The following is a 125,187-nucleotide window of genomic DNA, read 5'->3' as shown; positions in this document are numbered from 1 at the left end:
CCAGGTAGAGGGCAGTGAAGGCACCGGGTAGTAATGGCCAGGAGAGAGAGAGCGCCTCAGGGATATCTGAAGTGAATCAATGCCAGCGGATGAGGGAGATTTGGTCTTGACATGTTTCTCCAGAAGACTCTCTTGCCTCTGACTATTGATACTATGCCTCGCAACCTTGGTACTGAGGCTGTCATACATTTTTCTTCTCTTGTTCTACTGATTGGGGAGGCTAAGCTTCAATGAGGAAGAAAACTACTCACATTTTATTTACTGAGAATGCATCATATGATGTTACTAGTGCAGAGGCTATTTACCAACAACTCCTCAAACTGAGGAAATTGGAGTTTGAGCTTCTCTTACACGAACAGTTACTATCAGATTGTTTTCAACACAAACTGATCTCCAGATCACATGTGCTTTAAAAGCACATATGGGGCCAAATGTAATAGGGTGAGCGTTTCAGAAAGTTATACATTTTGGGAGAGTTTTTCCTTTTTTTTTTTTTTTTTTTTTTTTAAAGCAGCAATCAATTACATGGTAAAATGAACCTGGTTTTGCAATGTAATAGATTGCTGCTTTAAAAAAAAAAAGGAAAAACTCTCCCAAAATCTCTCACTTTCTGAAACTAACCCTGGGGTAGCCAACCCTAGTCCTCGAGAGCTACCAACAGTGCATGTTTTGCAGGTCTCCTCATTAGCCGATTAGCTCCATCTGTGTATCTTTTAAAATGTGTCAGTGATTAATGAGTGCAGCAGCTAGGTTGTCTGGAAAATGTGACCTGTTGGTAGCTCTCGTAGGCTAGGGTTGGCTACCACTGCTCTAACCCTATTACATTTGGCCCATGATCGGCTTAGGACTGCAAGCAAAGCCAATAGATCATATTTGCAGCAAATATGATCAAAGGCAGTGGTTGTCAAGCTCGTTCCTCAAGTACCCCCAGCAGTTCAGGTAACTTTGCAGGTGCTCTGGTGTACTCCTAATTCAGTGACACATTTTAAAAGATCCACAAATGAAGCTAATTATTGTGATTCTGTGAGGAGACCTGGAAAACGTGCACTGTTGATACTTAGATCAGTGGTTCGCAACCTCCGTCCTCAATTCACAGGGCCGCACATCTTAGACATCTCATGATGCCTGAGATCGTTCAGGTGTATAAACAGCTTAAGAAAAAACATAGTGTTTTAAAACCAAGCGGTATGGTGTGGGTAGAACAGTATTAAATGGAAAGTTATCATAAGGGGCAATTTTCTTCAGCTGTGTAAGAAATGTCAAGCAAGCTTGGATTATTAAATCCCATCATATTCCTAGAATTATAGATTCCATCAGTTATGGATAGCTTCTGTTCTAATAAAGTAGTATCAATTTAAAACCATATGAAAGTTTCCAGATGAACTATTATGTCTGGAGGATGTAACCATAATAAAATGTCATAGCTTATGCCTATTTGAGAGTTAGAGGGAAATATGTCATTATGGTACTTGTGTATTATCACGGCACCCACTACATTTTGTAGAGGGCTATTCACAGTAGTGAAATCGCATTGCATGCGATTTTCCTATCTAATGTATTCACTGCTCTGTGTCAGTGAATCCATTAAAAAGACAGGATGTGATAAAAAAAAATTGCATCCCATGCCATTATGGGATGCAATGCGATATCGGTTCTGATGGAACCTAGAATAATGCCATTTAATGGTAAAATTACATGTCATTTATTTTGCCCCCCCCCAATCCACGTCATCCTGAAGCGTGGCGAGGGGCGGCGGTATGCGTCCGACCGACCTTTTCATACCCCCACTATCCACGTCGGCGTGGAGTTGATTTTATATAGTGTGGCGAGCGGACGCGTAATATATGTGCGCTCACCACACTATATAAAATCACCTCCACGCTGACGTGGATAGTGGGGGTATGAAAAGGTCGGTCGGACGCGTACCGCTGCGCTCCCCACGCTTCGGGAGAGTGTCGATACGGGGGGCTTAATGACAATGTCATTTAATGCTATAGTACATTAAATGTCATTATAAGCGTCAAAATCACATCACATCGTTTGCGTACGTAGTAAAATCGGGCGCTGTGCTAATACACAAGTACCGCCATTCACATCACATTGTAATATGAATCATCTGCAGGTGAGGTTATCGAGGAAATTCCGGATGACCCCCTAGTACAATTACACAATATTTGTAGCTATGTAAAGTGACTGAAGTCTATTTGTATTCAAACATTCATATATTGTTTGTCACTTGGATCATCCAGCTTATCTCCTATATATTTGGCTACATCTGTCACTCAAAGTGGGTGTCTGTGTCTATAACGCTCTGTTCCTGGACTTTCCTCTTAATGTGTGATTGCCTTCATCTGTGCTGAACACCTTTCTGAGAAATTAACCTGTTTAAAACAGGTGATGGCAATCATACATTAAGGGGAAGTCTAGAAACAGAGCATTGTGTCCCTCCTGGAGAGGGTCATGTTGGGAGGTATGTGACAGAGAACCAGCCCAGTGAGCCCACAGACAGTGCCAGACACCCACTGCCTTCCCATGTTGCCCAGCACTGCTACTCCACAGCCACCAGGTGAGCGCCCCCCTCCCGCGATTTGCGGCAAAACCTCCCCCCCCCGCGCGCCCCCCCCCTCCCGCGATTCGCGGCAAAAACACCCGCTCCCCCGCGACCCCCCCTACCGCGATTCGCAGCAAAAACACCCCCCCTCCCGCGATTTGCTGCAAAAAAGACCCCCCCCCCACGACCCCTCCCGCAATTCGCGGCATAACCACCACCCCGCGACCCCCCCCTCCCGCGAATCGCGGCAAACCCTCCCCCGTGACCCCCCCCCCCCGATTCGCGGAAACCCCCCCCCGCGACCTCCCTCCCGCGATTCGCTGCAAAAAGAACCCCCCCGCGACCCCCCCTTGCACGATTGGCGGCACCCCCCCTGCGACCCCCCTCCCGCGATTCGCGGCACCCCCCCCCCCCCCCCCCCCGCAATTCGCAGCAGCCCCAGGATTAAATGGCACATGCAAAACACTGACATGGCTATGGTCGACAATGAAAAAGGTTGACATGAGTTTTTGAAGATTTATTTTTAATTGTTTTAATTTTTTCATATTCATTGTCATGTGTCGACATGGACACCAATGAAGTGGCACACTTATGTCAACATTTACATGTGTTGACCTTTCTGTGTTGATTTTTTCTTGTGGCGATTCGCGTCACACCCCCCCTCCCGCGATTCGCGACACCCCCCGTGACCCCCCACCTCCCGCAATTCGCGGCAACCCCCCACCGGAACCCCTGTGAACCCCGCCCTCCCGCGATTCGCGGCACCCACCCCCGCGACCCCCCCTCCCGCAATTCGCGGCACCCCCCCGTGATTCGCGGCAGCTCCAGAATTAAATTGCACATGGAAAACACTGACATGGCTATGGTCGACAATGAAAAAGGTTGATATGAGTTTTTGAAGTTTTTTTGTCATTTTTTGAATATTTTCATATTCATTCTCATGTGTCGACATGGACACCAATGAAGTGCCACACTTATGTCAACATTTACATGTGTTGACCTTTCTGTGTTGATTTTTTTCTTGTGGCGATTCGCGTCACACCCCCCGCAACCCCCCCTCCGGCGATTCGCGGCACCCCGGCACCCCCCCCCCCCTCCCGCAATTCGCGGCAACCCCCCACCGGAACCCTCATGAACCCTGCTCTCCCGCGATTCGCGGCACCCACCCCCCGCAACCCCCCCCCTCCCGCAAATCACGGCACCCCCCGCGATTCGCGGCAGCCCCAGGATTAAATGGCACATGCAAAACACTGGCACGGCTATGGTCGACAATAAAAAAGGTTGACATGAGTTTTTGAAGATTTATTTCATTTTTTGAATGTTTTCATATTCATTGTCATGTGTCAACATGGACACCAATGAAGTGGCACACTTATGTCAACATTTACATGTGTTGACCTTTCTGTGTTGATTTTTTCTTGTGGCGAATCGCGTCACACCCCCCCGCAACCCCCCCCCCCCGCGCGATCCGCGGCACCCCCCGTGACCCCCCCACCTCCCGCATTTCGCGGCAACCCCCCACCGGAACCCCTGTGAACCCCGCCCTCCCGCGATTCGCGGCACCCAACCCCGCGACCCCCCCCTCCCGCAATTCGCGGCACCCCCCGTGATTCGCGGCAGCTCCAGAATTAAATTGCACATGGAAAACACTGACATGGCTATGGTCGACAATGAAAAAGGTTGACATGAGTTTTTGAAGTTTTTTTTTCATTTTTTGAATATTTTCATATTCATTGTCATGTGTCAACATGGACACCAATGAAGTGGCACACATGTCAACATTTACATGTGTTGACCTTTCTGTGTTGATTTTTTCTTGTGGCGATTTGCGTCTCCCCCCCCCCACTCCCGCGATTCACGGCACACACACACCCCTCCCCCGCGATTCTCGGCACCCCACCCCGTGACCCCCCCTCCCGTGATTCACGGCACACCCCCGCGCCCCCCCCCCATGATTCGCCGCAACCCCCGCCCCGTAACCCCCCCTCCCGCGATTCGCGGCACCCACGCGACCCCCCCTCCCGCAATTCGCGGCACCCCCCCCCCCCCCCGCGCGATTCGCGGCAGCTCCAGAATTAAATTGCACATGGAAAACACTGACATGGCTATGGTCGACAATGAAAAAGGTTGACATGAGTTTTTGAAGTTTTTTTTTTTAATTTTTTGAATATTTTCATATTCATTCTCATGTGTCGACATGGACACCAATGAAGTGCCACACTTATGTCAACATTTACATGTGTTGACCTTTCTGTGTTGATTTTTTTCTTGTGGCGATTCGCGTCACACCCCCCCACCCTCCCCCGCAACCCCCACTCCCGCGATTCACGGCACACACACCACCCCCCCCCCCCCGCGATTCTCGGCACCCCACCCCGTGACCCCCCCTCCCGTGATTCACGGCACACCCCCCGCGACCCCCCCCTACCATGATTCGCCGCAACCCCCGCCCCCGTAACCCCCCTCCCGCGATTTGCGGCAACCCACCCCGCGACCCCCCTCCCGCGATTCTCTGCAATCCCTCCCCTCCCGCGATTCGCAGCATCCACCCCCCCACAACCCCCCCTCCTGTAATTCGCGGCACCCCCCGCGACCCCCCCTCCTGCAATTCGCAGCACCCTCCGCGACCCCCCCTTCCGCGATTCGCGGACACCTAAGTTGCAATACAGGGCATCTTTCATACAATTCTAACCATATTTCTCATATACAAACGTTCACAAATTAAGGGGGCGCAGCCCCTTACGACGGTGTGAAGAGCGCCCGTAGGGCGCGATGAATCACCTAGTTCAGATATATGCTTGTCTGGTAAGTAAAGTACCCCTCTTGTGGAACACACTTCTAGAACCAATAGGTACATCTGTACTGTATATTAAACATCAATCTAAGTGGCGTGTATGTGTATATTGCCACAATTAGAGTATGAGTGTTACATGTATTTTTGCAAATTATCTGGCTTATACAATTACAGTGGGACTGTACTCATGTCATATCTGAGGGTCAGTGGGACTGTACTCATGTCATATCTGAGGGTAGCCAATGTAAAAAAATGTGTGTTCATGGAGCAATTTGTATGTCTCTCCTGTGATAAATGCTATGACCCACTGTGATCACAGTGGCCGGGGAACACGGTCATACAGGTCTACAAACACTACCCTAAAAGGGTTGCGCCAGTTACAATTCTAAACCCTGTGTCTGTCTGTCAGCAATACTGTATGTATATCTCTCCCGCCAGGTTTCACAACTGACATACAGTGAGTATAGCAGGTCCATGAACAGGTATTAACACATAGGGCTGCTGCAGTCAAGACACTTGGCCCATATCTAACATCATACAGCAGCGGGCATCTCTCGCCTGCTATGCCCACCGGGTCTCGCAGTGCATACATGTCTGCTCACGCTCTACAGTAATCTGTATGGCTACAATAATAAATTGCTCATCCTGCAGCTATTCTAATTATTCATTGATTTTATGTAGGTCTACCCTACTTAGTCTGTGAACCAACACCTGGTGGGGGACACAGTGGCAGAAATTCAAGTTGTCCATATCTGAAGGGTCATATTTTTACATTACTCTTAAGTCCATAGCAATATATATTTTCATTAAATCCAAGAATACGTGATAGAACATGAACTACAGACCAGTCTCATCTGTTCACATTTTATTGCTTATTTAACATTTACAAAGATACAAAACCAGAAACACATTCAGCCTAAGTAGAACATAGACAAGGTATGAAAAGAGCTGTATAAGGCTGCTAACCCTGTTCCCCAAAGGACATATAAAAAGGCAACAATCTATAACCAGACCATGCCCCAGCCAGTGTGTGAAATTAACTTTCCTAATAAACGGTCTGCAATTTGGTTCAATATACATAAAAGCAAAGGTGCGTGTTAGGTGGTGTGCCTGCAAAGTGTCCTTGTGTTGATTAACAGTTTTAAGTATACAATTGCACAATTGGTATAAAACCCCCACAATTAGTCCTCAGCATGAGAGGATCCCACTCCCCATTTCATTAAACAAGCTGCCGAATGGATTATAAAACTACCTGAATGCGCTGACAGGACAGTGTGAGAGAATATTGATGAACAAATATCTTATATCTATAGCTATAGCTATAGCTGACATGTCCTTTGCCTACATTTACAAACAGCAGAAGTGACTGCAATGTATTTAATGAGCAGTGGAAGACAAGGCATTGACAAGTAATGCTACATTAGCCGTAGTTCCCACTCCCTACTGATATCATTAGTTATTTCTCACCCTCTGGCAATGTGCAAAATAAAATTCACTAGAATTATATATTATAATATATATAAATAAAATATCAGTCTTCTACTGCTATTATGCGACTCAAATTAAAACAAAATTAAAACCTAGTTATTTGATGATTTCTTAGAGAAAACTCAGGATGGTACAGTTAATGGGCATCACAGTAATGGTTTGTCCAGGTGGTAGTGCCAGCTCTGACAGAATCACTGGATAGGGCCACATTATTGTTAAGTGTAAGAATTCTGTACGACTAATGTTGGTATTCGGGTTTGCACTGAATAGTAGGAGGAGCTTTAGTACAGTATAAGCTAGATACTCCAATCACAGCAGTGACTTGGGTCAGAATGATCTTGACCTGTAATGTGCTGGAGAACCCTATGGTTATTATATGGCCAACAGAGGAGATCTCCTCACAGATAAACCATCATGGACTTTATTTTCATGTACATGATTGTATAAAGAAAGTCTGCTTCGGCCTTGTGTAAAAAGAAAAGATCAGAATAAAATATATCTAAATAAAAGGTATGAATCTATATTTCTTACACTAGTATAAATAAGCAGCAAGTGGAGAAGGGTAAAAATGACGACCTAACAGGTATCAGCAGAGCAACGATCTGTATAGAACACAGATGTAACTGCTAACAGTGCCAGAATCCCAGCGGTCCTGCACACCCTGGAACATGGAGCTGTACATGGGGACAGAAGGCGGCTATTCCGTGTCACAAGGTGGAGACACCGGCTAGTAGTTTATCAGATGAGCTTGATACACACCGTCATCTTTATCAATCTGAAACAAAAAGAGCATATTATGGAACAAGAAAATACTTTACAACATACTGTTACATGGGCATATAATGAACTAACACACGTAGACTCCTAATTACTTCCTAATGTAAAAGCACAATATCCTTTCTCTATTATCAAAAGGTAGCTGATGGTGAAGGTGATCAAGGGAAATGTCAGGGGACAGACAAGACTGGGAAATAGATCCCATCAGTTCATTGCATGTTACAGGCTGGCTTTGAAAAATGACAGTTAGGGCTGATTATTGGGTTATTTTTCAGATATTTTATTACTTTTCAAAGCCTTGTACATCTGTCCCATTGTGTGCCGTTTCTACCATAATCATTTATGTATAATACACTCAGGGGCAGATTTATTAAGCTTGGAGAAGAGATAAACTGGAGATAAAGCGGAGAAAACGTAAAAGGAGATAAAGCACCAGCCAATCAACTCCCAACTGTCTTTTTCAAACACTGATTGGCTGTGCTCCATCTCATTTTACCTTTTCTCCACTTTATCTCCAGTTTCTCTCTTCTCCAAGCTTAATAAATCTGCCCCTCAGAGTCATAACGAGAGCAAGTGGAGTCTTTTCCCTACTTATTTAAAATACAGGGTCATAATGATTACAAGGCTTTTAATCTTTGTCCCACTGGTCACAGCAGTGGCAGTTCCTTGGTAGTGACATAAATGCAAGTTCTCTCATTCTATGGCTGCCAGAACAGCGACGCTTGCGGCTAAATGCAGTAGGCTCCCTGCATTAGCCCTGAACCTCACTGTTTGGGGGAATCCTCGCTGTCAGAGGACAGCGAGGATTCCCCCAGAACATTAAATATGGTGAGCAGCCGGCACGGGGGTCACTTGTTTTCGAAGATCCCTGTCGTTTAACCCCCTCTCCGGCCGCATTGAATACTGCTCTATGAATGAAGGCTAAGCTGTATAACACACATGAAATAATAGCAGATGGCCTTATACTTCACTATGTCCATCGTGGTGTGTTCCCCTGCAACACCTAGGTTAGGAGGGAAGGGCTAAATGTGTCTGACCAGCTAGTCGCCAACTTAGGAATGCAGCTCAGATTTCACCTTTACATGTCACATTATGACACAGCCTTACAAACGTAGCTAGAGGTGCAGCAAATCCAAGCTGAAACATTAGTATTAAATGCTTCAAGGTTGGGATGTGAATGTTAATCTGGGGGTTTAGTGGTCAGATAACTCCAGCATTGCTTCAGTGAATGTTAGCTACACTGCTAGGAGTGCAGTCATACATTACCTTACAGTCTGCCTTGGGTGGAACGTTTGGTTTCTGTGCCAGCTTTGGCTTCTTCAGAATTCCAGGTTTCTGAGCGGACACTGGTTTTTCTATTTCATTAGTTTCTTCGTAGCCTCCTGCCAGAGAATAATGCTGCTTTCTCAGATCTCCCAGGCGCATCCTTTCATTCTGCAACATGTTCTCCAATTCAAGGACTTTCACCTAGGAGTGAAATATCAGTATCAAGTCAAACAGGCCAAAACTGTGTACTGCGGACACACAATTATGTGATAACTCATTGCCTTGTTACCAGAACAAGCTATAAAAGATGTGTGCTGTGTGACACAGGAGTGGATGTATGAAGTAGTGAATGAAAACAGTGGATCAGTGGAGAAGTTGCCCACAGCAACTAAACGGAACCAATCATCATCTATCTTGCATTTTATAGAATGTTCTTGAAAAAAAACTTCCTCAAAGCAGATTGCTATTGGCATCTTACCCACTGGTCCACTACCTTGCGGCTTGATAAATCTAACTCATAATGTGTTATAATGCTGGAAGTAGCCTATAGTTGGGAAGATTGTGGTCATAAAGGGATGCGCATGGACAAAACATGTAAATAGATGTTCAATTGGTTTTAATGGGCTTAACTGCTAAGAGTGTGGATCATAGGTTCAACAGTGCCTTGGTCAACACCAAATCATACTTGCCTACCTGACCCTCTCCTTCAGGGAGCAAATGCTCTGTACCTGGACTTCTCTGGTAATGTATGATGTTAGCACCTGTGGTGAGCTAGGTAATTGATAAGAATGGTGTTTCTTGTCTATTTTTGTATTCCTATAACTTCTGAGCTGTTCTTAGAAATTAAAATGGCTAATACACATTTGGCAATATGAACAATGTATCCTATATACATACAAGGTTTAGTTTTATAGTTACCTCTCCTTCATATTTTTTTAAATACCAGTCACTATATAATAGGTTATATTTTGAGAAGCACTGTTTTTGTTCGCTTTCTTTTTTTATTGAATGCATTTCATGTACATTAAGAAATGTTTGTATTCCACTGCCTGCTATTACTGTGACTGTTACAATAAAAACTTTATATTTAAAATACTTAAAGTTATACATATAATAGTCCAACAAAGGGTTGACACAAGCAATTAGTAGACATGGAAAGGATCCAACACATGAAAAGACGTGAGTTTTTCATGATTTGTTTTCAATGTTGACATCTGTTGACATAGACCCCCAATTTGTATAGTGCATAACCTGGCATGGTGCCTCACTCTGCTACCAATATGCCTGGCACTCTTTGCAATCCATGTGGACTACAATTGAGAATATTAAAACATGAAAAAGCTCAGGGAAAATAAATCACAAAAAACTCATAATCGACCTTTCCATGTGTTTCGATCATTGCCATGTCGACCTATTCCTTACGTACATTTTGTGCCCATTGGCCCCAATTAATTGCAGCCAACATTAGCTGATTAGATGTACGCAATAACATGGAGGTAGGGGATTGTGTGTGTATATTAGCGTAGGCACAGCTTGGGTAACTATAGCAGGAATGGTTACCATAACCCCATCACCTCTTCCATAACAGTTATTACCTGGCTTTCCATCTCTTCTTTCTTTAGTTTAATGAGTGACATTCCAGAGAAATCCATTGTATCTAGGAGGAAAAGGGTAATTTGTTTAGCAGTTTCTAGGGTTTGCGTGTGATATTACAGGTTTAACCAACATTAAAATATACCTTTATCTTCAATCTGTTCTTGTCCCGATTTAGTGGAGGCTACAACATTGGCGGCCATCTCGTTTACATGCCGAGAGCACTGCTGCAGCTTCGGTAGGTTCTTACTGTTTTGTTCTGCCTTCACCTACAATGATATAGTATATATGACCCTTCCAGTATAGATTATCACTACTCAAGACATACGGAGCAAGAAAACACCAGGGTCACCAGTTGTGTGTCATGGGAGAGGTTCAAACAACTCCCATTCCTATGTAGTGTATGTACAGAAACAAGTCATCGAAAGCAGTAGTAAACAGGAGTTGTGGAACATTGCATTATGGTGAAAATGTGTAATGACCTGCTCATAATGCTCAGCACATCGTATACGATAGGAATTACCTTGGATGCAGCCACTAACTGTGCTGTACTGGCAGCAATCTCATGGGATCCAACTATGAGCTCTTCATATTTGCCTTTATGCAGGACTACTTTATCTGCAGATTCCCTGCAATCAGCAATGATTACATAATTAAAATGTACAGTAGCACATTAAAACTTATTATCTACAAAGACAGAATGGATCATTACACAAGTTGGGTGGCTCCCCATCCCACAGCCTTTGAAGCAGAGATGAGCCCTTCCGTCCAGCGGGAGTTCTTGGCGTAGAATTCTTGTGTTGTTGCTGCTCCCTGTAACAGACGCCATGTAAAAGGTTAGAGAGAGACACAATATCAAGAGCGGACTCAGATATGATTGTTCTAATAAAGCCAAATTCCATTATACTGTGCTTAGATTACAATGTAAGCAGAAGCTCTGAAATGACCATCAGGAAAAACCTTTTCCATTAGATACACAGATGTATTCTTACAGATAAGACAATGGTGATGCCTTCAGCTTCGTCAATATCATAGGTTAATTCAACTCGAATGGAATCTTTGTTTTTGCCAATATCTTCAAAGACCCAAATGGTAGGTTATAAATACAGCATAATCTATAGCGCTGACAACTAGATACACAGTCTACTAAAGGAATACGCATGAGAAGCCAAAATGGGTTGAATTTAACCTATTTTACAAACATTAAACTGTTTAATTAGACTCAAGCAGGATCTAATCAAAATCTAGCTAGCAGCTGCTCTAGACATTAATTACCATGCAATTCTTGAATTGGTGGAATGCTTATGTTTGCTCACACAAAGTGAATATATACACAATATCCTTTAATAAAGTAAATATCAAACTTGTTAAAGCATGAACTGGTGATGAAATCTTTTGTTAGGAATCCAGACTGACAGTATCTGGATGACAGACAGTATCTGGATGACAGGTAGACCCTAATCAGTTTGACAGTCAATATGTGTTACATGTGGCTGTAAATGGTACTTTCCAACTAAGAGATGTACTTTATGGGCATAAAATAATATAAGACTGAATACAATGTATAAATACAGGTACAAACATAATTCTGTTGTTAAAGTGTAAACTGTGCGACATCAGGAACATGGGACACTTACCCTTCCACTCTCCACAATCTCCTTCTGTAGGTCTGTAGAGGTTATGACCAGCAGTCTAATGGCCTATAATGGAAATGGAGTAATATTAACCCCATGCGAAACAGAATGCATCAAATAAAAAAACAACCCTATAATCCTCAGTTTAATATGAAATAAATAAATATTATATATCTGCACACATACACACAAATACGGTATTTGTATTTCAGCACAAGGGTTTATTTGCATAAAACTATGTCAACCTATAATCATAGAAGCCAGCGAACTCTCCTTCCTTTCTCTGTGAGATGTTGGCCAGTGCTATTTTACAAGTCACTGGCACCATTGGTGTATGTATTGATGGTTAGAAGCAATGCCAATGATACAATACATTTACAGAGGGCTATAAAGGTTCAAGTAACCAATATTAACAATTTACAGGTAGCTTATTACACTTTATTTTCTAAACAAACAAAAAAAAAAACAAGTTATTCTTTAAGGAGAATCTGGTCTAACAGAGACACCTAGTGACTGGCCAACCAAGAGCAACTGAAGGCTGGCAATGTACATACAACTAACTTCCCAGAACTGGGGAATTCTTGTTCAAACAGAAATTTACAACCAGTATCACATTTGTACTTTACACTGAGACACAAGGAAAAAGAAGTAAACGCTTACCTTCATCAGGTCTGTGCAGGAGATGAGAATTCTGTCAAAAGGCAAAAAGATTCAGATGTTAGATTCAGGGCAGATGCACTAAGCTTCAAAGGTGATAAAATGGAGAGTGATAAACACAGCCAACCAATCAGCACATGCCTGACATTTTTCAAACACAGTCTGTGACATGGCAGGTAGGAGCTGATTGGCTGGTTGTTTATCTCTCTTTTATCACTTTTGAAGCTTAGTGCATCTGGCCCTCAGTGTGGAATACAATCAATACAAATCAGTGGTGACACTGTTTGGGGTGAAATATCTGGTAATAGACACAGTATAGTACATTCAAATTCCATAGAAGTATTTTACTATTGATTTCCACAAATTTTTTACTTGAGTTATTAACATTATTTACTTTGAACAATGAAAACATTGTATGTGGAAGCCTAGACTTCCCCAAATGGCCATGAAACCTTCCAGTCATGAAGGGGTCATACACATACCCAGAATATATCAGCTCTTAGAGATTTGGGTGACAAATAGAACCCAAGTGTCACAGAAGCCTGCCACCATATCATTGGTCATCTTATTTTATTTAAGGGTTAACAGTTTAACGCAGGGCTGGGCAACACCGGCCCTCCAGATGTTGATGAACTACACATCCCAGCATGCCTTGCATCAGTTTCAGCATGGCCACATAGCAAAACTAATGCAAAGCATCCTGGGATGTGTCGTTCATTAACATCTGGAGGGCCGGTGTTGCCCAGCCCTGGTTTAACGCATGGCCACAGGTAGTGTACACGAACCACAAATCTATGGGGTTCCCTGTGCGTTAGGCTCCAGATGCATTTTATGCCGATTTCGCTTTTCAGTTTGTTGTGTCTACACTATATATACGGTGAGTGTAGAACTTCTTGGATTTTTATTTGAACCAGGTGTCCTCAGACTATTATTAAAACAATGTGGTCACATACCACATGCAACCCAAAATATACAGTATGTTCTAATTTTTTATGTGAAGCCCACAATAGAAAGTACTGCACAGACCAGCAAGTTGGGTCACATATTTAGTAATCTGATAAACTGGCTAAATACTACCAAATTCCTTCCTGATCCTTGATAGCAAGCAGATTTAGAACTTTCATCAATCAGAAGTCCTACCAAACATGATTGCTACAACTTGAAATAACATCTTACAAGACATGCATGCAATCCACTTAAATCCAGTTCTAAAATCTGCCAAAACAAGGAACCATTTCAATAAGCATGCTTCTACAGATCTAGTGGTGATCCTTACCACTGCAGCAGCTAAAGCAGAGGTATTTCAGGTGGGATCTGCTTGAATGGAATAACTGCAACCATTTGTGAAATCACATTTGTAACACAAATGTACTATACACATTTGCTCTATTCCTTCCTACGATGGAATTCAAGGAAACCGTTTTCTTATCAGACTCCTGGCTTCCTGTTTCCGGAGACTGATATTCTATCATACTACTGGCCGTGCACCACTAATGCTCTGTAGAAGTACTGTATACAAGGAGTTCAGTGTCAGTATTATTATGTAGAATATATTATTGATAGACAATATGACAAAACAGACCTTTCGTTCACTTCCAGTTTGACTCCAGAACTGTCCTTCCGAGCCTGGTTCATCATTTCCTGTGAGAAGGGAAGAAAGCATTTATTCTACTCCTCTTGCCCCCACAATATAGAACATATTACAATGTGGAACTATTTGGGGGAAAATGGTTTTGTCTATATTATGGGGATAGCCCACTATTCCATTCTATTCACTGGGTCAGAGGTTGAAAGACCATTTAGATTGGTGAACTACATGCAGAGCAAGCCACTGTAACACAGTAAAACCAACACACCCTCTGCACCGCAGCAACCGTAATGTTACCCTTAACAGCGGCTTCACAGCACACAACAGGTAAAACAAGAAAAGGTAGTTTGAGCAATGAAAGTAACTTGTGTATTCACAGCACTTAACACACAGACACCACACTGATATGTTTTATACTCCAATAAACAATCAGAATATTTATTCTAGAGAGCGCAGAAAAACACTACACTGTTTATTCATATAAAAAATAATATTTAATCAATCATAAATAAAATAACATCTAATAGAAATTAATAAAATTGAGCATATAATTTGTACAATAATCTCTTAAAAAAAGAGCATAAAAAAGAGCCATGTCCTTTGGCCAGAGATGCCAATTAATAAAACAAACCACTGACATTTATATGATCCAATGGCGAGTTTGATGTTTTAGGATATTTGTAACTCCACATTCAGCATGTAGCCAATTGTCGCATATTGGATAATTGTGAAAAATAAGCAAAAGTCCAGAATTTGCAGATTATAAACTGCAATTAAACATTTGATTGGGACCCAATTTTAAGATGGTAATAAAGTCAGTGAAAAAAAGAATGATTTGTATATGTGTGCGCACCCGTGAGCCGCTCACTTATAGCTTCTCTCACCGTCAACGTGAAGTAACAAGGAGCAGGTAATATGTTACAACACAGTAGATTTGTAGAGTTGACTTGTATACAGAGTTCCACAACCTGACCACAGCTTTGAGACCAGCTCGCTGTGTCAGGGAGCCGAACGCCTTCAGGCGGACGCTGCGGGGGAAGGAGTGTGTCTGCTGTCGATATCTACCTCTTTTCTTTAGGTTCTCTGACTCCCCTTGGACTGAATGAGTCCATTGAACTCAATAATATAGGAAATTGATTTTATAAATTATATGCTTATTCTACATTCCCTACTTCCTTTTTCTTTTCTCTTCCCTCTCATATAAATTGATAATTCAATGTCATGGGCATCATGAGTTCAGGTTTCTTTCTATTATTTCTCTGAATATGAATATATTATATAGAATCTCTGGGGTAATTCAAGGGTTAATGGATTTTATGAGGTTAACCATTATCCAATGTGTAACAAACGAAACTATTTATCTAGCTCTATATCAATCTAGTATAAGAATCTTCTATTTTTATAGTGAATGGTTATATAATACTATTCTATATGATAGTATTATTCTATATATGTATGTATTTTTTGTAGTCATTGTTATAACTAAAACAGTTTTGTTCTTTAAACTGTCTACCATCGGTATTCTCCAAATGAATTGAACAGCAACTTTTGGAGTGGTGTGTGTATAAATTTGTATTTGTACACTCCTATGAAAAAAGAAGAAGCTCTGGAGAGTATATGATTGAGCCGACTATTAATATTAAAATTAGAATCGTTGTTCTCTGCCCTTCTGTCGCCATCATTATCACCATTATGTATATAGGATATTATATCACAATAAAAATAAAATAATAAAAAAAAAGTTTTTTTATTTATATATGTATACTTATATTTATTAAATAATTTTTCTTTTTGTCACATTGATGCAGTGTAAACCCTCGAGTAATTAATGAAACTAAATAAAATAAACAAAATAAAATAAAATAAAAAATTATACACGAGGAGAAACTAAATAATGAATAAATAATTAAATAGTAATGATGGTGATGAAGGGTAGAGAATAGCGATAATGTATATGTTTATGTAAAAATAAATCTTTTAAAATTAGGGGTTACTACAAGTGTTTCTAGAGATTTTTTGATAAAATGTCCATAGTTGGTCTAGAACCCTTGGGTTCTGGTTACATATGACTGTGTTCTAGGTGCCACGCCACAGTAATCACACTTTTTCAGGTACTATTATTAGACACCTTAACCTGTTAACCCGTGGCTGAAATCAGCATTCTTGTGATCCTTTGAACATAATATAATATATTTATATATATTTCATTTTCTGTTCCATGCCTTTTACAACCTAGAATTGTTTAATTAATAGCATATATATAATATATAAAATATGTGCATTCTCTCTATATATATAGAAACTAGAAAACTTGCCATTGAAACACCTATTGATGTGTTTAATACTATTCCTTGTACCGGTTTAATTGGAAATGCAATACAGATGATTCTGTACTGGGCTGTTAACCTGATTGGTGGATTACCATTTAAATAACGTCAATGCAATGGTGGGAGTATCTTCTGAGGAAACCGTCAATTGGACACGACGGAGAAACGCGTCAAGAATCTCCCTTGCCTTTGATGCCTTGATGCTCTGTCACTGAATTGTGCCCCGTGTCAGCCTGCGCCACTGCGCCTACAGGAGAACTGTCTCCCAGCGTCGTAGAGACCATTCCTGCTACAGACGTATGATTGCGCAAGCCTTCTGAAAATCCCGTCAAGAGCAGAGGTAGATATCGACAGCAGACACACTCCTTCCCCCGCAGCGTCCGCCTGAAGGCGTTCGGCTCCCTGACACAGCGAGCTGGTCTCAAAGCTGTGGTCAGGTTGTGGAACTCTGTATACAAGTCAACTCTACAAATCTACTGTGTTGTAACATATTACCTGCTCCTTGTTACTTCACGTTGACGGTGAGAGAAGCTATAAGTGAGCGGCTCACGGGTGCGCACACATATACAAATCATTCTTTTTTTCACTGACTTTATTACCATCTTAAAATTGGGTCCCAATCAAATGTTTAATTGCAGTTTATAATCTGCAAATTCTGGACTTTTGCTTATTTTTCACAATTATCCAATATGCGACAATTGGCTACATGCTGAATGTGGAGTTACAAATATCCTAAAACATCAAACTCGCCATTGGATCATATAAATGTCAGTGGTTTGTTTTATTAATTGGCATCTCTGGCCAAAGGACATGGCTCTTTTTTATGCTCTTTTTTAAGAGATTATTGTACAAATTATATGCTCAATTTTATTAATTTCTATTAGATGTTATTTTATTTATGATTGATTAAATATTATTTTTTATATGAATAAACAGTGTAGTGTTTTTCTGCGCTCTCTAGAATAAATATTCTGATTGTTTATTGTTTCTAATTCCTTTAAGGTTCACAGAGAGCCTTAATTGAGAGCAGCAAAAAAACACACTCTTTTTGTAAAATCCTTATTAACTATTTAACAAAATCAAATATTGTGCGCCCGATTAATTGGTCCCCCTAACACCCCCCTCTGGTTGATATTTCCTTTGGGACCTTGTGTCTAAATATATCACACGTGTTCCATAGGCCATCAGGGTGGGTGTCTGGAGGTCCATATTTGTGTTTAATTGTGTGTTTTATACTCCACCATATTTTATTCCCATAAAGTGACAGGAGACCAATAGTCTTCAAAAGCAAAAAATGTTGCACAAAGTATCCAGTAAGATAAATGGATTACTTTGTCCACAGCTCAGCCAGGAACTCCCTTGACATGGATTTCCACTTCCAGTGGAACAACCAGAAGATCTAAACCTTCGCACACACTGGTCGATATAATGAGCAAGGTCACTCATTGTAGCCCTTCTGAGCTATTTTGCTCATTAAAAATCACAGAGCATGCCTCCACTGATGAGCAATGCACACTCAAGCGGGTCGCTAACATGCCCCCCTCCCCCCTTCTGTGCATGTACAGCCCAGGGAGTAGATTGTTAACAAGTGTCATGCTGAATGCAAAATGACCCCCACTACGCTATCATCAGCAAGTGTACTGGTGGCCACAATCCCACAGTGTGTACAGTTATGCATGTTCATGACCCACCAGTACCATCATCTCTCCGAAGCCAATCCCCCTATTGCATCCTTACACTAATTTAATTGCATAATGACATATGGGGTGCAATATCACAGCCAAGGAGCTCACAAAATGTGTATAGTAACGGAGATGAATATCCTGGGGTGGTCTTCTGTTTCTTCCCTCCTCTGACTCCCTCAACCTAAATGCCATATACTTACTTCTCATTCACGGATAGCCAGATTAGAATGAAAAACAAGCCCGGGGAATTTATGGAAGCAGCCCTAATTGGGGCAGGGTCTGTTGAGAAGGGACATAGAACATTCTCACAGGGCCTGATTTTGGGTTGGACACAGGTTATAGTGTGTTCTGGAGGTCAGAGTGGTGGTTAGGTTGCGCACTGTACTGAGAAGCCAGGGTGTAGAGCTGGTTAGCTAAAGCCACACAGCAGAACCAGTTCCTGGAGAACAAACCCACCATATACTTCACCGATTCTGCTCCCTGCTTACGAGAGTGCAACATTTTTTGAAATCAGCCGACCTGCAGTTTTGTCTTCAACTATAAACGTTATCAATTCTAGAGTATGTGCTCCTCTAAGTCATTTCACAAAGTTTGAAGCCCATGGCTCTGATGTGCCATAGTAAATGGATGGACTCCTACATACACACCGTACCCCCTTGTTCCTTATTGTAAAATGTTATTACTACTGTATTTTGGATTCTGGTTATTGTACGGTTTCTGTAAAAAATATGTCCTGTTAAATCTGCATTAGTGTTAAATCTGCATTAGTCACACTTAATGGGGGGTGGGGGGGTCATTCGACCTCTAGCATCTGGCGGGGAGCACAGCGCTGTGTGACACTGCAGAGCTGTGCTCCCTGTCAGACGCTGGAGGTCAGACAGCTTTAGTGTCTGTCTCCTCTGACGCTGAGGGGTGATGGGGAAGACTACAGCTGCCAGCAAGCATAGACTCCTTGGCAACGAGCATTGCAACCCCGGCAACGATCAGGTCATTTACAATTTATTAGAAGCATTGCAGTGTGTAGCACAATGTGTTGGGCATTGGGGTAAGTAGCATAATGCACACCTGCCAACTGTCACGATTTTGTTTATTTGAGGGGGTGGGATGCTGGCAGTGTCCCGCTGGAGTAGCAGCTGGGTGTCCTCCTTGCCTGTGGCATCTCTGCTAGGCAGGGCAGTGGGGGTTAGACATTATGCGCATGGCATCTATTCAGGTAGGTAGAGGCTGGGGGCATGGCCAGCAGCTCACAAAGCACCAACCATGCCCCCCACTGCAGTGAAACGTGTGTACCAAAAATTTCAAGCGCGTGCAGGTGTTCCTCTTTGTCCACCGTCAAAGTTGGGAGGTATGCATTGTGTGTCAGAGGCACTGCGGTGTGTGGCATAATTTGTCAGGGGCATTACAGTGTACAGCATAGTGTGTCTTACAGTTTGTGGCATAGTGTCAGGGGCATTGTGGTGTGTGGCATGGGTGTGGTATATGGCCGACAGTGATTAGCCCAACGTCGGGATCCCGACTGGCCGTACTCAGACAGCGGGGCGAGCGCAACAAAGCCCCTATTCTCCCTCTATGGGGGCCATCGAGACCCCGAGTGTCGGGATCCCGATTGTCGGGAAATTGTCCGGCACCCATGTGGCATAATGTGTCAGAGGAATTGCGATGTGTGGCATAATGTGCAGCATGATATCAGGGGCATTGTGGTGTATATCAGGCATAATGTGTAAGGGGCGTTTTTTGGTTATCATGCAGATAATTTTTTCCCAAACATTTTTAGTATCTCTACATGTGTTTTTTTTTTTTTGTAAGTAGCTCATATCAGATTAAGGTTTGTGACCACTGGCACACTGTAGACCATGGACCCTACCTCTCTGCTGGTTGGAGAGGAGAAGGGTTTACTACAGTACATATTACAATTAGTTAAGAGTGGATTAAAGTCTTATGTAATGTTAAAAACTGCAACATTTCCCAAACTCGGAGCTCAAAGCCCCTCTACAGTCCAGGTTTTAAGTATATCCATGCTTGAGCAGATATTTACAGCAAAATGACAGGGATGCTAATTATATCACACCTCTGCTTAAGTATGGATAGACAAAAAACATTCACTTAAAAAGGTGATTTTTAAACTCGCTGTTTCTTTGCTTTTGCTGTAATCTTGTTTGCCTACAATGACCCCCACAAAGGAAATATAATCATAAGACCCTTAAGGTTAAAAAAAATCTAATCATTTTAGATACATGTTTATACAAATCTGACAGAGCTAGTTAGATGTCATATATACCGGTCACATATATTGAGGTACCCCCACCCCAAAACACCACCCTCAAGTCCTGCTATGTGGCATATGTGCATTAATGGGTCTCCTCCCCACCTCAATTCTTCGCACAGCATCCTCAATGGCTGCAGAGGTGGATGCCATCTCCTTATCTACCATGTCCCCCAGCTCTTCCTGCTTGATATCCAAACTCTTAGGCCGTAACTCCTGAAACACAAAATAAAAAATATATGATTTTAAATAGCTTTATGACCTCTATTAAGTTTCTATTATGCATATAATGTTTAAAATGCCTTAAAGTGAAAGCATCATAAGTTTAAGTCAAGATCTGTTCCAAGGTATAAGAAATCCCTCTTATGCAGTCTGAACAAAGCAGTGAAGGTGGCCATTCCAGTACGCTGGAGATCTTCCTCTCCTCCAACAATAAAGGATTCGTTCCATAGAGTAGATATGTATATGGATGATATAAGGTGTTCTGCTGCAGATAGCTAGGACTCCTTTAGAGACACTTTGGCCACATGGCTAGCCTTTAAAGAATCCCCCACATATCGAACGATGCTGGAGTCCCGTTGGTTTGCAAAAGCAAACTCTTTTAATGGACAAAACCATGTGCACTACAGGTGGGGCAGATGTAACATGTACATAGAGTTACAATTGGGTGGGGTGTGTTCAAACTGAAATCTAAATGGCCCATGGAAGAATAAAACAGTCAGTATTTACTCACCCAGAAACAAAATAACTCACTCAAACGTGACTCACTCTTCACATGTTACATCAGCCCCGCCTGCAGTGCAGCATGGTTTTGCCCATTAAAGAAGAAGTTTGCTTTTGCAAACCAACCACAATCCCCCCATACATTCTACCTAGACCAACCCCATAGTGACACGCATACTGTAGATGCACTGGCTCAGTAACAGTATAGCCAGGTACACAATGTAAGATATATTTTTTTATTGGGACACCAATCGTGACGATTATTTGCCTTGGAAGTTTCCAATATCTGTTCTAGACACTTTTAGTTTTGAGAAATTGGACGTCAGGAATCTGGTTTGCCCACACACTGCCCAATTTTTCAACATGGACATATGGGCAGATATTTGAGAGAGCACACACACACTAATCTATACCGGGAATTTGTGGCCAAGACCTATTAGAGTTAATGGCAAAACACAGAAAAGATTGTTCAGAGAAACTATACAGTAGATTAAGCAAATTACCTGATTATTGGCAAATCAGCCCAATAACTGTATAGTATGTACTTAGGGGATACATACAATATCCTGGCGGTGGGGAAGCCAGTGGTCAAAAGACCAACCCCAGCATCCCAATAATGAGCACCCAACTCTCCCTTGTAACAGCCTAACCTTAAAACTCCCAGCCTAACCCTGAACCCCTTAAGTGCCTAAACCTATCCTTCCCTGCAGCCTAACCCTAAGTCTTCCCCACTAGCGCCCAAACCTAACCCACCCTTCCCCAGCATGACCATAAAGCTGCCATCATTTAGTCCCCGAATGGGATGCAGTCTGTCCGTTTTCCGGCGTCGACAACTTGACCTTTTAGATATTCTGACGCCGGACTACTGATGGCAATCAAGATACCAGCATCCTGACCGCAACCAGTACTTGGCTTATGTCCTCGAATATTACTTGGAAGCCATGCATGTAAAAGAAGAAATACACACGGCATAACAGCCAATTAGGTATTTAAAAACACTGTGTATTGCCCATACATTGCCCAGATGTTAATAGGAAATGGTAGACAAATCTATTGAACAAGAACTATTATCTTGCATGCAAGGCAATCCCATTACATTGCAGCTGTGGGTTAGCATGGCAATCCCATTACATTGCAACAGCCACACTCTACAGCAGCCTGAACTTGTACAAAACTGTTCACAGCCCCATAAGGTTGCAAGCAATTACTTTCAAATTTGTTCTGAGATCAGGCTGTGAGGGTGCAAGATTCAGTGCCATTGCTGACATTTTAATGCTGCGGCAACTCGCACCCTTTGCAGGTAACCGGACTGACCTCATTGCATGCAGTCCCAATCATCAGACTGTACGCCACAGTATCATTTTGTCTAACAGCCAAATGTCCGACTCTAGCCTATCAATTTTACCATGTGTGCTTAGGTGCCAGATTTTGCCTGTACATAGAAACTTAAATATATTTAATCTGTTTCTCAATATTTGCACTCTTATCAACCATTTTTATCCTACAAAGGCTCCACACAGTCTCTTTAAAACATTTCCTATTAACTGGGTGTCTAGGTAGCATAGAAACAATTTTTGTCTAAGGCAACACCACATCCATTCCAGGCTTAGCTGCAATTCAGTCCAAGAGCAAGGTACAACCAGTTTCCCCAGCTGTGCTCTAATAATAGAACACACAAAATAAGGGCAACTGGACCAGTAGCAGCAAGAAGGGGTTAAAAAGAAACCCAAAACAAAACACTACATAACCCTCCATATGAGTGCTTACATGCAAAATTGAGCTCTATTATGACCAACCCCTCCCACATGTATAGTGCACTGATTAGCTCCTGCATACATATATTTGTAGTGTTTTAGAGCAGCCAACTTGTACAGATTATTGGAAAATGATCAGTTACCTCTCCAAGTTCAAAGATATTCTTCAGTGTTCTTCTGACCTCTGTCACATCTGCACCCTTTAAAGATTGTTTACTCTTTAGATCATTTAGATACAGCAAACTCTGGTTCCCACACTCCCTGCAGCTGTCATTCAGTCCTGTAACATTATAGATTGACATGTAGCCGAAACCACCAAAACAATAAGTAGTAATCATTTAGTACCAGTGAGTTAAACTCATTACTTACGGTCTGCATGGTCAGTTGGAGCCAAGTGAGAGGTTGCACTACCGTTTACAATAGTATCTGCAGTTAAGTGGGCAAACTGAGCGAGTGCTCCAACTAAGTCAGAGGCATCTGTGAGGAGGAAAAGGATTTGCAATAATTAATGTGTGAGTATTTTAGACAAAGTATACAGTGCATATTAATACGGATGTCCCCTACTCAGGAGTGTTTTCTTTTGGTTTATTACAGGCTAAATGTGCACTGCCGAATACAGTGATATAAGCATTCTGTTCAAAGCCTGGAAATATGCTTGGCTATAGACCACAGATTCCTCTTGAGGATGTGTCCTTTACACCCATTGCATTACACCCAGTACAAGGCTTTCATTGACAACTACATTAGGTTTATGCAAAGAGGCAATATTTACAGTGTTGATCCTTCTTGTTCAAGACCTCCATAATTCACTCCGTAACACTGTCAATCAACTTCTGTGCCACATAGTGACCAATAGTTACCCATTCTTGCCTTATCAATGCTTGGATTTTGTCAGAATTTGTGGGTTGCTTGTCCACCCGCCTCTTAAGGATTGACCACAAGTTCTCAATGTTATTAAGGTCTGAGGAGTTTCCTGGCCATGGACCCAAAATGTTGATGTTTTGTTAGTTATCCCTTTTGCCTTATAGAAAGGTGCTCCATCATGCTGAAAAAGGCATTCTTTTTCACCAAACTCTTCTTGGATGGTTGGGAGAAGTTTCTCTTAAAGGATGTTTTGGTACCATTCTTTATTCATGGCTGGGAGAATCCTTGGTTCTCAACCAAGGGTGTGAACCCACACACCTTGGTTGAGAAGCAACCCCACATATGAAGGAGATTCTACATAGCAAACACCTTTGTCCACAGTCCAATCTCTGTACCTTTTGCAGTATATCAGTTTGTCCCTGATGTTTTTACTGGAGAGAAGTGGCTTCTTTGCTGCCCTTCTTAACACCAAGTCTTCCTCCAAAAGTCTTTGCCTTACTGTGCGTGCAGATGCACACACAACTGCCTGCTGCCATTCCTGAGCAAGCTATGAACTGGTGGTGCCCCGATCCCGCAGCTGAATCAATTTTAGAAGATGGCCCTGGTGATTGCTGTATGCTCTTGGGCAACCTAAAGCCTTTTTCAACACTCTCTCCTTGAAATTCTTGATGAACCAATAAATGGTTCGCTGAGGTGCGATCTTAGGAGCAGCAATATCTTTGCCTATGAAGCCCTTGTTGTGCAAAGCAATGATGATTGCACGTGTTTGCTTGCAGGTAACCATAGTTAACAGAGGATCAACAATGATTTCAAGCACCACTCTCCTTTTAAAGCTTCCAGTCTTTTATTCTAACTCAGAGAGAGAGTGATCTCCAGTCTTGTCCTCGTCAACGATCTCTCCTGTGTTAAATGAGAGAACCACTGGCAAAATATTAGCTGGTCCTTTTGTGGCACGGTTGAAATTAAATGGAATTTTTTTGGGGGGGGATTAAGTTGATTGCCTTGGCAAAGAGGGACTTTGCAATTAATTGCACTTCATATGATCACTCTAATGATATTCTGCAGTATATAAATTGCCATAATAAAAACTGACACAGCAGACTGAAAAATAATGTGTGTGATATTCTCAAAACTTTTGACCATGGCTGTACTTGCACAAGTCAGCTGCAGAGCCTCAGTAACTCTAAAGACTGTGGACCAAAAGTAAAGGCTATGTGGTATGAAAAGCGCCAACGCTTTTGGTTATTAAACAGCAAAATGAAAGCGTCAAATTTTATTTTAGCTGCAGCTGTAAATCTCACGGCAAAGTCTTTAAAACATCAGTACTTTCTGCACCCAAATGTATTACGTTTGGCCCCTTATCTGGGAACAATGTAGCTCAAATTTGTGCAGATCTCTCACCAGAAGTGGCAGAAATAAGGGCAATAATGTATAGTGGTGTACAAATAGTATACAAAGACTGAAGAATATTGTAGATTGAAAGAAATGCAAAAACACACACACAAAAAGTAAATCCAAGTATCCCCATACTCAGACCATGCCTAAAAACAAACTCACCTGTCATGTTCTGTACATATTTAGAGTGTCCATTCTCAAGTGGTGTTAATGAGTCTATAGCAGTCTGAGCTCTGCTGACAAGGTAATCTGTAAACATGAACATAGAATTAAGTTAGATAAACTGTTATATGACATTTTAGAATATGGAAAAAGTGCATATGATGCGATGCAGGCATCTGCCAAATGTTGGTCAGTCAGAACATGTCTGTCAGTCTCAGATTTATAGGTGCTTTATGAATCTATTTCCTGTCCAATAATTAAATATGAATATAAAACAAAGCGTCTAAATCCAGACTCCCTGAACTGGACACCCCGGCAATTTATACGTCTAGATTTAGACGTCTAAAGCCAGACTGCCTGCAAACCGCTGAGATGGGGGCATCTAAATTTAGACGCTAAAGTGTCTAAATTTAGTAGGGTCTAGGGGTACACTATTAAACCTATTCACTGACACTAGTCGACGTAACAGCTGTCGACCTTGTTAATTCCACTATCCACGCCAACCCGAAGCGTGGCGAGCGCAGCGATCACGCGAGGGGCGGCGGTACGAGTCCTACGACCTTTTCATACCCCCACTATCCACGTCGGCGTGGAGTTGATTTTTCTAAAGTGTGGGGAGCGCATCGGGCTCGGTGGCTCGCCACACTTTATAAAATCAACTCCACACCGACGTGGATAGTGGGGGTATGAAAAGGTCGTAGGACGCGTACCACTGCGCTCGCCACGCTTCGGGTTGTCGTGGATAGTGGAATTAACAAGGTCGACAGCTGTTACATCGACTAGTGTCATTATGAACAGGTTTAATAGTGTACCCCTAGACCCTACTAAATTTAGACACTTTAGCGTTTAAATTTAGATGCCTCCATCTTAGCGGTTTGCAGGGAGTCTGGATTTAGACGTCTAAATCTAGACGTCTAAATTGCTGGGGTGTCCAGTTCAGGGAGTCTGGATTTAGACGCTTTAGCGTCTAAATTGCCGGGTTGTCTGCGGTGCGCAGGAGTCTGGATTTAGATGCTTTAGCGTCTAAATTCCCGGGTTGCCAGCGGTGCGCAGGACTGCCTATTTCACTGTGGAACTACAAGTACCTGTCAGCGCTGGGCAGCGTGCGCTGCTGCTGCCCAGTGCTACGCTGATAACGTAGCTTACATAAGGAAAGCAGCCATGCGCTGCGCTGAGAACAGCTAGAGCGGCACGGGCACAGTTAAACAGAGCGTCTGGCAGGCTGCCAAGTTTCAGACACAGACTGTGCGCGCGGTTGCGCCGTGAAACTACACAAGTACCGTTCATGCTAAAAAGCCACAACTGTGCTATGCCAAAATGTACAAAACTACTCTTGCAGCACAGCAACAAGAACCATAAATCTTCAAATAACCATCACTGGTTACCAAAGCATGGTAATGTGATATTATAATCTAATCACTATACCTGGGGAACTGGTGCAGCGGATATGAAGAGGGTCATCGAGTTTGGCTACAGCATCTTGGATTATGTTCTCTGCTTTCTTAACAGTTGCCTGGATAACATTGAACTGGTCCTCTAACATCTTCTGACAAAGTCTCTGCTCCTCTGCCGACTGAGGAAAACACAAGTCACCTTCATTCCCAGAAACTGGCTTGTACCCCCAATTTTATTTCCCATTTAGTTCTTTCATCTACCACACAAAGAACAAGCTAACATACTATAGCTTACATATAAATATTTAAACACACATCTCCACTTGTTGAGAACATGGTAAAGACCATGTCACACTCACCCACTTCTCACTGCTAATCCGCTGTCTGTCCCCATTGCACCAAAGTGCGCATTAAGTGGATTAAGCATAACAACCCTAATATGATATTCTTGTCATTAAATCGACTGCCTGCACCACAGGCTGAAATCTGAAGTCAACCAATCTGCAGTTTTGCATTGAACTATGAATTAATGTACCAATTCTGGAGTATGTGTATTGGAGCCCATACACGCTGCGATGTGGGCTGTGCGATGGGTGCTTTGAGGTGCGCGCTCCCGCGGCACCTCATCGTACAGTACAAAAAGTATGTGCTTGCACATAGTTTTCATCACATTGCATGCACAAGGCATGCACATGCAATGCGATGTGATGCGTGCTAGTTAAGCACGGAACGCACGCCCGTATCGGGACGTCTATGGGCGGCATATGAGCTTACGGATATTTGCTAGATGAATGGTTTTCAACCAAACTTGTATACAGAGTGGCCCTTCTTCTGGTTCACTCGCAAAGGCAAATTCCTTCTCAAAAGGACAAAACCATGTGCACTGCAGGTGGGGCAGATGTAACTTGTGCAGAGAGAATTAGATTTGCATTTATATTGCAGTGTAAAAATAAAGCAGGCAGGATTTTCCCTGCACAGAAACAAAATAACTCACACAAATCTAATTCTCTCTGCACATGTTACATCAGCCCACCTGCAGTGCACATGGATTTGTCCATTTGAGAGGGAATGTGCCTTTGCAAGTGAACCAGAATAAGGATCAGTGAGTGTGTGCATAGGTGTCTCCTAGTTAACATGCATGATCTAGGCATATATGATACAACAGGCATATATGACACAACCCTACTCTCAGCCAAAAGGCCAATATCAGACCCAAATTTATACACATAAGAAGTCAAAGTGGATAATATCCGGATGTTGGTCATAGGAGCATGAGTGAAGGAGTAGAGGATAATCTTAATCTATAGACCAGCATGTCTAATAAAAAGTGGCTCGGAATATCATCCGCGGGGCTTGTTTTGAGGACACACGGGGTGATATCAGGCCAGGTGCTCTAATAGAGTATAAATGGGTTATCCACCATACATTGATGAGTGACTTTGGGCCCTCAGTTTACTTAACACAACTGTACAAATACAAGCATTTACTGCTCCTCTAAGATTCAATAGGTTGAACTCGATGGACAAACGTCTTTTTTCAACCTTAATTATTATGTTACTAAGACAATTTTACATATTTCACTAAAATCCTTTGGCCTAATATGGGGTTTATATTTACTCTATAATTCCTTTGTGTTGGATCTTATCCTGAATACAATTCTCTTACAGAGGAACATGTTGTACTAAACAATTTCATATCACTCTGCTTCTAGCACAGACAATGATCCTCACCATTCAATGCGACCGGCGAGGGGGTTTGTACGTTGAGGCTTTTCCTTGGCAAAAACAAGCCATCCTCTCCGTCAACCCCCACACCGTATTCAATGTAAGGGACAAATCCTCACAGTCAGAGGCCGTGATTGGATGGCGAGGATTCCCTTAAATGGCGAGGTTCACTGCATTTTGTGGCAAGCCCTGCCGTTTTAATGGCCATACTTGCCGGTTCCACCTCACCTCGGGGCACAGGCAAGGTGGAAACAGCGAGGGAAGGGGAGGGAGTCGAATACTGGTGGCTAGGTATTGGTACTTCTCACCGCCGATAGCTCGCCATCAGGGGCATTGAATACCCCTCTATGGGAAGGTCAACCAGTCCCAGAATTGTCGTGTGTGCATATAAATACAGTATGGTTACCTTTAAGCTTTTTCATACTGTTTTTAGCACTGGGCTTTTGAAATACAGCCCATATTTTCAAGGGTTAACACATACAATTGGTGATATATTAATGGACCTAAGTGTTAATACAGCGGCTTTGAAAAACCTAGCTACCTAATGGGATTTTTTTTTACTGCACTTGCTGCCCCCCCCCCAAAAATCCCAGATAAGAGTTGCTGGCGGGCGCACTGCTTTCGGTGCTAACCTCAAGTGGTCAAGAGGCCAACAGTAAATTACCGCAGCTACTTTAATTCCCCTATGACATTGCATAATTTTTCCATAAGTTACCTTTTTGCCAAGCTTTTCATTCAAGTCCCGTAGTTCGCTGGCCCTTTTCTCTTGCTCTTGGTTGAATAAAGATTCAGTCTCCTGAGCCACATTTTTGACTGAAAGCAGCTCTGACTCTCTAGAGTTTAACATACTTCTCAGTGAATCCTTTTCTGCTTCCAGTGCTGCCAGTTTGGAATGCAGTTGAGATTCAGACTAAAAATGCACAGAAATTCAGCACATAAGCATTGTATTTAAAACTTATACCTAAAAACTTTTTTGAAAATTATGAAGAAAAAAAAGCATATTTCTGTTTTAGGGGAAGGAGACAGATGCAAGTAATGATTTGCATTTCATTAGTCATGCTATCATTTAAATCAATTTAAAATGTGAATGGTTAATGCAGTGGTTCCCATACTGTGTGCCTAGGCACCCTCAGGGAGGTGGTCCAGGACCAATTGAAATTATTTATGAACAATACAGGCTGGGTATGCCTCATCCAGATATCCCATATCCAAAATATTTCAGAATATTTAATTAAAAAAATTCACTTCCCCCCTGCACCATTTTCAATACTTCCCTCATTGCCCGGTGTCCACGGTTGCCATCAGAATCCTCTTCAGTGGCATCCCCGGTCCCAAAGATGCCGCTGAATAGGAATCAGATGGCCGCCATGGATGCCAGGGGACATTGAGGGGCCATTGGGACACGACGGGGAACCAGGTAAGTATGGGGGGGGGGGGGGGGGGGGAAATCAGCAAAAAAGGCAAAACCAGTGCTGGTGGCTGCCATGCATAACATATGTCAACAAACAGAAGCAAATTCTGTCTCTTGCCACATAACTGACCCTAAACACAATTTCATATTTGTTTGTGAATTTTGCAATAATAAATGTTTGTTCTAGGGGTACCATGAAAAATGCTGGTCTAGAGTGCCATGATACAAAACAGTTTGGGAACCACTGGCTTTATTTGTTATCAGTAACACTATGCAGTCATGTTCTAGACCAGTGGTAGCCAACTCCAGTCCTCGAGAGCTACCAACCGTACACATTTTCCAGACAACCTAGCTGCTGCAAAGGTGCACTTATTACTGACTAACATTTTAAAAGATCCACAGGTGGAGCTAATTATTTCACTTGTGATTCTGGGGCAAATTTATTAAGCTCGGTGAAATGATAAAGTGTCCGGTCTTTATAACCGGCCAATCAGCTCCTACCTGTCATTTTTCAAACCAAGCCTGTAACTTCACAGGTAGGAGCTGATTGGCCGGTGATAAAGTACCAGCCATATTATCACTTCACCGAGCTTAATAAATTTGCCCCTCTGTGAGGAGACATGGAAAACATGCAGTGTTGGTAGCTCTCGAGGATTGGAGTTGGCTACCTCAGTACAACAGTGTTTCCCAACCCTGGCCCTCAAGTACCCCCAACAGTGCATGTTTTGCAGGTCTCTACACAGAATCACAAGTGCTATAATTAGCTCCACCTGTGGATCTTTTCAAATTTGCCTGAATAATGAGTGCACCTGCTGGGTGACATGGAAAACATGCACTGTTGGGGGTACTTGAGGACCAGGGTTGGAAATCACTGCTGTACAGGAATTGTGTTTTGTATATTGACCAATACCACTAGCACCTGGAATCCGATTATCCTGGCATTAACTAGACACAAATACTAATGTTCTCTCAGAGTGCTACATTTGCCAACGAGAATGCATCTTTCCAAGACGACTAGCTCTGCAAGCTACAGTAAGTAAAATGCATATTTGTTCTGGTGCGCATTTTTCAAATTCTGTAAAACTCAATGATTAGAAGTGAGAGTGCGGAGAGAAACAACAGTATGTTCTTTCACAGTTCTATACCCTCAGGTTACAGTAGTTATAATGCCACATGGTACCTGTTCAGTATTTGCCAGAGATGACTGCACTCGTGTCAGCTCTTCCTTTCTCGCTTCAACCTCTGTTTTCAGCTGTTCAATCTGAAACGTTTGTTCTTCCAACTGAAAGCATTGTTTGGTAGGGGAAAAAAAAACACCACAAGTTTGTTAAACTCTGCATTTATCAAATAGGGATCTAGTTAGCATTCAGACACTAATCTGTAGACTGAGGAGGGTTAAGGTGCCCACAGACGCATCGATCCCGGCGTGCGTTCTGTGCTTAACTAGCACACATAGCATCGCATCGTATGCCTTGTGCATGCGATGTGCATGCGATGCGATGCGATAAAAAGCTAGTACAAAAAGTATGTGCAGCACATACTTTTTGTACTATGCGATGAGGTGCCGCGGGAGCGCGCATCCCATCACATAGCATCGCCGGGATCGGTGCGTGTGTGGACACCATTAGGTTTAGTAACTGACAGTTAAGGTGCCCACAGACGCATCGATCCCGGCGTGCGTTCTGTGCTTAACTAGCGCACATAGCATCGCATCGTATGCCTTGTGCATGCGATGTGCATGCGATGCGATGCGATAAAAAGCTAGTACAAAAAGTATGTGCAGCACATACTTTTTGTACTATGCGATGAGGTGCCGCGGGAGCGCGCATCCCATCACATAGCATCGCCGGGATCGGTGCGTGTGTGGACACCATTAGGTTTAGTAACTGACAGTTAAGGTGCCCACAGACGCATCGATCCCGGCGTGCGTTCTGTGCTTAACTAGCGCACATAGCATCGTATGCCTTGTGCATGCAATGTGCATGCGATGCGATAAAAAGCTAGTACAAAAAGTATGTGCAGCACATACTTTTTGTGCTGTGCGATGAGGTGCCGCGGGAGCGCGCACCCCATTGCATAGCATCGCACCGCCGGGATCGGTGCGTGTGTGGGCACCATTAGAGTTAGGGTTTTGACAGGTTTTATTGAAGCAAAATCAAATTGAAATCAAACAGTTTTTACAATGCTTTTGACTGCATTCGATTTGATGTGCGCTCCCGTTTTTTCTATACCGTAAAGAAAATACACTGTGCAGGCGGATTCAGTATTGAATCCCGGTGGTCGGGATCCCGGCGTTCAGAATCCCGACGCCGGAATCCCGACAGCCGAAATGCCGACAAGGGGGGGGCGTGGATCGCCCCCCCTTGCGGGCTCGCTGCGCTCGCCACGCAGCGGGCCCGGTGCCTCGCTACGCTCGGCACGCTATTTTATTCTCCCTCCAGGGGTGTCGTGGACACCCCAGGAGGGAGAAAGTGTCGGCATTTCGGCGGTCGGGATTCCGGCGTCGGGATTCTGAACGCCGGGATCCCGACCGCCGGGATCTTAACTGCATCCCGTGCAGGCAAGGAAATATCAAAATTGATCCAGTAAATCGAATGTGTACATGGTGCCTTGAATGCATATTAAAATCAATATCGAATGCAAAAATGCAGATCGAATGTGAAATCGAATGGAAAGGCCAAATCGAGAGGGGGTGGAATTGGGGAAATCGAAAGTAAAATCGATGCGTGTATACACACCATTAGGCTGAGGTGGGAGGGAGGGACCATTAGGCACTAAGGGGGTACAGGGTTAGGGACTGAGCGGGAAGGGTTAAGATTAGGCTGTGGTTGGGGAGTTGGGGTTAGGCTTTAGATATGGAGGATTAAGGGGTGTTGGCATACCTACCTAAAAGGTTTCTGAGTCATCGGGATTCTGCTGTCATTCTTTTGACTGCCAGCATCCTAAGTGCTGGGATCCTGATGCTATCCCATCAAATTTTTGCAAACAGTAACTGCACTAAAAAGTATGTATATGTCCCCCCCGCCGCCGGGCTCAGCACATCCTGGTGTGCCAGTGCTTGGCATGCACAGACCCCACAGCGCTGGTGGCAGTGCGGTCTGTAGCCCATAGGCTACAATGGGCTACCGCCATCTCAGAATGGCAGTAGCCCAGGGATGCAAAGCGCTGCTGCCCAATGTTAACACATAGAAACCTATGGGGGATGCAACCAGCGGCGATGCAGGCAAACATACATTACAGTGATACTTAAAACTGGTGTTTTCGGGGATTAAGCCCACTAAGGGGCCCATTATATTGAATGATAAATGGGCCTCTTAGTATTATGAATAATCACGCTTCCCAGGAAATTGCTAACCTCATGCTAGCATATAAAAAAAGATAACAAAAGATCAACTGTAGAGATGTAATATGCTTTAAATTAAACATTATTGAATTTAAAGAAAATAAACTGAAGTGAATTACAGAAGACATGATTCAGAGTTTAGGTTGTGATGTAAAACAATCATATACTTGTGCTTAGGAAAATAATGGATATAGGTTTTAATATAAGGATTCGCTAAACATGCACAACCGTGACTCAAAAAATGCATTCGATATGGTGCTCTAATTGTGGAAAACAGTATTATTGGTACACCACAGTCCTGTGTGCTCAGCCACTCTGTAACCCAACTATTTATCATCCATACAGTACATAGGTCTTCTGCATGACATACTGCAATCTGTGAAATGGCAGCATAGCACTGTGTCACACACACATTTATGTCTTGTGACAGCCTACCGATGGAGAGCTTTAGCACATCTGTACATGAAAAACCCCTGCAGTGAAATAACGAGGTAGCACATTTCAGTCACTGCACGTTTACAAATGTTGGTCTCTGGAGTAATCTAGGCATTTCTGATTTTGTACTTTATATTACCACCCCCTTGAAAACGGTACAAATGTGGCGGCTTGGAGAAGCACCGCTTAGTAAATGTACCCTCTAAAACTTATTAAAAATGCAAGCGTTTCAATTAACCTTTATTTCTGACTCGCGCGTCACTTGATCCATCTGAAACTGCAGCTGCTCCTTGATACGTGCCACTTCTTCTTGGTTCTGCTGCGATACTGTAAGCTGCTTGGCAGTGTCAGCATTCTGTATAAAATATGAAGAGAGACTGCACATTACAATATAATTATTAGCCCGGGTTACCATCTCATATAATACTAATGCTAAAGTATTGCAATTTATTCCAAAATCAGAATTTCAACAGGAACTAAGATTACAGGTATGGGCAGTCATTGTTTTATATATTAGCACAGAATCTCAGATCCATGAAGTCATCACTAACATTGTTTTATAAATGAACATGTTGTAAAGTAAATCAAAGATCAGGCATGTTCCACAGTAAAGACAAATAAAACGCTCACCAATGACTTTTTTACAATGAAAATGTAAATGAAATCAGTGGAAAACATGCATAACTACATAAATAGGTATATAAAATAGATACAAAGAAAACAAATATATACAAAGAAAATTGAATGTTCAAGTCAGTAATAGGAAAAAAGACAATTGTATTAATGTTGTCCTATACCCAACTATCCAAAGATCAACAAGCTAAGCAAACCTAAGGCAGACACTGCCCTGATGCTCAGGATCTCATCCTAATGTTGGGTACACACTGGGCAATATATTATTAACCATACGCACGATACGGAAATCGTTAACAAAATATTGCAAACAAACATTGGTCAGTGTGTATGCTTAATATTGTTAAACCCCTCCTTGTCATCTGTACATGCAGCTAAATCTGGCAATATTGTCAGCAACTGCATGTGCGGGTGACATCTCTCATAAACGATATAGTCAGGGTGTATGCACTATATCAATCTATGGCGGCACCACCAATATAGTTCACTATATCGGCTGCCGCGGGAATAGCCAAGTGTGTGCCCAGCATAACACAACAAATGTCTAATGAATAGAGGGAGAAATGTCCTACCTTCCGCAGAAGCCCCGCATGAACATTGATGAGCTCACTGTGCTTATCTTTCAGCTTGTTGTAGCGTACTTCTGTTGCTTGAACTTTCTCTGGTAAATGAAAACAAAAATATATGAATAAATGATTTTGAAATCTTATTTCTGTTCATTTAAAAAATTGTCCCCCAATCCCCTTCATTTAACCCATTTTATATATGTAGAAGGGGCAACAGGGCTTTGAGCCTTGCAGTCTCATAACCACAGGTTATACAGCAACACATGACAGTGACAGGACTGGTCTCCCAGTTACTGTATGTGATCTGTAGCATTTATTACTGTGCTGCACAATGACAAACTCACTATCTCATAATCACTTCTCCACAATTACTGCCACTTTAGGAGGAGAGACAGTAAAAGTACATCCATTTGTCTTATGACACCTGGAAACAAGCAAGTGTTTACACAGCCTGCAATATAGTGTATAAAGCATTACTGGTCCTGTATATAATACTTTTTTTGTATTAGATACTGACTAAACGGGGGCATGCATGGGGATCAAATCCACATCGAATGGCTAAATACGGTGCGATTCTGACTAATGTTTTATTCGATTTCTACTATATAGTCAAAATTGATAAGCTGTGTACACATGGTGCAATTCTGACTAAGACTTTTTTAATTATTCATTTTTATTGATTTACAATTTTAAAGTGTTTGCATTTCTTATCTGAATTTTAAGTGCCAACAGCCTAGATACATTTATTTTATTAAATTAGTGATGTGCTGTTATAGGAATTATAAGTTTTAAGATACATGTGTATTTTACACCTAAACCTCTGTACTGGGCAACAGTCAGTGTGTGCAGGACAACCACCTACTTTACCCAAAGTTCATACGGGGTACTAGTTATCAGCATTTAAACATTTACAAAGATATACTAAAGTCAGTGCAGGATGTTATTTTATATCCATCTTTGGAGGCCTTTGAGAAGCTTCTGTTTATCTTCTCGGCTGCAGTTTTTAGAGGCTGTGGCGCCAGTTTTGTTATACCGAATGCAATACTATAAATCATGTAACCCTATCAACAGATGATATAGAGCAAACAACTTCATAGTGCAGAAGATACTATGGAAAATCGGGGGGGGGGGGTTTAAGGTAAAGGTGTGATAGGGCAGCCATTGGCACAGAAACCTATGCAGAGGGTTATATTTGACTAGTAGTTTGAAACTGTATTTGAACTTTATTGAGAATAAATTTATTTACATAAATACACTTACTTTCTAGATCATACCTGCAATATTTCTTTAATAGAATTATCCTTATGATTTGAAGGTAAATTGCAAGTAAGTGAATTTAAAAAAGGTGTATTAATATAGCCTTGTGAGTTTCTTATTAAAGGGTATAAGTATAATAAGTTACTAAATTATAATAGACTATAGGATTTGGCTAAACCACACAAACAAACAACAAGACATGTATCACACATAGTACAAAGATGATGATGATGATGGATGATAAACAAAACAAAAAAAGTCTGTCCCAGCCCCAACCCATACTGTATAACAATCTAAACTGTGGTGTACCTGGATCTCCTACCCTGAATGTATGGAAAAAAAAAAAAAAAAAAAAGCTCAAAAACAGATAGGAATAAGGAAATAAGGAGTTTAGGGGAAAGAGCACCCTAAAACCATTTCTAGCACAGAACTGCCAAGGTATTAAAAAGTTCCCTCGCAGAGCACAACACAAAGTAAACAGATAAAAAAAAGCCTATAATTAAATGGCAAACAGCACATTATAGCAATAGTAACCATAGACTGGACGAGGGAATTACAAATAAAAAAAGTAGCAAATGTAAATATCATCCGGAAGGTAGATTCAACAATAGGCCTGAGGAAGCCTCTCCAACCAATCGTCTGCCTCCTTTGAGTTGCTATAGAAATGAGCGGAACCATCATGACTGGGCTGGGCCCGAGATGGATTTCAGTACTGGATTTGACAATCATGAAGCTGCTATTTAATTTGCTGGAATGAGAATGAGTCATTACAAATAGCATCATCTGGACAGTGTTTGGGAGGTGAATGAGGGGTTGGCTAGATGGTGGGGTAGCAACCATCCCAATGCATGACACACTGGTAACTCCCAGGGCTCATAAAATATCTAATCATTTTTGAGTACTATCACATTGCAACTGCTCACATTTAATCGAATACAAGATACCTATCCAACTTAATATACAGCTATTCACATATCTGTGTAGAGTTATATTACTACAACACTCAGATTAATAAAAGGAAATGATGGAAGATCTAGATTAGATAACGCATTACAAATAAGACCACTATAATCCTTTTCTTCCTCCTTTATTTAAATCACATATAATCACTGTTATGGCTTTAGATGGAATCACAGAGGGTTTGGCAAAAGGGAAGTGCTTACTCTTCTACAAATAAAACAACTATACACCTCTTTTTCCAAAATTAATTCCAAAATGTAAAAAATGTATCCCTTCCCAACGGATTGAACCTTCTTTCCCACCTTTATCGTCATTCTCACAGATTGGCACATCCGATTTTTTATATGGATTGGCCAGCCTCTTTAGTCAAAGAAAAAACAGCCCAAAAAATGTTTTGACACACTGTCACCACACACGATCTGCCGGGGGTGGGCGGTTGAAGTCACAGCGGTTTCATGAGTATGCCCAGGAAATGCAGGGCATTCGCATGCAAAAGCCACCTGCCCGCCTCCATCTGTGCAAGCCCCACAGAGACTATGAAAATCTCTGAAGGTGCCCGCACAAAAGCCCTGCACATGAGCATGATCGAATATGTGCATGCATAGTGCTTCAACATCTGTCCCCGGTGCAAACATGCCAGGGACCGAATCAACAAGAATCAGGCCCAATATCCTTATAATTGAAAACCACAACTGATCAGTGCTTCCACTTGACTACGTGGTACAATATGCAGGTTTTGGAAGAATAAGTGCCCTTTGAGATGTCTCTGGCTAGCTTTTTTCCATTGATTTATTTGAGATGTCATCTTTACATTCTGTTATGATAAATATGTATCTGCCTTTCTGTTTCAGAATCTGGTTTCCTGAATAACTGTCGTATACTGTTGGTATACTGCCTGTATGTTATGTTCCCTCTATTTATGACCCAGTTCCAAACCCGCGTCAGACTCAGTTTACATTGCACCTGATCAGTGTTTGAAAATTCCAGAATTTTTTTTTTATGAAAACATGTGATACACTGCAAGACACAATAATGATTAAACCGGATTATGATAGGATTGGAAAAATATTTACTTTTGGCTGTGCCCTTGAATGGGACACATATTATATAGCCTTTTGTTGTGTGGTGTTGACGCCATCTGCCTATGTATGGAACAATGAAATGCAGCACCTTTACGGATTCTGTTAACTAATTATGGCCAGTAGGAACAACATCAGTACAATGGATCACATCTGGATAAACCGTTCTTCTTCTTAGTTTAAGAAAGGTCTTCAGAATGGGCATTAACTCCAATTTTCTGTACACTCTGTTTAGATGCTTGTAGCTGTTTGACAGCCACACTTTATAGGATTATATGTACGTCTGTGGTTATTCTTCTTTAATTTTTTTTATTAAGGTTTTTTATTAAGGGTACATGGACAAATTCCATGGTCTCCAATACATTTTAGCTCAATAAAAATCGATATAATGTAGGATTAGAAATGACAGTCCCTGCATGTAGAACAAATGTACCTTACCTTGGTATCTTAAGCTGGCCATACATCAGAACAATTTTAGGCCTGAACGCACGAGTACAAATACTGATGTGTTTCAGTATGATGCACGCAAGATCTGAAGATGCTGCTAGCGCCCAGTATGCTGGGAGTTGCAGATATTACAATACATATGTGAAATTATACACATAAAATCTATTGTGTGTCTGGGAAGCTGCCGGGGAAATAGTTAAGGAGCCCATACACGCTCCGTTGTGTCCGGCTCCGTTCTGTACTATGCGATGCGCGCTCCCGCGCATCACATAGTACGGCACAAACAGTATGTGCTGCACATACTTTTTGTACTAGCTACACATCGTATCGGATCGCAGTGCACAAGGCATGCAATCCGATACGATGTGTACTTTAAAAGTACAGAACGGAGCCTCAAAACCGAGCGTGTATGGGCTCCTTAAGAGGACTTGGATTGGATGCTGGTCGTCCTGATGTATGGCCAGCTTAAGAGGGGTGCCGGACGGGTTCCCGACAGTTGGGATCCCGACAGTCATTTACCCGACGTCGGGATCCCAACTGTCAAAATGCCGACAGCCGGGTGCCCGCCGGACACCCGCTATTTTCCCTCGTGGGGGTCCACGACCCCCATAGAGGGAGAATAGAATAGGTGGCTCGCGTAGCGAGCCACCGTGCCCGCAGTGTGGCGAGCGCAGCGAGCCCGCAAGGGGCTTCTTTTCGCTCGCCATGCTGTCTGACTCCGGGCAGTCGGGATCCCGACGTCGGGATAATGACTGTCGGGATCCCGACGTCGGGATAATGACTGTCGGGATCCCGACTGTCGGCGTCCCATACCACACCCCTTAAGAGTAGTGATGAACCTCCACCGTCTGTAGTGAACACGTGTCAATTGAACCAATTGACCAGAGGAGAGGAAGCTGTAAAGGATTTAGGTACTCCCAGTGTTTCTATTTGGAAAGTACAATGGATATTACAAAATTATTTTGTGGAAGGATGGGGGAAGAGGTATTTCGGTACTCTTTACCTAGCACGGCGCCCACGATGTCCATCGCGGTCATCGGGTGTAAAAAATCGCGGGCATCGCATGCACTACAGTAACGGGTGCGACGCGACCGACGCGATGCCCGTGATTTCCCATAGGGATCAATGTTAAATTTTTCAATGGACGTGATTTTTCAGTTCAATGCCTCAATGCCCGCGATTTTGCCATAGGAAACAATGTTAAATGGGCCACAGAGCCCAAATAGCCACCCTTAGCAGTGAAATGTCCCCCACAATTGTTAACGACACCCCACGATCCACGCGAACCCGAAGCGTGGCGGTACGCGTCCTCTGACCTTTTCATACCCCCACTATCCACGTCGGCGTGGAGATGAAAATAGTGTGGTTAGCGCAGCGAGCCACCGAGCCCGAAGCGTGGCGAGCGCAGCGCGCCCCGCGAGGGGACGCGGATACCTTCACAGGTACCCGCGTCCGCTCGCCACGCTTCGGGCTCGGTGGCTCGCTGCGCTCGCCACACTATTCTATTCTCAACTCCACGCCGACGTGGATAGTGGGGGTATGAAAAGGTCGGAGGACGCGTACCGCTGCGCTCGCCACGCTTCGGGTTCGCGTGGATCGTGGGGTGTCGTTAACAATTGTGGGGGACATTTCACTGCTAAGGGTGCCTATTTGGGCTCTGTGGCCCATTTAACATTGTTTCCTATGGCAAAATCGCGGGCATTGAGGCATTGAACTGAAAAATCGCGTCCATTGAAAAATTTAACATTGATCCCTATGGGAAATCGCGGGCATCGCGTCGGTCGCGTCGCACCCGTTACTTTAGTGCATGCGATGGACGCGATGCCCGCGATGGGCGCCGTCCTAGGTAAAGAGTACCGGTATTTCCAATTCTGCAATATTGCTGTACTAGTAGCTTTAAATATATGGCCCAAAACAAAATAGCAATTACAAATTAATTCTACTTTTTGGAAATTCAAAGTTTGTTGAAAGCCAATAGTCTCAGCAGTGAAGGGCTGAATATTAAATAATCCACTGCCTAATGCAAATACAGATTTAGCAGTAAGAATGCTCTAAAGTAAAAAAAAAAAGACGCTACGAGTCCTGTCTACAATACAAGCTCAGTGGTCAAAATGGTATCCAATCAGAAATCATCTCAGGAAGGGCCTGGCACTGACCAAAGCATAACAGTATTTTTATTATTATTATTTTTCCATTTTTTGGGAGGGAAACCAGTCAAAAGAAAAAGTAGTCTGTCCAGATACTTACCTGATCCCAGGAAGATTGAATGGCATTGTGACAGTTCTCTGCCCAAGAACAAAGCAAGAAAAAAGAAGCTGCTGTTTCCAATTGCATCTAAAAGGTCAGCGGAAGACATTTTTGCAGAAAGAGCATCTTAGATGATGATTTAAAAAAAAACCACTCTAATAAAGGAAAGTCTGAATAGAACAGAAGGACTGTAGAAACCCAACATGAAGATAAACCTTTTCAATAAAGCAAGGGATAAGGCCTCTGCTAGGCGTTAGAGGAAACGCAATAAAACAGATGAAAAAAGAAATTATATAAAACAAAGCAGAAAAATCTCCAAAGAACAGACCATAATACTCATCCAAAATACCTGCAATATGGCCCAACGATATCAACTCCTGGCCTCATCAAGTCATAACAAAAAACAAGGAGAACGAAAAAAAACCCCCAAAAAAACAGTATATTAATGCTCATGAACTCCGCGAGTATCTTAAGGTCCATACACACTGGACGATTTTGCCCAGCGTGTATGGACAGCGATGATGTGAAAATACCCTCTGAGGAAGACGCTGACTGCAGGCGGGAAACACGTTATTGACAATGGGGCAGATGTATTAAGCCTTAACAAGAGATAAATGCAAGGGTGATAAAGAGAGATAAACGTCCAGCCAATCGCATCATAACTGCCATGTTACAGGCTGTGTTTGAAAAAAGTCAGTAAGGAGCTGATTGGCTGGACGTTTATCTCTCTTTATCACCCTTGCATTTCGCTCTTGTTAAGGCTCAATACATCTGCCCCATTATTACTACACTTAAAAGCAAAAATGTTTCCTTATTTGACCAGCATTTCAGCAAACATCATTGTTTGGATCCTTGGACTCTGGGGATAGCTGCTGTTCTGCAAGCACCAGCAGCTTGGGGACATTGAGAGCTGATATGTACACAAAGGTCTGTGGGAATTTGCACAGGTACCTGTAATAATTGTAGCCAGACTGAACTTCATTCTGTATACTAACTCAGGAAAGTAATATCTCTTACAAAACTAATATATTTTCTGGATTGCAAACATTTGCAATACTGGACAGTACTAAAAATACTAACAAGGTGACGTTAAAGGGACATATGGCACTTAATATAATCTAACAGCTAAATTTTATAAAGGGCCATTTGCTAACTGGATTGCGATTACAGAACATTTCTCTGTTAAAACAGGAGCATACACATATACACAGACTAACACAGTATAGTAATCATATTGCATACCTCAACTCTCTTGGAGTTCTAGATCTGTAATTAATACTCTGTACTTCTTTAAACGTTCCAAGAAATGCTGCCAGAGACACAAACTAGCTTACACCAAATGAATACTCATCCATGGATAAAGGACCACTACAGTTTTGGCTAGCGCACCACTTCATAACGGCATCAAATTGCCAATCTTTTTAGCAATTGCTTTCATGCCATCAGACTCCGATAAAAACTGCCTGCAGGTTGTTTATAAGGCTCATTAAATTAGGCTTGGAAGGAACATTCCCTATCGCAAAAGGCGGCCATTGCTGTGATGTTCTAGAAACAAATAGTAAATATTATTTAATGAGAAATTGTAACAAACTAACAGCAGCTGTATGCCTCAGGAAGAATGAAAAGTGCTTATTAATTGCAACATATGCTGCTTTCAGACCGCATAACTGGCTTTGACCCTGTATTTGGAAACGTTTCCAAAAACGGGTCTGCCAGATAAAACCCCTTTCACACCGCAGCACTTAAACGGTATATTACCGTTTAAGTGCCGATTTTTTGACACTGGCAGACCCGTTTTTGGAAACTTTCCAAATACAGGGTCAAAGCCAGTGCAGCCTTCAGCCCTCCCCTCCGTGCAGCTCCCCCCCCCCTCTCGCGTGTCGACCGAGAGCATGTCGACGCCCCCCGCGCATGTCGACGCCCCCCGCGCATGTCGACGCCCCCCGCGCGTGTCGACGCCCCCCCCCACCCCGCGTGTCGGCGCCCCCCCCCCCGTGTCGACTTACCCCGTGCCGGTACCTCCGTTGTGGACTGCAGCTCAGTATGCTCGGAAAGCACTTATGAAAAAAGTGTCTTCCAGAAAATGGCTGCCCCATAGGAAACCCTGTTTAAAAAAACTGTCTTCCGTATGGGGGGCAGCCATTTTCTGAAAGACACTTTTTTCATAAGTGCTTTCCGAGCATACTGAGCTGCAGTCCACAACGGAGGTACCGGCACGGGGTAAGTCGACACGGGGGGGGCGCCGACACGCGCGGGGGGGTCGACACGCGGGGGGGCCCGTCGACACGCGCGGGGGGCGTCGACACGCGCGCGGGGGGTGTCGACACGCGCGGGGGGGGGGCTCCAGTGCTGTGAATACTTAATGAGCGCTCATTAAGTATTCACTGTGCTGAATTTAGGACCCAGCTCATTGGCTGGGTCCTAAATACCGTTTCTGAGCCGATTTTTGCGCTAAAATACCGGTTCAGAAACGGGTAGGACCCTGCATTTTAACCGGTTAGAAAAAACGGCATTTTCTAACCGGTTAAGTGGGACTGGACCTTTCAGACCGCACACATTACCGTTTTAAAACGGTAAAAAAACGGCAATTTACCGTTTTAAAAGTGCGGTCTGAAAGGGGCAATAGTAACAAATTATAACCTGTATTCTATGTTGGAAATATAAAAAGGCACTAATGAAAATTTACCCGAATATAGAAAATTAGTTATTTTGTTTTATTTCTGAATTTTATTATTGTACATGAACGTGTACACCGGCTAGTACAATTGATATTAATGTATAAATGGTTTTCTTAAAACCTTTAAAAAAGCTGTTTGACTTGTTTTGAAGAAATTTACAAAGGACTGAGGGGTAGATTTATTAAGCTCGGTAAAGTGATTAGTGTCTTGTTTTTATCACCAGCCAATCAGCTCCTACCTATCATTTTTCAAACCAAGCCTGTAACTTCACAGTTAGGAGCTGATTGGCTGGTGATAAAAACCAGACAGTTTATAACTTCACTAAGCTTAATAAATCTACCCCTGAGTATCCCTAACAGCCGGTGAAAAGTTAGGGCATGGCTTTGTGGGGAAGGGGTGTGGCTACATAATCGTACCAATTCACATTACACTACACACCATAATGCCCAATATATATTTTACCACACACTGCAATTCCCAATACATATTATACCACACATCGTCATGCCTATTCTATATTATGCTACATAGGTGCCACTTACCTACATTGCTATGGCAGCCTCCTGCTCTCCCTCCCGCATGGCACATTTGCCAGCCGCCTCCCCCCCCCCCCCCCCCCCAGCATGGCACATATGTCAGCCTCCCCCTGAATGGCACATACCTTACGCCAGCTGCCTCCTCATCCCAGACATTATAAGTCCTGCACAGTGAGCCTCAGTGACCACCACAGTGCATAATAAGGAGCACAGCATTCAGATAAACATAACACACATACTACATACATGTTACACAGGTCTGTCTTCTGCGTGTGTCTCATATACATGGTACATATATGAGGAACACATACATACTACATATATGAAGAACACAAAAGCCAGACCTGGGCTGGGGAGGAGGCTTCTACCACCCCAAGCTTGGCCAGCCTGGAGCAGGCCTCCAGGGAGTGGGGCCTATTCTTCATAAGTAGCTCCGCTGTGTACACGGGGCTGAGGCCAGCCAAGGAGAGCGCAGGGCAGCTGCAGGGCTGCAGTGTGCAGGAAGAGCACTCCCTGCCCCACTATCACCATTTGCACATCTGAGGGGGCACAGCAGGAGGAGGAGGGACCCCAGCTTGGCTCCTAGGCAGATGCTCTGCTGCGTCTGGCACCCGGATGGCCACACAGTGATTGGCTCCCAAGCGGCCACTGCACAATGATTCGGACCCGGGGGCCACTGCAGTGATTGGCTCACAGCTGCAGCACAGTGCGTCCTCGAGACCCCCTCAGTTTGAAAAACTGAGTCCCTGGTGACAAATTTAGATTAAAACACGCGCTATAGTGCATTTTTGCGAACCTGAACAGCTGCATTTTGGATAGGGGACAGATAAGTGCAAAGTCAGATTGTGTTATGTTATAAGTACCTACTTTCCATTTCGCCGTAGAGCACTTCAGTTTTGTCATTTTCCTGCTTCTGTTTCTGTAGCCTCTCCAGCTCATCTCGCAGTTGCTCATTATCCACTAACGCTTTCTGTTTCTGTTTGCGCTGCTCCTCCACTTCTGCTTCTAAAGTGTTAATCTGACCTTTTAGCTGCATGATGTACTTCTGGGCCTGTTACAGTCAGGATGAGCACAATATAAATACATGCAGCAAACACTTTCCCTACATGTCATATAACAGATACAGAAAAAACAACTTGATGGCAGATAAGAACCATTTGGCCCCTCTAATCTTTCTGAAATGTTGGCAACATTGACAATTGATTGGCATCAATAGCTCACAACATAATAAAAAAAACAACAACACACCACCACAATAAAAATGGGTATAGCTCTAAAGGCGTACACACAATGTGTATGAGAAATAGCAGTCAAAAAAACTTAAAATACACTGTACATACATTTATAATTTATTTATGTATTTATTTATTATCAGTTTCTTATATAGCGCTTCACAGAGTATAGTTGAACATTCACATCAGTCCCTGCCCCAGTGGAGTTTACAATCTATATTCCTTACCACACATATACACGCACACAGTCTAGGGTTCATTTTTGTTGGGAGCCAATTAGCCTACCAGTATATTTTGGATTGTGGGAGGAAACCGGAGTACCCGGAGGAAACCCACGCAAGTATGGGGAGAATATACAAACTCCACACAGTTAGAGCCATGGTGGGAATTGAACCCCTGACCTCAGTGCTGTGAGGCAGTCATACATTAAGGAATGTTTAGTGCAACTCCCTAATTTAATAAAATGTATATAAAAGTGTTACGCTGCTTTGACCAACTAGGTAAAGACAAAAAACTGCATGCCTGCAGCCATGTAGATGATGTTCTAAGCGAGAAATATAAAGAAACTTATTTTTCCTGGTTATTTTGACGAAAATAAATTGCATTCGGGATCAACTAAAGAAGCAGGTTGGGAGTTTTCAACTTCAAATTTGGTGTAAATACTAAATAGATACTAGATGACCTAGAGATGATCCTCTAACTCTGTGTCCAAAATTCAATCACAAAAAAATAAAAATAAATGGATAATACATCTCTATTGTGTAAATTTGAATTGTCCCAAAGAGTTTGGGTTATTTCCTTCAATATTTTTTTTGTGCATGATACAAATTGTGTATTCTAAACCAGCAGAAATCAAAGGTTTCACAATCTCAGTCATGCTCAGAAGATTGCGTACTTTTTTCGACAATCGTTGGGTCGATATGGGTCAATGTCGACAGGGTCTAGGTCGACATGGGGTTTTTCACAGTTTTTTGAGCCGACGGGGTATTTCATGTCCTACCATTGACTAGGGCATGGTGGGAGAATAAAATAGTCCGAAGCATCGCAAGCGAATAGAGCGTTGCAATGGGATGTGCTTCATTGGAAACTGTGTCCATGTTGACTGTCAATATTCGGGTCAATAAACAGTGAAAAAACCCATGTCGACCTTTACCCACATTTCAACCTTAACCCATGTCTACCTAATGCTTGTCGACCAACTTGCTGTTTACCAAATGATCCCGACCCTGCTAAAGTAGCATGCGTTTTGTACTAGATGCTAAGTGCTGCACATACTTTTTGTGCTTTGCAACGTGTGGGAGCGCACATCGCCTTGCAAAGCAGCCTTGCTCCATGTGTGGGCACCATTAGGTGGTACATAATACATAATGAAAAAAAAAACAAGGTTATTAAAGGTCAGCTAAGACAATGTTCTTACCTCTAATTTTATTTTCTCTAATTCTGAACGCAGCATCTCAATTTCTTTTTTCAGGTTTTCTATTTGAAGATCCCTTGAAACAATATAAATGACAAGATAATTATACGGTGTTACAGGAATGTCCAGAGAACCAATAATAAATCCATAGGTAGAATAAGAAACGCAGAAGAGGTTAATGAATAGAATCTCTACCTGTCATCAATCATAAGACCATTTGGAGGACCAAAGGTTTGTTGAAAGATGTCCTCTACGACCTAAAAAAAAATTACAACAGATAATCTGGTATATTTGCAACCAAATAAAATAATATATTAAATTATGCATGTCCATAGAAGTAAGAAAGCACTAAAATAAAAAGATTTAAAAAAAATAAAAAAAAAAAATCACAAAAAACTTACGACCAATTACACACAGCCAACTATATTCTTCTATTGCAGTCCATTAAAATGGATATGGCCAAATGGACTTCCCTGTATTCCTTGGCTCTGTATTTTAAAGCTGCACTATGGTCATTTGATTTGACCTGTGGCAAAGTTGTGCGGCAGGGTGAATAACCTTGCAATTGTAGAGCCTGTCAAGCCACATCTTCTGCTAATGGAGATCTATACCTTCCTATCTCTGAACATTATTGGCAAGCAACGCAGCTGAGCCACATTTGATACAGGCAGTAAGAAATTGGCAGATATTGAAAGTGCTCTGGTTGGAGGCCAATGTATGGGGTGTCCATCATGGCTCCCCTCAAACCTGGAGAAGGGGGGGGGGGGGGCATATGGTTTTGTTATAGCCAACCTGTTTGGGAGAGACTGAACATACGTTTAGATTTGGTGCCTTGCCAGTCTCCAGTGACATCTCCAATTCTGTCTGGGTTGTATGAGCCTTTACATGTGCGCTTACGCTACAGTGGGCATCACAATATTTGCAGCAGCATTGCCCCTTAGATTACTGTGGAACACTATGTGGAATTACGGGATGCAGGCTAAGTCCCAATTTCAGTATTTGCAGACTTCTAGGGATGTCCTCTTGATTTTACCTTTATGTTGGCAATTCCACCCACTGAGTATAAAGAACCATTTAAACAGGCATGGGAGTGGTCAGATATTAGTCAGCAGATAGCTAAAACCTTTATTAAAACCTTAAGACAATTCTTAAAGACAATTTTCTATTATAATTTTACTATACTATACGTTAGTATTTGGTCACCGAGAACGTGCACCCATCAACATTGAACTTCTGTTCGAGACCCTGTGCACACAAAGGCACTTATTTTTATATATTGTGGGACTGCACCTCCCTATATGTATATTGGGACGTCGTCTTATCTTTGGTGAATGGATGTTCTTTTATTTTTTTACATACAGTACTTACAACACTTGGGATACTTTCCTGCTTGGTATCCCCATTCCCCCCAACATGTTTCCCTCCCTATTGTCTTCTTTTTATTTATTCCTTAACCCCTTCCGACATTTGACGTACATTTACATCATGGTCGGGATGTACTTCCCGACGCATGGCATAAATGTACGTCATGACTTTAAAGTGTCACCGCGTCTATAGACGCGGTGACAGAGGGACGATGGCTGCTGTCCCTGACAGCAGACCTCTTCCCTCGTGGCCCAGGGGGGGCAGCGATGCCCCCCCCCCATCGGCGATCGCTGTGATTGGCTGTTCAAATATGAACAGCCAATTGCAGCGTTTTCTGTGTACCGGCGAATAACGACGCTCGGTAACACAGGGATCGGTGGTGATTGGTGCTGTTAAGTACAGCACCAATCACCACCAGGTGTAAAGGGGTCACTGGTGGTCACCCCACCTCACCCCACCTGCCCCCAAGGCTGTGATTGGTCCGTCGGACCGACGGACCAATCACAGCCATTACACCTCACAGAAAATAACGGAGACAGCCCTGCAGCCGCCATTCCGGTCAGGAACAGCGTGCAGAGCGGTCTCCGTGCCCATCTGTCCACTTATACTGACCTGATCAGCGTTGGTGGCATCCGTGCTGCCAGCTGCTGGTGCTTCCTGGTTGTTGGTGCTTCCTGCTTGGTGTGCTGCTGCAGCGTCATTGTGTCATAGAATATAATATTGTGTAATACAATTTTGTCTCTGCTGCCCCCTGCTGCCCCCCTTTTGTGCTGATCAGTATAAATTAACTGATCAGCAACTTTTTTGGGGTGCAGGTTTTTTTTTTTATATATATACCCCGTCAGGTTGCACCAAAAGTTGTGTGCCTGCTGCCCCTCACTGCTAATCAGTGTTGCATCACTGATCAGCATTTTTTTTTTTTTTTTTTGAGGGTGCTGTGTTTTTTTACACCCACAGTGATTTTGTGGGTGTCCTGTGGCCGCTGAGCGCTGATCAGTGACGTACATCACTGATCAGCATTTTTGGCACAGGATTGATCTAATTTTTTTTTTTTTTTTTGGATCAAATTCCTGTTGCCTTTGACTGATCAGCAGTTTTTTTTAATTTTATTTTTTTTTGGAGGGTGTTGTGGGGTCTTTTTTTTTTATTTTTTTTACACCCACGGTGATTTTGTGGGTGTCCTGTGGCCGCTGAGCGCTGATCAGTGACGGACGTTACTGACCAACATCTGTGCTCAATTTTTGGCGCAGGAGCTTTTTTTTTCTTTGCACTTACACGTGTTAAAGCACTACATACCCCCCGTGTTGAAATAAAGTTTGTACCCCCCCTACACTATACACGTGTTGAAACACTACACTTACACAAACACAAAAATAATAAAAATGTCCCAATCATCCCAAAGACTGTTTTCAGCGGAGGAGGCATATGCCCTTATTGCCTCTGACACTGACACAGCCAGTGAAGTAAGCGATGAATTTGCATTCGTCTTAAGCTCCTCTTCCTCCTCTAGTGATGAGGGACCCCCTCAAAGACGCCCCCGTAGAGCAGCTGAGACCCCCCCCCCCCCCCCCAAATGATTGATCCCGTATGGACCCCACCACCAGACAATTTTGAGCCCCAGGTTCCTGAGTTTTTGGCCAACCCAGGAATCCAATTTGATACTACAGGCCTCAAAGAAATTGACTTTTTCAAAGTCTTTTTCTCTGATGATTTTATAAATTTAATGGTGGACCAAAGTAATTTATATGCCCAGCAGTTTATTGCCCAAAACCCCACGTCATCATTTGCTAGGTGGACCCCTGTAGATGCAGTAGAGATGATGACGTTTTGGGGTCTGGTGTTACATATGGGCATAGTTAAAAAGCCAGAAATTAGGCAATATTGGAGTACAGATGTTCTGTACAGCACCCCACTTCATCGTATGGCCATGACCCGGACTCGTTTTGAGACGATCCTTAAATTTTTGCATTACAACGATAATGCACAGTGCCCACCCAGAGATGATCCCACCTTTGACCGGCTATTCAAAGTCAGGCCGGTCATTGATCATTTCAGCGCCAAATTTGCTGAGATGTACATCCCCGAGAAATTCATTTGTGTAGACGAGTCACTTATACATTTTAAAGGAAGGGTTAAATTCCGCCAGTACCTTCCCAATAAGAGGGCAAGGTATGGCATAAAAATGTATAAGCTGTGCGAAAGTACCTCAGGGTACACCCAAAGGTTTAGGGTATATGAAGGGAAGGACACAAGAATTGAACCGCCAGAATGCCCCCCCTCCCTCGTAGGTGTTAGTGGAAAGATTGTCTGGGATTTAGTGCACCCCTTCCTGGATAAGGGTTATCACCTCTATGTGGATAACTTTTACACCAGCATCCCCCTGTTTAAGGCCCTTGGTTCAAGAGGTACAGCAGCTTGCGGTACTGTGCGCAAGAACCAAAGAGGCCTCCCAAAAACACACGTTGCCCAATTACTGAGAAAGGGTGAAAGCAGGGCACAATCCACCGAAAATATGTTGTTGGTCAAATATAAGGACAAGAGGGATGTCCTTATACTGACAACAATTCACGGAGACAGTACCACCTCCGTCCCTGTACGAGGTACCAGTACCCACACCTCAAAACCTATTTGTATCCTAGATTACAATAGGTACATGGGCGGAGTGGATCTTTCAGATCAGGTACTGAAGCCGTACAGTGCCCTGCGGAAAACAAAAATATGGTATAAGAAGCTGGCCGTGTATATCATCCAGATTTATGCACTTTCAAGAGGAAGTCATAAAGGGCCTAATATTTGGGAACCAGCAGGCAGAGAGCCCCAGTACTTCTAGTACTGGCCCCAGTACTTCTAGTACTGGCCCCCGTATTGTATCAGGGCAGCATTTTCCTAACGAAATCCCCTCCACTGGAAAAAAAGGGCAGGACACAAAAAAGGTGCAAAGTTTGCTATAAAAAGGGAATAAGAAAGCAAACTATTTTCCACTGTGAAACTTGCCCCGACAAACCCGGCCTATGTATGAAGGAGTGTTTTAAAATATACCACACATCTATGGATTCTTAGGTTCATCATTTCACCGTGCTTCGGGGGTCTTGCTAATGCGACATAGCACCCACCATTCATTCCACCAGAATCTGTGCTGCAAAATCCAAATATCACTCCTTCCCTTCGGAGTCCTGCCATGCACCCAAATGGTATTTTTTGGTCACATATGAGGCATTGCCGTACTCGGGAGAAATTGCGGCACAGATTTTGGGGTGCTTTGTCTCCTTCATTCCTTGTGAAAATGAAAAATTTTGAGCCAGAACTGCATTTTTGTGTAAAAAAAAAAAAATGTAATTTTTCATTTTCACAGCCCAGTTGTACCAAAATTGGTGAAACCCCTCGGGGTTTGAAATGTACACTATACCCCTAGATGAATTCCCTGAGGGGTGTAGTTTGCAAAATGGGGTCACTTGTGGGGGGGTTCCACTGTATTGGTGCTTCGGGGGTCTTGCTAATGCGACATAGCACCCACCATTCATTCCACCAGAATCTGTGCTGCAAAATCCAAATATCACTCCTTCCCTTCGGAGTCCTGCCATGCACCCAAATGGTATTTTTTTGTCACATATGAGGCATTGCCGTACTCGGGAGAAATTGCGGCACAGATTTTGGGGTGCTTTGTCTCCTTCATTCCTTGTGAAAATGAAAAATTTTGAGCCAGAACTGCATTTTTGTGTAAAAAAAAAAATGTAATTTTTCATTTTCACAGCCCAGTTGTACCAAAATTGGTGAAACCCCTGGGGGTTTGAAATGTACACTATACCCCTAGATGAATTCACTGAGGGGTGTAGTTTGCAAAATGGGGTCACTTGTGGGGGAGGTTCCTAACTTTTAGCACCTTATGGTGCCTAGAAACCTACATGGTGCCTAAAAAATAATCTCATAAAAAGGAGGCTCCAAAATCAAGTAGGTGCTCCTTCTATTATGAAGCCTGTGGTTTGGTCAACGTGCACACTAGGGCCACATATAGGATATTTATGAAAACAAAAGAATTGGGGGAATCAATTTTTAGTCACATTTCTCTAGTAAAATCTACTGTGTTCATTAGAAAAATGTATTAAAATTGAAAATCTGCTAAAAAACTGAAATTTTGAAATTTCACCTACAATTTGTTTTAATTCCTGTGAAACACCTAAAGGGTTAACAAACTTCCAAAATGCTGTTTTGAATACTGTGAGGGGTGCAGTTTTTGAAATGGCATCATTTATGGGGGTGTCTCACATACAAGTCCCTCAAAGTCACATCAGAACTGAACTGGTCCCTAAAAAAATCAGTGTTTGAAATTTTCTTGAAAATTTGAGAATTTGCTATTCATATTTTAAGCCTCCTAGTGTCCAAAAAAATTAAAAGGAGGTTGAAATAATGATGGCAACATAAAGTAGACATATGGTCTTTGTTAGTTATTAACTATTTTGAGTGGTATGATTATTTGTCTCACAAGCAGTCAATTTTTTTACGACATTTTGGTATTTTTCACAAAAAAAAACAGACTGTATCGACCAAAATTTACCACTAACTTAAAGTACAATGTGTCACGAGAAAACAATCTCAAAATCATTGGGATAAGTAAAAGCAATAAAAAGTTATCCCCACATAAAGTGATACATGTCAGATTTGAAAAAAAGGGCTCTGTCAGGAAGGCAAAAACAGGCTGCGGCGATAAGGGGTTAATGATCTTACAAGAAAAAAGTCATACACAAACTGTAGCTAAACATTGATAAGTCAGACGACCCATTTTAATTCTAACGGATATGCACAAGACTGATTAATGTGAAGCATTTTATATACTCCATTAAGTGCCAAGTGAATTTGTCAAAATTGGTGTGAAAATTGCTAAGAAAACATTTTTATTCCTCATAATGACCTGTAAGGTTTACCTTTTATAGGAAATATATATTTTCCTTTTTACAGAACATTTTTTATTTGAATTTATATAATGGTGTGTACACACTGTCAGATGTGCCTTCAGATACTATCCACGATCCGATCAGATCGGATCGTGGATAGTATCTGAAGGCACATCCGATTTGCCTACAAGTCTGACTATATAGTCAGATGTGCACTATATAGTCAAGGCAGACAAGACTTTCTGCCTTGCGATACGTGAAAGCGCATCGGAACCGGATCTGAAGGGTTAAAACCCTTGCGATCTGCATCCGATTCCGATCCGATGTTGACTATCGTCAACATCGGAAGGCAAAAAGTACCGTGTGTACACACCATAACAAATGTGAGCGACGATGGCATTTTGCATCTCTTACAGAGATGTTGCAACTCCTATTTTACGCGGATATTTTTCCGCATTTCTCAGAGATGTTGGCACGCAAAGGGTTAAGTGTGTTTTTGGGAGAATATACAGCACCATGCCATTATTCCATGCATCTGAAAACAGGTTGAACAACGCCATCACATTTATCATGAAGGACCACATGCCATTCTAAACAGAATTCAGGCAAACCATTTCCAACCTATAATTGAGTTATTACCTATCAATCACCATCAAAAATCAGAGGCGTTGTCTGGTGAGAAGCTGCTTCTTGGAGATTCCGAACAGGACATGGGGGTAGATGTATGAAGCAGTGATAAAGTGCCTGGTACTTTATCACCGGCCAATCAACTCCTGACTGTTAAATTACAGGCTGGGACTAAAAAGGGACATCTAGGTGCTGATTGGCCGGTGGTACCAAACACTTTATCACTTCTCCCTTATCACTGCTTCATACATCTATGCCAAAGTGAGGCACTGCCATCCACTAAGGCATGAACGGAGAATAGAATGGTGTGGCAAGCGCAGCAAGGCACCGTACCAAAGCATAGCCAGCGCAGCGAGCCATGATAGAGGGCGCAGTACACATTGACTGTGTCCATGTCAACATTTGAAACACAAAAATGTGAAAAACTCATGTCTACCATTTACCTGTTGACCTTGCCATTGTCATGCTTGTGTCGACCTTTGAACAATGACAAACTTAGTCGTGTCAACATATTTTAGGTGTCGACCTTCAGTAGTCGACCCAACGCATGTTGTTTAGGATTGACGGTAGTCAGTCATCGCCACACAAATAGAGATTTGAAATGTAGAAGTGCTAATGGAAAAAGCAAGCTCAGTGCTGGAACTGTCTCCTATTTGCTTCTCTGCTATTGTTTATAATTGTGACTACTCAATGACAATATAACAAAAGCCATTGCTTCTATGCCTCTTGGTCAGGACCATCAACTATTATTGCACTTTAATAAAATAGTCAGCAATGCCAGCATGGCTCTGGAACAATATAAAGGAATTATCTCAACTGACATGACAAACAATGGTCTAATTACGTCAAAATTCATTATTGGTTTACCATACAGGTTGCATTTAGTCAAAATACTCTCTAGCTAAAAAGCATAAATACGATATAATAAAATTAATCACATACACAAGATTACCATGTAATAATAGGTCTAGCTTTGAAGACATTATTTAAATACAGTCACAATTTCTTATAGCTGCAGATTAGAACATGACCAAACCCACAAAACACACAGGCTGCATTTACCTGCTGCTCCACAGGCTGAATGTTGCTAATCTCAACCAGAGATTCAGGCGGCTGCTCTTCCTCCTCTGGAGTTTCATTGGCCATGACAACTACTGGCTTCACATGTTCCTCTATTGCAGACGCTCTCAGGAAGTTGGGTGGATTCTATGAACAATAATACAATTTATATACTTGAAACATTATCAGATTTGTAGTAATATATTGCTTGTGTACTCCACCACATAAACTGATTACTGTACCATAGAAGAGATGCATTTTAAAAAATAAAATAAAAAACGTTGGATAAAATCACATAGCAGGTAGAGAAAGGTCAAATACCCTAAGTATTATAAATAGTCTGTATAAGTCTAAAATAACTGACATTAACTATTAAGCTAAATTTTGGTGGATATTTAGCCACTGCTACCAAGACAATCTAGGAGGTAGATTTTTGCACCACCTCAGGGAGGAAGCAGAACCTGATAAACCCCAGTATAATGAAGTTGCTGCCGTTGGTGCAATCGAATGATGGGCACCTAAGAAAAACAGGTTAATTGCCTCTATACGTTCTATGCCAGGGGTTCCCAAACTTTGTGGAATCACAGCACTCCAGAAAGATTTTCATTTCACCCTAGACCAAAAGTTTCTCATTAAGAAAGTCAGAAAAAAAAATATCAATGTTAATAAAATTGTGTTTATAGCTCATCCTTAGGGTCAGTTATGTGGTAAATATCAGGATTTACCTCCGTTTGTCCAACATTGGCTATTGCTTTGGCCATAAACAACTTAAATTTGATCACGATCCACCAATCCAGGGCACCCCTGCAAGTCCCCGAAGGCACCCCAGGGTGTCACGACACACAGTTTGGGAAGCACTGTTCTATGCTTTAAATATTCTGTATTAGCCAGAATGGTTTAAGTGAAGCAAAATAAACGCTAGAGCAGGGGTTCCCAGCTACAGTCCTCAAGGCACAATTTCATCCCAGATTTTGAAGGCTATCGATACTTAGGCGCATAGGTGACTATTACTATCTAAGTAATTTTGAAGCTGTGCGGAAGTAAAACCAACGATGTTGGAAACAGTGTCCTAGGGCATCAAATAAATTTCACACTTTGAGATGCCCTATCCTCACTAAAATTCTCACTATGACCAAAGAAAAAAAGTATGATAGCATGTTTCACTGTAATAGAATGTTTTAAATAATTATAAATACATTTTCCTATAACTTTACTGCAATCTTGTTTAAACCATTGAAACAAAAGCAATTATAATAATACAGCAAACTTACATCAGGAAGGCGTGGTATCTGAATAAGCCTTTTGAAGTATAGCATGTCAGAAGCTCGTTTGAAAAAATTCTTGAGGCTGGGGAGGAAACACAATGGAAATAGAAAGTATGTTTTACACTGACTGTTGAGCAAAAGCCCTCCCTGTATTACATATTGATCTATGCATAAAATGGAGGGGGGTTGACGCCAAAACCCTTCACTGCTAGAGGATCACTGAATTCCCACGTTTTGGATATCTATAAAATACTGAATACATATTGAAAGTATTAGAATGGAGAATGGTTCAGACTTATGATGTGGCCTGCTTTTCCTGTTTAATTGAAAAAAATTCTAGATATAGGTGAAAAAAAAAAAAAAGGAAAACTATGTAGATAATTAGGAAAAGGCAAATACTACCCATAGAGGCATTGGTAAATTCTAATTGTCTTTCTGACTAGCAGATAAAACCCTTACACAAATCTATACCATAAATTGCCCAAAATGGTGGCTGTGACATACAGCATGTCACCTAATATACTGAGAAACAGCCACCGTACACAATAGTTATGTACGTATAAGGGAAGGTCTGTTTATTTTGTGAGGAACATTACTCAACACTTATAGGGGGGGGGGGGGATTTACTAAGATGGTGGTCTATTTCACATGCTATGTTGCTATGGACAACCAATCAGTTACTATCTATTATCTTCTAGAAGGTGCTAAATAAATAAAAACAAATAGATTCTTATTGGATGCCCATAGCAACATCAAATGTGGAAAAAGAACTCCTATCTTAGTAAATATTGCTCAACGTGTGCATGCCTAATACTAGCAGCAAACTACCCAGGGGCATATGCAGTATACGCAGTATATAGTTAGGAAGAATGTCATAGTCACCTGTGGAACTGCTCATGAAACCGGTCTCTGTGTCCTTGTAATGTATCTGCAGGCAGGCCTAGAACACAAAGCAGAACACAATGTCATTGTTGCTGCCCAAAGGCAGAACAGAAGCCATTTAAACAGTTTGCTCTTCCTCCTTCATTCATATGGATTATTTTTAGAGCATATTTGCTACCAATATGATTTTGTGCACCTGATAAACCATAATAGGACTGAACCGGTTGGTAAATAGACATTAGAGATTCAGCAGGAAAACATCACATTATACAATGGGGACATATGGGATATGAGCAATGCTTATAACCTTACACAACAGGGCACTGCATAGCATTAAGTATTATCAATTGCATACAATTTATTGGTCTTGCTGGGCTTTTCACATTATAAAGAGAGGAACTGTGGTTCCAAGATATAAAATATAGGTCTTTAACACAGGGTTTGCCAAAATATTGTAAGAGTCAAGAATACCTTTTAAAAAAGGAGCAATTAGAAAATATACATCCCATACTGAGAAGTGCAAAACAAGCATATACAAAATCTTAGCAAGTTTGTGAACAGGAACACAAGAGCAATGCATGTTGCAGCAGACTGTTACTACACTTACATGAATGTAGTTTAAACATCAACTTGACGGTGTAGTGATAAAGGTGACTGCAGTCCTGAATCACCTGAATGAGAGGGGCCAGCTTACACTGTCCTGCTGACATCTGGGACACCGCAATGGCACTGTTCAGCTGTCTAGAAACTAATCAATAGAACCAGTGTTACTACATATAGTGTATACAACCCCTATACATGCATGTGGAGAAAAAACCTCCATTTACCCCATCAGCACCTGAAAGGTCACTAATTACAGTATGCAGAATTTGCCTTTGGCATTCCTTTGTACTATTTCTGCAGTAAAACATTGGTCAAAACACAACATAAGGGGAAAAAAACAAAATATTAGGGGAGATGCAACAAGCTTCAATTAACGATAAAGTGGAGAGTGATAAACTACCAGCCAATCTACTCCTAAATGTCATTTCACAAACCCAGCTTGTGACATGGCAGTTAGAAGCTGATTGGCTGGCTTCTAGAGGCGGTGCACACCTGGACATCACCCAAGGGGTTAATTAACAATAGTTTCACAGGGCCCAACAGCAGTGAGTATACCTCAAAAATTTCTGTGATGGCAGACTGACAAGGATTCAGACAAGGACAAGCAATTCAAGTAATTCCTTGGCTTCTGTTTCATAGGGTTTTTTTTTGTGCAAAATCTATTGATATGTTTGACAGGTACATGCAATAATCACAGCAACACTGTTACTTTTGATAGCTTAACTGTTTTACATTTCATAACTGTTAAAGCATGCTGCATATTACATATATATCCTTGGGTTAGAGCAACCTATTTGAAATACAGGCTTCTCACTTTCTAACCACAAGCATATCCCTTATCATGTGGCTCTTTGGTGGTTAATCGTAGACCCAGATTATGGTAACGGAGGTGTGGGGTGCGTTTCCCATGGATTGGTGGGGCTGGGTGGCTCTAGTGTGGCACACCATTACATTATTTTAACACTTAGCACATACTAAATTCTTCACGAACACTATTTCTTTAATATTGTAATTACATTTAATTATTTTTGTTTCACTTTCTGTATATAGCTTCAGCTTCCAAACACGAATATTAATTAACAGTATAGTTTTTACACTGGTGTACTGCCCTTGGCTTTCTGGCTTATGCTGATTTTTTGGGTTGCTGCACCCTACACCTAGGTATAGTGCTAGGGACCCCAAATACACAGAGAAGCCTTGACTACAGCTTGGTGGCTTATTCAGACATTTGCGCATATGTATGTAACCAAGATATCCGGATTCTGTTACTGGTATCATTCAGGGTGCTGGAGGAAACAAAGTGCGTTTTTCTTACTCAGAATTACCCCACCCCTGCGAGCACCTGAGTGATATCACTAAACTAATTGAGCATCTGCCAGTATATGTACATTGCTTAAGAATCATTGCGAAAGGTCCTCCTGACCTGACTGTCAATTAGAGGGAAAATAAATCTCAGCAAAATAAATACAAAAATACAGTAGAAACAAAAAGAAATTAACTGAATTAGTAACAGTTGTATTAAATTTCAAAACTGACTTAAGGTGTGTACACACAATGCAATATTATATAACAACAACAACAACAACAACATCATATAGTCAAAATATATAGCTAGTTAGCTTAAATCGCACCATGTTGAGGCTGCATCCGATCCAGATGCGCGGCCACAGAATTGAAAGTACCAGCAGAGTCTATTTTTTCTCTCTCGTAACGAGGGCCATGCAGCATGGCCCAAGCTCCACCTCCCTCCCTGTCAGCCGATGCTTGCCCCCGATATCAAAATAGATATCGGCGGCCACCAACTGTAGCATGTGTACACACAGAGTCCATCCAATAAGTTGAACACGGCAAAGCTGTGGTCAATACAATCACATACACCAGCAGTCATACCCTTTGTTTGCAGATACTTTACTTACCAGCCTCAGCAAGTTTCAGTTCACAGTCCATATAATCAAACAATTCCACAGTTAGCTGGAACCTAAGAAGATAGGAATCGATCAGTGATGTAAAAGAGTTTACTCTAGAATTTTTTTTAGGACAGGGCGCTGCTGCCCCCCCCCCCCCCCTCCCCAATCATCGAGCAGCACTCCCCCCGTATCACGGAGAAAGCATTTCCCCTCCCACACCCACTCTGCATTTCTGAGCAGGCATTTTCCACCAATAACTTTCGGCAGGATGAGGGTGGGGATGGCGGCGGTAGTGGGGCATCTGGAAGAGCTGACATGCCACTCTCAGTAGAGGTAAGCGGTGTGTCAGCGCGGTGGAGGGCGGGATGCAGCTGGAACAGCCACTCTCATCAGAGGAGGTTAGTGGCCTGTCAGCACGGCAGGGGGCGGTTTGTGGCTGGAAGAGCTTACACGCTGCTCTGAGTTTAGCAGCGTGTCAGCTTTTCCAGCTACCTCCCGCCCCCCGCCACACTGACAGGCTGCTGACCTGTCAGCACTGACAGGCCATCCCAACCCTTCCTCCGCTCACAGCCTAATAGCAGCAGGACAAGGGCGCACTATAAGGTTTCTAAAAGGGTGCAGGGCATTGCAATGAATCAAAAAAAAAAAAAAAAAATCGGACAGGCCGCAGTGCAGCGCCCTGCAAAATAAGCTTAGCGGGAACAAATTCATATTGTTTAGTGTGTAGGCAGGCTGATCACAAATCACAATTTTGCATATAGTATGATATTAATTAAGGAAAGCAGTCACTGCTATTGTACAAGGTAAACTTCTTTTGCATTAAAATCCTCTGTCTGGCATTCAAAAAATTGTGGAGTACAGCAAGAGGTCACAAAAAATTGAATGAACCAAATGACATGGAAATTGTTAAAATGACAGTTTATACATTTGGTGACTGATCTGACTGAAAAATGGGCAGCCATCACAGAATAATGGAAAGATTGGTACACGTGTCTTACTTAACAGCAACTCCACCTTTAGAAGACCTTAAAATATACTGTACACAACATTAAGGCTGGATGAGTATAGTTACAGACGGATGATGGTAACATACGTTGTATTTACATCTGTGCCAGCTGCTTTTTCAAGAATGTCATCGGTTACTTCCAGGTTTGGTGGAAATTCAGGATGCTTTAAAATAAAAACATTCTTTTAGAGCAAATTATTTTACTTACAGTAGTCAGTCAAAAAAATGTAGCTATGCAAATTTCAAGCTCTGCATACCATTAAGTATTGAAGAAACAACATATGGCCCCATATGTGAAATGGCTATCAAGGAGCATTTGAGCAACACCAGCATGAACAACATATACCAACTGGATTTTAAACTTTTATTGGGCTTTCTGATCACCAATACTAAGGGGGATATCCGATTAGCTGCGATAACTCAACATGCGATCATGGGCGAAGTCCTGTATTTGAACGTACTAACATCATCTCTCAACCTCCTTTTCTCCAGTGAAAACATACTGAGCCTGGTTAACCTATCTATGTATTCTAGTTGTTCAAGACCTTTTACTACAGTAGCTTAGTCGCCCTTCTCTGTACCTGTTTCAATTAATTGATGTCCTTTTTAAAACGTGCGGTGTCCAGAATTGAACACAATATTCCAAGTGTGGTCTCGCCTAGTGCCTCTTTACAAGGCATATCACATTGACATCCCTTCAATCCCTACCCCTTTTAAACGTATGTCAGTGTCCTGTTTTCTTTTGCTGCTGCACTTGAACAGTGTGCACTATTACCCAATTTTTCATCTATGATGACCCCAAGTCCTTCTCTACAGCAGAATACCCTATAATAAATCCATTTAGCCTATAAGTAGCTTGTTCCCATAATGAATAACTTTACCTTTATCAACGTTAAACTGCATTTTCCACCTTTCCGCCAACCTTTTCAGTTTAAATAATTCACTTTGTACTGTATCCACATCCTCTCCCAAGTTAATTTCCTTACTGAATTTCATGTCGTCCCCAAACATTGAAATTTTACTCACTATGTCACTACCTATATCATTAATGAATATATTAAAACAAGGTGGGTCCCAATATCGAACCTTGTAGAAATCCACTTTGGACCTTACCTCAGCTGTTATGTATGCCATTCACCACCATTCTCTGTCCCAGATTGTGCAACCAGTTTTTAATCCAATTACAAACCTTTTATGAGGCACAGTGTCAAAAGCTTTAGCAAAATCAAGAATAATATGAAAGACATCCAGCTCCCTACTGACTTCCTCATAGCTGCTAATTAAATTAGTCTGACATGATCTATTTTTGATGAACCCATACTGAGCCTTACTTATCACTTTCTCTTGGATATTTTTGGATACTATTTCTTAAGGCCCCCACACACTACAACGATTTTATGTCCGATTTCTGACCGATCGATCGGCCGATTTTTACAGATAATCGACAATAACTGGCTGATTATCAATATAAATCGACTGATATATTGGACAATTGGTCGGTCATCGGCCCAAAAAAATGTTCTAGTGTGTGGGGGCCTTTATTATCCCTTCTAATATTTTCCCCACAATGGATGTAAGAATGAACTGTCTATACATTTCAGGGTTAGTTGCTACCTTTCTTCCATATTGGTACTACCTTAGCTATGCGCCAGTCCCTTGGTATCATCTTGGAGTTTATGGATTCCTCGAATATCAGATATAATTGTAGTGCTATGACAGAACTCAATTCTTTTAGTATCCTAGGTTGTATTTCGTCCGGGCCAGGAGATTTGTTACGATTCAGGTTCTATAATCTATTTTTGAGTATTTCGTCACTCAAACATACAGTTTGGAAGCAATCAAGAGCCGAGCTTTTAATCTGTGTGAGATCCTCTACAGAATCTTCTAAATACTGGAGCAAAAAATTAATGGAATAATTCTGCTTTCTCTTTTCCTTCTATTACCAGGGTACCTTGCTTATTTTTTAGGGTACTTATGTAATATCTGGGCTCCCGTTTTTCTTATGACACCGCGTCCCCTCGTGGGGTTCGCTGCGCTCGCCACGCTTCGGGCACGGTGGCTCGCTGCGCTCGCCACACTATATAAAATCAACTCCCAGCGTAATTGGATAGTAGGGGTATGAAAAAATGGGGTGCATTTAACATGGGAGCCCAGATAATACATAAGTACCTTTTTTAGTGGGTCAATATTCTCCTTCCTGAACAGTTTCACCGTTCATATAACTTTTTCAACTTATCCTCTTTGAAAATGGCGAAAACAATTGCCTGTGATGTGTTAACCAGCGAAAGTGCAGGTGACCATGGGGAGATCAGCCTGTACCCCAAAAAAGGCTAAACACCACAGGGTAACAGTAGAGGATATAATAATATTTTGGGGACATAAAATGTGGGTACTTGTTTCCTAGCACGGCGCCCAATTTCAGTACGTACGGTACCGTAGTGAAATCGCATCACATGTCACGTTATAGTGGCGTGCAATGCGATTTCAGTACCGCTCCCATTCCCGCTCCCTGTCAGATCCTCACAGGAGTAGAAGCATCCCTCAGAGCTGCTGGTGAAGTGTCGCAAGTTTCGGAAATGGCTGCATCTATGAATATGTTCAGCTTTCCTCAGATGGAGGAGGAGGAGGCGATCAACCTTCAATCTTCCAGCAGCTTGATCTCCTTCCGCTGACGCAGAATTGGGCTAATGGGCTTCAGGGTGGCCTGGATAGTGGTGGAGATGCAAAATAATGGCATAGCTGCTTAAAATAGTAAGCACCTATGACATGTCATAGCATGGGTGCTTCTACAATGAAATATCGAATCGCATCGGATCACATCCACTGTATGGTGCCATGCGATTCGATATTTCATTGTATAAGTACTCCTGTGTACTAAATATGCACATCGGATCATATCTCACAGCATGGGTGCTTATACAATGAAATATCGCATCGGATCGCACCCTGTCTAGGGTGCCGTCTGATTCCAATGCGATATTTCATTTTATAAGCATTCCTGTGCACTTAATAGGGACATCACATCGCTCGGCACCATAGACTCTGTGCGATCCGATGCAATTTCACTACAGAGAATAGCCCAGTACTGGGCGCCGTTCTAGGAAGCACTTTCAAAAAAACCTTCCAAAAACAACCAAGTACTCCCACCCACCTGCAAGCCTAACAACATTTGTCCCACTCATAAAAGCACCCCAATAATCCTGTCCCATGGCTGAGGGAGAATGACAGAGGGATAGGTTTGCGTGGAAGAAGACATGTCTCAGCACTCTGGCCATGTAGCCCCAACCAAGCTGACTGAATCACTTCTCAGGATCCATGGACAATAAAATTGCAAAGACCTTTGTTGTGGATATATGGTAATTAAGGCCCAGGGTCTTAAGCTGTGTACACATGGTGCAATATATTGCTCAGCAATATATTGCTCAGTGACCCGTTTTCATCAGTGACCAGACATGGTTGCAGATGAAAAGGAACCTCTGCCAGGGGAGCCGCAGGGGGAAATAGCTTGTCGCAGGAGCATACTCCTGCGACCATTAGGGGCTGAACATGGGAGCGAGCACCCGGCGATTTATCGCCCACAGCACATACAAACCTTTGGTAATATCGTCGCCCTCTGGTAATATCGCCCTGTGTGTACACAGCTTTAGATTTATTGTCCAGTCTCCCAGAACAAACCCAAACTGATCACTGTGTACAATCGATGGTAGAAGAGCTTTTAATCTATTAGCAAGAGGTCAACATTAAAAAAATGGAAATAGGCCAGGGACATAGGGAAAGGTCCTAGAATGTATTTTTTTTTAAACGAAATTTGATTACAAAGAAATACAAAATATCCCACCAACTAATATTAGATTACAAAAAATACAATATCCCACCCAATAAACAACTTATTTTTACCTTTGAGTGGAAGCTTATCTTATTGAGCAACAGTTTTGTATAAATAGTCACAAGCTGTCCGTATCGATCATGCATATGTCCCTAGTGGAAAAAGGTTAAAAACATACATGTTATAGAACAAATCTTACCAAACCATTAATTCTAAATGGCAAAAAAATATCAACACAAAAGGAATAAAATGTTACAATAAGAATTTTAAACACATGTATTAAAACAAGGTTTTTAGAATGCCCGATGGTTTTAAACCTTCAATATATCCAGAGGTGTAGAAAAGAACATATAAACGATCTCTATTTTTTTTTTTTTAACTCTACAATTAGAATAAATTGTTAATATCATTAATGTCCATCTTTTCTACACCTCTGGATATATTGAAGGTTTAAAACCATCGGGCATTCTATTAAGGATTGCCTTCTTTTTCAAATTTCCAAGGTGATACAATTATTTAGGAATTATTGCTTATGTGATTAAAACAAATGTTTTTCTTTAGAAGTGTCTAAAAGGACATAATTGATGTAAGCACGATCAGGCACCGTATTGAGTGTTGTCTGTTTTTATTACTTTATTTTATTGTTCAAGGTGATAGAATTGATTTGGTAGGTGTTAACCATAAAATGTATCAATGACAGACACCTGTACAATGCATATGTAAGAGAGGTCAGCCTTCGCTAGATGGTGTAGACTAGATGTGATTTCCCCCTTTTAGTATTAACCATCTGATCCAACCATGACTGAATAGTGATAAGGTGTACCTCTGGATGTTCTATTCCAGTAGATGTTAGTCCAACCTTCATTTAAATGTGTTCAATCTGTCTGCAAGCACCACCTTCTCTGGGATAAACAGACTACAAATCACAGTATGACTTTCTAACCAAGGGGGTTATTCAGACCTGATTGGATGGCATGCAATTGATGGTGCATGCTTACATATCATAGCATGCGATAAAACCCTGCAGATATGCAAGTGGGTATGAGTCACAGGGCCAACATGCATTAGGTCGACCACTGAAGGTTGACATACATCAAGGTCCACACCTCTGAAGGTCGACATGTGGTTAGGTTAACATGGTCATTAGGTCGACACAAGCAAGGTCAACATTGGGTTTTTCTCTTTTTTGTCTACACAGACACCGTAACACTGCACCGCGTGCGCTCACCATGTTTCACCATGTTTCGGGCACACTATTTCATTCTTCCACCACACCCTAGTGCAGGCATGTCCAAACTATGGCCCTCCAGCTGTTGTGAAACTACAAGTTCCATCATGCCTTAACACAGTTTTGTTATTATTGAATGCTGAAACTATGACAAGGCATGCTGGGATATGTAGTTTTACTACATCTGGAGGACCACAGTTTAGACATGCCTGCCCTAGTGGATGGTAAGGCATGAAATTCTGCCTGTCGGCACATCGGCTCACAAAGGTGATAAAGCCCATGTCGACCTTCAGGTGTGTCAACCTTGATGCATGCCAAGGACGGGGACGAATCGGCCTACAGACAAGAAGTGGACTGATTGGCCTGGTGGTGCAACAGCAACCATCTAGATCTCAACCCAATAAAAACCGTTGAGGTGGTAGTGGACTTTAGGAAGAAGGCTGTTGGTGTTGCTCCGTTAACAATTGCTGACAGTGTGGTGTCGCTAGTGGACTCCTTCAAGTTCCTAGGAACCACAATCTCCCAGGGGGCACAACACTGATACTATTGTTTGAAAAGCGCAGCAGAGGCTATTCTTCCTTAGGCAACTGAGAAAGTTCGACATCCCACAGAAGCTTCTGCTCCTCCTCTACTCTGCAATTGTGGAGTCTGGACTGCGCTCCTCAATACTGGTCTAGTACAGCTCTGCCAACGAGAGAGACAAATACAGACTCCAAAAGGTAGTCAGAACTGTGGAGAAGATAATTGGGACAGACCTTCCCTCGATCCAGGATCTGTACCTGTCCAGAGCAAAACAGGGGACAGCGAAGATAGTCAAGGACCAACTACATCCTGGCCATAGCTTGTTTAACCTGCTGCCATCAGGCAGACACTACAGGGCTGTTCCCACCAGTTCCACCAGAAGCCTAAAAAGTTTATTCCTCAAGTGGTTCACCTGTTGACACGTGAACTCATGAACACCTCACTGTCTAGTCACGCCATAACCCTTTGCACATAATCTAACACGGTGTTCCCTTGGAATAAATTCCTATATGACTGTACATGTTCCCCCACCTGGTTATATTGTTTATACTGTATGTGGTTTACTTGTTACCCACCTGGCTGCTGCACAGCAAACCGAAAACAAATTCCTAGTATACGCAAGTATACCTGGCCAATAAAGCTGATTCTGATGTCGACCCAATGCATGTTAAACTTCCTCTTGTTGACCTACCATGCAAGTTGATTGATATGCAGCTGCCAATTGGGGGCTGGGAACCAGCCATTTAATGGGAGCGTCTGGAGGAAAAAGCAGGCGGGCCTAGGCATTTTCAGGGAAGTCCCCTAAAGTCTGCTTTGGCCCCAAACAGCCTGCTGAATTTGCAGCTGCCAAGTCCTAGGCGACTGCGTGCGCACATGAAAAATAATTTGCAGGTGATTTATTTTTTTAATTTATTTTGAGGGGCCTCAATATTTTCCCAGCCTTGCAAAGGGTAGGTTGTTAGTCTGGCGGGGCTACGGCTATCTGATCGCAGGGCTCTGCTTTTTGGTAGCCCTGCAATCAGGGCTGTATAATCCCCCATGTGACAGCAATAACAAAATGACTCACAGCTATTGCTGAAACTTACCCACAATTCTCCAAGCTCTTTAATATTGCTACGGTATCGTTTACAATCTGCCAGCACCTAAATAAGAAATATTAGAAGACGACATTTGGTCAAAAAATATATTCATACTAGATAATGGTTTAGTGAAACCGTATGATTAAAAACAAGGGGCATGATGACTGTATTAAGAGACCGGAACTGCTTACGTTTTGATGTCCATCTCGAAGAACTTTATGGACGACGTGGCAGAACTTCCAGCTAAGAATAGAGCTGCTAGGTAGAGGCAGGCCAATAGCATAGGACCAGAATGTAAATGCACCTTTCTCATGGTGAGTGCCCAATATAATGCCTATGTGGAGTTGTTAAGAAGAACAAGCACATACAAAATAAAAAGCCCATTATATACTGTATACAGGCACTAAAGCATTAGTCTTCGTTTCACTTTTGCAAGATACTTGAGCAATTCCACATTCCCACAGAAGGGAGTGTAAAGAACGTCAGCAACCTGCTTTTCACAGCAATATGTAACCAATCAGCTCTTACAACGCACACCTAAAGTATGTAAAGAAAACTCAAAGCAGGATAAATGTACTGTCAAAAAGAAACAAAAGATATAAAACTGTTCTACAAGATTTTGAAAGTGCTTGAGCTAATCATCTCCTTTTTTAGAGATTACTTTGTATAATGGATTTGTAAAGGTAACACACATTTCGTTATAACAGGATAACAGCGACTAACCAAATACACAACAGATCAGTTCACTGACACAGATCATGTAGTCAGAGCAGTCAAACTGTTCTATGTTTTCACCAGATGCAGATGACCCCAGACCGTAATTCTAAATAAGCCGATCTTTGGAATCCATGTTAGTTGTAGGTTGCATGTATGTTATGTGTTACATGCGCTGAATCATATAGGAAACATCAGACGTGGTCAGCATTTCCATCATTGTGCATAGTTTGAAAAGGATACGGCGGGCGTGTTTCTCTTTCACTGGAGCTTCCTGTGCATTGATAGCCTTGCTGATACTGATGGCCTAGAAAGGGGTCAAAAAAACAAAAACAGGTTAACACTTCATCATAAACACTGCTCAAATATCATTTATAGACACTGGTCAGCACACATAGCAAGATACACAGCAAACACGTTTCAATGAGCCAAGTAGAATAAAATCATCTAAATAAAAATAAAGCATTTATTTGAAAGGAGCATTTCTAGCCTATCGATTTGATCATCATAATTTTGATACCATAGGTCAGTGCAAGGCAGGCCTTCCATGCCCTCCATTATATGGAACCACAATTGTTAATACCGAGAAATATATAATAGGGGAGTACACATTAAGTACATTACACACTATTCTATAGGAAAGCGTTCAATAATATTCTTATAAATGTTCATAAAACCGGCACATATTAACTTTTTTACATCAATTAATTCAGAATCACTTGTGAATGCTGCGTAAGATATGTAAGATATATATATATATATATATATATATATTTGTTTTATTGGACATAGAAGATGTACATACTGCATCACAATCCGCACAGTGTCACACAGCATACATATTTATTTAATTACATTTATTTATTGTGTATAACCTAACAGCTCAGCTCTAAAAATTGAGATGGCGGATTAACTGGTTTGCAAAAGATCCATTTTGGTTGCGCTTATTTTATTAGAAAAGCGATGTAGTCCTGGTCCCCCTTTATAGAATGCTTTGTGGTGCCAAACATAGTATTTATTAAATGTGTTTTTTTGGAAGGGGGTGTGGCCACACTTCCTGGGTTGCAGGTAAGACCTGCGTGGCTTCAATGGAGGTGCAGGAAGAGTAGTCACATACATAGGCCCAGCCATAGGAGGGTGCTGACGAGATGGGGAGTGGGCCCTCTGTGTTAAGTGCTCTGAACCCACCAAAGGCTTAATGCAGCACTGCATGTAAACAGACTATAGCAAGTTTTTTTTTTGCAAATTTAGAGGGATGGGTCTGCTCCTTAATATTTCATGTGATCCTGTTATTTAATTATAAAACAAACATATTAGATTTGTGCATGTATGTATTATAATTATCATGAATTTTAGATACTTCTTTCCTTTAAGGAAGAGGAAAGGTGGATTATTATAATTGGCGTGTAAGCACAGGAGCAGGTGTGGTACAACTGTAGATGACAAAACATGACATGGAGAGTTACAGGAAATGTAAAGTCTCCCAGGTGGCATTAAAGTAAGCAGCTACAGCTACAGAATGCTGGCACGCCTTCCCAATTAGCAAGCACCCGTGATCCAGGAAGTGTACACATAGGAAGCACACACAGTTAGATCATTTTTTATTCTCAAAGTAATCAGCCGCCCTATTTGAAAATAGGATCACTCCAGTCGCCTTCTAGATAATACACTTTCAAACGCAGTGGACTTCTATTGTTAAGTATTTACTGCATATTATTAGTAAAGCGTTCATGTGTTCTCTGGTAAATGTACAAACATAACAAGAACTATTGCCCCGTACACACGGGGTGGCTGAGCAGCTGTGCAGCACAGATCACTCAGCACACATCGCTGCACCACAGGGAACACTGGCGATCACTAGATATACACTTCATTCACAGGATCACACATTGCTGTCGCTGGGGGCCATACACATGGATCGATCTATGCTTAAATTCTAAACGATCTAGATAGGTGTATTGGGACCTAAAACAAGTAGTGATTTAGTAGCATTTTCTAAGCAATCTCATTAGGTCGCTTAGAAAATGCCCCTATATCACTATGTGTTGGGGCCACAGCGATGTTCGGCACCGTGCGTCGCTATTGCCCGGCGAATAATATCCAGCATGCTGAATAGATCTATAATCGTTGAGGTCCAGGCCAGTGTTCTCAGTAGGGATGTAATTAAATGTCATCTTTTTAGATTTTCCCTAAGATAAAGCTTGATACCACTTTTTTGTATAGCTCCAAGAACAAACTCATCAGAAAAAAAAAAAAATAGTTAAATATACAATTGTAAACTATTGACCTAACTTGCAAAATCATGAAAGAACACGTAAACCAAACACTAGCTGTAGACATTAAGGAACTATAATAGAAGTCACTGTTGCCTTCTCTGGAAAATTTAAGATTACAATGGTCCAATCATACGTTATCAGTGGGCCAAAATATAGAGCATCAATGTTTAGCCAGTGTTAAGAATTATTATTATTATTTTTTCAAATATGATATTGTGGTACAGGTTTTAAATAGATGTCCTTAACCTAACAGACAGACATATTCAAATTTCAAACAGCCCTTATGAAAGGGCGATTTTTAAAAACCGAAGAGATTTTAGCTTCATAGTCAAAATCGGTTAGGTTAGTAAATATCACGTTAGACAAATCGCCCTATGGGCGAGAGTGATGCGTGGCCCCACTTAAGTGCATATTGCTTTCCATGCAAGGAAATTTTGACTAGATCGCTGTTGGTCTAGTCTAGTTTAAAAGTACAATATTCCTATGCAGATGGGAAAACAGGTCTTCCATTTTTAACACCTTATGATGCTAATTACGATAACAACAAAGTGCCTTTTTCCCCTCCATGTAATCACACACAGTATTTATAGCTTCTCTTTATAATGTTTTTGAATATGTGGGGTAACTATCGATTCATTCAATCATACTACAGGTTGAGTATCCCTTTTAACAAATGCTCGGGACCAAAAGCATCTTGGATAACGGATTATTCCGTATTTCAGAATATTTTTATATTTCAATGAGGTATCTTGCATTTAACACAAAATAACATGAAATACACACAAATATATGTTATCTGTGCATGAAACAAGGTTTTAAAACATGATACAAAGTTTGTGTACTATCTCAGGCACTGAATTTGATGCCAAACAATCATTTTCTTGCACATATTTAGTGCCAGTTACATATCTGCCAGATGTACCCAGTAAATTTTTAGCAAAAAAAAAAAATGAATAAATTATATATATGGTTTTCGTAATAATTTGTGTAACGGATATTTGGATAAGGGCTATTCAACCGGTATTATGTTTGCACCACCTGCTTTTTATTTGCCTTTGCAGCTTTTGTCTGGCACTTTGTGTAGCTACACTGCTTTCTGCTACCAAGTATTCCCAAGTCCTCTTCCTTCTCAGTTTTGCTTATTTGCATGTCACTAAATTTGTATTTATGTTCTTTCAACTTACATCAGAAAAACGGACACCTGATTTAGGAAGTTGCAATGCACACATCTGTGCCAGAAGGCTATACAGATGCTTCTAAATACAGTTATTACACATCAAGAGAAAACAGTACAATAAAAGGTCAAAATACAAGAATAGTAGTGTAAATGAACAGAAGGCTATATTTATGGTGAACCTAGCTTAGTGCAGCTAAACAGGGACACTGTTGTACTGGACACAATACTATGATTGCTGGTATGTAAGCAGCAGGAAGACAGGGAATTCCCTTTACTGCAACCACTCCATTAGACTGAGGAGCTACAAAAATGTCCTACAAAAAGATCATTTTCATGGTATATTAAGTGCTCTTAAAAGTAAATGAAAAGTTGCATTTTACAGCTTCTAATTATGCTCGTAAGGCCTTTAACCCATTCTTATCAAAATAAAAAAGTGTTCATTAGATTTATTAAGGCTACTATAATGTGAGAGAATAGTGGCGGATCCCGGTTTTGGATGTGCATTGCCATAACTGTTTGGAACATAGCAGACACTGAAACGATACTGGGTTAATTTATTATACACCGGTGAGGACAAGATTTTATATCTCTGCTTATTGCAGCTAAACAAAAATTAAATTTTGCCCATTTTATCCAGAAGTGTTTGCCAGGGCACAAAATCACACATAAACCAGCATGTCTGGTGCAAACAAGCACTGTAAAAACTGGATCCAGGGCACTCTCACTATAGGAAACAATAAATGAAGCAAGCAAAACAAAAAAAAAACGAATAATGATTTATTTTTATATTAATAAAAACCCTTATAGCTCCTGCCTAAAGTGAATGTATAGTCCATTAGTAATGAGTTCTGAACTAAGAAAACTTTGCTAGAGCCCCAATGAAAGCAGTCAACAGCTTTAGGGCCAGATGTACCAAGCTTCCAAAAGTGATAAAATGGAGAGTGATAAACAACCAGCCAGCTTGGTTTGAAAAATGACACTTAGGAGTTAATCTCATAATGTATTGTTTCATCCAGGGGTGGGTTGGGACGCCGGGATGTTGGGGCAGTTTCTGGTCAGCATGGCCATTCTCCTATCAAGCTTGGGCTTGGCTGGTACATACAAAACCTGGAGCTTCTGCACATGCGCAGAAACTCATAACCCGAAGCCATGGTGAAGAAAGGACACTGCACCAACCTGACTTCTCTCCGCTTCCCCCAGCTACGGCACCCTGAAGTAATTTCCTGGTGGCCACTGCTGGCGTGTGTGCGCTTAATGAGGCGATAGATAGAAGGGATGTGTCCAGGGTATGGGGCGAGGGAGGTCATCCCTGAAGCACCCATTATCGTGGGGACGAGATGATGCATCACCATATACCATTTCCCAGTACTACCTGCTTCCTGGCCTCACACCTGTAATGGTCAGGTTCCAGCTCTCTGGCTCTGCAGAAGACACACATATCTGCATCTAAGAGCAGCATTTTACGGTAGTAGCATACACATGTACCCTGAGGTCACCACACATATACTGAATGACATCTCTAAATGACCTGCAATGGCAGATAAAAGTCATATCCAAATTCGATATGGGGGTTATGTCATGGCCTAACATTGATTTTGATACACATTTTGTAGCAATAGATTTTAGGAGTCTTCTATTTGTACAGGTTAGTTTAAGAATTGTAATAAATTCCATACTCATATGTATGGGAAAGCAGCTACGGTATATAAAGTTTATATACAGGGTGCTACTACTGCGAGCATCATGTATAAGGGTCACTATTACTGTGGGCATTGTGTGTAAAGCGCAACGGAATTTGCTCTACTACATAAGAAATGGTTAAGAAGTAGTGGCACTACTTCTGTGGGCATGACCCGTTTGAGGCTCTACCATTGTGTGAGCATGATGCCACTTAGATGTAAGGGGCATCACATGTACAGGGTAATACCACAGTGTGAGTATGTTTCACAAAATATATCTAGAAAGGCTGCAAAGTGGTATCACAGGGACAGAGCTTTCTCACAAACTCTGCCCCTGCAATAATGGATACATCCATGCGATGTAATCAATGTTTAAGAGATATGATGGTACTTGCTACTTTTTAATTAACTTAAAATGCATAGTTTTCTTTCCTTGGTAGATTGCAAAAGATTTAGCAATTTATCGTCAAAGCCAAATGTTTGCCCATTCCTAACTTACACTGCAATCTGCACTCTGTATGTCGACAATACAGGCAATTTATAATACAAACTCTGTCAGTAGCGAGGACACACAACCTAGTTAAAGCATGGCAGCAACTGATGAATAGATTTTATGTGAAAGCAAACACAAAGTAGCAAGTTAGTGAGGAAATTTTGGCAAATACAAGAAATACATTGGAAAAGGTGAGAGCAGTAAAGAGTGGAATGTACAATGTTTTAACTAACCGCTTTATGTTCGGTTCTATGTACAGCACACAGTGCACTCTATGCAAACACGTAACACCAACAACTCTGTTGCTTGTGTTACGAGCCTGTACACAAAGTAAACAGTCCAAGGGCCTGATTCAGACCTGATAGTAGTAGTAAGCCCCACTTAGACAGAAAGAAAACCCACCATGTGCAGATCTGCAAGCGATTTAAACAAAATATCAGTATCCTGTCGCACATCCATACAGAATTCACAAGCCATCAAATGATTTTTCCAGAGTAAATAGGAGTCCAGAACATTGCAACCGAGACAGGCAAATCGAGGCAGACTTCACACACCCTCCCTTAAAACGCCTTGACATACCGAAGACTTTCAGACACTCCAAGAAAACGGTATGTTTCCACCCCAAAATGCCCACTTCAAAATTCAAGTGTCTCCCATAGGTCCAATGTCTAGTCAGGCTCAACAGCCCTAGCGCTAGAAGCAGATCCAATGGTGAGCCACTTTAATAGAAGAACATTAACATCATTCAACAGTCAATGTAGACAGATTTTGAATTTTTTTTTTCAAAATTACAATTCATTTAAACCAGTCTATTTGTACTGCAAAAGGGTTACGTTTGAAGAGATCATATTGCCAGGGTTTTGGTTGCTGGCATCCAATAAGACAGTATTAGATTGGACATGGAAAATGGACTAAAATAATTAGGACTTCCCCAGTGATGCTTAAAATTACAAACACAGATTATTCAGAGTTTAATGCAAGTGCATTCTAAATGTGTAATAGCAGAGTTTGTTTCCACATTTGTCAGCTATCCTATATGTAGTCTTGGTTTGATACACCACATCATCATCGTCATCATCATTATCGTAACCTTTTCTTTGGTGCAGTACAAAAAAAACGTGTATTACTCTTTTGCCCATCTCTGCATAGCCACAATACACTCTATGGCAAGTATTCAATGCCGGTGCGAGCGGCCGGCGAGGGGGTTAAACTGCGAGGATCACAGAAAACCAGTGATCCTCGCAGTTTAACCCCCGCGCCGGCCGCTCGCACTAGGCAACGTTCCGGGGGAATCCTCGCTGTCACAGAACTGCGAGAATTCCCCTAAACTGCGAGAGCCGCGGCTAGTGCAGCAAACTCGCTGTAATTAGCCTCGATTCTCGCAGTTTTTGGAGGCACATTCGCAAATTCCCCCTCGCTCAAAAAACGGAGCGAGGGGGAATTTGCGAATGAGGGGGGGTCAGTTGAATACTGACAGGGTGAGCGGTGACTGCGAGCAAAAAGTCCTGCTCGCAGTCACTGCTCGCCCACGGCATTGAATATATGCCTATATATTTACTCTAAATACCCCTCTAAATATTGCATACTTAAGAATGCTCTATATCAGTCCAGTAACAACCCTTCATTCAGAAGTTCAGATAAGACCAAGCTTATAACTCTGCATCACTTGTTTGTGAGTATACTTGTGTCCAAAGGAATTCCGCAAGATAAATTAAACAAATGTAGAATGCAGAGGGTTCATTTATTGTGCTTTTTTATGGCCACCCCCAAGGGTGAGTATTTCACTTCAAGCTATTGCTGCAAGTGTTCCAGTCGACTCCCAATTACACAACCATTCCTGTCCTGCTGCAGTCACAAGTTTATTGTTTTACTGATTGCTTTAACTAGAGATCGAATGGTATTTTGTGGAATTTTGCACTGTTGAACAGCATTTTATGATGGTTATTGGCAGATCACACTCAACAAAAAGGAGGCATTTTAAATGATTAACAAGGAAATCTGATTACAGGGCCCACACATGTAGTGATTTTTGCCTATTTTCTAAGCTATCTGACTTGATTGCTTAGAAATTAAGCACAAAATCACTGTGTAGGCCCCCAAGTGGCGATATCGCTGGGCAAGATATTTTAAGCATGAAATATCTAGTCTCCGCCCATGTTCTCTCTATTGAGAAAACGGTCAGTGATGGATAGCTCAGCACACGTTTTATTACATGTCTATTAAAAATGGCTTATTCTGTGAAGATCATCCAATTGTTATAGATAGTTGATCAACTCAGTCTTAAAACATCGTTTATCTCATGTTCTATTCTCACTCATGTGCTGCTTAAAGAACCGTTAAGGTTCATCCTTTATCTAGCTCAGCACACATCGCTGTTTGCTGAGCGATTCAGTGTCGCTCAGCACAAAGCTCCCGTCGCCCCGTGTGCACGGGGCTATAGATCAGCTGCAAGCACAACTGCACAAAACTGAACAGCAGTTACTCAATGATTATTTTGCATTTAATTGACCCAATAACATGATTTGAATTTTCAAACATTTTTATTAGACACGATTAGTAAACACATCTCTCATCGTGTAATTCATCCAGTCATGAAAGTGCCACAATTACGGTAAGTTGACATGTTTGTTTAATTTTCAGTTCTTTCTGATCCTTTTCCACAGTTCTATGTATATTGAGTCAGTTCTATGTAGAGTCATGTACTAAACATTAAGATCCCACATATACAACCTACTGGATCCTTAAAAGTGTGTGTTTATAATAAATTAACAAACGACTAAAAACTGGATCAACATAAAAAAATACAAGAAAAAAAATAATGTTACAAGCAAAGTTGTTTTACTTTTTAGCAATCTCTTTTGTATTTCAGGAAGAATAGTGGTATTTTACGCAATTCCTATTTTATCCACAGCCATAGGTCAATAAACAGAGAGCTAAACATAGAGAAAAACAGTAACCTCCCTGTGTGGGTAGCCTAACATGTCATTAAATCAACATTCGCATCACCATGGCCAAATTCCTGTTTCCTGAGCTATGATTACACCTCTGTACTACAGAGATCAGGAACAGTATTGTTTGTCAACTGTGAACAAAAATTGCAAGTTGCTGCAGTGCTATTACTCCACTTCTGTTGTATCGATTTGTGCTGCTGGCAGCTGTGACTACATTTTGATAGAAGGTATTAGCTGTGGCATTTACGGTGTACCTAAAGGTCAGAGTTCAATACCTAAAGCTATTAAAAAAATGTGTAATTCCCCTGCACACTAAACTAACAAACCGTGCCAAGAATCTATAAGTTAACCTGTGTGGTGAGCTCTACAGGGCTCATTTAATGCAGATATTTACTTGCAGCTTGATGCGGTGATGAAAATTAATTGCACCCTCTGCAGCTTCACGCAGGGTAAATTTGGTCAGTTCTCCTTGACATATGTCAAACATCAATACTCAATTTAGTTATCACAAAATAAAAACTTATCCAGATATGTATTTTTATAAAATACCATTATCTAGCATGGCCTTGTGCTAAATGTTTTATGGAGATTATTACCTTAAACCACAGATTATCAAACTCGGTCCTCGGGACACCACACACACAGTGCATATTTTGCAGGTCTCCTCACAGAATCACAAGTGAAATAATTAACTCCACTTGTGGATCTTTTAAAAATGTGTCCATGAGTAATTAATGCACTTGTGCACCACCCTGGTGACTTTGAAAACGTGAACTGTGTGGGGTCCTAAAGGCAGAGTTTGAGAACTCCTGCCTTAAACACAGAAAGTTATACTTGTAGGTCTTCTGCTTATCGACTGTTGATTTCAAAATGTTAAAATAAGATGTCGAGAAACCATCCTTTGGTTATTTTGTCTTGTTCTTCGGTACAGGGATAATTAAGATTAAAAAAAAAAAAAAAAAAAAAGTGTCGCTAAAATAACATAGCTTTAGTCAGTTTGTTGACCATTACACTGTGGAAAGTCAGAAGTCTGACACCATAATGTCAAAAATCATAAGGGTGGTGTGCACTGAGTAGCTGGGAGGGAGCTCCTGCAGCTATTCTAATCAGCATGCCGTGGACTCTGACTACAACTAGAGTGGCGATGCCGTTTCAAGCTCTAGAGTGGCGCAAACAGCATCGCCGTGGGGAACTTAAGTCAGAAAATGCCGGTACTCACAACTAAACACCCTCCAGTACCGGCATTTTCCAACAGATTAGTGCGCTAATTAGAATAACCCCCATAAAATCTACATTGTTAAAATGTCTACACCTACAAAATTTTGACCATTAAAATGTCGACATATAAAATATAGACAGTCAGAATGTTGGGTGTCTACATTATGCTCCAGTCAATGTTTCTGCTGTCAACATTTTAACACATCAACATTTTACAACGGCTTTAAAAATGACTGCAGAACGGAGTGAGTGGAAACTTCAATGAAAAAAAAAAATCTATGGTTGCACCTTATCATTGGCCATCTGACACACTCCTCGTCACACAGGCCTAGTTTTCAGCCAGTGCTCTGCTGCCTCCCTCCATGCTTGCTGCCATTAGCAACAATGTACAATACAATTGTATTTCTAAATATCAAGGCATCTTGCTCAAAGATACATACTGTAACTGAGCATAAACAATGGTGACAGGGGAGTGGAATGATTACATGGCAAGCTAAAAAAGGGGATTACACCTGAGCATACTGGGGAAAGAATGTCAGGGCTTCATAGCACAGTAGTGTAGTGGATATCTACTGCTCTGCCTGCGCATTCCTGCTCGCTCAGTAACGTCTACTTGCTGACCAAACCATGCGGATACATTTCAGGGATTGAATTTACCAGTAATGTAATGGGGGCAAGATAAAACCAGGGTGATTGTTAGGAACGTACAGTATGCTATGTGTAGCTATACCCAGCAGCATATCACCTCATATACCCCTTTCAGACATACTCCAAAATCCTGGGTGTTTAACCATCAACCTGAGATTTTGTTATGTCTGAAAGGCACCAACCCAGGTCCCCCGACTCTGCAACTGACCTGGGTTTTCCCCAGGTCTTTCTTCCTGAGTTGGTGAACCGGGTTAAGTGTGAACTTACTCTCTGGCTGCTTAAAAATGGTTTTAATTGGCCAGGAAGGGCCACACGATGCCTGCTGATCATCAGCGATACAGCTAGAGAGAGACCTATGCCACACATGAGAGGAACACAGTGCAGAGAAGTGTGCCATGGGAATTTAGAGTCAGGAGCCTTGTTTACAAGATATATGTTACAGTAATGACTTCAACAATTTTTTTATTACGTGAACAAAAACCTTTCATTCTATGGTATGGTTTTTTATTGGTATATGATACATGGACCGTAAATTATTTACAATTGTAAACCACATTGAGTCCATTTATACCCCTTTTACACCAGAGGTTGGACCCGGGATATTGCCGCTCCAGTCCGGGGCGGGGTGTAAATGGGCTGAAAAAAAATAATGCGGGTACTGTACCCTGGGAATCTGACCCGGCAAATGTTCATGGTCGGACACGGGGCTTACCCGGGCTCAGGGTGGTGTAAATGGTCATTATCCGGGTTATTTGGCAGGCAGAAGCCGCAAAGAGATGATTGGTGCTTCTGCGGCTCTGGCAGATTATGTCATCTGCCGGAGACTCGCACAGCGCATAGAGCATTGCAGCAGCAGCATTACCATGCTGTTTGCAACCTGTACCCTACACTACAGCAACAGTCTGTGCTGGAAGCACTCTCCCCAGTGTGTTTACAGCCTCATCTGCAGCAACACACGCTGGCTGTCACGCAGTGTGTCCCACAGCATCACCCTCAGCCTGACTATTTGGCAGACCCCAAACCTGACCTGCACCATCATTGCTGCAATGCTGGGAGCAGACCCCACCCCTCCCTTTTCCCTTTCTTGTGACCTCATCTCAAACAGCCCAAAAGGTCCATTTTTAATGACACCAGCAAGGAAAGACAGGGCTGATCCGTTTTCAGTGTAAAAGGGTATTACACGGGAATAACCCGTATTGAAGTGCAGTGTAAACAGGGTCTGAGGCAGGGCAAGCCCTGGCAATTTCCCGTGTTCAATTTCCCGGGTCCTACCCAGCATTCTGGTGTAAAAGTGGTATCAGGGCTGTCTCCATGTTTGCATGAACTCATTATCGTCCCCTTAAGACAACACTATCTTAACAATTGGAAAAACTATTTTATTTCTGAAAGGGGCAAACCCAGGAATTTCCCAGGTCTGTGAAACAGTGAAGACTGAGTCTAGATCAAATACTGGGGACCACGCAGAAGAGAAAAGAGATGTATGTCTGAAAGTGGTATTACACATTTTATTTCAAGGGAAAGAAGGTAAATTACCAAATCAGATTTATCTTTAACACATCATACAGAAAAAAAACTGCCCCTTAGGTGGGCATGGAGAGAGAGGTAAAGAGGAGAGATTTAAAATCGCTGTAGCAATCAGTTTTAACTCTACAGGACTGTATGGGGATAGCAATGATCACATTTTACTGTACTAAAGACCTGTGTGACTCAGAACCACTGAACACAACATTACCATAAAAAAGGTTCATGAATAAACAGAGACAGCATATGTAAAATTACCAGAATGCTTTAGCAGAAATGTAATCTTTAGTAAGCTCCAGAGGATTTACAGTATGCGAGTCACAGGTGTGTCCTGAGAAATCCTGATTTGAATACATTCTAAACAAAATACGACATAAAAATAATCTGTACTTTCTTAAAGACTATATTAGAATAAGTACATTTTTTTGTATTAATAATTGCAGAACTATGGCGATTAATAACAATTTGTGCCTGATTCAAAGCTATGTTTGAAAAGGGAACCCTGGAATTTTAGAGGACTTTTGCACCTTTGTGAAATACTCTGCAGAAGGAACCTGACACTGCGCAAATGCAACGTCAGATGCCGGATTCAGAGTTAGAACAGGATGGAGTGGCTGTAGCAAGATCGCTCTTCTGCTACTGTACCGTAATAATCTTAAAGCAGTTTACATCGTATGAAATGGTGTAAACTAACGTGGCCGAACTCTGAAAGCTTTGCTTTTCAGGGTTTAGTACATAGGAGGTCAGATCGTCGGCCACATTTATCATAATGGGAAATGCAATATGTAGTGCTATTTAGCCTTTTGCAGGAGGATTCTGTGAAATTTACTGAATTATGCTTTTAGTACATAGCCACAAACCATAACATTATGCAGAAACTTCAGTGTCTACATACATTTTATGCAGAAAAGCTTGATATATAGACTCTTAAACTTAAATTATTTTGTAGGTTTATATAGAAAATAGCAAACAATAACTGCATGACAAATTCCCTTAATACAAAATACCAAAAGGGAAATTAATATTTAATCCAAAAATAAATACGGGTTACGATAGATAGATATGATAGATAAACTAAAGTATTAAGATACAAAGCATTGTAATGTGTTTTTTAATCAAAACTTAACAGCACTGATTCAGGGCAGACACGGTTAAACTTATAAAGAAATATTGACATTTAGAACTGAAAGTTATGGTAGAGGCAAGGAAATATTATCAAGACAGAAAAGTCATTGGAAGGACAGCAAGTCACATATTGTACTGGCCACAGTTTACCTGCCTAGAGGATAAACAGAAAGTCCCCTAATCAAACCTGGCAATACTTGCTTAACCTTCATTTCTAGAATTATCTTTATTAAGAAGGAAATAGTCGCTAGGGGTTTTGACTTATTTTCTTAAGTATTATGACAACAGAAAAAAAAAAACTTATAGGCTAGTTGGGCGCCCACTAAGCTATTTTCTTAGTTTTACGCGGGGCTTGCCACACTATATAAAATCAACTCCATGCCGACATGGATAGTGGGGGTATGAGCATACTTACTATAGTGGTCGCCCACCTAACATATAAGTACCTAAAAAAAAAACCCATCATGGCCAGCTGTCCCAAAATTGCTCTATAAAGCAACCACTGTCAGACAGTACATTTTGTCACTAGCAAAGCCCACAGTATCTTTCATGTACTACATCAACTTTTAGTAATTGGCCATAGGAGGATAGCAATTTAGAATTACAATGGGTCGATTCTAGATGGGAGACAAAGTACGGATTCTTACCCGTTAATACGCTTTCCTCTACTCCACCATGGCAGCTGTACTATGGGTTTTCCCCCTCATTAGGTAGATCTGGAAAGGAAAAAAAGACACAACACTGCCCCTATATAAGGACCGCCCCTACAGAGGCTCAGTGTCTTAATTATCAGCGAGTATGCACTCTTTATACAAATAACTTAAATTAACATCATATATTGCGTCATATATCCCAAGGGAGGGAATAATGCTGCCATGGTGGAGTAGAGGAAAGCGTATTAACGGGTAAGAATCCGTACTTTCCTCTACCTCCCCATGGCAGCTGTACTATGGGTAATACCATAGCAGTGTAGAATAAAAATTTGGGTGGGGCCGAATAAGAAAGTCATACCTTATACCAAGTAGGTTGTAGTCACCTACATGTATGTCCCTCTGAATTAACGTTCATCCCCTTATTTGGGGTTTTTTTTTTTTTTTTTTATATTACTGCGCTCAGTATCTTCCTGCCCAGTTTCGCATCACTGGAGGACTCGATATCCAAACTGTAGTGTCTAGAGAAGGTGTGGGCTGATGCCCAGCAGGCTGCTTTGCATAGTTCCTCTAGAGATGCTGCTCCCTTCCTGGCCCAGGAAGACCCTACTGCTCTAGTGGAATGAGCTTTTAGGCTTTGTGGGACCTCCTTGTTGTTCAGCTTGTATGCTTCTGCTATACATGTCTTGATCCATCTAGCGATGGTTGCTTTTGAGGCTCCGAGTCCTTTATTCTTGCCTTCTGTCACAATGAAGAGCCTTTTTGTTTTCCTCCAGTTCTCAACCCTTTGTAAGTAAATGGTTAGCGCTCTTTTAACATCTAGTTTGTGTAGTCTTCGCTCTTTCTCATTAGCTGGTTTTGCGCAAAAGGACGGTAGTACTATCTCTTGGTTGATGTGAAAAGATGAAACTACCTTGGGCAGGAAGTGAGGATTTGTCCTTAGGACTACTTTGTTTTCATAAAAGTTCAGGAACGGCTCTTCTGCCCAAAGGGCCTGCAGCTCCGACACCCTTCTTGTGGATGTTACTGCCACCAGAAACGCTACTTTGGTTGTTAACCATTTAACTGGTACCTCTTCCAGAGGCTCGAAGGGGCTCTCGGTTAACGCATTTAGCACTAGATTTAGGTCCCATGGTGTAGTTGGGCTACGGAATTCTGGCCTTATCCTCTTGGATGCTTGTATGAATCTTTGTACATACTTGTCCTCTGCAATTTTCCTGTCTAGTATGGCGCCCAGTGCGGACACCTGGACTTTTAGTGTACTAACAGATAGCTTTTTGTCTAAGCCGGACTGGAGGAAGTCCAGTACTGTTGGTATGGCTCTGTGATTTTTCTTCTGGATTAAACAGAATTGTGTGTATGTTTTCCATATTCTGTAATATGTGCCTGATGTTGAGCTTTTCCTGGCCTTTAACAGAGTTCTTACCACTTTAGCTGAGAAGCCCTTGTTTACCAGGGTTCTGGTTTCAGTAACCATGCCGCTAGGTTCCAATCTCTGGGTTGGCGCTGTGTATATCTTCCCTGCCATAGTAGATCTTCTTGGTCTGGCAGTTTCCATGGCCCTGCTACTGCCATCCTGATCAGTTTCTGGAACCAGGCTCTCCTTGGCCATGTGGGCACGACGATTATTACCGTTGCCTTTTCCCTCTGAATTTTGTTCAGTATCCTTGATATGACAGGAAAGGGTGGGAAAACGTACATCAGGCCTTGCTCCCAGTGACACGTCAGTGCGTCCGTGTTCCAGGCTCCTTTTTCCCAGTGTCTGGATACGAACTTCTCCACTTTCCTGTTGTCTCTGGTCGCCATGAGATCTAGCTTTGGATACCCCCATCTCATAGCTATCTCTTCGAATATTCCTTGGGATAATTCCCACTCCCCTGGCTTTATCTGCCTCCTGCTTAGGGCATCTGCTTGCTGGTTCTTTCGTCCCGCTATGAATACTGCTGAGAGGCTGCTCGTCCAGGCTTCCGCCCAGTTCAGCACTAGTGTTGCTGCTGCCATCATCGGTCTGCTCCTTGTACCTCCCTGCTTGTTGAGGTATGCTACTACAACCGCGTTGTCTGTCCTGATCATTATGTCTCTCTGGTACAGTTGTTGTTGGAAGTGCCGACACGCCTCCCTCACTGCATTCATTTCTCTGATGTTCGAATGAAGTGTACTTTCTTGTCTTGACCACTCTCCTTGGGCAGCTGCCCCTTCGCATACTGCCCCCCAGCCTGACATGCTGGCATCGGTTGTTAGTAACACTTGCTGTCCTGTGGTGAAAGACTTCCCTTGTCCTAGTCTTCCTCTGGTCATCCACCAGAGCAGATCTTGTTTGGCTCCTTTTGATATTATAATTCTTTGTGTGGTCCGCTTGCTGTCCCCGTCCCACTGAGACAGAAAGCAGTTTTGTATGCCTCTTGTGTGAAGCCTTGCCCAATTTACAGCGTCTGACGCTGCCGACATTAGGCCCAGTAGTCTTAGGCAGTCTGCAGAGCTGACTGTTCTTCTTACCAAGAAGTAGTTTATCTCTTGTTTTATCTTTGTTATTCTCTCCCGAGTTAGTATTGCCTTCATTGTTCTTGAGTCTATAATGACCCCCAGGTATTTTACCGCTGTCGTGGGCTGAAGCTGGCTTTTGTCTAGGTTTATAATCCAGCCATGCTCTTGCAGAAAGTCCATAACTCTGTGAGTGTGGTTTACTGCTTGCTCCTCTGACCGTGCCATCACCAACAGGTCGTCCAAGTATGCCCATACTGTGACGCCTTCCTCTCTTAGCTTCGCTACCAGTACTACTAGGATTTTGGTGAATGTCCTTGGGGAGGTTGACAGGCCGAATGGCAGAGCCGTGAACTGGTAGGTTACGCCTGATATACGGAATCTTAAGAATTTCTGATGTCCTGGATAGATGGGTATGTGGAGATAGGCGTCTCTGAGGTCTATAGTGGTCAAGAACGCGTTTCTCTTTATATCTGGGAGTATCGTCCTGAGAGACTCCATTTTGAATTTTTTTGCCACTACGTATGCATTCAGTCTTCTCAGGTCCAGTATAGTCCTGAATCCTCCCGATTGTTTTTTGACCACGAAAAACCTCGATTGCCATCCTATCATCTCTTGTCCTTTGGGGACCTCCACCACTACTCCTTGTGCTATCATGTTTTTCAGGCTTTGCTTTAGTGCCAGCCTTTCTTCCCTGTCTTTTGGTATGGGTGAGTCTTCCAGCCATACTCCAGGGTCTTGTACAAATTCTATTTTGTATCCTAGTGATACTGCTTCCATCACCCACTTGTCTTTTGTAGATTGGGCCCAAACTGAATGAAATTTCTTCAGTCTGCCCCCTACCTTTTGCTTGGCGTCATTGTGTTTGTCTGTATCCAAACCTTCCGTCTCTGCCCCTTTGGCCACGAAAGGAGCTTCTTCCGCCGGACCAGGGTCTTCTGTACCCTCTGCCTGGCCTGTATGTTCTTGCCTCCTTGAAGTCTTGGAACTGGGATCTTTGCGATCTATTTGGTGTTTTCTTAAACCCTCTGTCCTGAGGAAGCCACACCGACTTTCCCCCCGAGGTTTTTGAGATGATGTCGTCCAAGTTCTTCCCGAATAAGTAATCACCTTGGAACGGGAGTGCAACCAGTTTGTTTTTGGACTGGGCATCCGCCGACCATGATTTGAGCCACAGTGCCCTCCTGGTTACTGCAGTACTTGCGTTTGATCTGGCTGCCAGTCTGACCGCATCTAATGATGCATTACAGATAAATTCGACGGCAATTTGCACGTTCTGTATAATTTTAAGGAGTTCTGACCTTTTCACTCCGTCCAGTAAGTCGGACTCCAGGTCCTGGCACCAGGATCTCAATACCCTCGAGGTCACTGCTATCGCCGAGGATGATTTTATGGAAGCCCCGGACGTAATGTGCTGCTTACGCAGGCTCATCTCCATCTTTCTTTCCATTGCGTCTTTAAACGCATTGGCGTCTTCAAGAGGCAGAGTGGTTTTCCTTGCCAACCTGGCAATGGCTGAGTCCACTTTGGGAGCCGTCTCCCACTTCTTTACTTGCTCCGTGTCGAAGGGGTACATTTTATTAACCCTAATTGGCACAGCTATTTTCTTGTCTGGGTTAGCCCACTCTTCTTCCACTATGTCTAGTAGTGGTTTAGATAGGGGAAAAGACTTGGGTTTTTTCTTTTTATCCTTGAAAAGGAGGTCCTATAACTTCCCTTCCTCTTGTGGATCCTCAATGCTGAGAGATTTGTTTATTAGGATAAGTAAGTTATTAAGGAGATCTGGATTAAAATCCAGCTCCATTTTCTCTTGCGTCACCTCCCCTTCTTCCACTTCTTCCTGAGGGTCAATGGCGAGGCCTTCCCCTGGGTCAGAGTCCTCGGAAGTTGGTTCCCTGGGTCTTTTATGTGACCCCTTCTTCAGATCCTCCTTTGTCACAAAGGTGTCTGCTAGGGAGGTTTTTAGCATGGCGACCAAGTCCGCCATTTGCTCCGGCCTCATTATGGGGGCTTTTCTACAGTTATCACACACCGTGCCCTTGCATTTATCTGGCAGGGTAGCATCACACACCGAGCATTTGGCCACATGTAGTTTTTTATGCTTTTGTTTAAACTCCATTTTCTCCTTGCTTGATTCTGACCTGTAAGCACATAAGTCCTCCCTTAAATGGCTGTCCATTTACATGAATCTACTTGCATTTTCCTCCTGGCTTACCCCGATTTTGCTTGCTGCTTTTTATCATCCTCCATAACTGCATAAAACACTGTAGCACAGATATAGTAATCAGTAATCGCCAGATAGTAAGTGCAGTATAGCGCTCCGTTAGCAAGCTAACAGTGGAGCCTTACCCGGTGTCCGTCTGGTTACAGGGATTCTCAGCAGCGTTCCCTGTCAGCTGCGGCGCCCTTTTAAGTGCTGGCGTCCCTCTCTGCAGCGATGCACAGCCTGGCGCTCCTTGATGACGTCAGACGCCCCATAAGCATCTCCGTGCGCGCGCGCCCTCTTATCCTTACTGACGTCAGACGCCGCGCCTGACCTCGTCCCCAGCGCCTCCTGCTCCGGAGTTTGGGAGAGGGGAACGCCGCACAGGATGGCGCTCGCTCCCTGTTTGAGGATACCGCGTTCCAGGCAAGCCTGCAGGTATCTCTTGCGGGAATTGACATCCATAACCCCCAGCCACATTTAGCGGTGGGGTTCACCAGACAGGTGTCCCAACTACTCTGGGTAGCGGGTAGCCTTCCATTGCCTAAACCCCTGACTGCACTAGGCAGCGGGGAAGGTAGCAGCAGTGTGGGGTAAGCCTCCTCTACCTGGAAAGGAAAAAAAGACACTGAGCCTCTGTAGGGGCGGTCCTTATATAGGGGCAGTGTTGTGTCTTTTTTTCCTTTCCAGATCTACCTAATGAGGGGGAAAACCCATAGTACAGCTGCCATGGGGAGGTAGAGGAAATACTGCTAGCTGTGCCTATACCCCAAAAGTGGCCACGTGCACAGCCTGTCCACAGTGATCACGGATTTACTTTTGTTTTTTAGTTTCCAGATTTTATTTCAGCTGTTGGAAAAGTAGTTTAGGTAAAGTGGTTTAGAAAAGAAGGTACTTCCTCATCTTTGCTGCCACAGCTTACGCTACGGAACTTATGTAGCGTATCCCTCACCACCCTGGGTCCACTCCACCATCTATTACCTTCAGTAAACTTGTGGCGAAGCAAGCTCGTGAGGGGACGATGATGCTATTCTGAAAGCAGCTAACGCAACTGCCGTAAGCTTTGGCCACAAAGATGAGGAAGTACCGATAAAAAAAACAAAAACAAAAACAAAAAAAACAAACAAGGTATGTACAATTTTATATAACAAGGTTTGCACATGAATCACTAAGCTATATGTAAAAATGCTGAAGCCTGAATCAGCCTATTTAAAAAGACATGACAGGTCACATTACAGTGAAAGAGATAAGAGAAGAATATTGGAACAAATAAAAATAAAACCGGTTCCACTAGTTGATGCAAAGCTGTAATTATCCACTCACAGTCAAAGGGGTGTGCAAAGAAGAGCAATGCATGGGGTTAGGAAATATTGAAACACTCCATGCAGCAGACTAAAAAAAGTCTCACATGCTCTGTGCTGGACCTTCTGGCAGGTCCTTCCTAAAGGTCCACTAAACCCCAAAATGGCAATTTGAACCAGGAATATAAAATGCTATGTTCTGCTAAGCAGATAGGCTAAGCTTTATTTTTCATGGATCATGTATTTCCCACACTTCCTGTATTAAAGATTTGGCAATGGCCATCTCCACCTTCTGTTCCACGTATCTTTCTGTATGATTTTCTTGTATAATGACATCATCAATGTACAGCGCAGTATCATATAGCTGAGCTTTGTAAATGAAGGCTTATAACAATGGCATCAACTATAGGTCAAATTGATGAAAAGGTCTATTAACTGGAGTTACTTTTATATCAATGGCCTCACCTGTTAAGGAATCAACTCACTGACACATTGCATTCTTCCCAGCAAGAACACAAACCAGTCATTGTGGAAGCAATTCAAATGGCCAGGGATATTGGAGAAGCCTCTCACAATGGGGCAGATGTATTCAGCTTTAACAAGAGATAAATCCAAGGGTGATAAGGAGAGATAAACGTCCAGCCAATCAGCTCCTTACTGACTTTTTTCTGCTTCAGTACTAGTCTTTTGAATGCTTTCATGGCCACTGAAGCTAAAGGCCCCCATACACTAGGGCGACTTGTCCTTAGGACAAGTCGCCCCCGACTTCCCCCTGAGCTTCCCCGGCTGCTCCCCGGGGGAGCTTGATTAGATTGGCACTTGATGTGCCATTTTTTACATGTGATAAATCGTCTCGATTTATCACATGTAAAAAACCCGGGGAGCAGGGGGGGGGGGTAAGAGGTGAGAGCTGGTGGGAGCAGGGGGGCTGGGGACGCTGCGGGGGACACATCTGTGTCCCCCGCTGCTGGGGACGCTGCGGGGGACAGCGTCTGTGCGGCGAGAAGGTAGAGGGAGCAGGGGGGGCTGGAGACGCTGCGGGGGACACAGGCTGCATAGAGCCGGGCAGGGGGAGCCGGCCGGGAGCTGTCAGTAATGAATAAAAAAAAAAGCCCATACAATGAATGGGCAGCCTGTGATTGGCTGCTGAGCGCTCTCTCAGCCAATTGCTGACTGGCTGAGAGAGCGCTCAGCCAATCACAGGCTGCCCATTCATTGTATGGGCTTTTTTTTTATTCATTACTGACAGCTCCCGGCCGGCTCCCCCTGCCCGGCTCTATGCAGCCTGTGTCCCCCGCAGCGTCTCCAGCCCCCCCTGCTCCCTCTACCTTCTCGCCGCACAGACGCTGTCCCCAGCAGCGGGGGACACAGACGTGTCCCCCGCAGCGTCCCCAGCCCCCCCTGCTCCCTCCACCGCCCCACTAGGTCCCAAGTCGGGTGGTCGGACGTGCAGCAGGTCCGACCACCCGACACAGATCCGATGCGCACGGGACCGCGCATCGGATCTGAGGGGACATCAAAACTAGCCGATTTTGGTCCGATTTCGGCCAGATCCGACTGATCTGGCTGAAATCTGACCAAAATCGGCTAGTGTATGGGGGCCTTAAGTTACATGGTTTCCCTGCTACCCCAGTGGCACTCTGCTAATCGCGTACAGTGTCCATGGCGAGTGCCGGAGCAGGGGGACTAAATGTGACTGCTGGGGAGTCAGTGGGGATTGACGCGGTGCCCGGGCCAGAGGAGGGTAAGTATAGAACAGCCATTTTACCCCCACTATCCACGTCGGCGTGGAGAATATTTTATAAAGTATGGCGAGCCCGAAGCGTGGCGAGCGCGCGTATCAGTGTCATGCTTCGGTCTCACTGTGCTCGCCACACTTTATAAAATCAACTCCACGCCGATGTGTATAGTGGGGATGTTAAGCATTGTGTATTTTTAGGGCTCCAGAGCCACTTACGTAGTTTACGTAGCCAGCATAGTGCTGTATTGGTATTCTTAATACACCACTACATAAACTACGTAATGGGCGCCCTGATAATACACAAGTACCCACTCGACCACTAGCCATTGCCACCCCCAAACACTGTCCTTCTGTCACTTGCATTGCAACTAATCACTTGTTGCTGTAATTCACTCATTGTGTGTGCTCACTGGGGATCAGATGCATGCACAGTAAGAAGAACAGACTTGCATACAGTAGCCGCTTGGAGACCACATCTGAATTAGGCCCTATGGGGCAGATATATTAAGCTTTAACAAGAGATAAATCCAAGGGTGATAAGGAGAGATAAACGTCCAGCCAATCACCTGCTAACTGTCATGTCACAGGCTGTGTTTGAAAAAAGTCAGTAAGGAGCTGATTGGCTGGACGTTTATCTCTCTTTATCACCCTTGGATTTATCTCTTGTTAAAGCTTAATATATCTGTGCGTATTCTACACCGCCAGTCTGTGTTATGTTCCTCGATCACAAACTGGTACGGTGGCGCAAGCGGGAATGACAACCAAAAACTGCAGAGGGTAGTGAAGACTGCGGAAAGGATCATAGGGACCAAACTCCCCCCCCCCCCCATGGGACACACACACACACATGAACTCATGTCAACTTTCATGGTTGACCTTTTGACTGTCGACCAATACAGGTCGACCTAATGACCACATTCCCTATAATCTTAAAACTAAAATGGCTGGATTATACACCTCCAAAAGTACACATCAGTGAAGTATGCCCCATAAATGCGGTTTGCTGTTCCTGAACCAGCCTTGGGGGTGGGGGGTATTTAGTTGTTTAGTGGGAGCCCGTTGGCAACAATTTAATTAGACTGCAACATGGGCGTGCATTCCGTACACGCATTTCTTCTTGTAGACCCTAGTACTGGTGAGAAAAATGCGCGAAAAGTGACCCGTGGTATTTTAGACGGCACTTTTCATGTGGTGCCCAGGGGTTTAACCATTAAGTGCATCTGAACCTGGTCTGTCTCAGCACTAGCAGAGCATTACATAAAAGAAAAAAAGAAAACAATTGATTTGCGACATCAGATCTCCTGTCACATTGGGAAACTGGGCACAAAAATAACCCAATTAATTATCCCCCTTAATTTAGAATTGCCCTCACATATGTTGAGTACATCAGTAAAGAGAGAACACCCAGCAAGAAGTAAAAAAAAACAAAAAAGCCATTTCTCAATCAGCACTCAGGTGCACAGCCTCTGCAATTGTGCAACACCTGAATAGAGAACATTACTTCATAGTTTCTCAAAATCTATCCAAAACACTAAAAACGGTTCATGTTTTCCTCACTAAATTTCAAATAAAAATTCGTCCCAACTGTGGACTCTTAAAATGTGTCCGTATAACCCCAGATATAAATCCCCTGCACATAAACACCATGGGACTACACAGTGTACCTGTGTTTTCCCCATGTTGACCCCTTTCAAAAATAAGTCATCTCTGCCCAGGTTTCTCAGTGTTTTGTCATAGAGATTAAACTTATGTATAATAATAATAATCATAATAATAATAAGACCGTTACCACAAAATTACAATGTGTTAAATCACATAATTTACATATGTTAAATAAAAAACACATACATGTGCCCTGGCCCCTTTGCATCTGGCGCATTTTCTCTCACGGGTTTATGGCCTCCTGATTGAACATATGTACCCTTCCCTACCTAAATATGCTACTGCTTGGGGAAGTGACCCTTACATTGATGTAGCAGATGATGACTGGGCCAAGATATTTCAGACTATTTGCTAGTTCTGTCAATTATTCTGTGATCAAAACTCTGTTTAAAGTCCTTTCACGATGGTATAGAGGTCTGCTTACTGTAGCTACAATGTTTCCTGGAGTGCCTGATACTTGTTGGCGTGTAATGGAGATAGGCTCTCCAAAGCACAGATGGAGGGATTACTGCGCCCTTTTTGGGATCAGGTAATTGCTTTCTCCAAGTTGATAGTTGGTATCTGAGTCCCACTTGCTCCCTCATTCTGGCTCCTTAACCTATACGCTGGCCCTGTGGCAGCTTTCAAAAAATCTTTACTGAAGTTCCTGAATAGTGCTGCTAAAGCTGTGATCCCAGTTTGCCGGCAGTCTACTTCCCCTCCCATTATAAAGGAATTGTTCTCCCGCATAGATATGTATATCTGTGGGTGACCCCTGAGAGGTATCAGAAGTTCACAGCTACATGGTATCTGTAATTGGAATTAAAGTAATCTTGATCGTATCATCTGCACATTGCCCGAGTCTAGACCTCGTTATGCCTCTTATGCAGGGCTGGGCAATTGCGGCCCTCCAGATGTTGATGAACTACACATCCCAGCATACCTTGCATCAGTTTCAGCATGGTCACATAGCAAAACTAATGCAAAGCATCCTGGGATGTGTAGTTCATCAACATCTGGAGGGCCGCAATTGCCCAGCCCTGCTCTTATCAGTTGTCTATATGCGTGTAAGAAACATCTGGATTTATAATTCTTAATGACCTTTCCATATGTGCTTTGGGGGTCCACACTCTTCCCTCCCTCCCATATACCCCTCTTCCCCTTCTTTTTACCCCCTCCCTTCTCTTTGTACGTTTGCCAAATCCAGATAAATATTTTACCCGAACCACTAATCCAGGGATTCCCAAACTTTTTTGAATCACGGCACCCTAGAGCAATGATTTTCAACCTTTTTACCTTGCGGCACACTAAATAAGATTTTAAAATTGCCAAGGCACACCATAAGATCCCACAGGGCAAAACACATTGGCCCCCACAGGAAAAAAAACAAACCTATTGGACCCCATATTAAAAACAATAACACTGGTCCCCACAGGTAACAAAAATAAAATACATCGGCCCTTTACATGAAAAGAAGAGACCAGTAAATAACAGTTGAACTGGTGGTGGCTGTAAACAGGTTTGGGCATCTCTAGATCTGGGGGCACACCTGAGAACAGCTCAAGGCACACTAGTGTGCCACGGCACAGTGGTTGAAAAACACTGCCCTAGAGTATCAGAAGTTTTTCATGGCACCCCTAGGCCAAAAAAAGAAATTACACAATGAAGTAGATTGTGTTTATATGTGATCCTTAGGTTAATTTATGTAGTAAAGGGGACTATTTTCTTCTGTGTGTACACATATTCTATGATTGGCAGCCACCAGCACTGGTTTTGTCCATAAATAATTGACCATAAATATTTGAATTGGTCCAGGACCACCAACCCGTAGCACCCCTGCAAGTGTCCCATGGCACCCCAGGGAGCCATGGCACACAGTTTGGGAACCACTGCACTAATCATAACCCAACTCTACCCACAGTCTAACCCTAAATCCCCCCCCCCCCCTCCACCCCTGTTTCACTCTACTCCAGAACCTCCCCCCAGTAACTAGGACTAAACCCAGTACTCTCCTCCAAAATCCAAAAGGATCTGGCAGTTGGGCTTTTAACTGTCTGTCTTTTGCCTGTGTTTCAGTCATATACATACTTAATATAATATAGCATTTATAATAGCAATATAGCATATAATTAAGAATTATAAAAGTATTTAATGATACGAACACTTAAGAGCAAGTCACTGAAGTAATTAATACACACGTGCAACCACTATACTAGGTGACCTGGAAAACATGGACTGTTTAGAGTCCCGAGGACAGAGTTTCCAAATAACTGCATTACCTCAGTCATATTGCAGAAGTCATTAGTAACTGCCAGCTACACTAACATAGGAAGAGTAAATATTATTAGATACTGTATACGTGTAAGAAATGTAAAAAAAAAAGTTAAAGTTTTAATGGCTTGTAGTGCATAACTTCCTACAGGGCTATAATCAGAGGTGCCGCTGCCTCAGGCAAGGTAAGTAAATATGCATCCTATATATAGTTATCCTATATAAAACTTCTTCTTGTGCAGATAAAATGTTTGCAAAGCACACTCCCTCTATTAGTGTGTAGTAAGACAAATTCGTAGAAGTCAGAAGCAATGTACCAATATAGAAATAGGCAAATAAAACAAACACAAGATCTTTTGTGAGCTGTAACATGCAAGGAATTTACCTATATGGCGACACAGACACATACAGTAAAAACCCTGTAGGTCTGATACATCATTGGAGTCAGGTAGTCCTGCACAAATGTGCTACTGCAGAAGTCAAATTACTATTCTATTTGCTGGACGGAGATCCAAATTACCAGTGCATTTAAGACATACAGTATCTACACATGCCAAGTCAGAATCAAGTGCAATTATTATTTGAAAATATTATACAAGCAAGGAATGTCAATTTTTTTTTTTTGGTACTTGTTTCCTAGAACGGCCACAATCGTTAGTAATCGTGTACCTTAAGTTAAGTTACACGACTAACGCGATGGACCCAATTTCCTTTGAAATCAGGTCCATTTTGCCGGCAAAGGCAAAATCGCGTTGATCGCGTGCACTAACATGGCACGCGACAGACGCGATTTTGCCATAGGGTTCAGTGTTAAAATATTTTTAACATTGCAATCGCGTTGATCGCGTCGGTCTTGTGCCATTATAATGGCACAAGATGCGATGGACGCGATTAACATCATTTTACATAGCAAACAATGGGAAATGGCCCAATATGGGCCATTTCTCATTGTATATGCCCCCGTCATGGCTATTAATTAATGCCCGCCCCCCCCCCCATTGTGAACGTCACCCCACGATTAACGCCAACCTGAAGCGTGGCGAGCCCGCGAGGGGTGGCGGTACGCGTCCTCCGACCTTTTCATACCCCTACTATCCACGTCGGCGTGGAGTTGAGTATATAAAGTGTGGCGAGCTTCGGGCTCGGTGGCTCGCTGCGCTCGCCACACTTTATATTCTCAACTCCACGCCGACGTGGATAGTAGGGGTATGAATAGGTCGTAGGACGCGTACCGCCGCCCCTTGCGGGCTCGCCACGCTTCGGGTTGGCGTTAATCGTGGGGTGCCGTTCAAATTGGGGGCATTTGAGCCATCAGGGGGTTAAAATTGGGGTCTGGGGACAATTTTACATTGAATCCAATGTAAAATAGGGTCCCAGGGACCCTATTCACGTAAAAATCGGGGCCATCGCGTCGGTCACATCGCATGCGATTTGGTCGCATGCGATGGACGCGATTTTTCCGACCTGATCAAAATCAGTGTGGCCGTTCTAGGAAACAAGTACCTTTTTTTTTTTTTAAAGTAAAATTAAAAGTATTACATCGAATTAGCTTCTAAATAACTGCAAAACCATAAACCGTATATAGTCTGTGTCAGTTCTGATTATGTTGACTTTGAGTGTATAGCATAGTGATCCCTATAGGATAACGGGAGGGTAGGCCGCCAACCGCATAAATGCGGCAGGTCGGGCCCGCCAACCGCATAAATGCGGCAGGTCGGGCCCGCCAACATCACCAATGTGGGCGGCCGACCGATGTCATATACAGATGTGCTGAGCTTCCTGAAAACTCTGGTCAATGTGAATAAATGTTGTGCTCATGTGCAGGGAAACATCACACAGTAGCTGTGACTGATGGACAGTCAGTTATAGCAGGGTGCTGCTAAAGGGGCATGGAGCATTCTACCAAAAAATAAATAAATAAAGCAGGGTGCAGTGCACTGCTAAAAATAGCCTAGCGTACCAGCCATGCTGGCATAAAGCTCAATACAGACGCACACATATAGCTTACTAAATACATAATAGGAGACTGGAAATATGGAAACAAAAACCTTTATGCCCTGTTGTCGGTTTAGCTTTACTACCTTTTACATTGCCGCAATCAACCCAGGTCCCGAAAAAATAACCTGCGTAGCAAGCAATGAAGCAGTGTAATCAGGTGACCTTGTTACAAGCATATGAAGAGGCTACCCGCCGCAGCTTGGAGACTATATCATCTCCAAACGCCAGAAGACGGAAGCTCTGGTAAAAAGGCATAGGGCCTAAGCAATAACCAAGTCAGTTCTAACTTCAGCTTCCATGAGTCCCTGACTTTTTTTACTAATCTACAGAACAAGGAAGAACATTTTTAATTAAATTTTTAATTTAAATTTTATTTTAAAGATACATTTTATTAAGAAGGTCAAGAGACCTGACCCGTACAGAGGTCCAACACAACTATGATTCCAAAAATAGCATAAAAATGGTCAGTAATAAATATTAACTGAATTAAATGTTAAATTTACTACTACAGTCAGATTCCACCCGCACTCCATACCGGTAGATTAAGGGCATGGAAAAAAACAACAACTTCGTTTGTAGGTGTGCAAACTTGTAACTGGAGCGGCACCTTCTTGTTGATATGAGTTACCATCAGATCCACATTTGGCTGTCCAAACTTACAATAGGAAAACTCTGTAGCTCAATTCCCATTCTCCAGAAAGAATTCTGCATATGCTAATGAATTCTGCCAATGTATTCTCCTAACTCAGTGGTAGCCAACCCTAGCCCTCGAGAGCTACCAACAGTTCACATTTTCCAGACAACCTAGCTGCTGCACAGCTGCACTCATTAATCACTGACACATTTTAAAAGATCCACAGATGGAGCTAATTAGCTCACTTGTGATTCTGTGAGGAGACCTGCAAAACATGCACTGTTGGTAGCTCTCGAGGACAAGGGTTGGCTACCCCAGTCCTAACTTTTACTGCTGTTAAAGACTTTACGTTTTGCCGTTGTCTCCATTAATGGCCTGGTTTTGGTTCCCTTTTGATGGTTCCAATGTGTAAGGACCATAACATTGTCTGAAAATACACTCCGTTCTTTGAAGTAACATATTGCTCTACAGACAGCCTCTGCCTCTCTAAAGTCTGACAACATTAGGCTTCCCTTTAGGGACCAGTCTCCCTATTCTATCTGATGTGCACGCACCAAACTGTTGTGAGCACTAGATACTGAGGTTGATTCAGATATGGTGGACTTTAGACATATTTGCTGGGCTGCAAATATACATGCAACCGTGCACTTCCATTCACACGGTGAGCACATGAATTACCCCTCCCCCCCAGTTGCATCAAAAGTTTCTGTGCCACAGCTCATTATGTATGGAAGAATGCTTCATTGGAAATTCCTGGATCTTTGAGCATCTCTTAGAATTTCTAATATTATCTTACACCCTATCTATACACCCAGAAATTGAATGTTCTGGGTTGGCCTTTTCACATTTTTTTATCCAACTGTGAAGCGCAGGAACTATATTACATAACTTTGGTTCCTTCTTACTGCCTCTTCTGAACAGTCTGCAATCAGAATATTGTCTATATTTGGCTAAATCTGAATACGCTGCTCAGATGTACGATCAGGGTAATTAGGACCTAAATATTCTTGGTGCTGTAACTAGGCCAAATGGTAGTCAGGGAACCTGGAAGGGTCTGTCCTGGATAGTGGTATGATGAAATGTATGTCATCGTACACATCCTTCAGATCTATGGACGCCAGAAAATCCTCAGATCCAGGCTAGTTCTGAAACCAAAAAAAAAAAAGGGAAAGAGGAAAGTAGTTGTAGCGGATGCACTCCAAAGAGTTTTGGGTATTTATTATATCATGAGAACATTCTCCAAATTAATATCAAAAGTGGTGAATCCCGTTAATCTTTATTGATGTATGGATTCAGGAAACACCCACTGTAGTTGCGAAATTAGAGAGTTTAAAATATGGGACATACAACATGCATGTACACAATACAGTGAGAAAAGATTCAGAAATAAGTGTTAAATAGACTTTAAAATATAGGCAGTTGGGGCTGGGAAGTGTGGTGCTTATTCTTGACTAGGGATGAATACATCCAGGATATATTTGAAGAAATGGTCATTTGAAATATTTATATTATCTTTGAAGTATGTAAATATAGCTGGCCTGTATTGGCTTGATTTAATACACATCAAAGAAGAATGAAAATATATATCCTTGCCGGACCCTTAGTAAGCACTTGTTGATGAGTACTCTTGTGGTTAAATATATAATGGGGTATGCCAATGCGTGGTTCAAAAAGAGTCCCACGTGGTGGTTCTGAAACCTCCTGTATTCTACTAAAAACAGGCGGGAATAAAAAAAAAAGTTTTTCCTTTGTGTTATTGGTACTGGTTCATTATTCCTAATAGCGCCCTCTTCTCTTTCTTGGCAATCTTGACTCCAAAACCCTATTTCCTTTTGTACAGTACAAATTCTATGCTGTAGCCATGTCGAATTACTCCAATGACCCATCTGTCCTGAATGGAATTTTCCATTTCTTCAGCAAAGGTTAAAAGCAGGGCACCTAGCAGGAGAGAGATGCTATAGTCATTGCCTTGGATTCCTCCTATAGGACTGCTGAAAGGAGTGTCGTGATGTTCCAAAAGAACCTCTTCTGCTATATGGTCAGACTGATCTATAATTCTTGGCATTCTTAAATTGTTTTGTAGACTATGTACAATCTTGTCTATCTTGTGGTAGCTGGACAGACTTTCCTCCCATAAGCCTATGAATCATTTGGTACCAATCACCCAGCTTGGCACCAAATAGCAGAGAGCCTTCAAAGGGTGCATCAGACAACACAGAGAAAGGATCAACTTGACCACAAATAAAAAAAAAAAAAAAAAAAAAAAAAAAACACACCATAATAAAAACAGATCAAAGTAAAGATATCTATTTTGTAACACAATTTAACAATGCAGCAGGGAAAATTCAAAAAACCCATAAAAAGGCACTGACACATTCTAATGCAAGATAAAGATATAGCCACAACACTGTCAGAACCTTACAGAAAAGCCCCAAAGAAAATGAAAACTAGTGAAGAACCACATACAGTATACAGTCCAAACTAAATATTATTACAGAAAACAATAGTTTTCAATAATGTGGGACATGTATATGTATATGGGAATGATTACTGGTTGGAGAGGCAATATTCCTTCCATTATCTCTTCTAATGATGAATTAATTACTTCTGAATCAACCATGAAACATTTACAATCCACCGTACAACAACAGGAAGTTTATTTGAAGCCTATTAACATGGCATTCATGTCCCAAAACAAACTACAATATTGTACCCAGCTTAGGCATATGCTCAAAGTCTAGCTAACAAGTATTTTCACAACTTTTGGGGGTGGATCAAACTCATAAGTTCTGAACTCTCTTTTCTCACTACAGCAGGGTATACATTATTAGACAATATCTCCCATGGACTATATAGTTACCAATTTCCCTTGAATTGGCTGGAACTCCCATAGCAAACAATAATGTTAACAATATAGTTCAGTGTCCACATCCAGGAGCATGCTGCCACTGAAGATACAGTCTGGATTTTACTCCATGTACAGACAACAGAAGGTGTCAAAAATGACTTGCGGGAGCGAGCATTTATTATTATTATAATTAGAGCATAATTAACGATCTAGTGCAGTGGTTCCCAACCCTGGTCCTCAAGTACCCCCAATAGTGCCGTTTTCCAGGACTCCACACAGAATCACAAGTGACATAATTAGCTTCACCTGTGGATCTTTTAAAATGTGTCTGAATAATGAGTGAACCTGCCGGGTGACCTGGAAAACGTGCACTGTTGGCGGTACTTGAGGACCAGGTTTGGGAACCACTGATCTAGTGCGTACACATCGTCTGATATGCATGAAAATATTGTTTACTATATTATTAATTGTGCATATAATTAATGATAAACTGCCTGCAGGGGTACCAGATATTTATGTTGTGTGGCGTGCACCTATGTTACCAATTTCAATCTTGATATTTGTCCATTTTGTCCTGAACTTATTCATATCCAGCCAGTATTGCTTTTATTTCAATTGAGTGTAACAATCTATGATTTTGTTGCAGTTCGGGTTGCTATTGGAAACTCGTAATAGATATTTCAGTAAAATAATAACCAAGTAGGAATTCTGTATATGGGTATCCAGAAGAATAAACCTCTCAAAAATTGGGTACCAGAGTAGAACAGGAGTTGTCAAAAGTCCCACAGCTGAACTAGGGCAAAATGATGTATTTGTGTAAAAACAGAAATATAAAAAGGGAGTACACTACTTTCTTCTACATATGACGTATACGTGCAATATTCTATATCTGACACACAGGTCAAGATATAGTTATCACTGGTACGTGTCCAGCATTTTGGTTGGGTTTAGCTGTTGTACGTAGGTAAACCCGGTCTGGCTGGGTGCAATCAGTGGGCTATAAAGAAAACAAAGGAATATCCCCCCCACCCCCAGGTTTTTAGATGAGAGATCGGGTTTGATATGTAATTGAATCTTGCTCATAATATTTAAACTGAATGCTCCTGCAAGAAACAGTTTTCACTCCACAAACAGCTGGCTAGAACAAGTACAGTATGTTTGCTTTGCGAGATCTGTTTCACCAATACATTTGTCAAGGACATTTAAGCTGAAAGAAATGTTTTGCAGTGCACAGGGTTCAGTGGTCTTAACATTAAAAAAAAAAAAAAAAATCATTTTCAGATATTCACAATGGAGGGAAGTCATATTGTTAGTCAGTGTTAGCCTAACAAATTGTATCCTGACCTTTATTACAAATAGCTGCAACTCCTCTTTAGGGTATTACATATGAAGCAAAAGAGTTTAATTGCTGCAGTATCACCAGCATTTTTCCTGTATAAGAATCAATGTACATTATGGATTTCTGCAAAGCAACACTGATCAGCCACCAGTCACTGCCTGTTTGTTTAGAGAAGTCCCTAACGGATCATGCAGCATAGGAGGGAGACGGGGTATCGTAGAATGTGAAATTGATAACGGCGCAAGAAAAAACAAACACAAATAACCATCTAAAACAAAGATAGGGAAATCTAATCGTAAGCGTCTGTGCTACGTCCTTGTTTTGTCAGATTTCTGCTCACACCCCAGGACGGGTGCAAACAGAAACCCACTAGCTGGCGGTAGCAGCACTCTGATTAGAATAGCGCCGGAAGCTCCCTCCAGGTACTATTCACATTGTTTTCAACAGAATCAAACCCAATATGTCTCCATACTTTGGGCTACAGGCACTGCTGCTAATGTCCGGCTTTTTCAATGCATTTACTATGTTTACGGCTTTTACCCTCTTCCTTGCTAATGGAGTTATCATAGATCATGTAAAGACTATATAAAGGAATTTGCTGTTAGCGAAGGCAAGCAAAATCATCTTTTCTATGCTGGTGCATACAACACCATTCGTAATAATTCCCAGCTTTTACCAGACGCTGCATCATGGACATATTTAGTAAATGCTTTTAAGTATAAACACCACTTATTTCATATATTATTTGCCTCAGTAATACATAGAATTGGCTACAAATTAAATACCACATTACTTGGGTAAACCATTTCTTACAACCAGCCCGCTCCTGTCATTTTATCAACCCATCCTGTAACATGACAATTAGGAGCTAATTGGCTGATACTTTATCTCCGTCCACTCTCTCTAATGCTTAGTAAATAGGGCCTGATTCAGAGATGGATGACATTATGTTTTTGTCTGATCTCCAGGAGGAACATGCAGGAGATGTGTCGGTAGAAGAGAAGCCTTCTGCTTGTAGCTGTGATCCCAGCACTACGACTGACAAATCAAACATTACAACCAATCGGTTCCATGCAAATGGCCAGCTGAGTAAGTTTCAGCATATTTACCTGAACCATAGAAGTGGTTGGCACAGCCAGGAAGTCTGCTCAGACCCATAGCTCTTCTCTTCCAGAAATCAGGGACTCTGCCCTCCCTCTGCCACCTGCCCACCCTGTGAAAAGTCAGGCAGGGGCAGAGCAGAAGTGTGGGCAAGACTGTGTAGACCAGGCACTGCACATGTTTGAATACATGTTAGCCCAATGCTGTTGTAACTCACATTCTTCAAGAGCTTAGTATTTTATTGATATGAACTTTTTGGCGGCCTTCTATTTGACAGATGGGGTGTTTAAAATGGTTTTTTGGGCGCTTGGCAGAGGAATGCAATTGTTCTTTTGATCAGGCACCCGTTGCTTTATACAGTATGTGCCCAAATAGATGGGGTTTAGCTGTGATTAGGCTTATCTATAATATAAACCCTGTGGCCTATGGATGTTTAAATGGAGCACAATTTAATTGCTCCTGTGGACAAATTAATTCTGCTGGGCATCACCACAAAAACAGGGTGTGCACATATTGGCCAATTATGGTAATGCCAACATCATAAGTTTTCCTTTGCATGTCTATGGTGCATGCCATTCAAGAACAGCAGCACATTGTGCTGAGGATGGTGACAGTAGGATTTTTTAATTTCCCCAGCCATAGACTTTGCTTCTATCTGTACTGGTGCGGTGTGCGATACAGCACTCTTCTCAAAAAGTAGAGAACAAGGCTACTTACTAAGACCCTCTTTTTTCATCCATACTTACGATGCTGATGTAATTAACCTGAATTGTTATAAAATAGCAGCTAATATTCTCCTTAAATAATGAGCTAAACATGTCACTACTTAGTGATTTGAATGCAATAACCCTTATGGGCAAATAAAGCACTACTTGACTCATTCATAATCGACCAGAAGCTTTGCAATGGTTTCATTCAATTCTATACTTTATAACCATTATTTGCAATCTACCTTTTCAGGAATTAGCATAGAACAAGTGTGTACATTTTGTGTATTATACACATTTGCACTAAATGAAAAAAATATTGTCAGTAATGGCCCCTATACACTAGGCTGTAATTAATACCACTTTTCCATCTACAAGCTGGGTTGCACCCGGGATTTTGTACCAGGCTTGTGAAACCTTTGCCACTAGAGTTCCCACCCTGTATAATGCTGGGCGGTTGACATCACCGGAGGCGGGTTCTGAGCTGGTGCTTTCAGGTGAGAGCATCTCTCAGCGCCGGCTATATTGCACTGCAGTGAACAGGACCTGGTTACCCATTTACACTGCACAATGTTCAGGGTTGAACCTGTGTTCAACCCGGCTCACTAGCTCACTAACAGATGTTAAGGATAGACAAATTAACTTTGCACTGATTCATAAAATACGGAATGCTGCAGTCTATCAACAAAAGAAAACCAAAGCCATACCCTAAAAGTAAACCGACCACCCCAGAAAATGCCCAAAGTAAACCTCCTCAAAAACAACCACCCTGTATAACCTAGCCCCAATTTAGGATATACCTGAATCCCTAATCCCACTAAAGCTATATCTATACGAGGGAGTAGATTAGTGGCAATTAGCTAGATCTAAATTGAGTCTACATCAAAAATAGGATATGACATTATTATCTTAGCTAACCTACACCTAAAAAAAACTAACTTACCCCCTCCTACCCACCCACCAAACAGAAGGATAACTATAATATGGACCATCTGGGGCATTGGACAAATATTAAGAAGGTATATTGAGTGCTGCGTTGCAGGATGATAAGTCGGCCAGTACATGTTATCAACACCTATCTTCCAATATAGTAACTGATAAGCATTATACCAATCTATCACAGCAGTTATTCATCGATCCATACACACCCCCCCCCCCCCCAATGCAAGAAATACAGTTAAACAGGATATACAAATAAAGTACATTAATAAAAAAGCAACGATCTAGAAAAGAGAAAAAAAATATACGAAGTAATGAAGGCTGGTATGCAACGATAGTTAGTCAGGCCATAACAAAAGTGCATCGTATAAAGCAGATCCAGTCTCATGGAAATATGCAGGAGCAGGTCCATAGAAAATCCATAAAATAAGGATTTGTGCAACTGCCGGCAGGAGAAATTGAGGTGGTTGTAGCACAGCCTCAGAGCATACATAGATGAAGTTATAAGGATACTCAGTCGATGAGGGCCCTCAAAGAAGACACATTCAGGATATTAGTATACATAGGCACCATAGGAGTTGACCGGTGAAACATATTTGGTACTTATGTAGTATCTGGGCGCCCGATTTTGTGATTGTATGCCTTACCTTAAGGCATACAATCAGATGCGATGCGATTTTGCATAGGATTCAATGTTAACAAAGTCCTGTTCATTTCCTACTATCCAAGTGGGCATAGAGTTGATTTTATATAGCGTGGCGAGCGCAGCGAGCCACTGAGCCCGAAGCATGGCGAGCGCAGCGAGCCCCGCGAGGGGACGCGGAAAACATTTTAAGTAATCCGCGGCCGCTCGCCACGCTTCGGGCTCGGTGGCTCGCTGCGCTCGCCACGCTTTATGAAATCAACTCTATGCCCACTTGGATAGTGGGGAAATGAACAGGACTATGTTAACATTGAATCCTATGGAAAATCACATCGGATCGCATGCGATATCGGATGCGATTAGATGCAATTTTTCCGACCCGATTTTAAAATTGGGGCGCCCAGATACTACATAAGTACCACATATTTCATTCTCTCCAGCAGCATTCTCAATAGGAGCGGAGGAGATGGGGAGCATGTCTCCCTGCACTTCAGTAGGTAGGGGAAGAAGAGCTCCAGTAGAAACATGCGTAGCTTGTAATATTTGGTGGAAATAGGCTGCCATATTAATGGAAACGATATTTGCAAGTGGTGCATTATATTCCTGCACAATGCCATCACAGTTTCGACTATATATACACAGCATGTAGAACTACTATCCCCCCAGGGGTATTATCAAATAACTGGAGGAGCCTCTCAGTTGAGGCAGCAATGAAGTGGAGGATCTGCTGAATAGAGCCCTCCATAACTCAATTTAAGTGATTATAGAGAGAAACGACACCACTCACAGTCTAGAAGGCAACTGAACACTGACAGGGTTCTCAACAGTGTGCGGTGGGGAGACAAGAGAAGCGGGCTTACAGCACGTCGGAGTGTACTCCTGAGCAAAGATGAGGTCCCAGAACGAAGATATCTGCAACAGGATATTCCCCAACTTTAGCGCTAGGAGACAGACACAGCCAGAGCAAGTGGGGAAGATGTACCCTGCAGCGGTTCGTCTAGCCACAGATGCCACCAGCAGACAGGGTTATACATGGAGCCGCCAGGGGGGGGGGGGGGGGCAGCCAAGATGGTGCCTGGCAGCATGGGGAGAGAGAGGCCCAATCCGCTGCAGCAGACCACTCAGGTCGTGCAGGAGAGCCATGGATGGCATAGAGGAGACAGCGCAGGCTCCCTAGGGCAGGATTTTCAGCAGGATAGCAACGGAGCCCATGCCAGACACATCCACTCCCGCACTCATTCAAGCCACGCCCCTTAAATGTACATTTTTACAACTATTTTACTATGTTGTGAGCAAAGTGTGTTCATCATATTTTTATTGTGGATTTATATTGTACAATATTTACATTTTTTATCTATTGATTGGACTTTTTTGTGTGTATGTATGCAATATATGCATTGGCCTGATAAACGGGTGTAATAAATGTAAATATTATTACCTACTCCCCAGCGCAGTGTTATTTTTTCCCTAGCTTGCAAACATGGCTAAATACAGTAAATGCAGCAGTTTATCTGCTATCATGTGAATGATGTACACATTTCATAATCCCAACACTTGCATCACTTTAGAAAAAGTCAGACAGTAATTATTGTAATACCACGTGAGTGAGTCAACATACTAGACTGGAACATCCAGAATATTAAACAACTCACCATTACTGTATTTTCTTAAGCCAACCAGCGAAAACAAATACCAGTTACAGAGAGATAATCAAGTAAACAAATATGATGATAAAACATAATTGTATTTATTGACCATTTACTACTTTTATGGAATCCCAATAAAACGAATGCCCCATATACACAGGGTGACGGGAGCAGTATGCTGAGCGATTTTGTTAAGCAAAACAGCGCTGCACCTGCGATCTGTCATGGCCAGTGTTCTCAATTGGAAGAACACTGGCAATGACTAGATCAGAACTGGCCAAAAGGTAAATTGTGATCTACCAGTAGATCACGACCAAATGAACACAAAAATAATACACTTGAACTAACATCGGAGGTCTCCGAACACAAGCTTCCAGTAGCGCAGCGTGCCCCTGATGCAATGACGTTACCGAAGTGCTGTAAAGAGCCCTCTGCAGCTGTTTTATATCAGCCCGGCCCCACACACAAAGACTGTAATGCCAGGCTTACCACGCTGTACTGGCACATAGGCTCCTCACAGCACCAAGTACATTCTGAGCAGCTCCTGGACGTAGTGTGTGGGGTGTAATTGTCTGGCATGGGCGGTACAGAGGCTGTTGGGTGATACTGCTGGAGCACAGCCTCCTCTTGCTGCATTCATATGCCACCCAGAGTATACCATGCTTGTGTCATGGGTATCAGCTGGTGACCGACTAATAGATCCAATAACAATGCCAAAGTCTCTACCACAGAAGGTATAGTTAGTACAATGTACAATCCGGCAAGTTGTGTTTAATAAACTCCACCCTCATATACTTACGTTTTCAAAAAAACAATCGCCTGTATTCTTCTGCAGCGTATATAGCATATTACATATTTGCAGTATGGGGGAAATGTAAGAGGTTGCAACTTTGAAAAACTCTGTGTTTAAGAGCGGTCAGCAAAACAAAACCTGTTGTGGGAAGCATAAGGGCAGATGTATTAAGCCTGGAGAAGAGAGAGAAAGTGGAGATAAAGCACCAGCCAACCAACTTCCAACTGTCATTTTCAAACACAGTTCATTGGTTGGTGCTTTATCTCCACTTTATCTCTTCTCTAGGCTTAATACATCTGCTCCAATGTGCCTGTGAGCCTAATTCAGAGGTGGGTGCTATGTATGTGCAGTTGCTCATTCTTATGTATTCATATCTGCAAAAATAAGCAATCTCTGTCTCTACTGGCAGCAATGCCATATTCAACGTCATGTACAGTAAGGGTTTTCCGGCACTTTCATGCAAGCGGAATAGCTAAACAAAATAGTTCAATGGAGCAAATATCAGTATATGGGCCACCTCTGAATCAGGCCCATTGACCAGGGTAGAATTCCGCTAATTATGTGAACTAAAAGTAGATCCTGGGTTACAAACGTCCGACCTCCCCTAGACTAGAGTTTTACAGCATGCTATCAGGCGATAGCGAAGCGTGGGACCGTGCAACACAGTTACAGAGAGCGATCCATGTTTCATTGCGAAGCAAACTAGACAGATCACTTAGAAAAGTGTATTCTATCGTGTCCTTTATCTGCATCCACTTTAGCAGTTAGGGGTTTAATCATGAACAAGGATACGAGTGGAGAAGTTGCCCATAGGAACCAAACAGCTGCTACGTATAAATTTATAGACTGCACTTCATACAAGTGAACTCAAAGTGGATTGGTTGCCATGGGCAACTTCTCCACTAGTGCACGTATCCACTCTTTTCACTGCTCCATGAATAGACCCCTAGATCCCACACTTTGGAGCAAGGCAAAAAGCAGTAATGTTGAGCCTGGAACAAACCAATGCAAATGCTGCAAACATATATTTTTTTTTTTGCATGCCGGGTAAACAGTAGCTGCATTTGCATGTAGCCCACAAATGCTGGACAGCTTCATTTTTTTATAATGCAGTTTAGATAGGAGTTTGGACATATCGCTCCCAAATCTAGAGGTGCATACACACTAGGCGATAATAGTTAATGATATGGTCAACAATATTATTGTGCATATCAATATCGCTGGGTACACACATCCTGTCGGGCAGTGATTTTCAACCTTTTTACCTTGCGGCACAATAAAGAAGATTTAAAAATTGGCAAGGCACACCATGAGATCCCCACAGGGCAAAAAACATTGGCCCCCACAGAAAAAAAAAAAAAAAAAACTATTGGCCTCCAGATAAAAACAATCACACTGGTCCCCACAGGAAACAAACATAAAATATATTGGCCCTTTACATGAAAAGTAGAGACCAGTAAATAACAGTTGACCTGGTGTTGGCTGTAAACTGGTTTGGGCATCTCTACATCTAGGGGCACACTTGAGAGCAGCTCAAGGCCCACTAGTGTGCCATGGCACAGTGGTTGAAAAACACTGCTGTAGGGTGTACCCAGCTTAATTCTCTCTGGTTATGCTTGGGTTTTGTTTTTTGCTTTGCTCCCTTCAAATACTGGGGCAGATGTATTAAGACTGTGAAGAGATAAAGTGAAAGGAGATAACTCACCAGCCAATCAACTATTTTTGAAAAATGACAGATGGGAGTTGATTGGCTGATGCGTGATATCCTCTAACTTTTTCTCCACTTTATCTCTTCACCAGGCTTAATACATCTGCCCCAATGTGCTCTCTGTTGCCCCCACCCTGTCACACACATATGGCCCTATTCAGAAATGATTGCTGACCAGCGAACCTAACATTGAGAGATTATTGAATGACTGAGAATGCGTATGTATCGCACAAATATCAGACACACTGTGCTCTCCGTGCAAATTCCCCTCTGTCATACATATACTGTACTCTCTCTGCAGGTACAAAACCTCTCAATATTCTGTGAAGCCGCCACACCATCACACATATACTGTGACCTCTGTAGGTTCCCCCATCACAAAAATACTGTGCTCTATCTCTGAGGGTCCATGTGCCCCCCACCCCGCTCATGCATACAGTATACAGTGCCCTCTCTGTGTAGGTCCCCCCCCCCCCCCCCCCAATCATACATATGCTGTTCTCTCCTTGCAAGTCCCCCTCTATGTTTACATATACTGTACTCTCCCAGCAGGTCTGTGCTCTCGATGTGTAGGTCCCCCCCCCCCATCACACACATGTTGCGCTCTCTGCAGGTTCCCCCCGTCACACACATGCTGTGTGCTCTACAGGTTCCCCCGTCACACACATACTGTGCTCTCTGTGTACAGGTCCCCCGGCACGCATATACTGTGCTCTCTGCAGGTTCCCCCGTCACACACATGCGGTGCTCTCTGCAGGTGTCCGGTACCCCCCCCCCCCTGTAACACATATGATGTGTGCTCTACAGGTTCCCCCCATCACACACATACTGTGCTCTCTGTGTATAGGTCCCCCCAGCACGCATATACTGTGCTCTCTGCAGGTTCCCCCCTGTCACACACATGCTGTGCTCTCTACAAGTCCACCCCCCCTGTCACACACATGCTGTGCTCTCTACAAGTCCACCCCCCCTGTCACACACATGCTGTGCTCTCTGCAGGTTCCCCCGTCACACACATGCTGTGTTCTCTGCAGGTATCCCCCTGTCACACACATGCTGTGTTCTCTGCAGGTCCACCCCCCCCTGTCACACACATGCTGTGCTCTCTGCACGTCGTCGTCCCCCCCCCCCCCCTGTAACACACATGCTGTGCGCTCTACAGGTTCCCCCCATCACACACATACTGTGCTCTCTGTGTATAGGTCCCCCCAGCACGCATATACTGTGCTCTCTGCAGGTTCCCCCCTGTCACACACATGCTGTGCTCTCTACAAGTCCACCCCCCCTGTCACACACATGCTGTGCTCTCTACAAGTCCACCCCCCCTGTCACACACATGCTGTGTTCTCTACAGGTTTCACCCTGTCACACACATGCTGTGTTCTCTGCAGGTCCCCCCCCCCCCCCCCCTGTAACACACATGCTGTGCGCTCTACAGGTTCCCCCCCCCCCCCCGTCACACACATGCTGTGCTCTCTGCAGGTTCCCCCCCCCCCCGTCACACACATGCTGTGCTCTCTGCAGGTCCCCCCCTGTCACACACATGCTATGCTCTCTGCAGGTTCCCCCCTGTCACACACATGCTATGCTCTCTGCAGGTTCCCCCCTGTCACACACATGCTGTGCTCTCTGCAGGTCTCCCCCTGTCACACACATGCTGTGCTCTCTGCAGGTCTCCCCCTGTCACACACATGCTGTGCTCTCTGCAGGTCTCCCCCTGTCACACACATGCTGTGCTCTCTGCAGGTCCCCCCCTGTCACACACATGCTGTGCTCTCTGCAGGTCCACCCCCTGTCACACACATGCTGTGCTCTCTGCAGGTCCCCCTCCCCTGTCACACACATGCTGTGCTCTCTGCAGGTCCCCCTCCCCTGTCACACACATGCTGTGCTCTCTGCAGGTCCCCCCCCCCCTGTCACACACATGCTGTGCTCTCTGCAGGTCCCCCCCCCCCCCCTGTCACACACATGCTGTGCTCTCTGCAGGTCCCCCCCCTGTCACACACATGCTATGCTCTCTGCAGGTTCCCCCCTGTCACACACATGCTGTGCTCTCTGCAGGTTCCCCCCTGTCACACACATGCTGTGCTCTCTGCAGGTCTCCCCCTGTCACACACATGCTGTGCTCTCTGCAGGTCTCCCCCTGTCACACACATGCTGTGCTCTCTGCAGGTCTCCCCCTGTCACACACATGCTGTGCTCTCTGCAGGTCCCCCCCTGTCACACACATGCTGTGCTCTCTGCAGGTCCACCCCCCGTCACACACATGCTGTGCTCTCTGCAGGTCCACCCCCTGTCACACACACATGCTGTGCTCTCTGCAGTTTCCCCCGTCACACACATACTGTGCTCTCTGTGTATAAGTCCCCCCAGCACACATATACTGTGCTCATTGCAGGTGCCCACCATTGCACATATACTGAGCTCTCTGTGTATAGGTAGGGCCCCCTCCCCTGTCACACACATATACTGCGCTCTCTGTCCTGCAGTCTCTCGCACATAACACAGAGAGGTTAGTGTATATGGCACCTCCCTGCTGCTCGCCTACCTGCCTGAGCTACGCTGAGTTACAAGGGTCATGGCTGAGTTCCACGGTCCCACACCTAGCAGCGGTCACTAGGGCTCCATGTCACACTCCCTCACCTGGTTCTTGTCAAACTGCTCCCGCTCCACCTCCAAGCCGTGTCCGGTCCCGGAGCGCCGGCTCAGCACCCTGGCGGGCACATTCTTAATGCTGTTCATACCGAGAAGCTGCCGGACGTCTCTCAGCAGCCGCTGCCCGTCCCTACTCTACTGCCGCACCGCACACCTCTTCGCCGGCTCTCCCAGCTCCACTACAACGCACACACAGCACCTGAGCAGCAGCCGTATCGCGGAATGCTGGGTAATATCTCAAAGTAGCAGGGAGACCAGCAGCAGTGGGCGGGGTCGGCGAGCCTCCAGCTGACGTAATGCGTGACGTCATGACGCAATGGCTTCAGACACTGTCACCTCACCTGAACAAAATCACAAATGTGTATTTTGCACCGGGAAATAAGCTCAGTGTGCGGCGGCTGCCTATGTTGGGGGCACGTATACGGTGTGACAGTGCTCTGTCCCGTGCAGTGGCCGCAATGGATTTGTCGGTAATACACGCGTGACTTGACCAGCCGTGCGGTGAATTTAGTGAAGCAGAAGGTGGTCCCAGCTCTACAACTACCATCACACTGCCATCAACTTCTTATTTATGCCACTATTTAAAAACAATAGACAGACATTGAAACATCATGTTATGGAAGCAGGCTGCTGTGTCAGTGGCGCACGCAGGGGGGGGGGGGAGGAATCTAAGGGCCCATGGAAAGGGTCCCCCCTTTCGTCCCCCCTTTCCATGGGTACAAGAATTTTAAAAATAGGCCCTGGGGAACCGGAGATATCTGACTTCAAAATAGTGGTCCCCATCCAAGCCTGTTAATTGCTCTTCCCAGTCAGATATTTCAGGTTCTGTCTAAAACTGTGTATACATGGGGGCGATATATTGCTCAACAAGATATTGCTCAGTGTCTCCTTTTCATCAGCGACCAGAGATGCTCACTGATGAAAGGGAACCTCTGCTGGGGGAGCCGCAGAGGGAATCAGCTGGTCGCAGGACTGAAAACGAGAGCGCGCACCCGGCGATTTATCACCGGGGCACACTCCCATCAATGGTAATATGGTCGCCAGTGACCATATTGCCAACGATTTCAGCCCATATCGCTGCCATGTGTACACGGCTTAACTTAGAGCTTTTCTGAGGATGTATTCCAAAAACTGGGACTCTCACCCTTTGATGGACATTAGTAGATTGTCTCTACTGTTCCCAGAACCAGATATATCAGCCTTCCAGCAGCTGGTTACTGCTCTAGCTCCACACACCTGGTATGTAGTTTTATATACTCATTGGCAGATTGCTCTGCCTTCTGAACTCTGATCCCCTAGTTCCCAATACCATTTGGTAGGTGGTATACTATAGTTTTTAATTCCATTAAAATCTAATAAATCTATTTCTGGGACCTGGAGATATCTGCAGTCAAGCAAGCTGTCCTCCCACCAGAAAATTATGAATAATAAGCTCACTCCACTATACACCCCTCCTCTGCGTATTAAACATCCTCTACCACCCTGGAAGTTATGTATCAGGACCCCTTCATTCAGCCCAAAGCCCCCTTCTCCCACCTCATCTCCCACCATCTGTGCAGTAAAGGGGTAATTAGTGGAAATTACTGATGTAGACCCTACATGCTGAGCGGTTGATATGTATGTATGTGTGTGTATATATATATATATATATATATATATATATATATATATATGTGTGTGTGAATATTATTATTATTTCTATACATTTGGTCTATCTGTTATACTTTAACTGACCCGGCATATACTGGGTCACCTAAGTGTCCTTCTCCAAGCTTTGCTCCGCCCCTCTCTGAAAACCCTCTTCTGAAAATCCTGTGTTTGCCCCTGCTTGTATAGCTCACACTTGCCTACATTTGAAAATGGGAAATTATATAGTAGGGACAAAAAAGCTCCAATACACTAGTGCGATTTTGTCCCTGTTCATGCGATTTCAGCGTATAGTGCAGATAAATCGTGTTAAAATATACTGAAATACTTTTGACCTCTCCTCTCTGGGAGAAAGGAGATATCAAGCAGCACTTCGAGGGGGGGACAAGGTGACATCATTAAGCCCCGCCCCAAACTTGACGATTTGTGGGTCTACTGTGAGGGGGCTAAAATGTTACAGCACATTGATGTGGCCGGGCCTCAGCCCGGCACTGGCTCCGCCCCCTGATCTCCTAGCAGCCCCTCCCTCAGCCCATCACTTGCTCCACCCCCTGATCTCATAGCAGCCCCTCCCTCAGCCCAGTACTGGCTCCGCCGCCTAATCTCCCAGCAGCCCAGAACTGGCTCCACCCCCTGATCTCCCAGCAGCCTCAGCCCAGCATTGGATGATCCGCCCCCTAATCACCCAGCAGCCCCTCCCTCAGTCTGGAAATGGTCCGCCCCCTGATCTTCTGGCAGCCCCTCCCTCAGCCCAGCACTGGCTCCGCCCCGATCTCCCAGCAGCCGTTCCCTCGGCCCAGTGCTGGCTCCGCCCCCTGATCTCACAGAAGCTCACTCCCTCAGACCGGTGCTGGATGGATCCACCCCCTGATCTCCCAGCAGCCCCTCCCTCAGTACGGCGCTGGCTCCACCCCTGATCTCCCAGCAGCACCTCCCTTGGCTCGACGCTGGCTACGCCCTCTGATCTCCCAGCAGTCGCTCCCTGGTGCTGGCTCCACCCCCAAATCTCCCAGCAGACCCTCCCTCAGCCCGGCGTTGGTTCCGCACCCTAACCTCCCAGCAGCCACTCCCTCAGCTCGGCAATAACTCCGCCCCCTAAACGCCAAACAGCCCCCCTCAACCCAGCAATGGAGGGATCCACCCAATAATTTCCCAGCAGTCCCTCCCTCATCTTTGCTTCCTGATGTCCAAGCAGCCCCTCCCTCTGCCCGGCAATGGCTTCACCCCCTGATCTCCCAGCAGCTCACTCCCTCAACCCAGTGCTGGTTCCACCCCCCTAATCTTCCAGCAGCCCCTCCCTCAGCCCGGTACTGGCTCCGCTCCCTGATCTCAAAGCAGCCCCTCCTTCAGTCCCGCGCCAGCTCTGTCCCCTGATCTACCAGCAGCCCCTCCCTCATCTCCGCTTCCTGATCTCCCAGCAGCCCCTCCTTCAGCCCAGCATTGACGCTAGGTCCGCCCCTTATCTCCCAGTATATATGGTGTAGTATGCTATGTGTGCGTAAGGGGTGCTGTATTATATGTGTGTGTAAGGGGCAGAATGTTATGTGTATGTATGGTGTAGTATGTTATGTGTGTGTAAGGAGTAGTATGTTATGTGTGTGTAAGGGGCAGTATGTTATGTGTGTGTAAGGGGCAATATGTTATGTGTACGGGGCAGTATGATATGTGTATGAATGGTGTACTATGTTATGTGTGTGTAAGGGGCAGTATGTTGTGTGTGTCTAAATTAAAATTAAAAATTGTTATAAACATGTATAATAAGAGACTCACTGTTTTTTTTGCTGTTTAACTCTTGTGCAGTCGCTCCTCTTCGATCTGCATAGGCAGGACGCTGAGGACACCATTACACCCCTCTTGTGACTGAGGGGGAAAGGAGAAGAGAGAAGGAGCAGATGGAAGCAGAGGGGAGGAGGTAGAGGGGCCAGAGTGTTGAGGACTGGCAGTGGCACTGGCACAGCACACTGAGAAGAGGGAAGGAAGGGGAGTCGGCGCTGCTGAATGTTCGTCATTTGATTGACAGCTGACAGACGCAGGGAGCAATAGGTAGGGGGCGGATCCAGACATGACATGTCATCCAGGCATTCACAGACAGCACTACATGCCTCAGCGCAAGTGTCCGTGAGGAAGAAGGGGCATGTCGCAGGAGGAGGACAGTGTGTGCGCGGTGCAGGGAGCTGCTCAGCTTCTCCATACTGCCGCCCGATGTCAGACAGACACTGCGGGCGGTATGCAGGCTGTGTGCACTCATGGTGCAGGGAGCAAATCTTTATACTGCCGCCCGCCCGCAGGCAGTGTGCAGGAGGCATTGACAGTGTGGGCTGAGGCAGCTTTAGCAGAGCAGGGAGGGAGACAGCGCCTTTTCAGCATGGGCCTCCCTGCTTTGCAGGAGCTGCTGAGTGTGTAGCGCTGGCCCTGTGTAAGGGGCAGTATGGTATGTGTGTGTGAGGGGCAGTGTGTTATGTGTGTGTAAGGGACAGTATGTTATGTGTGTGTAAGGGGCAGTGTTTAATGTGTGTGTAAGGGGCAGTGTGTAATGTATGTGTGTAAGGGGCAGTATGTTATGTGTGTGTGATGGGAAGTATGTTATGTGTTACTAAGGGGCAGTGTGTTATGTGTGTGTGTGTGTAAGGAGCAGTGTGTTATGTGTGTAAGGGGCAGTGTGTTATGTGTGTAAGGGGCAGTGTGTGTTATGTGGCAGTGTTTATGTGTGCAAGGTGTAGTATGTGTGTAATGGGCAGTGTTTATGTTTGTAAGGGGCACTGTGTGGTGTGTGAGTGTAAGTGCAGTTTTTGTGTGTGTAAGGGGTAGCTCAGTATATGTGTGTGTAAGGTGTAGTATGATATGTGTGTGTAAGGAGCAGTACTGTGTGTGTACGGGGTAGTACAGTATGTATGTGTGTAAGGGGCAATATGTGTGTGTAAGGGGTAGCCTGTGTGGTGTGTGCAAGTGGCAGTATATATGTGTGTCCCAATATTCGGCATGAACATATACTATCTAACCAGATATATTATACTCTTACAGTCCCCCCTTATCAGGTGCTAAAAAGATGTGCACCCACGATGTGCCGCTGATGGCTGCCTATAAGATTTTTGTTATGTGCAGACCTCCCGTACGGCAGCAGCACTGAGCATTTCTATAGAGACTATTTGATAAAGTTATAATTGGATTGGTGGGTGGTATAGACACCTTGGCGCTCCCTTATAGTTTGGACGGGTGGTGATATGTACTATGGGGATTTCTATATAGGTAAATGAGATAATCACTTCCCTGATTTTAGTATGATGTCCCCTGTAGGTGATTCCTCACTCCTTCACTGTCTCCCGTTGTCAATCAGTCGGGGAGAATGAGACATAGAAATAAAAATACACAGCAATGTGTAAAGCAAAGTGTTGTTTAAATATAAATATAAATATTTCGGATATTAATATCCGGATTTGAACCCACCTTGGAACCGCAGTGAGCTCTATTTTTTCACTCACTACTTCTCATCCGTTTTTTAATTGATGTATTTGTTGCCATAAAAATTCTTTTATTGAAAATAAACCACAAAAAAGGAAAAGATACCTTGATGTGTGTCATTTATCACGAATCCACGTGAGTAATGGTACGCTACCATATCCAATAGGATAAAGATACCTTGATGTATTTATACCTTTCGATATTTGTGTGAGTTTGGTACGCCACCTAACACATCTATATCCCAGAGGAAAACGCTATTTAGAAATATTTATATTTAAACAACACTTCACATTGCTGTGTATTTTTATTTCTATGTCTCATTCTCCCCGACTGCTTGACAACGGGAGACAGTGAAGGAGTGAGGAATCACCTACAGGGGACATCATACTAAAATCAGGGAAGTGATTTTCTCATTTACCTATATAGAAATCCCCATAGTACAATATCACCACCCGTCCAAACTATAAGGGAGCGCCAAGGTGTCTATACCACCCACCAATCCAATTATTGCTTCCTGTAGGGTTTTGGGAAACCCTTTTCGGTACAGACCAGGCAGATCCCGATAAGTAAGCACCACGTTACTCTACTACACCAACCAAAATTTCTTTGATAAAGTTCCCTATAGGAGCAAAATGCGTCAGCTTGGAAACTACCCGTTATTGACACATCCACCTGTGCCGGAATCCATTACACTCATTGTGGTATCAATGCTGCTGCCGTCCGGGAGGTCGGGAGGATGGAAGCGTGTAACAATCAGGACTAAGGATACCCATACACAAGTCGCACCTGTTTACCCTTGTACTCCCCCGGAAGTCCTTCATCCGATTTGGCGGTTCATGTGCCATATTTACATGTGATTTAATGCATGTAAAAGGACTCTCGATGCGCTGCCGCGGGAGATCCAGGTAAATCGGATGTGATACACCATGATGTGCACTGGTGGCTGCACATCCGATTTATCATATGTGCAGCACATTCGACCTCTAAACCGGTGCGCACGGGACCTGGCATCAGGTTATAGCGGATGTCACTCACATGCAGTGTTCCCTCTAAGCTACAACTCGATGGGCTTGCGCACAGACATTACAACAGAGCACAAAAAGCAGCAGTGGTCAAGTAATGTGTGTTTCACCCATTAACTACATTGTGTGCTGTGTTTTGAATGTTTAATATCATTTTGAAGTAAAGTTAACACAAATGCTGAATGTCATTTTCCAGTTATATATAAGTGACGCACAAAAATTTTAATTTCCTTCCAGACGCACAGGCAAAATCTTTTGCCACACACAGCCTTCGTAAAATTAGAGGGAACATTGCTCACATGCCATTTGGCCACTTTTCACCCTATTTTTCTGTGCAATCCGTCGGAATCAGGTGGATACATAAATGCATCTAATTTATTTGACGAAGTCCAGCGTGACGAAACGTGTAGGGACGTGGCCTAGCGTCGCTGAGATCGTGGAGCCAGAGAGAAGGAGTGTAACCGCTCCAACTTGAGAAGTGCTGTGCACTTATCTATGCTGTCCAACTGCGGCAATTGTGAGCCGCTTCATGTGGTACGTGACCCCAACCTTTCTTCCTTGTTACTTTCAAATAAAGACCTTTTGTTTAAAAAAAAAAAAAATGGTAATTTGCACCATTGGAGCGCCTGCACCTATCTTTTTCACACACATATATATATATATATATATATATATATATATATATATATATATATACAGTGGTCGAAGTGGGGCGGTATACGGGGGTATGCCATACCGCCACTTTAATCTGAAGATAAAAAAACAACTTTTTTTTCCCCCTCAGGATGCTCTCTGATCACTCAGCAGCGCATATTGTGCTTTTGTAATACCCCTGTACAACGGGGCAGTCTGGCAGGGGACGTTGATGGACAGGGGGGTGTCTGAAGGTGCGCACTATATTCACTCTTTACTTTTCCATACCCCCACTTCAATATATATATATCAGAATACCACATTCCCATTGTACTTCCCGGTCCTATGGAAAATAGGCCACTTTGATGACATCTGTCGACACAGTTTGAACTCTGGAGTGTCATTAATAATAATTATCGTATACTGCATTGTGCACTTTTCACTATTTTAAATCACTGGTTAACACTTAGTGAGCGGCAGCGCTGTCTGTGCACTATATATATATATATATATATATATATAACGAACAGTTTCCAGTGTGGCACTCCAAAACAATAAGACGGTAACTTCAGAAAGCTTCAACCATTTTATTTGGGAAGCTTAACAGCAACGTTTCAATGCCACGGCGGGCATTGTCATCAGGCTGAAGATATACAAAACAGGTACATACCTTTATAACACCCAGTGACACCGGCGCCAGAGCGGGAGCGATGCGCGTCCCGTTGGCGCATACCCGTGACGTCAGACGCAGCTGGCGTACAGGCGTACCAAGAAAGAGCGTGCTCACCATCACCAAGGGAACAGAATAAACAAAGAAGGGGGGTCACAGCTGTCATGCTGCTACAGACGCTTACTGCTACAGCTCCATCACTCGCTGTTATAGAGAAATACAGAAAAAAATACAAAATATAGATTAGACACAATGCACAAGAACATATACTGTACTGCAATACAAATATATATATAAGTAGCGCAAATAGAGTAATTATAGTAGGGCAGAAATACCAGAATATTCATTGAGTCCGTATGGTGCTACAGTGCCCAGACGGATGATCCATCTAGCCTCACATTTCATAAGGGCAGACCCACGGTCACCCCCACGAAGTGTGGGGGGGATGTGATCAATCATCCTATATTTGATGGAGGTGGCACTGTGTTTATGGGTCACAAAGTGACGTGCTACCGGCTGGTCACTTTTACCAGACAGCAGGGCTTTCTTGATGGCGGATCTATGTCCAGCCATACGTTCTTTGAACGTACGCTCAGTTTTCCCAATGTAGGATAATCCACATGGGCAGATTATTTGATAAACCGTGTATTGGGAATTGCAAGAAAGGGTATGACGTATCTCCATTTTTTTGCCTGTTTGGGGGTGGTTAAATGAAGGTCCCGGGATCATGAATTGGCAGGTGGTACAAGTGCAGCGAATGCAGCCAAGCTTACGGGATTTGGGAGCAGTGGTATTGGGTGCAGCATCAGATTTCACTAATATATCTCTGATGTTTCTAGATCTTTTGTAGCTAGTGAGAAGTTTAGAATTCTGAATGCCAATGTCAGGGTCCGATTGAACCAGCGGCCAGTATTTGTGGGCGATACGATTTATGCTAGGGCTCATTTGGTGGTAAGTAGATACCCAGGGAATCACTTCCTGGGAAACAGGATTAGTAGTTTTCTCAACAAGCAAGTCCTCACGTTTAAGTTGCATGACCTTGTGTTTAGTGGACATCAGCTCATTAAGGGGGTACCCCCTGGCGACAAATTTGTCAGCCATACTGTCCATCTGCGCAGATGCCTCAACGGGATCAGACACTATGCGCTTCACACGGAGCATCTGTGAGTGTGGCAGACTTCTCACAGAGGCACGGGGGTGACAGCTAGAATATAGTAAAGCATTGTTACGGTCAGTCGGCTTAGTATAGAGGCAGGTGGTAATTTTCCCATCATTAAGTTTTATGAGCACATCTAGAAAATGGATTTGATGTTGATCAACATTATAGGTAAATTTTATAGGACTAGGGGATGCATTATGTGCATCGATGTACTCACAGAGTATCGATGGTGGCCCCTTCCAAAAGATTAAGAGGTCATCGATATATCGATGGAAGCAGATGATGTTAGATGTTATAGTGGGATTGTTGAAAAAGAAATCCTGTTCAAAACTAAACATAAAAATGTTGGCGTATGAGGGAGCTACCGCCGCCCCCATAGCCACGCCCACTAGCTGTAGGTAAAATTTGGAATTGTACAGAAAAAAATTTTTTGTAAGTATAATATTCATGAGATCAACAACAAGACCAATATCAGGCCCCTCGTACGTATTGGAGTTACTTAGGAATGTCCGCAATGCAGACAGCCCATCTGAATGGGGGATCGTCGTGTATAATGAACATACATCGATAGTGAACATATAGATCGACTCATCAGGCAATATCAGACTATTTAAGGAACGTAACAGTGCTGTAGTATCTTGCAGATATCTAGGGTGGGCCCGTATGCTGGGCTGCAAGACACTGTCCAGATATACAGATAAAGGTTGCATCAAGGAGTCCCTGGCGGCCACAATTGGTCGACCAGGGGGGTCCACAAGCGTTTTGTGAATTTTAGGGGTACAGTAAAACAGAGGCACCAGAGGGTGACTGGGTAGAAGAGCTTGCTTCAATTTTTCCGTGATAAGTTCATTATCCAACGCTGAAACAAGGATAGTCTCAAGATCACGTTTGAAAACTGTGGTGGGATCATCAGCCAAACGTCGGTAGGTTTTGTCATCATTTAAATGTGTCATAACTTGCAGGTGGTATTTGTCAAGGTCCATAATGACAAGGGCCCCACCTTTGTCAGCGGGGCGAAATACCAGGGCATTATTTGAAGACAGGTCTTTAAGGGCATCCCGCTCTAATTTGCACAGGTTATTGCGGGGCGCACGAAATTCACGTGCAGACACTTGGGTATCATGATTAAGGACCCTAGAGAAGGTCTTAATAGATGGGTTAAAAGATTGTGGATCATAAGTAGAGCGGGGAAGAATTTTCCTGAGTTGTACAGGAAGAGGTTCTACTTGTGGCGTAGCTGCAGCTTGCAACTTAGGTGGCTGTGGTTTGTTAAAATGTTCCTTAAGTCTTAGTTGTCTGGTGAGTCGGTGATGTTCAATAGCCCAGTCAATTTTATTAAAGGACGTGGAGGGCACAAAGGATAGCCCTTTAGAGAGGACTTTAGATTCGATGTTGGACAGTTGGTATGAGGACAGGTTAATTACCGGGGTTACTTGCCCCTCGGTGGTTTCTTGGTTGTGCCTCCTCTGCCTCGCGTCCCAATTGTGGCCGCCAGGGACTCCTTGATGCAACCTTTATCTGTATATCTGGACAGTGTCTTGCAGCCCAGCATACGGGCCCACCCTAGATATCTGCAAGATACTACAGCACTGTTACGTTCCTTAAATAGTCTGATATTGCCTGATGAGTCGATCTATATGTTCACTATCGATGTATGTTCATTATACACGACGATCCCCCATTCAGATGGGCTGTCTGCATTGCGGACATTCCTAAGTAACTCCAATACGTACGAGGGGCCTGATATTGGTCTTGTTGTTGATCTCATGAATATTATACTTACAAAAAATTTTTTTCTGTACAATTCCAAATTTTACCTACAGCTAGTGGGCGTGGCTATGGGGGCGGCGGTAGCTCCCTCATACGCCAACATTTTTATGTTTAGTTTTGAACAGGATTTCTTTTTCAACAATCCCACTATAACATCTAACATCATCTGCTTCCATCGATATATCGATGACCTCTTAATCTTTTGGAAGGGGCCACCATCGATACTCTGTGAGTACATCGATGCACATAATGCATCCCCTAGTCCTATAAAATTTACCTATAATGTTGATCAACATCAAATCCATTTTCTAGATGTGCTCATAAAACTTAATGATGGGAAAATTACCACCTGCCTCTATACTAAGCCGACTGACCGTAACAATGCTTTACTATATTCTAGCTGTCACCCCCGTGCCTCTGTGAGAAGTCTGCCACACTCACAGATGCTCCGTGTGAAGCGCATAGTGTCTGATCCCGTTGAGGCATCTGCGCAGATGGACAGTATGGCTGACAAATTTGTCGCCAGGGGGTACCCCCTTAATGAGCTGATGTCCACTAAACACAAGGTCATGCAACTTAAACGTGAGGACTTGCTTGTTGAGAAAACTACTAATCCTGTTTCCCAGGAAGTGATTCCCTGGGTATCTACTTACCACCAAATGAGCCCTAGCATAAATCGTATCGCCCACAAATACTGGCCGCTGGTTCAATCGGACCCTGACATTGGCATTCAGAATTCTAAACTTCTCACTAGCTACAAAAGATCTAGAAACATCAGAGATATATTAGTGAAATCTGATGCTGCACCCAATACCACTGCTCCCAAATCCCGTAAGCTTGGCTGCATTCGCTGCACTTGTACCACCTGCCAATTCATGATCCCGGGACCTTCATTTAACCACCCCCAAACAGGCAAAAAAATGGAGATACGTCATACCCTTTCTTGCAATTCCCAATACACGGTTTATCAAATAATCTGCCCATGTGGATTATCCTACATTGGGAAAACTGAGCGTACGTTCAAAGAACGTATGGCTGGACATAGATCCGCCATCAAGAAAGCCCTGCTGTCTGGTAAAAGTGACCAGCCGGTAGCACGTCACTTTGTGACCCATAAACACAGTGCCACCTCCATCAAATATAGGATGATTGATCACATCCCCCCCACACTTCGTGGGGGTGACCGTGGGTCTGCCCTTATGAAATGTGAGGCTAGATGGATCATCCGTCTGGGCACTGTAGCACCATACGGACTCAATGAATATTCTGGTATTTCTGCCCTACTATAATTACTCTATTTGCGCTACTTATATATATATTTGTATTGCAGTACAGTATATGTTCTTGTGCATTGTGTCTAATCTATATTTTGTATTTTTTTCTGTATTTCTCTATAACAGCGAGTGATGGAGCTGTAGCAGTAAGCGTCTGTAGCAGCATGACAGCTGTGACCCCCCTTCTTTGTTTATTCTGTTCCCTTGGTGATGGTGAGCACGCTCTTTCTTGGTACGCCTGTACGCCAGCTGCGTCTGACGTCACGGGTATGCGCCAACGGGACGCGCATCGCTCCCGCTCTGGCGCCGGTGTCACTGGGTGTTATAAAGGTATGTACCTGTTTTGTATATCTTCAGCCTGATGACAATGCCCGCCGTGGCATTGAAACGTTGCTGTTAAGCTTCCCAAATAAAATGGTTGAAGCTTTCTGAAGTTACCGTCTTATTGTTTTGGAGTGCCACACTGGAAACTGTTCGTTGTATACTACTTATGTGAAGGCACCCAGCCAACTGCTCATTTAGGAGGTGTGCCGGGCCAGACAGTCTCTATATATATATATATATATATATATATATATATATATTTGCAGAACAGAATCTCCAATATGCGCTAATAAAATAACTAGTCGGTCGCTGTAGACACTTAGTTCCCCACTAGTAGTAACTAACCTTACACATAAACACCAACAATAGTGTCTTCAGCGCCCTATACTGTGTGATGTCATAAACAATAATTAATAGATAAAACTAATAAATGAATTTAAGAACAGAGAACACTTGTAGCTTCTTGTTTCTTGTGGAATAATTTTCTTTTTATTTTCACAGAGCTTTAAAACAGTAGCCAATGCGTTTCGTCTCACTTGGGCCCTTATTCTGATCGGTGCGGTAATATCCGCGTGCGTTCATGCCGCCAATGTTTTGTGTCTGCGCATGTGCAGAGGCGTCTCTGCGCATGTGCGAGCGGGGCGTACGGCCAAATCCCGCATGAAATGTGGACACTCCGAACAGGGGGTGGAGAGGGGCGTGAAGGGCTATTTGGGCTCATTACTATATGCATACGCCCCGCGTTTCATGGGCGTTCCCATGAAAACGCTGGGCGTACGTATGGTAATGCGGCCGTGACGCACGTGTAGGGGGCGGACATATGACATCGCCGGATGTCAGCTGCCCGCCCAGATCCCTGCTTTTGCACGAAAAAATGTCCGTGTGGTCTGAAGTTGCGGGAGCTGGTGGATCACTCGGTCCTGCATTCGATGGTCTGCGACCATCGAATGATGGGGGAGGTTCCCTGAGATGGAGGAGGCGTATTCCGTGAAAAATACACGTGCGGTCCGTTCGGCCAGCTTCTTACCGCGTACGGACGGAGTTGGCGATCCGTTTGGAAGGCGGGGTTTCGCACGCACGGTCCTGGCCGCATATTCGGATCCGGCCGCACCGATCAGAATAAGGGCCTTGGAGACTTCATCAGGGGTTTTTTCTCTAAAAAATACATAGTACACAATTGTTTTAGACATCACAAAATATATACATAATACAAATAAAAATCAATTCAAATATATACACAACAATTTACACCCAATTCATGTACATATATATATATATATATATATATATATATATATACAGTATATATAGGGAAGTTCGGTCCAGCACTCCGTGCAAATGAAGTAAATATATATATATATAAGATTGTGTTTCTAGCTAATATATATGGTTAGATATTATATGTTCATGCTTGATTTTAATTTTGATATATTGATTATATAGTCATTAAAAGATATTTAATCATACCCGCCTATTTTGGTATTTAGCGCAGGTTATTCTAATGATCAGTATGTATTTGTGTGTGTAAGGGGTAGTTAGTGTATGTGTAAAGGGTAGTTTGTATACTAGGGGCAGTGGGTGCTGTGTGTGTATAAGAGGCAGTATGTGTGTGGCGTGTGTAAGGGGCAATATATTTGGTATTTGTGTGTATAAGGGGCAGTATGTGTGTGGTGTGTGGTGTGTGTAAGGGGCAGTATATTCAGCATTTGCGTGTAAGGGGTAGTATGTTCGGCATTTGTAGTGTTCACTCTAGGATTTTTTAGGGCAGGGTGCAACCCACCGAGCGGGCACCCCCCAAGGGTTAGATGGGGGGCACCTGGAATAGCTGACCTGCCGCTCACAGCCTCAATGCAGAAAACACTTATAATATGTATCCTAATTTCAGGCTGCCAGATTATCTATTTGTGCATGCATAAAGCTGTCATCAGCGGGCATGGAGTGTGTGTTCTATGCAGTGGTTCAAGTAGAGATTTGTTCTTAGTGGTACTGATAGTGCGCAGCCACATTTTGCCCGCTGTAGTGCTGCTGCTGCTGCTTAATGCCCCCTGTAGTGCTGCTGCTTAATGCCCCATGTAGTGCTGCTGCTTAATGCCCCCTGTAGTGCTGCTGCTGCTTAATGCCCGTTGTACTGCTGCTGCTGTTTAATGCTCCCTGTAGTGCTGCTGCTTCGTAATGCCCCCTACAGTGCTTCTGCTTAATGCCCCATGTAGTGGTGGTGCTGATGCTGCTTAATGCCCCCTGTTGTGGTGGTGCTGATGCTGGTAAATGCCCCCTGTCATGTTGGTGCTGATGCACAGCAGCGAATGGATGTTTTGCATAAACATCCATTCGCTTTGCTGGGGTGTCCCCCCACATCATTCGATGGTCGGTGACCATCGAATGATGTTTAGCGTGTACGCTTATATAAGTGACTTTTGAGTTACTTACATTTGCGTGCACACTGGCGTGATATGGGCAGGCAGCTGACATCCGGTGATGTCAGCTACCCGGCCCACACACCCGCGTCACTGCCTCATTATCATGAGAACGCCCAGCGTTCTCATGGAAACGCCCATGGAACGCTGGGCGTTCCCATGTGGTAATGGGGCAGCCCGGCGCCCCCCGCCCATCTCTGCCCCCCCTCGCTGCCATGGGTGGGTGCACCCGGCGACCTGAAAGGTCGCCATGGGTGCACGCACCATGCGCCTGCACATGCGCAGAAACACGCCTGCGCATGCGCAGACGCACAACATCGGTACTGCGTGCGAATGCGCCGAAAAGGGGGCGGGGCAAATGAGGGCACGGCAATTAGCGGCAACCTCATTTTCATACGAGAATAGACGCGGTGCGCATGCGCACAGCGTCTATTCTATTAGATTGGGGGGTCTCCCAACTGCCACCCCCCGCAGCGGGACAATGCCTGCCGCGGGTGGGACAGCGGGACAGACGCCAAAAATCGGGACTGTCCCGCTGTAATCGTGACAGTTGGGAGGTATGTTATTATAATTGGGTTT

At 43.1% G+C, this 125,187-nt stretch overlaps 1 protein-coding gene across 1 annotated transcript; it reads right to left on the bottom strand.

The window, feature by feature from the left end:
- Positions 1–6,195: 6,195 nt before the first annotated feature.
- Positions 6,196–110,494, bottom strand: HIP1R (huntingtin interacting protein 1 related). The gene is made up of 32 exons (XM_083151064.1): positions 110,225–110,494; positions 68,093–68,156; positions 67,327–67,469; positions 67,142–67,198; positions 64,378–64,458; positions 60,568–60,644; positions 59,484–59,545; positions 57,572–57,712; positions 56,965–57,022; positions 56,089–56,164; positions 54,821–54,964; positions 47,073–47,134; positions 46,881–46,953; positions 45,099–45,282; positions 35,034–35,122; positions 34,067–34,183; positions 31,231–31,332; positions 29,355–29,549; positions 26,947–27,094; positions 25,522–25,608; positions 23,470–23,577; positions 23,244–23,380; positions 20,729–20,839; positions 14,343–14,401; positions 12,764–12,794; positions 12,107–12,169; positions 11,182–11,282; positions 10,993–11,098; positions 10,615–10,738; positions 10,472–10,533; positions 8,877–9,077; positions 6,196–7,608 (listed from the first exon to the last, which is right to left on the bottom strand). Exons 1-32 carry the CDS (start codon positions 110,321–110,323, stop codon positions 7,561–7,563), a joined length of 3,210 nt encoding a protein of 1,069 aa, XP_083007190.1. The 5' UTR covers positions 110,324–110,494; the 3' UTR covers positions 6,196–7,560.
- Between the last annotated feature and the right edge of the window lie 14,693 nt (positions 110,495–125,187).

Source organism: Crinia signifera, chromosome 1 (genome assembly GCF_055691185.1).
Source record: "Crinia signifera chromosome 1, ASM5569118v1, whole genome shotgun sequence".
Taxonomy (NCBI): domain Eukaryota; kingdom Metazoa; phylum Chordata; class Amphibia; order Anura; family Myobatrachidae; genus Crinia; species Crinia signifera.
This window is presented reverse-complemented; position numbering and strand designations above follow the sequence as displayed.

Coding starts and splice junctions, on each gene's coding strand:
- HIP1R (XM_083151064.1), bottom strand. CDS start 110,323: ATGAACAGCATTAAGAATGTGCCCGCCAGGGTGCTGAGCCGGCGCTCC. Junction 57,023..57,571: donor GATGTTTAAACTACATTCAT/GTAAGTGTAGTA, acceptor TTTGTGTTCTAG/GCCTGCCTGCAGATACATTA. Junction 14,402..20,728: donor ATGCTGTGCGAAGAATTGAG/GTGGGGAGGAGA, acceptor CCCTTCTCACAG/GAAATGATGAACCAGGCTCG.